Raw genomic sequence first — 144,179 nt, 5'->3', positions numbered from 1 at the left:
GCTTGGAACTGACCAATTATGTCAAAGACTTTCACAAGTGGGAGGCAACAGGTAGAGAAATGATGCTAATTTCTTTGGGAGAATGGCTTAAGAATAAATATATCCAATGTATATGTTTACCAGCATGGCAGTTGACATAAACAGCTTATGTTCTGAGTAACAAATGGAAAAGACTGTGCTTTGATCCACAGCGAATTAAGTATAGACACTCACAGAAACAGGTTCTTTTTGTGGTTAAAATAGAGCATGTCTGAGCTATGAAATGACACTGTATGGAAGTGACATTGGCATCACTTGAGCACAAGCCAGCTGGTTTTGTCAATGCTTTGATTTTCATGGAAAGAAAACCTATATGTGCACTCAAATGTGACATGACCACATATGCAAGAAAGGTCATGATGCACACAAAGTCTTCTCTATTACATTCCAACATTAAAAAAAAATAAAAATTATATCATAGGCTGCAAACGAGATACCACAGCCCCATGGGTCAGGCTCCCAGTCAGGACCGTCTGTAGATCAGGACATCTGATACCAGTGTCAATGAAAAGGGAAAGGATGTGCAATTATTGCCATGTAAGAGAGAAAAGAAACAGTTCTTGTTTTTCTCCTCCCAGAGGGCTATAGTACAGGATAACACATGAATATTTTCTTTTCTTCAGATCATGTTAATTTTCCGTGTCATGTTGTAAGCACCCTTAAAAAAATGGCAAACAAAACACATAACTTACTGCTTTTTTTTCCTACTCAATTTACATCTTAATTGAAAACCAAATTCCTTAAATTCTACAGGCACAATCATCCAGAGTTAGCATAGCCTAGGAAAAGCTTATTTTGACAATGATTACACTCATGCTATGAAGACTGAAAAAAGCACTTTGTAGTGGTTAGACAGCTGGAGGGAAACCCTGAGTTTGCAGAAGTTAATGTGAGCTTTTCCACAGACTTCTATCAGGTCAAAATTTCACCCCCACCATGCTGTGAATTTTGCTTATCACACTTTTCATAACTATCCCATTGTGACCTCTCTTCCTTTTTCTTTCTGTCATCCCCCATGTCTTATCTTTTGGTCTGATTAGAGGACTGTTACTGAGCAGCACTGTGTTTAGAACACTTTGCCTTGATCTCTGATTTTTGGTGTTACATACAGCTGCAGAACCATAATTTATGAAGATTTATTTAATATTTATCTGTTAAATATCCCATTTGATCAATATGATTGTCTATTTAATATTTTTAAAAAAACACTTTTGAAGACACTTGGATGTCGTATTTAGTCTAAGTAAAATAAAGGACAATGATCCCGACCAACAGAGATGTTGCCTTTGCTAAGACAAGACCATAGTTGATATGAAGGAAGAAAAAAGTGTGGTTGCTGATTGCTTTATGTCTTATGCCCTTCTCACATATTTTTTACATTGTTCTCTTTCAAGTGGAAACTCCCATGGACTTATAGCTCATGATTACCATTTCATCATTTAAACTAACGGACACAGACTGAACTGCAGCCTATGAATCACAGCATTGCATGGGCAGTGTACAATAGCTAAGCCTCCCCACATGCAACACTAGCTGATTTAGTCTTTTAACTCTTTTAATCTTTTTTTGCAGCAGGGTCATAATATCTGTTACAATGGAGACTGCTTTTCAAACAAGCGACCCTCTCTAATAATGTGCTCTGATGCATGGACAGTTCTGCCTCACACCTTGACAAAGGCTGTGTGGATGGCAGACTCCTGTTGCAGAATAGCACTGGGGCTTCCATTTCTCTCTGATGCAAAAAGTCAAATGGAGATGGGTCAGTAAATTGCAAAACAAGCTAATTAGATGCTACTTGAACACAAACAGCAATAGCAAGCCATCAATATTGGTGTTATAATCTTGCCCTCCACTATTTGCTAGAGTCTTACTTTTTTGTGGGGGCAGGAGAGGCAGGAGAGTGAAAACCTCATCTTTTCTCTATAGAATAATATTGTACTTGTCCTTTCCTAGCTTCATAACACTAGACCCTCACTTGCTTTTCAATTCTTCCTTTCTCCAGCGATAATGAATGTTGTGTTTGATATTTATATTTGTGAAAGTTCCTCTGCAAGTGACTTTTTTTTTTCTTTTTTTTTGTAGAACAGAAGATAAAATTTTTACTTATGTTTATATCTCTACCTCACCCAACTTTCATCCAAAATAAATTTGGTTGCAAATAACCTGTGTGTACAACAGGGCCAAGGACTTTTAACTGAAACTCTGCATCAATCACCTGATCCATCTGCACTTAAACAATCTAAAAATAGAAGGTATATAATACTATTAGAATATTTTGATGAGTAACTTCTGCACAATGTTTTATTCAATAAATTTCAGATGGGCATAACCTTCCTACACCTACATAATACAATACTGTTAACGTATTCATTACTGTTCTCAGCTCCTTTCATTCACCCTGTGATGCAAATTTTACAATTGCTCTGCACACTGGTATGAGAGAAGTTTGAACACGATGCTACAAACCTTTACATTTTCTTGTATCACTTAAACCGACGTTTCTGACTCCTGCTGAATGTCTTCTATATTCTAACCTCATATGTCTAGTATACTTCTCATTGAAGATCATTATTCTACATATTTATATTTCACTGCACTAGACTTAATTTTTTTCTTACTCAGATAAATGAAAGTCAGTTACAGAGTGTTTAACAGCTTGGGTTTATTCTTCTTCTATGCTTGCTGAAAATTTCAAAGGAAGACTTTACTCTTCTTATGTGTCCATAGCTTTCCCACTACACTGAAACAGAATAATAATGGTTTTCCCAGGCTATTTGTTCAGCTGTAGTAGATGGCATCTAATATTTTAGGACAAACTTAATTATTACATGGATTTGAATATTTTACTGAAGAGGATATAATTTTAATGTCTTTGAAAGTAAAGCTACCAAAAGAAAAACACACCTGAAATCTAAATTAATGTCCATTACCATAAATAATATATTGTTGGTTTCCTTTGTGGTTAATAATGGAAACCAAGTATGTAATCATAAGATTAATACTAAATCATGATGGGAAGCAAAATTACCATTTACAGTAATAATCAGCTCCCATCATGACATAACAACAAAACTAAAGTATAATTGAACATGATTATTAGCAATATCATGCTATTATTAATCAACCACTTTTATTGATTGTAGAAATGCAGTATAATCCTAGACAGTTTTGTTAGTCAGTTGACCACTTCATATAATAAATTCAACCAAGGTTAACTTTTTTAGGTCATCCATGTGAAGGAGATTACAGTGGTTCTGTAAACTGATATGATGACTTCTGCATGCCAATTTTCTTAATATAGGAATCCTGTATGATATTCTACGCCTAAAGAAAATACTTTCTCCATAGAATCATATAATAATAGAATAGTTAGGGTTGGAAAGGACCTTGAGATCATCTAGTTCCAACCCCCCGCCATGGGCAGGGACACCTCCCACTAAACCACGTCACCCAAGGCTCTCTCCAGACTGGCCTTGAACACCGCCAAGGATGGAGCATGCATAACTTCCCTGGGCAACTTATAAAAGTGCCTCACCACCCTCACAGTAAAGAACTTTCTCCTTATATCCAATCTAAAACTAAAGTTTTAACCCGTTACCCCTTGTCCTATCACTACAGTCCCTGATGAATAGTCCCTCCCCAGCATCCCTATAGACCCCCTTTAGATACTGGAAGGCTTCTATGAGGTCTCCACGCAGCCTTCTCTTCTCCAGGCTGAACAGCACCAACTTTCTCAGCCTGTCTTCATACGGGAGGTGCTCCAGTCCCCTGATCATCCTCGTGGCCTTCCTCTGCACTTGTTCCAACAGTTCCATGTCCCTTTTCTGTTGAGGACACCAGAACTGCACACAATACTCTAAGTGAGGTCTCACGAGAGCAGAGTAGAGAGGCAAGATCACCTCCTCTACCTGCTGGTCATGCTCCTTTTGATGCAGCCCAGGATAGAGTTGGCTTTCTGGGATGCGAGCGCACACTGCCGGCTCATGTTCATTTTTTCATCGACCAACACCCCCAAGTCCTTCTCCGCAGGGCTGCTCTGAATCTCTTCTCTGCCCAACTTGTAGCTGTGCCTGGGATTGCTCCCACCCACGTGTAGGACCTTGCACTTGGCATGGTTAAACTTCATAAGGCTGGCTTAGGCCCAACTTACAAGAATATCTAAGTCCCTCTGGATGGCATTCCTTCCCTCCAGCGCATCAACCAAACCACACAGCTTGGTGTCATCGGCAAACTTGCTGAGGGCGCGCTCAATCCCACTGTCTATATCACCAACAGAGATTTTGAGCAAGACCAGTCCCAACACTGATCCCTGAGGGACACCACTCGTTACTGGTCTGCAGCCGGACATTAAGCCATTGACTAGAACTCTTTGTGTGCAGCTGTCCACCCAGTTCTTTATCCACCGAGTGGTCCACCCATCAAATTGATGTCTCTCCAATTTAGAGACAAGGATGTCGTGTGGGACAGGGTTGAACGCTTTGCACAAGTCCAGGCAGATGCTATCCACTGCTCTACCCCTGTCCATCAGTTTCATAGCCTCACCATAGAAGGCCACCAAATTGGTCAGGCAGGATTTGCCCTTAGTGAAGCCATGCTGGCTGTCACCAAGCACCTCCTTGTTTTTCATGTGCCTTAGCATGCCTTCCAGGAGAATCTGCTCCAAGATTTTGCCAGTCACAGAGGTGAGACTGACTGGTCTGTAATTCCCCAGGTCATCCATTTTCCCCTTTGTCCTGGGTTCAGCAGTAGCAGTCATTTTTTCTCCTTCTTAGTCGCTGGTACAGTGCAATGGTTATGACTTTCAGCCTGGGAACAGCGCTGATAACACCGATGGTTTTAATTACTGCTCAACTCTTTAGTCTGACTAAGGACTTTGTGAATCTCATGCTCTGCCAGGGAGGAGGAGAAGCCGGGAGAAAGCAGAGACAGGACACCTGACCCAAACTAGCCAAAGAGGTATTCCATACCACAGCACATCATGCCCAGGATGTAACTGAGAGTTACCCAGAAGGACTGGCTCTCTGCTCGGTCGGGCTATCGACGGGTGGTATTGTATTCTCTTCCCTTGTTATTTCCCTTATCGTTATTATCATTGGTGGTAGCAGTAGTGGGTTTGTATTATACCTTAGTTACTGGGCTGTTCTTATCTCAACCTGTGGGAGTTACATTCTTTCGATTCTCCTGCCCATCCCTCCGGGAGTGGGGGAGGTGGGGAGGAGCGCGAAGAAAGCCGGGGGGGGAGTGAGCGAGATTGCTTCATGGCTGACTTGCAGCTTGGGGTTAAACCACAACAGCTCTTTTTGGCGCCCAACATGGTGTGGAAGTGTTGAGATAATGACAGATCTGACTGGAGTGTGTCTAATCATATTTGTGATAAGCATTCATTGTTTTGGATTAATAGTCACTTGTCACAATGCTGATTTATTGGCTCTCAAAGTTGTTGTTCCTGATATCACAATTTCAGTATGTCATACCTTACTTACAGCTGTAAGTTTGCTGTGTTAGTGTTTATCAGGTGGGGTGCTTGGGCTAAGATTCTTGTCTCATTGTGCTTTATGGTAATGACTTGTAATACAAAAGAATCATTGATCATGAAACTGATCTGGCTTATGTTCCCAGTGTGGTCACCACCTCCTTTGGGAGGTATTTAATAGAAGGGCTTAGCAATTACACATTTTTTTCTCCTTCTTGTGTGGTCATCCTGTGAAGGAGACATTCTCTTATACTCCCAGCGCCCTCCCCCCCCCCCCCCCAACTCTTTACAGCATCGTTTGAGAGTTTTGAAGGTTTTGAATGGCCTTTAAATAACCTTGAGACCTGTTTGCTGGTTATGATGGGGATCACCATGCTGGCACGCATACAGAATGTGTTTTGACCATGACTATTTCGTCTGGTCCCAAGAGTTAAGCAGAGTTGGGTTTGGGTCTTGTCTGGGGTTAGACGAGAAAATAGGAGTACCAAGAGATTTTCCCGGAGGCTGGATAGCCATGAGTGGCAGGGTGTGTGGGATAGTATGGGAAAGTATCTAGGTCAGTGGGCCCTTCCAGTGCTTTGGAATTTCACCACCGAACAAGTGCAAATTCCAGAAGAATTAGTAAAACACTTAAATGAGGTGTGTTGTCATTCTGGCCATACCAGAGAGGACAAATCATGGCAACGTGCTGGGGCTTGGCTTATGCTTACAGGGCCTTGTTCAACACTATCCAGACCTTCAAAAGGAAAAGAACATCCTTGGATCTGAGGGCAAATCAACAAACAGTGCAGCTACTCCAGCTCTGAGCACAGCAGCTACACCACCCCCAGCGACAAGTACAGTCGCTACTCAAACCACAGTGATAATCACTGCAGCTAAACCAAAGAACCAATTTGTACCAATATTGATTGCCCCTGTATGCAAGAGGAAAAGCAAAAAGGAGGCAAGAAAGATGAAGCAAGATGAAGAAACAATGAGCTCAATTGTATGCTGTTGCCTGCTATGTCATACTTTTATAGCCCACCAACTAGATGTCTTCAGGCCACCAGTGACTAGCCTTGACTTTCCTCTGACCATAATCCCAACATAGAATGAACTTTGATAGAACTAGACAAGTTCTGAGATAAAGAAACGATCAGCATCAGCAGGCAACGATCCAATACTGCACACAGCCTCTTCTGCCCCAAAAGACTGTTACAAGAGATGGAACCCAAAATCATGGACCGAATGGATTCAGCAGCTTTATAGGGATTGATCCATGCACTAAGGAATTATCTCCATTTCTGTGTATGTGTGTGTATGTGTATATATATATGTGTGTGTATATATGTAAGAGCGATGGTATGTTGAAAATGTGGGATCTGAACACAATGTGAATGGTATGGAATAAGGGATGGATACTGTCCTGTGTTCAGCAGTAGCAGTCATTTTTTCTCCTTCTTAGTCGCTGGTACAGTGCAATGGTTATGACTTTCAGCCTGGGAACAGCGCTGATAACACCGATGGTTTTAATTACTGCTCAACTCTTTAGTCTGACTAAGGACTTTGTGAATCTCATGCTCTGCCAGGGAGGAGGAGAAGCCGGGAGAAAGCAGAGACAGGACACCTGACCCAAACTAGCCAAAGAGGTATTCCATACCACAGCACATCATGCCCAGGATGTAACTGAGAGTTACCCAGAAGGACTGGCTCTCTGCTCGGTCGGGCTATCGACGGGTGGTATTGTATTCTCTTCCCTTGTTATTTCCCTTATCGTTATTGTCATTGGTGGTAGCAGTAGTGGGTTTGTATTATACCTTAGTTACTGGGCTGTTCTTATCTCAACCTGTGGGAGTTACATTCTTTTGATTCTCCTGCCCATCCCTCCTGGACTGGGGTGTGTTGGGGAAGAGAGGCAGGGGGTGTGAGCGAGATTGCTTCATGGCTGACTTACGGCCTGGGCTTAAACCATGACACCCTTCTTGAATATGGTTGTTATATTTCCCTTTTTCCAGTCATCGGGAACTTCACCTGACTGCCATGATTCTTCAAGTATGATGGACATCCATATATGTATGTCTATATATAGAGAGAGAGAGTAGAACATATGTATATATATATTGTGTGTATATACACACACATATATATTGTAGAATATATGTAGAAATATATACATTGTAGAAATTTTAGGCTTACCTCATTAAAAATGGCCAGGATTTATTATCCTCCAGATGGAAACATACATTTTAGGGTCTAGCCATAGACAGAATTCCTTATCTTATTTTCATTAAATGAGGTGGATATGATCACACAAGTATCATACTTAGCTCTCATTCCAAATCTTTATTGCCTGGGTAATGGTAAAGTTGTGAGTCCATGACCAGTAAACTGCTTTATGTATATGGTGGCATACCACCATACACTCTGATTTCTATGTTGAGGAGGCTTTTTTCCTAAATTTGTGGGTGTATTGCCTCTAATTTTTAAAATGTTGTCATTGTATTTTGGACATACAAGAGGATGCTATGAGTTCTTGGGACAAACATATAAAACAAGAAGTTGGGAAGTATCACAGTATCACAGTATGTTAGAGATTGGAAGGGACCTCAAAAGATCATCTAGTCCAATCCCCCCGCCGGAGCAGGAATATCTAGATAAGGTTACACAGGAATGTGTCCAGGCAGGTTTTGAATGTCTCCAGAGAAGGAGATTCCACAACCCCCCTGGGCAGCCTGTTCCAGTGTTCCGTCACCCTCACTGAGAAGAACTTTCTTCTCAAGTTTAAGTGGAACCTCTTGTGTTCCAGTTTGAGCCCATTACCCCTTGTCCTATCATTGTTTGCCACTGAGAAGAGCCTGGCTCCATCCTCGTGACACTCACCCTTTATATATTTATATACACTAATAAGGTCACCCCTCAGTCTCCTCCAAACTATAGAGACCCAGCTCCCTCAGCCTTTCCTCATAAGGGAGATGCTTCACTCCCTTAACCATCTTAGTTGCCCTGCGCTGGACTCTCTCCAGCAGGTCCCTGTCCTTCTTGAACTGAGGGGCCCAGAACTGGACACAATATTCCAGATGCGGTCTCACCAGGGCAGAGTAGAGGGGGAGGAGGACCTCTCTCAACCTACTGACCACCCCCCTTCTAATACACCCCAGGATGCCATTGGCCTTCTTGGCCACAAGGGCACAGTGTTGGCTCATGGTCATCCTGCCGTCCACTAGTAGAACCATTTTAAATCAGAACACTAGGACTGATACTGAATAATCCTAGTTCTGCTATTTATTTAGTATTGCTTGACCAGCACAATACTGAGAATAGTACAAGTGAGTTAAGATCTGAGGAAAGGAAGGCAGGAGCTGTGTAGGTTTGATTCACAGTAATGTTTCTTTTACTTACAGAAAGGTAGAGCTGAAAACTATGTCAGTGAAGTGGGTAAACAGGTGAGCATCTGTCTCAGTTAACTTCAATTCTCCCAGTTCCTTTATGAAGGTTGGTTGAAAGTGTTGGTTAGAAGTTGCCACATGGAATACAAACTCTGTGACAGACAGGCTACCAAATGAAAAAAGTTATGACAGATGGGGTTATAACAGTTAAACACTGGGAAATAAAATGTGTTGGGCAACAGGCCTACCAGGAGAAAGACATCATAGGACCCCTGTACTGGAGATCCGCAGCATGGTTTTGGTGATGAGATAGGGATGCTGGAGGAGTAACCTTTGAAAGGAGAGGCCAGGGTTGATCCATGCCACATACAGCCGGCTCTGAACGGCTCCAACCGACCCACCACAGGGCACGGCTGAGCCCCACAGACAAGGGGGAAACACCTTGGGGAAAGTATAATTAAGGTATGGCAGAAAGTGCTGAGTGGAGAGAAGAGGGTGGAATAGAGAGTGAGAAACAGAAGAGGGAACACCAAGCTGAAAGAAGAAGGAGGGGGAGGAGGTGCTCCAAGCAATGGAGCAGAGATTCCTTTACAGCCCATAAAGAAGACCATTCCACAGAAGATTTTTCCTGACAGAAACTGCGTGGAAAGATCATACCAGAGAAGAGTGTTTTTTCCATTTTGCAGTTTCGGAAGCTGCTTATTCTGCCTTCAGAATTATAAATGAAGAATCAGGGAAAGCACAACTGGCAAAAAAAATGAAAATTTGCAAGTTCTACTTTGAATGCCAATATTTTTTGAAAGATTTCTCTTGTCTCTGTATAAGCAAAGTGTTTTTCCATGTTTTTAAAAGAATCACAAACAGGTTTTATTATTATTTCCACATTCCAGAGAATCTGAAATATGCAACAGAAGGGCAAGCATCAGACTCACACTCAGTAAAGAGCTGTTGACTTTAACAATAAAGAAATGAACTAAAGAACTGTGCTATCATGTACAGTACAGACCTCAATTCAGCCTAACACAAGCAAATCCTCTTTGGAAAAGGTTATGTTGTACCTCGGGTAATGTCAAATGGAAATAACTTTAAGAACCTTTGGTAACAGAAGCTTTGAGGAGCCTATGCTCACAACAGAGACAAAAGCATAACTTGCAGCCTTACAGGGTGACATACAACAGTGCAGTCTAAAATTTCTTTTGTACATACTTGTATATGGGATTGCCATGTAAAAGTAACAAGTCACGTACCTGAAGTGCAGATAAACATGCAACTCCATGACACTGGACTTATGATACTCACAAGATTGCCTTTAACTTTCTTTTCTATAGAAACACACATGAAAAATGTTGAGCACCTTCTTAACAGAGCAAACATTTTCATTAATCTGCATTATATATTTAATATTAGTGACAATATTAAAATTACATTTTTTTTGCCAGCAGGCCTCAGCTTTTGTACACCAGGAATGGAGCAGAAGAGAAAAGAAAGGAAAGATGTTTACTGGACAAACTTTCTGAGAAATTCAGAGGCAACACAATATGAAGTGTTGGTACACCTCACCCTTCCTTTTCCTGCAAAACAGTTTTAGACCTGCAATCCATTTTCAACTTAATAAAACTCAACAAACCAAGCCACATTGAGGAAATCATATATCCACACTGCACTGTACACTTAATCACCTGGATGCTTGGAATTTGGTTGGATGATTGATTGGTTGGTTGGCTGGGTTTTACCTTATAATTCAATTGCATTACTAACAAAAAGAGATTTCTGTCTCATTTTGAGAACAATATTCTTCTGATATTCTTTAATTTTTTTGAAAAGACAAATAGACATGTAGAAAAAATTCTAACTCGTTGCAACTATTTGTAATATAATATACTATAGTATAATGTAATATATTATACTACAATGTAATATACTATACTATAATATAATATACTATAATGTAATATAATATCTCTTTAAGTTACTGCTTGCCATACAAGAACTTCACTGTTTCAACCTTATTTGTTTTTTTATAACAAGTCTAATATTAATTGGACAATTATTAATTAGACATTAATACAAAAAAGTTATTTTGTACTTTTGGCATCAAGTAAACATAACTGAATATTAAGAATTTTTGCATTGAAGATCTGGGGATTACTTTCCATGCTAATGCAATCCAGCAGATGCCCAGAGATTTTTGGATTTCCTTTGGCTTAACCTGATGAAACAGTGATCGTAAGAAGACAGTTGACCTCTCAGGTAAGACATGTACATGAGCTTGTGTGTTGCATATGGGCAAATAATCTAAATAACAACAAAGAACTTACAGTTTGGTTTCTGATTTTGGAATTTTACAAGTGTCACCTCAAGACACAGTGTCCTCACAGAGCAGGACTGTGTTAATAGCTGACATACTGTTGCATATTTGAGTAATATCTTCTTGAAAATGAAATTCGAGTAACAATCTTTTATGAATTTGGATAATATAATATCTTCTACTAATTAGCATCCCAAGTAGTTAATCTGTGTTATCACTAAATTCTGCACTACGTGAAAAATGGAAAACCCTAATATATTGGCCTGCAATTTCAGCATAAATTCGTGCATGCTATAGAGTCAATGACATTCAGAAACTGTATTAACCTTTGCAATGAAGTGAATCATCAAGGCAGTAACAACTGAGGCATATGTATCAGCTCTACCTGCCAAGGTATGGAAAATGCTCTCTCCTTCTGAGCCAAAGTAATGTAGCAAAACATTTCAATTATCAGTAACACCGCATGTGTGTCCTGCAACATCAAGCATATGCAAGTAAATCTTAAGCACTTACACTTAAATTCAAAACAAATTTTGTGAATTATTTCAACAAAGAAAAAACTAACAAGTGTTGGAAGAACCACAGAAAGAAACTGGCTTATCACCAGCTAGGTCTATGTGTTAATGTAATAAAGACAGATGGTGTAGATTTGATAGTATATTTGCTATTGTAGTAGATTTGCTATGGTAGTAGATTTGCTATGACAATTATTGCAGGGCCACTTCTACTTTCTTCTTGGCTAATAAACTGTTTTTGAGTACAACCGTAAAACATCAGTTGGGAGAAATAGCAGCGTTACTTATAGGCAGTAGTGTGCACAATTTTTTTGTCAGGAAAAAAAAATTGGTTATTAATAAAGAACCGAGATAGTAATGGGGAAGAATTAAATAAATTAGTTGCTGCCAGCTTCTTCTGGTAGTTGTTCTTTAGAGAATCTGGTATCAAAAAAGATGGAAAGACCCCAAAATGCTGACATTCTGAATGGAGTTAGGACAAAGCATTTAAGGAAACTAAGGAAAAATTATTGAATTTTCTAGTGTCTGATACAGAAGGGTGGTAACCTCTCCTCCATAGCAGTTCCACTGTCTGAAAGACTAACAATTATCTGACCTAGCTGAAAGGGGAATGTCTGGTATCTATCTTCCAGAAAGGTGAGATAATGAGGAAAAGAGACAGAATTGAACTTATTGTTGAGTAGCCTTCCTAGATGAGAGAAGAGAGTTGATTCCTAAACAAACCAGATTTTTTTTCTTCTTTTAAGGGTGTGATAGCTATTTCTTTCTTTGCAGACAATGGTTATAGCACATCATAATCACTTCTTTGTCTTTTGCAAAAAGAAAAACACTGTAGTATTTAGTGTTATATTTTCAGTACAGAAAAAAAGCAATTCTCACAGACTATCCAGGTTTTAAATGCCTGCATATATGATGTCGGACCACTGGGTCAAGTTAAGTATGTGTTTGCACATTGTAAATGCAAGTGCCTTTTCAGCTTTTTTAGACTTATATAACTGTATGGCTTTCTCACCCAAGGCCACTGGATCCTGTTGAAAAAAAAGCAATAAACTGTTTCTCAAATCTTATTCACCAATATTTTTGTGGCTAGCACAGAATAAAGACTTAGAGTCTAAAAATTATTAAGAAATCCAGAATCTATTAAGAAAAATGAAAGATATCTAAGGTTCACCCTATTACACAGGTATGGCTTTTTAAAATAATCTCTGTTTCATGATATTTGGCTAATTCCAGTTATAAGACAAAAAGCCTCAAAATAAATATTAAAAGTTAATGAAAAATTATACTTGTATCTTTTTTTCTTCTATTTGGCATATCACTTGACTTTTGCATAAACTAGTGAATAATTTACTAAATATTTTCATCAGGTTATTGGTTGAAGGTGTTGGTTGAAGGCAAATATTATGAAATTCTTTAATTAGTCACATCACAGCAGGAAATCACTAGCGTCAAATAACAAGAATTATGGAAAAAATACATCAACTAATTAACTGGAAAACAATGATTACTCATCTAACTCTAAAATATGGATAAGGAAACAACATACTCATCAAATAATTAAAATATTGCAAAGCTGTTCCAATACATTATTCAATGGTAAAATGAACCAGGTCTATGCAATCACTCTAAATGGCCTTGGATATTACTATTAGGTTAGGTTAGATTACCTTTAGCCATTTAGATGTGGCCTTTGCCTTTTGCAGTGATGAATATTTTGCCTTAGTGAGCAAATAACCTAGCATGTGTAGACAGCAAAGAAGAATTTGAGATAATCTTTTCCCATCTACCCCAAACGTATTTCAGTCCTTGAATACTCAGTAAGAGACAGATGCAATTCTATGTGATGATTTTCAAGAAAAGGAGCTAGTCACGCATCAAGGTCACACAAAACACTGAGAAAAAAAACACTAATTTGACAGGATTTTGATCCTGTACATGCTAGTGAGAAGTGAGATGTGATACAGACAATTTTAATTTATCGCATCATACATATACATCACACAGGAGGTCCTGTGAAAGAAAAGAACTGAAAGTTAAATGGGAACAAGAAACTGGAGAGCTAGTAGTAGAACAGGATGAAATAAATGCCTCTTAAGACACTCCGTACTCTATTGTTACCTGTTACTATTCTGTAGAGCAATATTTGCAGAAAACTTAATACAATCTAGCAATTATAAGGAATATAGTCCCAATGCGCAACTTTCATTTGAGGAAGAAGCAAAACAATTGGACAAAAGAGTTCCCTAGACAACTCCAAATCAATTCCCTCTTTTCTTTTCAGTTTCAGAAGATTAGTTTCCCCAACCATCTTACCTTTTTGTTTCAGACAGGAGTGTTTAGTTAAGCTTTCATCTTCAACAGTACTTATCAAATAATGGGGAAGACATAATGAGTTTTTTGACAACTATTAAATAGAACTAGTTTCATCATCATCTTTCACCTATGTCTGAGTAATTCCACAGAATATGGACACTTTTTTCCTTACACTTGTTCATTTATTTCTTTACATCTCACTTATACTTACACCTTATTCACCCTTTTACACCTACAATATTTTTAAGTGAGAAATAGCAACTTATAGATAGAACATTTTTACTAATTAGTGACAATAATATTTAATTTTATATTAAATGAAGTATAGTCCTAAGAAAAGTCACAGAATCATAGACTGTTTTGGGTTGGAAGGGACCTTAAAGTTCATCTAGTTCTAACCACTCTGCCACAAGCAAGGACACTTTCCGCTAGACCAGGTTGCTCAAAGCCCCATCCAGCCTGGCTTGGTAATATAAAAGTTTACATTATAAAAAATTTTGTAGAGGGCAAAATTAATCTTACTAATACTGAGTTCAATTTCAAAGGCTTATCAAAACAAAGAGTAACACTATATGTGTAAAACCAATTATTTTTGTGTCAAATCCTGGGCAGAAACTATGATATGTCTATTGTCAACACAAAAGATAAACAAACAAAGTGAAACGTGATAATCATGAAGAATCACAAGTTCCAAAAGTCTAAGAAAGAGCAAAACCAAAAAAACCACTCTTCCTCCCCTAAAAAGTGTTTTGTAGTGCATATGAAATTCAGATCCAGCTGGAGCATGGACATTTCTCTAAACTTATCTTAAAAAAAAAAAAAAAAAAAAAGAAGCTCAAGAAAGCTTGGACAACATGGTAACAGAAGATATTGTCTTTTTATTTTAGAAAAGGGAGACAAAATTGGGGTTGTGCACAGCAGAACAAGTGGTTAAAGTTGTGGAAAATAAGATAACAAAAAGAAGAGAAGAGGGAAATAAAATTACTCAACATTCTCTATCTTAACACATGCTCTTAGAATGGTAAAACATTCATAATCCCTTGTTTTCTACTTCAACACATATGTAGTTCGAACAGATCATAAAAAGGCTACTTGTTTTTTTTATACAATACTCAGAAACATAGAAATGTTGGCTTTGCACCTTGAAGTATAGTTGTCAAACTGACCACAATGGGTTTCAGAATTAAATACAGCTGAAAACACGGAGAATTATGAGTGAAAGATGAAATATGTAGTGATAAAAATAACTGGAACACATTAAATTTTGTGCATAATCTTGTGGGTAGCTTTTTCACATTTGAGATCAAACTTCAGCTGTACTTGTCTAAGAACTTCTTTTATCCTTTCTCCAAGAGCTATAGCACTCAAATTTAGTGCCACAGGTTGCAGTAACATGGGAACGACTGTAGATGTTTTACCTTTCCACCACAGCTGGTATCAAAGCTTTTAGTGGATAGCAAAGAGAATCATAGAATTATAGGATAGTGTCCTGGGTTCAGCAGTGGCAGTCAGTTTTTCTCCTTCTTAGTAGCTGTTGCAGCACTGTGTTTTTGACTTTCAGCCTGGGAACAGGGCTGATAACACCGATGTTTAGACTGACCAAGGACTTTGTGAGTCTCATGCTCTGCCAGGAAGGAGGAGAAGGTGGGAGGAAGCAGGGACAGGACACCTGACCCAAACTAACCAAAGAGGTATTCCATACCACAGCACGTCATGCCCAGGATGTAGAACGGAGAGTTCCCGGAAGGGCACGTCCTCTTTTCGGTCGGGCTCTCTTTTCCGGCGAGCGGTATCATATTCTCTTCCCTTGTTATTTCTCTTATCATTATTATTATTGGTGGCAGCAGTAGTGATTTGTGTTATACCTGAGTTACTGGACTGTTTTTATCTCAACCCGTGGGAGTTACATTCTTTCGATTCTCCTCCCCATCCCTCTGGGGAGTGGAGGGGAGTGAAGTAGACTGCGTGGTTCTAATTTACAACCGGGGCTTAAACCACGACAGATAGTTATGGTTGGATAGGATTTTAAGATCATCTAGTTCCAGCCCCCCTGCCATAGGCAGGGATGCCTCACATCAGACCATGTTGCCCAAGACTTCGTCCAACCTGACCTTTAACACTGCCAGGGATGGAGCACTTATCACTGCTTTGGGCAACCTGTTGCAGTGCCTCACCACCCTCACAGTGAAGAACTTCTTTATACCTAACCTGAATTTCCCCTGTTTAATTTTGAGCCCATTACTGCTTGTCCTATCACTACAGTCCACAAATTACAAAGTACTCTGCTCAGGGTCATCCTCTGTGTTCATTCAAAGGTTACCTCTTAGTTTGTGAACTTATAAACTTCTAAACAAATAAAAAGTTTCAAATTTACTACACACAAACTGTGGGTGATAATGAAATACACCCATGCATTATTATTCATCTCTTTCTCTGGCTGAATATGTAGAGATTTATCAATTAAAAAAAAGAAAATGCCAAGTGTCCTTCCTTAACAGTATCTCGTGACAGTAAATTGAATAATTTAATAGGGAAACGAGCAAACAAACTGTTTGGTTGTAGTTATTAAATGCCTTGTAGTTTCATTTAATGGAATATTTCATTGTTATTACACAATACTAACCTTTCTCATTCTGAAAATTGACTAAAGACTACTGAATCTTCATATAAACATGAATTTTCTTGTTTTCATGCAACAAGCATCCTGAATTGATGGATGAATCCTGCTTGTTATCTAAATTTTTCACCAAATCTTTTATGAATGAATGAACCCAAATGAAGTCGGTTACAGCTCAGTGAAGTGAAGCCTAAAATAAACATAGAATACAGCTATCCAAGCAGTATCAAAAAGCATGTAAAGTCATGTGACTTTTTATCACCAAACCACTAAATAGAGCCTATAAAATGCGTGAGAAGTGCTAAGAATCTTCTACTCATAGATATTTTTGAGATTTTTCCTTGTCCATTTTAATAAATTTACCTTTCTTCACATCTTAATTTATATCTACTTAGCTATACCATTCGAACTGGGAAGGGATGGGATATGGATTCTGTTAGTGAAGAAGATCAATGTTTAGTTTCATTCTGAATTTGAAATAAACTTGAACATTCCATGAAATAAAAGATCAAAATAATAGTAAAAACATTTTACATTAACTAAAGTACATATTATTTTTTTCTGTGTTGACTATTTTTTGTTGTACTTTAACAAAGAATAGTTTAGCTGAAAAGTATTCTAAATACATAAATCAAACCAATCAGCTCAAGGTACATAAAACACCATCACATTCAGTCTATGATGAAGGCTTCCACTTTCCTAGCCTTGTGTGCTTTTTCTGGAAGGAAAAACACAGTAAATACAATCAATTGCATTTTTGAAATCTTTTCTGTTCCAAAGCCTGAGACCATTGAGGCTTGCTGATTATTTCTATTTGTTATACTTTCTAGAGTCTTGCATCCTTTTTTCATCTGCCTCTTTCCCTCCTGGCCCCTGCCTTTTTAATTCCCCCTCAATTTCCTAGAAAGGAGATGAGGTCTAATCTCAATCCAAATTATATATATGTGTTCTGCTAATATTTAAGAAAACTTTGTGGAAGGACATTCTGTAACAGTGAACCCCAATGAGGGCTCATCTGTTTGGTAATCCAGAGAGGTTTCTTGTTTACCTACCTCTTATTTTTATTGCTATAATAACTTGAATTCAGTTTTAAAACACATTAAGTTGTTTTATTTTTCAAGAGTAACAAAGTGACATTTTAAAGTGAAGTCATACTGTCTGAAAGCCTTACACCAAGTTAAGGGGAAACTACCGGTGATTCTTTTCTGCTGAGAAAGTGAACTCGCTTTCCCTCCTTTAACCTCATTTCCAACCAGAAAAAGAACCTTTACTGTTACAACTTACTTTCTTTACTGAATTTGATACAGAGAACTGCTAAAGACTTTTTCAAACTCTAAATGCGTTATTTTCATCCTATTCTCTTATCCATTTGTTCTTCAAAACTTCCTCAAATACCCGCAGGTGTTTGGAGGTGATTTCCTTTTACAGAAGCCCTTCTGATTCTTTTCTGATAGAGTATGCTGATCCATGTTTTCATGAATTCAGTGAATTTTATCTTTTATTACTGATTCTGCCAGATGGATCCCTGGGAAAGAAGCCAGGCTCACTTTTCTGCTTTTCTTAGGATTCCCCTCAGAGCCCATCCCATACCTGTAAGTGTCATGGTACATTGGTGACCTGCCAGTCCTCTGGCATACCTGCAGTTTGTGATGACAAGTTACACATTTTGACCTCTACAACTTCACCTTTGGTTCCTTCAAAACTCTGTGGTGAATGTTAAGCAGTCCTGGTGACACATTAACATTGAACTTATTTACTTGATCTAACATTTCCTTAAAATTTATTTGGCACTTCTGACTTACTTCCTCTAAAGAAAGTATCAGGTGTGGGAATCACCCAATACCCAGTTTTCTGCATGGTTTTTCTTTTAAATACTCTTCTATTACCTTTTAATTTTAAGTCCTAAGAGACCTGTTCCATTTTGATTAAGGGACTATTTGTTCTTCCTGTGCAGGTTCTTTTGATCCCCTTCCTAACACCCTAAATGTCTTATTTTTCCAGCATGATCTCATCCATGCATTCAGACATTTGATTCCTGGTTGCCTCCTGGGCTTCACTATTGGGATAGAATTATTTCACAGTGCCCTGTGGTGAACCTCCAGGATGCTGGTCTCCTAGACTGCAGCCTGAATTTAGCTTCTAGAATATTTTTTCTACATTCGCCTATATTGTTAATTATATGGATCATAGACCATATCAGCCAGCTGCTTTTCTGAGCATTTTGTGAAGTTCTCTGTGTTTGCACTCAGCAGGCAGGCTACCATCCAGTTTTCTCAGACTTCACAAACTCATCTGTCTATAAGTAATAGTCAAATCTCCCACTACCATCACACACTTGAAGCAGTCTTCTGATATGAAAGATCACCTGTGTGATAAAAAAAAGAAAACCAAACAAACAGTCCTATGAATGCAGAATGGAATATTTATGCTGTAATCAGTCAGAAAAAAACTTTAGGAATTTCTCACCGGAAGTTTTTTTGATCAGCGATACTTTCATGCGAAGTGTTATGGCAGCAGACTTTAAGAATGGGTACCTAAGGGTTGCTAGTGCACTAATAAAGCACATTATGAACACTGAAAATTTCAGGAAGAAACTGTAAGCCAAATCCTCTCAGGTACATAAAATATGTAAACCCCCATAAGTTATTCAGTCCTTATAAGAATGGGGTTAAGGGTTCTAAACAACCTTCAGGGGATCTTTAGACCCTCAAAACAAAGATTTTGATAATTACTGTCAGTATTTTTTGTTGATTTTTTTTGTGTGTTTTGCTTTTACATAAATAAGAAATTTTGTCTGCCTTACATTTCTTTGGACTAAAGTTTTCATGTTAACCACATAGCTGCATGTAAAGACTGAGAAGTTGATAATGACAACTGAGAAATAAGTAGAAATTATTTATTCAGAAAAATATTTCTTAAAAGGAAATCTATACTAGCTACTACATTTTCGCTGTTGTAAAAGTACTGGAGTTGCTGTAGAGTTGGTATTTTCTATGGATGGCTATAATGGTACAAGTAGTAGAGTTCTTGGAACCCACAGGGCTCTAGGAAGTCTGTGAAAGATCATTAAATTATTGCAAGATACTTTTAGTGTTCAAGAACAGTAAATCATTTGCTCTTCCTCTACAAAAGTCATACAGACTTTTGCAAGTAATAGTGAAAAGGAAATTTTTAAGACATGATTTGATAATGTTTAATGATCAGATGTGACAAATATTTAAAAAAAAATCCTTACCAAAAATAACTAAGTGGTGTTAATCATATGAATTCTGGGCTAATATATAGTTGTGGGTTAAGCCCAGTAGGCAGTTAACACCTAAGTGTTTTATTAGCATTGTTTTGGTCACACATCTAAAGCACTTCATCATATGAGCTGCTATGAAGAAAATTAACTCCATCTCAACCAGACCCAATATAGACATAGATATGTATATATTCATGTTTATCCAGAACCATGTATATTAAGAAATATTCAAACTTATGATATTTGCAGGAATCCACAGAGGTTTGTTTGTACTAGAATTCAGAATTATTTAGGAGTATTATATAAAGACTCTTTTATGCTTATAAGCATTTACATGTTTATAAAAATACTTATTAGAAATTAAAATTTTGCAATAATGCTCCTGTGCAAGAGTAAACACTTATCTCAGTAAATTAAATTTTTCTTCCTTCTTCTATCATCATAGCCATGAAAGCTGTATTCATCGAGTGTAGAATATATACTACAGTGTCATGGATGTAACTGAATTGAATGATTTAAGATTACTCTCATACTAAAACCTGCACATTAATTTTTTATAACAGTATAAGTTGTTTATATATTTCAAAATTAGATCTAGTCACAGGTAATTATTTAGAAAAATGAAAGCTGAATTCATCAAATATGTTCCTGTCTTTGTGAACAATCCCCTGAGTTTTACAAAAATATAGCCACTGTTTCTTTGTACCAGATTTCTACCTGTTGGTATACCTAACTCTAAGAAGAAAGCTGCAATAATGTGTATGGCCTACTTTTTAAGTTGCTTAATATTAAAGTAGCTGTGGCTTAATCTCATTGCTTTGTCTGGGTCACATGTGCTAATTAATTTCCATCTGGCATGAATCTAATTAGAAATGCAGTAGGTAAAGAAGATTGATCTCTGAAATAGTTAATGAAATTGATCTGAAGAACAGATAAAAACTGCTGCAGTTCCAGTTTTTGCTGCCCAGACTGTTTTTCACCCTTGGCAGACCACCTCAGTTGCCGTGTGCATGACTGATATAGTATCATGAACCACCTTTATCTGGGAATAAAGGTTATGAAGATCAGGATGCAATGAGACTTTGGGATGTTTTCACAACTCTTTAACATGATTTTATTACTAACTGTAACACAGCAATCTACCATTTATGAATATTAACACAGCAATTATATTTTCAAGTTTTTTTACCTGTAGTTTTATTGTCAAAGCAAAGTATATTCAGTGAAGCTTGGCTAATAGCACAACTAAAAGTAGTATTAAAAATCTAATTGTGATACATTGAAAAAGCAACAGCTAAAAAAAATTCTAAAAGCAAAATCATATGTAGCAACAGTATTATTCATCTCTAACAATGCAAACCTCTTGTACATATTCCAGAGGCAGAGGTAGAAAACAAGCAAACAAGAAAAAGCAATGTACTAGAGGGGAGAAATAATGTCCCACAGCAATTTATTTGGCAATCAATAGAAAGCATAGACCTTACTCTGTTTTAACAACTAATGAAATATAAGTTTAAAGTGCCCAGAGACAAAGAAATTTCAAATGCTACCGGAGGTTGCCAGGAAGTAAAGGTTTCTGTATTTCTAAAGTTGTTCATTCAAACAGAAAGGTAGTTTTAAGGCAGTAATTCATTCAAGGGGTTCAATGGACATCATAACTCACAAAAATTTTGAAATGCCAGGTTTGTGAGATGAATTGCCACCTTAGAGCAATCTCTAATTATTTATTATAGGTAACCTAAATGAAAGAAAAATGCAAGAGTAAAAAAAGAGTGATTGGTGTCGACCCTTTTCTATTTATAATACTGAATACTGTACCGATCTCTTATGCACATATATCAAACAGTACAGGGAAAAGTGTTTCTTTTAACTGGTCTAAAATTGCTCACTCATAAATTTCTAAAAATTTTAAGACTGGATTTCATTATATTTCCTCTTTCTACAGATTTGATGAAGTATTTCAGTTAAGGATTTTATTTTCATATACATTTTGCAACTCCTTGGCAGTACAGAAAGGCACTCAAGTGAGGGATAATTATATAAGTTTCCTTAAAGACTTTTTAGAGTAGCAAGACTTCTGTAAAATGGTCTGTGTGTCAATGTGAATCTGACCTAACACACTGACCTTTGTAACTTATAGAAAGCTGTCCACACCAAGACTGACACCAAGACTGACAGATCCTTGTGGGACTCCATAACACTAAGAACATATGGACTGCAAACAATAACATGCAGAAAGAGTCTGGTTTTCAGAAGAATGAAATTATATGGAAAAAAAAAAAAAAAGAATATCACAGATTTCAGGATAAATAATTTGTTTAATTGCTTTTAGCTGTTCCTTACCAGAGTTTAGGTGTAGAAGTCTGATGCTAACATGCTTACGTACCTCTAATGCACTCTGTTGGGTTGTCTAACTGCGCCATATAAATTTGCCACTAAGTGTTTATTAGGTTTTGACTGAAAGACTTTTGAAGGAGCCTATGCATCCCCTCTGACACCCAGGAGGATATCTGGGAATCTGATGAAAGCCTGGCCTATCCATCTGGAGATGCTGGTCCTCTCTGCTGGCCCTCATCCAGCAACACTGTTTTTCCTGGCAGTTTATCTCCAAGAACCACACTACTGTAACAAATGATTATATTTATATTGTGTAGAAAGTTGTGTATATTGTGTAATACTCTGTTGACAGAGTAATACAGTTTGTTTTTTTGTTTTTTTTTGTGGGTTGTTTTTTTTTTACTTTAAAATTTAGGCATGAAGCAGATTATGAACAGTGTATATTCTGCATTAAAAATTTACTTTTCTTTTTTCAATGTTAGTTATGCAGTGTGAAGAAACAAAGGAAATAATGTTACAGGTCAGGATATATCCCTCACCCTTAGGAGATTTTATCCTTCTCTGTTATGTATTCATGTGAAAGAAATGATATATTCCTAAGTTCACATGAGATGTAGAAAACAATATGGGAGGAAATCCATATGTACTCTGAAAAAAAAATATTTTGTTTTTTATTTTTTGTATGACTGAAGTGTACTTTTAAATGTACTTTATCTAGCTGGTTATCTGGTCTCATTACTTTGATCACTATCTTTTTGTTATAGGTGTATTAATTACATTTTGTTTACCCATCACATTTCCAAACAAGCAAAAGAAAATCCCTCTCAAAACTGACTGCTGTTAGCAGAGCCTAGGCTAAACAAGAAAGATACTTTGTAGTCAGAAATTCTGTGTTTTCTTCTGAAAATCTGCTCACCACAGCAGGTCTTTTTGTAATGTCAAAAGGAGGAAAGAAGGTGTTAGGGGTGCTTTACAGTTTTCTCATATTGTAAGCACTGGGATGGAACATACAGGCCATTTAGCTCAAAATAAATTTTTATTTCTGGGTGCGTTTTTACAATGATGTCAGAAATCACCATAAGAGCTTGCATAAACAATGCTTAGATTTCAGTGTGATAAGGTACTTTCTATATTTAAAAAAAACACAATTATTATGGTGAACTGAACAGCATCACTGAACTGTTTATACTCATGTTCACAGAAATAATATGCGAAGAAGCTTTTGTAGTAACAAATAACATTAGTCGTGTTAAAATGTTTTTTTCCAGTCAAAAGCATCACAGCAACAAATCAAATTAATGTTGTGTCCCTGCTCTCCAAGAGGTTTATAAAGCAAAGCCTGAATTTGTTTCATTTAAATGTATGGTTTTGATTTAGGATCTGTGATGCTATTGTCTCTCCCCATAATCGTTGGGCATCTCAGGTCCCAGTTCTTCTCTGAAGCGTCCTTGTAGCCTAAAGGCACTTTACTCCTAAATTTAATGCCTCAGATCTCTGAAGTTTGGTGGGACGAATCTGGAGCTTGGCTTTTGCAGTTGGGGTTGTCAGTACTGTGACAGCACTGTGCAAGATCAGACTCCCAGCTTTACCCTATGTGAAGTCAGTGGAGCTTCAGAGGGTTTTAACAGTTCACCCACAGGCTGCCTGTTTAAAATTGGGGCCTGAATGTTATCTTATCTCAAATCAGTGGGGCTCTGTGTTGGTTCATTAGCTCAAAATGTGCTGCCAATTTGAGCAATAGAGTTTTAATTGGAACTTATTTACAAGCTAAATTGCTGATGGAACTATTATTATTGCTCTGCTTTGTCTTGCTTTGTTTTATTTGGGGACTGCAGGGAGAATTATGATAAAGAACATAGAATTTCTAAAGACAAGACTGTGATGAAAGAGAAAAACTGGAGAGAAGAAAAGACAGTCTTTTCTTCTCCTGTAGCAGCCCCTTCCATTCATCTACGCTTTCTTTTTTATCTACCTACTTATTTGTGTTATGCAGGAAGGAGGGGCAAAAATATTATCAGAACATCCTCAAAAAATAAAAACGGATGTTGCAATTCAAGTTATAGCAGCTGCTTTTCTTTATACTACCTCAGCCACCAACTCAGTTTAATTCAGGAGATTCAGTATCTCACATTTAAGTAGCCTACCAGCCGACCAGCATCAGGCATATTCAGATTACTCATTAAAGTAACTTCCATTAAGCAGCTTCTGTGTGATGATACTTAGCTATGTATCATCAATCAAGGGCTGTCAGTCTGTCCACTTCAGCTCCTGTGCTGACTTATGTTACCGATACTAGATGGAGTGAAGATGCCATAAACATGCACCAGGCACCTCAAGATTTTATAATCTGGTAAAAGCTGTTGTCTGAAGCATAAGACTGTTCAGGGTTCTGTCTCAAGCAGAAACTGGGAGCTGTAATGAGGTAAAAAGGCAGTAGTGTTTTTGTTGTTGCCCTGGTTTTCTTTGTTACCCCTAATCAACCAGGAATGCAACTTTTATGGAGCCAAAAGGAATATGAATAGACGAACATATTTCTAGCACACCTAGAAGGAAAACTAAGCTGAAAAATGTTAGATGTCTCCCTTCTTCAATTTATATATTAATTGAATAATACTAAAAAAAAAAAAAAAAAAGAACAAAAGTAAAAATAAAGACATATTTCCACCAGATTGCTACAAAGCTCAGGTTGTGAGGTAGATGAAAAGCTTTTTACTTCTTTCCTCCCCAGGCCATAGACAGCCAAGTGGGCTAGTTTTTTACTAAAAAGAAAAGAGAAAAGCCATTTGAGATTGGATGTCCTTAGGATGAGAAGGTTATTGAAGTCTGACATTTACATTGTTTACAAGAGCTTCATACCCTGTCTGGTTATAAGAAAGACAAGTTTCACAAAAAGATTGTATGCTTCATATTTCTTGTGTTCCAGAGAAGGACTGTACCTAGCTTCCTTGAGTATAACTTATCCAGCAGGAAACACATTCTAACCACCTCCTGATTACAAATGTAAACCTGATATTTCTTAAATTTAAAAACATTTTATTTTATAGTAATTATAATACATTAATTTGAAAATAAAATTTTAATATAATAAGGCTAATTAATTATTTAAACAAAAAACAGTAAGAACCAAAAAAACAAAATGGCATTGACATAAAGCATGATAAATTTCTAGAGAGACACCAAAAAATGTGCAAAATTAATGTTCTGTTCATTCCTTCATTTGTGCTGCTTTTAGATGCACACACTTTTAGTTAGGCCTGGAATGCCTCTTGTGCTCATGTTCTGTTCTGCCTTTTGATTTTCTAACCAGATTAGTGTAGTCTACGATGAGCTCTAATCAATATCAACCAGCTGAACTCCCAAAAGAATTTTTATCAGGCAGGGTTAACAAAAAAAAAAAAAAAAGTGGGAAAGTCAATCCTATTGTTGTTGTGCTCCTATTATTATATCTTGCTGAAGAAATCATCATAAAAGGGCTTTTCATCTCTTTTACATTGTCGCAATAGCGCCTAGCAGAAAATTCATGAATATGCGTATTTAGGCACTGTATTTATAATTTTTTAGAGCTAGCTAATAAGCTAGGCATCTTTCCCTTGAAAACCACAAATAGGGGCCAAATTAATTAAGTGTTCTGAGACAACAAGCCAAGGGTGGTGAGTTCTGCGGAACTTAATAAGATGAATTGGATTAGAAGCTCTGGCAAACCTGCTAACATCATTTTCTCATATCTACCTACTCAAATACAGAACACATGAAGACCCATTTCCAAACAGAATCCAGTGACTGAAGCTGGGCATACAGGTGCATTTTTAGGAGCTGCATCCCATATGTGCATGCTTCTATATGGATTTCTGGATATTCATGTTACGTTCCTCTGTTTTGAAATTGAGTTGTGTGTTGTGTGTTAAAAACAGGTGTATCACATTCTGTTAATTTAGTTGATTACTTTGATTATTTTATTGGACCCAATATACAGCTGTTATTCTGCGATTGTCACAATTCTTTCCAAGATGGTTACACATAAACTTTCCTTTTTGAAGTATGAATATAAAATTTTAATTATTATTTAGAGGGTTTTTTTTCTTAAGGCTTTTTTTTAAATTTGAATTATTTATAATTTGCATATTAAACATTTTTCAAATTAACAGATAAGCAGCAATTATTAGTTTTCACAGTTAGCAGCTTTGCAGTTCCTTTGCAGTGATATTGTATACACGCAGCAGCCAATTAACAAGACACTCAAAATATTTGGCAACTTAAAGTATCTTGCAGCAGATATTGCAGGTTAACATACATACATGAAATATGTGTCCTATTAAAAGGCAGCTGATAAATAGATAAACACACTGAATTAACCAGGGGTGAGAGATCCTGCTGGAATTTGGATAAAAAAACTTTACTACACCACTGCCTCTCTCTACCAAGTGATATAGACCTTTGACTAGGCTATGTGGTGAGAAAAATTTATTGTTTGAAATACAACAGAGATATAAAGACTGTTAAAGTGTGTTAATTTAATTCCTATGTGTTTGCCTTCAGCTGGTCACTGCAACACCCCTTTCAGTGTGGGAGAACTAGACTTTTTTTCTCCTGAATAACCCATTTATGTAAGAAACTCCATGTGAAACATGTCAATGAGGATCAAGGGTTTTTTAAAAATCTCTAATACAATCTTAGAACTTCTAGTCTAGGCTGCATTGTTGTAGACCAAGAGCAACTTCACTGAATTCAGTGGTTCTGATTACCCTTTCACTGACACTTAATTGATGTGTGTCAGCAGTTAGATCACAATCATGGCCTTAGTCTGAGAGACTGTAAATGTAACTAAAATGTGCCCTTGTGACTGTCTAATCTGTCTAGCCTGTCTCTTTGCTTCTAATGTGCCATCCTTACATCCATTTCTCTTCCAATAATGTGCTGTCTCTTGTCTAGCTTTTGCACTTGTCTCCAGAAAGCTGTCCTTGGAATGAAACTATTAAAAAACTGTGGGAAAACGAGGATGCCTCTGAACGCTATGCTATCCTTCGCAACTAGCTAACAGTGCTTCTTCTGTTACTAGCATGTGAGCTTATGCCAGAAAAGACATTGATTAGCCAAAGCCAAAAATGATTCCTCTGCTCCTTCCTCTGGACAGCAAGCACGCAATTTACGTATACCATTACTTACTGAGCATCACAATATATGCAAAGCAATCTGTATTGCAGCAATAACTGTCCTACCTGGGATAGTCAAGAGAATAAACTGAAGGGGAAATTGGCAAATTATGATGGTAAATCTTGGCAGAAGCAGATATGGGCTGGCTAGTGTATGATGAAAGCTTTATACATGTCTTCTTATAGATGAACAAAAGCACTGCATGCAAAATCAATGTATATAAAATGTAAAGCAACCATCAAACCATGAAAACTTGTTCCCACATGATAATAGTCACCAGCAATGCTACCAGTAAGGCTCTCTGTATTCTGCTTTTAAACGTACAGGTAATAAAAGCAAGTACTGATCTGCGAAAAATGTTTTTGCCTTTTCTCAGCCTCTAAGGATAATAGAAGTATATAAACCCCAAGAACATAACTTGAAAGTTTGTTTCTGTGACTTTTTCTACTAAGCCTTGACTGATGCATATGGCTAAGTATGCATGTATTATTTTGTGTACCTGGCTGACTAAGTAAACCCACAACATTTCCAGAGTGTTTCAGAATGCAAGATGATCACCAGAAGCATCTTAAGTATTACATATTGTGAAATACAAGAAATAAATACATGCACTATGACTGTTAACACATTTTCATTGAATTAAAATATTATATGTAGTATAAATTACTGAAAATATGGTAAAAATTATGGATATTGAGGATGTATGTTGTTTGTTATTTGTGTACCAATATTTCTTGAGTCAATACTTGCATACTTATGTATATTTGACTCCATGAGATGGGAAGCACAAGAGATGGGGAAAATTAAAGTGTCCAATAATTTACTGAGAATCACAGAATAGTTTGGGTTGAAAGGCATATCTTTCACAAGATCAGGATGCTCAAAGTCCTGTTCAACCTGACTTTGGACACTTCCAGGGATGGGGCATCTACAACTTACCTGTTCAACCTGTCATAATGTCTCATCACCTTATCATAAAAAAATGTCTCCCTTCTATCCAATATAAACCTACCCTCTTTCAGTTTAAAACTGTTGCCCTTGTCCTGTCACTAAAGGCTCTGGTAAAAAGATCTCTCTTCATCTTATAAGCCTTCTTTATATATTGGAAAGCTGCAATAAAATTTCCTCTCAGCATTCTTTTGTCCAGGCTGAACAGCTTCATTTCTCTCAGCCTTTTTTCATAGAAGTGCTCTAGCTTTCTGATCATCTTCCAGGACCTCCTCTGGGGACAGTCTGTGGGTCCATGCCTTTCCTGTGCTGACAGCCCCAGAGCTGAATGCAGGACTTCAGATGGCTTCTCACAAAAACAGAACAGAGGGGGAGAATCACCTCCCTTGACTTGCCAGTCATGCTTCTTTTGAGGCCCAGGATGTGTCTGGCTTTCTGGGCTGTAAGCACACAAATAATTTTTCAGGTACCAGTTCTTCTGTGCAGGGCTGCTCTCAACCCGTTCATCTCCCAGTCTGTATTGATATTAGTGGTTGCCCTGATCCAGGTGCAGGATGTAGCACTTGTCTTTGTTGAACTTCATGAGGTTTGCATGGGCCCAGTCCTTAAGCCTGTCAAGGACCCTTTAGGTGGCACCCCCTCCCTCTAACATGTTCTCTGTACCACTCAGCTTGGTATCATCTGGAAACTTGCTGAAGGTGCACTCAATCACATCTATATAATTAATGATGATATTAAATGGTATGGGTCCCAGTATGGACCCTGGAGGGACACCGCTCATCACTGGTTTCCACTTGGACACTGACCGTTGACAGATACATCCTGATTAAATTGAAACTTAGGTGCAACATGCATTTCTTTAAGCCATTTTCAGTTGCTCTATTAATTTTCCCTTTCCTCTGGCATAGTCAGCTAAAAAATTCCCTTTATTTCACTTAAGGAAGGACTGAATTAACTTGTAAATGTCTCAAAGGTGCAAGTTACTACTTCAGGGATTTTTAAAGATACAGACGAAATGTCACAGAACTGCAAAGCATGACTCTTATTTGTGCAGTCATCCAGCCCAGTATTTAGAAACACTTGGGAACATTTGAATAGTTTAGTGAATGCTTTCCAGTGATATCCATGGATGAGTGACTGTACTTTGGCAGAATAACTAATCATTTCAGGTTTTTTTTTTTTCTAGTATTAGGCCAAAATGCATTACTGTCCTATGACAATTCTGACAGTCCTTTGCACAAATCTAGATGAAAACATTTTTGACCTAACCTTGGGAGCTGATATTAAATTATATTCAGGCAAAAATCTTTCCAGTTTGCGTGCTTCAATAAAGGTTTCAAACAGCCTATTAGAAAATATTTCTTTGACAAGTACTGTGCATTATCTGTCTTCTTACAGCAAGACTTCAAAAGAAATTTGCAGTGGTGTTTCTAGACTTCAAGATGTGGACTATGTATAAAATGAGGCCAGTGATCAACCTCACCCTCACCTCACCCTGCCCAAGCACAAACCAACCAACCAAAAAAATTACATACCTGTCCCTGTCACGGTTTAACACTAGCCAGTAACTCAGCACCACACAGCCGTTTGCTCACCCCCCCCCAATTCCTCCTTCCCCAGGCAGGATGGAGAGTAGGATCGAAAGAATGTAAAGCCCGTAGGTTCAGATAAGAACAGTTTAATAACTAAAGTGCAGTAAAATACTACTATTATTAACAAAAATGATAAGGGAAATAATAAGGAGAGAGATATAAAACCAAAAGGAGAAAGAAAGAAAAAAAACCTAGTGAACAACGATGATGCACAATACAATTGCTCACCACTCACTGTCAGACCTGAGCAGCCCCTCTGGGTGACTCCACCCAGTTTCTATACTGAGCATGATGTGCTGTGACCCTTTGGCTAGTTTGTGTCAGTTATCCCATCTCTGCTCCCTCCTGGCTTCTTGTGCCCCTCCTCACTGGTAGAGCATGAGACTGAAAAGCCCTTGATCAGAGTAAATGCTACTTAGCTACAACTAAAGCATTGGTGTTTTATCAGCATTGTTCTCAGACTGAAGACAAACCACAGGACTGAACCCAGCTGCTAGAAAGAAAATTAACTCTTATCTTGGCCAAAACCAGGACAATATCGTTCAAGTATGCTTAAAATCAATTATCTTCCTAGAGGAGTATATCTTGTGCCCAAAAAGCTAAAAACAAGTTTAAGCTTCTCTCCAGTCTATTTGAATGCAAGTTTCTCTTTCCAAATTTTGTTACAGGCCATAAAATGTATAAAACCCCTGATACTGGTAGTTATTCAGTTAGCAGTCTGCAGAGAAAGTCTCCTGATATCCCTATGTCAGTATGAAGCTTGAAGCTTGAAGTGCTTGTATATTTCTGAAACTTAGAAATATTTACTGTGCCAAAACTTACACAAAGTAACCATATCTTCATCTATATATAAAACCTAGCAATAAACTTTGACAAAGCAACACAACTGTGTCACGGTTTAAGCCTGGCCGGCAACCCAGAACCACGCAACCGCTAGCTCCCTCCCCCCTATTCCTCCCCCCTCTCCCAGAGGGGTGGGGAGGAGAATGGAAAGAATGTAACTCCCACAGGTTGAGATAAGAACAGCCCAGTAACTAAGGTATAACAAGAAACCACTACTGCTACCACCAATAGTAATAATGATAAGTGAAATAACAAGGGAAGAGAATACAACCGCTCACCATCTGCTGACCAACACCCAGCCCAGCCTGAGCAGCGATCTAGCCCTTCCAGGTAACTCCCCCCAGTTTACATACTGGGCATGACGTGCTGTGGTATGGAATACCTCTTTGGCTAGTTTGGGTCAGGTGTCCTGTCTCTGCTTCCTCCTGGCTTCCCTTCCTCCCTGGCAGAGCATGAGACTCACAAAGTCCTTGGTCAGAGTAAGCATTACTGAGCAACAACTAAAACCATCGGTGTTATCAGCGCTGTTCCCAGGCTGAAAGTCAAAACCACAGCACTGCACCAGCTACTAAGAAGGAGAAAAATGACTGCTACTGTTTGGGGTTTTTTCTGTTAAGAAAAAAAAGCCCCATTCCCTTCCATGCCCTCCAGCACATTTTTGCCTGCAGCACTCAGATATTTCCAAAGATATTTTGTTGAACGAAATTGGTTTCCTATAATCAGAAATATCCTGGGCTAAACCCAGAATGTCCTGAAGCAACCTGCAACTTCATTTTGCTTTAAAAAACACTTGAAATCCCTCCTACATTGCACCAGGAATCTCATAGAGGAAAAAAAAAAAAAAAAACCAACAACAAATAACTAACTATAAACAAGCATCTCTCTTCAACAGCTCCATCACGCAAAAACCTCACATGGTTTTCATCAAACTGAGTAGGCTTTTTGATTTTACAGTCTCACAAAGAAAGACTTGTCTGATTAATGTCTACAATGGAAGTTAAATTGTTACATCTGTGACCCAGGTCAGGATTATTCTTAATAATTATAATTAATTTTTACAGAGCAGCTTGTCTACAGCAACAATAGCTGTTCCTTTAACTAGCTATCTACATTTAGGCAAGCAAGTGCAAACAGAACTGACTAATTTTTGTATTATGTTTCATTTGAGTTACAGCATGAAAACTAGGAGCAAAGTTAGTCATAATGATCAGCTTTTTTGTTATTTTCCTGTGTAGACAGATCTTTTGCTTGGATTTATGTCTTCCTCTTTGAAGACATTTTAATAACTTCGGCCAAATAATCCTCCCAAAGTCATGACTTTTCTCGTCATTTTCAATGGGAACATTTTCAAACTGTTAAAGATAAATGGAGATTATATGGCAGGTGTTTTACTGGGTTTTTTTGTTTTTTTGTTTTTTTGTTTTTTTTTTTTTTTTTTTTTTAAGTTGCTTCATGTTTGGCACAAATTTGCAACATGAATTCAATAATTAATTAGCAAATAAAATCTCACTGGATCTGAGGTTGGAATTCTTAAAACATCTAGATTCCTGCAGAATCTCAGTTGATTGCTGTGAGCCCTCCTAATAGTCCATAGTAATAGGAATTTTCAGGTACAATGCACATCAGCAGCAGTGAATATATGTTTATTTACATGAACTGTGTCATACTATTTCCATCCACGGACTACAATGGATACTGTACAGGGACAGAGCATGACTAGCTCAGACATAGTTAGTAAGTTAGTTGAGATGAATCCCACCCTGAATGTTAAGGGCATTCTTAATTGGAAAATTATGTCAAATTGAACATGATTGAATATAAAATGGGCAAAGAAATGGACTGATTTTGATTCTACCTTCTGTCCAATTCTGTATAAATCTGGCACTGTGGTATTTTATAATAAAATACTTATACTAGATTTGCTAAATGCAATTCTGTCATATACTTGCTTCTAGTATGTGGGTGGAATGAACTGTAGACATCTCAAAATCTGATGTCTAATTCTCATCTAATAATCCTAGGCTTTGTTTATAGTTAACAAACACAAATAGCTTCCTTCAAAGAATGATTCATCACAACTATTTCAATGACTACAAAGGAAATAAGGAGTGACTATCTTTTTTTTTAGAAGCTCAATTTAAGAAAAATAAATCACAAGGTAGTCATATTAATGGGATAAGAACAGCACTATTAGATATTACTGAGCTGTATTATAACATTCTGTACTGAAGAATGAAGCTCTTTCCAGCTGGAAATGTGTTTTCTGTCTAGTGGTGAAAATCCATAAAGCATCCTCTACTCTTATTATCCAGTCTCACTGAGGATGAATGACCCATAGCTACAGACTCTAGTTGCAGCACCACTGTAATCACTAATGTAATAATTCAATACAGGAAGTCAAAGAGCCAAAGCTCTTTCTTGGTCTTTGTGTAGTGTATATGTCTATATATCTATATGTCTATATGCATATGCTATACATAATTGGGTAGACAAAATAATGCCTACTAAAATAAATAGATACATAAATGATAAGATAGATTAGTAGATAGGTCAGTTGTTTGAAAGACTACCCTAAGACAGGCTTCAGTCAGTTATTTATAGTTTGAAGTTTAAATTAAAATTAAAAAGTAGAAGTTGGCAGCACAATCTCTATCTCTAGATCTTCTTTTCCTATCCTTTCACTCAGATGTTTACCTGTGATTTTAGCTCTGAACGTATTTCCATTGTTTCTCTCTGGTTTATCTTCTGTTGTTTTGTTTAATACCTGAAGATTATTATAATTGGATTACTAACCTGCTAATGTATTTTTCACGATACATCTGTGAATTGGTTAGATGAGTGGTCAACAACAAGGACAAAGATAATCCTCTAACAAGCAAGCTTTACCAGATGTATTTGCAATTTGTGGAAAACTAAGCAGTGATACATAAACAAGATACCTATTCTACCGACCAAACATCCTGGGACTGTTGGAAGTTTGGAGACAGTATACTGCAGCAGCCTTTGTAGTTTCAGCATCTTGAAGTACAAAGTACACATTGTTCACACAACCAAAGTTTTTGTCCATCCTTTGTTCTTGTCAGATTTTATCAGTTTTCCAGTCTTTCTTTGTCTATTCAGTGTCTCTACCTGTTACTTTTGAGCTGCTGCCAATATCCCTGAGATATTTCCTCATGTATATAATTCATTTATGAAACATACAAAAGTCTAACTCTTTTTGCCTTCTTGTCATACCTTGTATATTCTATATTCTAAAAGCATTTCTTCAGTTTTGCTTTACTTACTAGAATTAACACTTAGGAACATGTTATTAAGTCACCAGTACCAATCTTTCCCCCTGAAAAATAAATTAATCTTGTCGGTCTCTGTTGATCACAGTATAAAATAAAAGTGATGACTTGAGTTTTACATAAATTGTATTTAGAATACTACACAATATTTCTCTTCTCCATAGTCAATTTTTATTTCTCACAGTCAAAAAGTTGCTTCACTTTTGCATCTTAAAATCTTATTAAAGCTCTCTCATGCATATGTTGTAGGCATTGATCACACTACCACAATGTCTAGTACTGACAGATCAGATGATATTTTTGCAGCAATCATAGAAACATGTGTACGATCCCTATCTATCTTTGTCCTCAGTTTATTTATGAGGAATGTCCACAATTTTCAATGCTGAAGTCATCAAGAATCATGTCCTACTCTTAGGGGTTTAATGTGTAAATAATTTTTTCTTCTAACTGAAGTACTTTCCATACCTTTATATTCACATTGCTACAAAGAACTAGCAGTTTAGCTCCCTTTAGAGACAAAAAAATGGTCTGGTTTATTTTTCTTCTATGAGTACCAATGTGGTGCACAATTTAAATCTGTCGAATGTAGCCCTGTTGCTCAATAAATACAGGATTAACATTGCTGGTAACACACCACAGATTTTTTGCTAAGATACAACACAAACCTCAGGTCAGGTACTGCCTGGTTTTTTCTAGTTTTGTCTTGGCTGTACTGGAGCTTTATCTCAGTTGTAACAAGAATTGTATAATGAGCAGGTGACTATTACCTAGTTTGCTTTACTTTTCCCAAGTTTTGTATATGTGTGGTATAACACGTATTGCTAGGAAAAAGGAAAATATAAAAATTATTATTATATTACAAAACTTTTGCGTTTTGTAAGAACAAATTATTTCTGCATTGTCACTGGGATGCAATGAAAAGGAGAACTGAGCCAGGATAAAATTAGACTTCTTGAAGGTGTTGCTCAACTGAAACTATCAATCTCGAGACCCAGAGAACCCTGAAAACAACAGGTACTACAAAGTATTTCTAGTATAATGGCTTTCACCTGTAGCATTGTTAATGAGATATGTTTTGCGTTTTAGACTGAGAGAGCGATAGTATCGTTGTAACTAATAATAGCTCTACTGTATTTTTGTTACAATATAAAAGGTCTTAATTAGAATAAGAATACTTTTTTTGTTTGCTTATTTCTGCTTTACTGTGTGCTTTCTTCTTTTCCCATAAAAAGATTTTGAGAATAACATGAAAAAAATACAAATATGTGGTCAGTTTTGCACTAAAAAGTAAATTACTTAAAGTTTTAGGGAGATTTGTGTAATATATTCAAATCCTTGCCAAAATTAACACTGGAAGTATCAGATCAAATGTCAGTGTATTAGACACAGATTTTGCATTAACTCGTTGCTACTTTTCAGCAGTTGCCTTACCATCCACTTGTCAATGTCATGTGAGAAAAGAAAGGGAAGGAAGACCACAGGAAAAAGAGAGAACACTAGTACTCAAGTCTAAATCTTATTTCTCCAACTTATATGAAGTTAGCAATTTTAACACTTATATAGGGGAGATATAGGTTAGGTATAAGGAAGAAAATATTTACTGTGAGAGTGGTGAGGCACTGGAAAGAGGTTGCTCAAAGAAGTGGCAAATGCTCCTTCCCTGTCAGTATTCCAGGCCAGGTTGGACAGGGCTTTGGGCTACATGGTCTAGTGGGAAGTGTCCCTGCCTGTGGCAGAGAGGCTGCAAGTGGATAATCTTAAGGTCCTTTCTGACCCTAAAGATTCTTTTATTCTATGAAACTCTTCTTTACTGTATTATTGTTTGTGAGGTCCTACATATGAAATACAGAATGTTAAAAACAATTTTAACAAAAAAATGGACTGGATATGAAGTTTAAACCACTATAATAGGTTGCTGTCCAAAAGTGTCCATAAAACAAACTAAATCTGGCTGATTCCTTCCCTGATCACCTGACTTTCACACATGGAAGGACTTCACCTCTATCTGAGGAGGATAGTTTCACTTTTTCCCTGTGTGCTGGATGAAGGTACTCAGGTGTTGGCAGCAGGGGCTGCAAGGGTGGCTCTGTGACACACAGCCAGCTCCTGCCAGCTCCAACGAACCCACTGCAGGACACAGCTGAGCCTATTGGCCAAAATAGTGGTTTCTCAGAGAAAACATATTTAAGAAAGTGCTGAAAATGCCAGGTGGAGAGAGGTGGAGAGAACAAGAGAGAGTGAGAAACAGCAGAGGAAACACCAAGGTGGGAAAAGAAGGTAGCTGGTAAGCGATCTACCTGTCCTTTTCTCATCCTGGTTTCTCTTCTTCTTTTGCCAAAGGCTGTTCTGAGCCTGACCCTCCTTCAAAATTAATCCACCACAAGCTGTTCTCAAGGGAAAGAGTATAAGGCACAAAAACATATATAAAAATATGAAAGCGGGTAAAGAGTCTGAAAGCTTTTCATTGCTCTCAGAGGGGGGCACTAAGGCACTGAAATTGTGTGCAGCAGCTCCATTTCTGAAGCCAGGTGCACAAAAGGTGACCAAATGTTTAGTATGATGCTTCCTTTAATTTCATGACAAAATTACAAATGAATCAGCTAGAAGCAATCTTCAACAAGATAAAAAGAGCAACAGTGAAACACAGACTTCTGGATGTGTAATAAGAGGCATTAACCACCCTATCACAAGTTTCCACAAACTAAAGCACAGATTGATATTGTGATTAGCTTTCCTGTAAAATATTGTGTTATTCTGTAGAAGTTTTTCTATTGTAAGATAAACTTTACCTAAGTTGTTTTCCTATTTTAGCAGATCGCATTATACCTTTTGCAGGCAAGCAAGAGATTTTGGCTAGAGTCTATTCTCTTCCACATCTTCAAACGATTGCATGTTCTATGAAGTCTGGCTGGGATGGAGTTAATATTTTTTCATAGCAGCCCATATGGTGCAATGCTGTGCATTTGTGGCTAAATCACAATGTTTTGGCTATTGCTTGACAGCCATTGCAAGACTTTCCATCTCCCAGTCTTCTGCCAAAACCTAATAGGTTGGGGGTGAGCAAGAGTTTGGGAAGGGGATATAGGATTGACAGCTGACCCAAAATGACCAAACGGATATTCCATACCATTTGACCTTCACTTTCAGTAATATAAGTTCAGAGAAAGGTAGAGGGAAGGGTAATGCTCGTGGTTATGGCATTTGTCTTAAGTAACTATTAGACACGCTGAGGATCTGATTCTCAGGACATGGATGGACCTCTGCCTGCTGATGGGAAGCAGCAAAAAACTTTGCCTTTTGGCTTTTTTTTTCTCTGTTACACTGTTATTACTTCTATCACTGAGACTTCTCTCCTTCCTTCTATTTTCTCTCTGTTCTGTGCGAGAGGAGAATGAGCAAAATTAAGGTATTTGATGGCTGCTGGCTGAAGTCAACCTACCACATGTATACAGCAGGTAATAGTAGGACCAACACCAGCTTATTTCTACAGCAAGAGCATATAAAGTAAATCTTTCTTTACTGCTTTATAGTACCTGAAATAAGGTCTCTAATTAGTTGAACAATTCATCTACAGCTCAACTCAGCATTTAAATTACTCTGAGCTCCTTTAGGAAAGGTCACACGAATTAGCTTGAATGGTGAGATTTGGCTATATTTCTTTTTTCCAGAAACTATTAAATATCTTCCCAGATAAAGAGTACCATTGTAAATCCATTGTCTAACATCACTTTTTCATAGTTTATGAATTTAACTTCAAGAATGGGAGGAAAATCAGCTTTCAAGCTAAAGTCAGTAACTCTCAAACTGTTTTGAAGTTTCAACGGAAGGACACAGGAATTAAAATCTTAGTTTTTCAGAACCTGTAAGAATGTAAGAAGTCTGATCAGTCCTCAAGGTATAGACTTCAAAATGTTATCTTTAGTTCTTAATTAATTCTCGTTTGCTTTAAATTTGTCAGTATTTATGATCACAATGTACGTGATCTGTAGGTTTCTGCTGTGTGTCCTTCCAGGATGCCTGTTTTTTCCCCTTGTCCCATAGAGAACTCAGTTTACCAGTAGTGTGTTCTGTGGTTCAGACTTAAAAGAGATTGAACCCTACTCTAAATATGTGGGTCCTTACATATGATTAATAATGGCATTCTGGAACATCATTAATGAAACACAAACCCTAAAAAAACCCTTTTTTTAGGAAATTATGACTTAGAATCATAGAATCATAGAACAGTTAGGGTTGGAAAGGACCTTAAGATCATCTAGTTCCACCTCCCCTGCCATGGGCAGGGATACCTCACACTAAACCATACCATCCAAGGTTCTATCCAACCTGGCCTTTAACAATGCCAGAGACGGAGCATTCACAAATTACCTGGGCAACCCATTCCAGTTCCTCACCACCCTTTACAGTAAACAACTTCCTTATATCCAATCTAAACTTCCCCAGTTTAAGTTTTAACCCATTATCCCTTGTCCTGTCACTACAGTCCCCAGTGAAGAGTCCCTCTTCAGCATCCCTCTAGCCTCCCATCAGATACTGGAAGGCTGCTATGAGGTCTCCACGCAGCCTTCTCTTCTCCAGGTTGAACAGCACCAACTTCCTCAACCTACCTTCATACGGGAGGTGCTCTAGTTCCCTGATCATCCTTGTGGCTCTCCTCTGCACTTGTTCCAACAGTTCCATGCCATTTTTCTGTTGAGGACACCAGAACTGTACACAATACTCCAAGTGAAGTCTCACAAGAGCAGAGTAGAGTGGCAGGACCACCTCCTTTGACCTGCTGCTAATGCTCCTATGGATGCAGCCCAGGATACCGTTGGCTTTCTGGGCTGTGAGCACACACTGCCGGCACATGTTAAGTTTTTCATTGACCAACACCCCCAAGTCCTTCTCTGCAGGCCTGCTCTGAATCTCTTCTTTGCCCAACCTGTAGCCGTGCCTGGGATTGCTCCGACCCAGGTGTAGGACTTTGCACTTGACATGGTTAAAATTCATAAGGTTGGCATCAGCCCACCTCACAAGCATGTCAAGGTCCCTCTGGATGGCATCCCTTCCCTCCGGTGCATCAACCAAACCACATAGCTTGGTGTCACTGGCAAACTTGCTGAGGGAGCACTCAATCCCACTGTCCATGTCACCAACAAAGATGTTGAACAAGACCAGTCCCAACACTGATCCCTGAGGGACACCACTTGTTACTGGTCTCAACTTACATATGTTTAAATTACTACTCTCTAAATACATCTATGTGCATCCTATAACAAAGCTTACATAAAGTACTTCAAAGACTATAGAGGGTGAAAGTAGAAAGTAAAAAAAGACAAATTAGTTTTCTAGGCATAAAAAGTCAGGCGTGTGTAATGACTAGTCAACTGAGACAATGCTGACATTTTATGTATACAAATTCTGATGCCTTAAGCCAAATATTTGGAGGAATGAAACATCCACAATTCTGAACAGTATTTCCATTGCAAAACATCCATAATAAGGGATCAGGACTGTTGCAGTCCTTGAGATGGCTGCATTTCCTGTAATGTAGAACTGTCTGATTTGTACAATGTAGAAAAGGAAAGATTCTAGTCTTCACTAAAATGTCAAAATTTGCCAACAGAGCACTTGCTATACTAAAGTGATATTTTCCTTGGGAAAACAAAACAAAACAAAACTAACAACTGAAAACCAACAAAACAAACAAACACCACAAAAAAAATCAAAAAGCAAAACAAACAAACAAAAATACCCCACAACAAAAACAAACACAACAACAACAACAACAACAAAATCAAAACAAACCCCATATCTGTTTTATGTATGGAATCATAGAATCATAGAATAGTTAGGGTTGGAAAGAACCTTAAGATCATCTAGTTCCAACTCAGTTGCCATGAGCAGTGACATCTCATACTAAACCATGTCACCCAAGGCTCTGTCCAACCTGGCCTTGAAAACTGCAAGGGATGGAGCATTCACAACTTCCTTGGGCAACCCATTCCAGTGCCTCACCACCCTCACAATAAAGAATTTCTTCCTTATACCCAATCTAAACTTCCCCTGTTTAAGTTTTACCTCTTGTCCTGTCACTACAGTCCCTAATGAATAGTCCATTCCCAGCATCCCTTTAGCCCCCCTCCAGATACTGGAAGGCTGCCATGAAGTCTCCACACAGCCTTCTCTTCTCCAGGCTGAACAGCCCAACTTTCTCAGCCTGTCTTCATACGGGAGGTGCTCCAGTCCCCTGATCATCCTCGTGGCCCTCCTCTGGGCTTGTTCCAACAGTTCCATGTCCTTTTTCTGTTGAGGACACCAGAACTGCACATAATACTCCAAGTGAGGTCTCACAAGAGCAGAGTAGAGAGGCAGGATCACCTCCTTCGACCTGCTGGTCATGCTCCTTTTGATGCAACCCAGGATACGGTTGGCTTTCTGGGATGTGAGCCCACACTGAAGCCGACGCATGTTCATTTTTTCATCAGCCAACATCCCCAAGTCCTTCTCTGCAGGCCTGCTCTGAATCTCTTCTCTGCCCAACCTGCAGCTGTGCCTGGGATTGCTCCCACCCAGGTGTAGGACCTTGCACTTGGCATGGTTAAACTTCATAAGGTTGGCATCAGCCCACCTCACAAGTGTGTCAAGGTCCCTCTGGATGGCATTCCTTCCCTTCAGCGCATCAACCAAACCACACAACTTGGTGTCATTGGCAAACTTGCTGAGGGCGTACTCAATCCCCCTGTCCATGCCACAGACAAAGATGTTGAGCAAGACCGATCCCAACACCAATCTCTGAGGGACACCACTCGTTACTGGTCTCCAGCTGGACAATGAGCCATTGACCACAACTCTCTGCGTGCAGCCATCCAGCCAGTTCTTTATCCACCAAGTGGTCCACCCATCAAATTGATGTCTCTCCAATTTAGAGACAAGGATGTCGTGTAGGACAGTGTTGAACGCTTTGCACAAATCCAGGTAGATGACATCGACATCAACAGCTCTACCCCTGTCCATCAGTTCCGTAGCCCCATCATAGAAGGCCATGAAATTGGTCAGGCACGATTTGCCCTTTGTGAAGCCATGCTGGCTGTCCCCAACCACCTCCTTGTTTTTCATGTGCCTTAGCATGCCTTCCAGGAAAATCTGCTCCAAGATTTTGCCAGGCACAGAGGTGAGACTGACTGGTCTAGTAATTCCCTGGGTCATCCGTTTTCCCCTTCTTGAAAATGGGGCTACATTTCTCTTTTTCTAGTCATTGGGAACTTCACCTGACTGCCACGATTTTTCAACTATGATGGACAGTGGCTTAGCAACTTCATTCGCCAGCTCCTTCAGGACCCACGGATGGATTTCATCAGATCCCATGGACTTGTGTATGTTCAGGTTCTTAAGATGGTCTAGAACCAGACCCTCTCCTACAGTGGGCCCAAGGTCTTCATTCTCATAGTCCTTATATATATAAACCTGTCCTGGGTTCAGCAGTAGCAGTCACTTTTTCTCCTTCTTAGTAGCTGTTGCAGCACTGTGTTTTTGACTTTCGACCTGGGAACAGAGCTGATAACAGCGATGTTTAGACTGATCAAGGACTTTGTGAGTCTCATGCTCTGCCAGGGAGGAGGGGAAGCTGGGAGGAAGCAGGGACAGGACACCTGACCCAAACTAGCCAAAGAGGTATTCCATACCACAGCACGTCATGCCCAGGAGGTAGAACTGAGAGTTCCCGGAAGGGCTGGATCACTGCGGGGTGGGGGCGAGGTACCTGTTGGTGAGCGGTTGTATTCTCTTCCTTGTTATTTCCTTTATCATTATTACTATTAGTGGTAGCAGTAGTGATTTCTGTTATACCTTAGTTATTAAACTGTTCTTATCTCAACCCGTGGGAGTTGCATTCTTTTGATTCTCCTCCCCGTCCCTCCAGAAACAGAGGGAAGAAAGGTGGGGGGGGAAGTGGACTGCGTGGTTCTGATTTACAGCCTGGGCTTAAACCACGACAAAACCTTATGTATAAAGTTTATATATAGCAATTATGCAAACTGAAAATTCGACAATGACCACTGTAGTAGTGTTTTATAGGCAGATGTCAAATCCTTTTAATTTTGAAGAAGGGATGATGTAATCTGAGAGTCAAAGTGAGTGCAATGAAAATGAAAAGCAGGTGCTAGAGGCAACCAAGCATATGTTAAGTTTGGTTTATTAAAGCAAAAAAACAACAAAAAAGAAAAAATAATAAAAGAAAGGTTTAAAAGCAAACTCCAGGAAGAAATATAGACATGTCTTGCTCTTGTATAATAGCAGTAGTGACCTGCAAACTAGGTCAGGGTCTAACCAATGTTGCATCAGTGGAGAACAATTGGAGGAAAATAACATTTGGATGTTTCTGAACAAACAGCAAACAGCTGATGAAGCAAGTCAAACAAGCTTATTATCAGCTCTCTGTGGACTTCACCTTGGAAACAGATCTATTGGCCCTATGTGACCTCATCTTCTTGTTTATCTTCTGTGACAATTTGGCAATCAAAAATGAGCCTTTACCTTGAATCTTTTTACTAAATGCTTTTTTATCCAGATGGTGTCAAAATGCTTTATTGCATTCCAATTTTTTATTTCTTTCTCGTAGTTTCTTCTCTGTCTAGTCAATGGTTACCAAATGGAAATTTTTTACAAAGATTGGTTCTCAGCATGGAGCCAAAGATCTGAAGGAGACAACATTGTGTGTAACTTTCTTCAAAAGATGAGATGTAAACAAAATATTCTGAAACAGCATATTCTGACCAGGCAGTAGAGTGTGTATTAATGCTAGTGCAGCTCTATGAAAGGAATGAACAGTGAATACACTTCTTAAACAATGAAATAACTTCTATTCATCCCAGTTCACTTTAGGTGTTCACATTGCTGATGGTTATATGTGAGCAAATAATCTTTATAGTCAATAGGAAAAGAACATTTAGAGCATAATTCGTCTGTTCTCATCAATTGCAGTGTCCTTTCCTTTTTCAACTGCAGTTAATTCATATATTGAAGAGGCCAACCTAAAAGTTGGGTTGTGCCTCTGCACAAAATACTGCACTCAAAGCTGTACATCTTTCTGCCATCTAAGTGACAAAGAACAAAGAATAATCTTTGCTTATGCTCCCCTGCAAATAGAATTAAGTGACCAAACCTTATTTAATATCAAGGATAACACCTTCCTCCTTTTCTTCTTCTGTAAATCAACATCACTTTTTTGAAATGCAAGAGCTTTCAGGCTTTTAAACAAAACCAAAACCAAACCAAACCAAACCAAACCTAAACTAAAACCAAAACCAAACCCCAACCTTTAAATTAGATAACTCAATAACACTTCTTGTACATGTTAATAGAAAAGATATCATACCTAGGAAACATTAATTTTCCAAACATTATAAATGCTTTGAAAGAGTTAAGTGAATTATTTTCAAAGTCTGTGAGAGAGCTATCAGCTCTTCTTTTCATGTCACTTTCTGTTTACTGGTATTTGATATACTTCTCTAGTTAACTTTGGCAGTTCACAGGCCTTTACAAGCAAAGAACAATATGCTTTCTTTAAAGCACCCAGCGGCCTTCACAGCAGCTCTTGTGCTATCAGATTCAAAATAAACAGTGGCATACGTTCTTTAAAGCAAGTAAAATGTCTCAAGGTATAACACACCTGTGCAATGTTGCTTTTATGTGACTAAAAACATTTAAACAACTGAAGGAATATTTCCATGGCAAGAGCCCTAAGCTGAAAGTGGAATCAGTCTGCACTGATCAGATCCATGTACCGTTAAAGTGCCACAAATTCACTGGCTATGTCAATAGCTTTAGTTTTTTGCAAACAGAATAAAAGATGTTAAGGAAGAGTTAAATTATAAGAGAAGGGAGCTTCTTTTTCTTGCATAATTCTTTTGTTATTTCTCTAAGTTTTCCTGTTCTGTCTTTACAGACTGTGGATCCATAAGCATGTATTTTCGGGTTTTGAAGTAACCAATCACCAGCTACTCTGTAGGAATTGCCTATATATACTCTGTAAGCACAAATGCAGTGTAATTCAACTTGCTGTAATTCAATGGGCTACTTGCTGCAGCCCATAATTGAAAGAATATAAACAACATGAAAATACATTACAGTTTTCAAAGACTAGAAGTGCTCTCACACAAAGAACTGTCATGGCTTATGTGATGTCTGGTAACTTGTAGTATTTTGACAATGTGCCTGAATTCCAGCACTGCCTTATTCTGAATTTTTTTGAGTTAACTTCCCTAATCTTTACTTGCCCACAAAAATTCCACTTAGGCTGTTAGTAGACTGTAATCATCAACAACTGGTTTAGCCAGTTTCCCTTCAAAAGTTGTAGTCTATTTCTGTATGTCCTTGCTAGAACTGGATCTTTGTGTTGCTTCCCACTTGTTTGTTTCCCTTGGTATTCTTTGAAGTTGTTGAGGTGTTTCCATTGTTCACTAATGCAATATGTGCATGTTGTTTCATATCTCCCACTTTCATCTATCATTGTCAACTATAAAATTACTTTCCTTTCCTTCCACACTTACTTAGGCTATGATTTCAAGTAATTCACTAGCATTCTTATCATTATGGAATAGAAAAATCATCAGAAAATTAATTATTTCAATGGGTGAAAAAAACCTTGAATTTTGTATATGGAGCACAATACTTATGTTATATGTGATGTTATCTGTGCTACACGCAATTCTCTTCTGATCCAAATTTGTTATATTTCCTCCCCCTTAAGCATGCTATAAGCCCTTATGTTGAACAGATGAGTAAAGACATAATTAAATGAGATTTTCCACTCAAATTTGACTGGTCTGTAAAATTAATACTTCATTCAGAATTCACCACTTTCCCAGTGGAGCCTGCATGCTTCTACAATTCTCTAGTGTAAAGCAAGTTAGATCAGACAAAATATTTTAATTTGCACAGAAATGGCTCACAGAAATGGTTTATTTAAATATCACAACTCACTGGGAGAATGGTTGCTTCCAGTTAGTTTAGGTAGGACTGAACTTTATAAGTCACTCAGATTGAATCAGAAGAGCATCTCTTGCCACAACTAACTATCAACATGAAATGGTGAGGCTGATACTGCTAGAGCTGTCATTACATGAAATTTTATGACAGACATACAGCAGGAAAACATCTAGCTTGTGTTAAAGTCACAAAGTACACTAAAACAGGCTTTCCTTGTATCACCATTCATGAGTGTCCACATCTAAAGAGGAACTGTCAGCTCCCTTGATGATACTTCTCAACCTGACTTCTTTCTAGAGATTACTGCAGAAGTATTTCAGAAAGAAACATTTAAGTAGTAGCAGAATGACAAGACTAAGGCCTGACTGAAAGATACTGAAAAGGATTTTTCGAACTTCTTTCAATTGGAGAGCTGAAGGTAACATAAGACCTGTCTATTATCTTGAGGTAGGAACGGATAGGAAGAAAATTGCTGTTCCATTGAAATATATTGTGTTAGGACAAGTAATAGATTGTTTTCTACTTAGTTGCCTGGCTCCTGTAGCTAAGAAAAAGAACCAGGATTTTCCACTGCTGAGGTCCCAAATTAAATCCATATTGGACCAAAAATCTTTTCCAGCATTTTACCCACCATCTGAGAGCAAGCTGTTCAAGTGTCAAGTTTTTTCTGGCTTGTAAGATGTTGTGAGCTGTGAGAAACTGATATTTTGTTGTGTATCTAGAAAGGTATAAAACCGTCACTGTAGTATAAATCACGCTGATGACACAGAATAGGACGAAGCTGGTGAACATTATCAATCACTGTCAAACAAACAATCAAAAAGTTTATCTGAAAAACATAGCTATTTAATGTGGGACTTTTTCATACTTCAGAAACATGAGTAGGTTACGTGATTTGGGGAAGCTTTCCAAAAGCCTGTCAATGATTTTTACATCCAGATTGCCACTGAAAATAAAAAGGTGGGTGTTTGACTTCCGCTGCACCGCTGAAAATTTCCTCTAATGTGCCTCATGTATTTCTTCGTGCTTCATTTTTAATCCAATGAAAAATGTATAACTCACTCTCAGATCCTCCCTTTTGTTTGTACAAGAGTAGAGGTGGGAGAATATTGTAAGGCATTTACAAGAATAATAATTCCTGTTCTTAAGTGGATTCACTTCAACTGTTTCCATGCCTACTTTGTGTTGCTTCTTGTCAATATGACAGTGATCAAGCTTTACTAGTGATCAAATTCATGAAAGATATCTTCAGCTTGAATGCTCATTTGGCAAAAGCAAAATCTGATTTGCATAACTAATCAGTGGTCTGAATTTCAAATACCTAAGTCAATATTGCGCTTCAGAACTGTACCTCAGCATGCAATTTAACATTCTTACACAATGAGTTTCACTTATTTGGTGTGGAACAAGACTAAGCCAACTCATTGGCTGTAGACAAAAATTAAACAGAGGTCAAGCAGAGACAGTACTGTGAAAGTTATAATGTAGATGTCAAAAGATATTTGGTTATATAAAAACAAAGATCTGGTTTATGGTTTGCATTATCAGTTTAAGTGATTACTTCTATTGTTTTCACAGGAGGTTTACGCATCAAAACAGTTTACAAATTAGAAATATTCTACTGAACTACTATCTTCATCTTTAAGCACTGAAGATGCTATTAATCTAATAATAATTTCTAGTCAATGGAGGGATGGGCATCATCAAAGGGGAATTTACTCTGTCTCTTTGAGGCATTTGGGTTACATGCAATAAATCCCGTTTGTGTTGCAATTACTATATGTCATGAGTGGCCTAGACCAGACGTCTCAAGGCAAAAGTTAAATTATACAAACCACATTGGGATTGTGTGGCAAGGTTTTGGCAGAAGGGGAGAATTTACAGGGGCTTCTGTGAGAAGCTGCCAGAAGGTTCCCCCATGTCTGACTGAGCTGATGCCAGTCCGCTCCAGAAGGAACTTGCTGCTGGCCAAGGCTGAGACCATCCATGACAGTGGTAGCACATCTGGGATAATGTATTTTAGAAGGGGGAAAAAATTACTGCACAGGAGCAATTGCAGCTGGAGAGAGGAGGGAGAATATGTGAGAGCAACAGATCTGCAGACACAAAAGTCAGTGCAGAAGAAGGGAGAAGGTGTTCCAGACAAAGTAACAGAGATTCCTCTGCAGCCTGTGGTGCAGACCATGGTGAGGAATGATTCCCTTGCAGCCCAATGAGGTCCATGATGGAGCAGATATCCACCTGCAGCCCATGAAGGAATCCACGCCAGAGGAGGGTGATGACCGAAGACTGTGACCCTGTGGGGGAGCAGGTTTGCTGCAAGACTTGTGACCCCATGGGGGACCCACACTGGAGCAGTCTGTTCCCGAAGGACTGCACCACGTGCAAGGGACCCACGCTAGAGTAGTTCATGAAAAACCGCAACATGTAGGAAGGACTCACACTGGAGTTTATGGAGGACTGTCTCCCGTGGGAGGGATCCCACACTGGAGCAGGGGAAGAGTGTGAGGAATCCTTCCCTTGATAAGGAAAGAGCAGCACAGACAATGTGTGATGAACTGACCATAATATTCACACGCCATCCATCTGCACTAGCCTGAAATTGCACAAAACTTCATAGATCTACTAGTTATAAGATGAAAATGTAAACATCTCTTTTAACAGTGAAAATTCATGATGTTTTAATTAGCTAAACCCAAACAGTAGTTTTAGCAGAGGAAACTGTAAAGCATATTTTCTATTTATACATGAAGATTGAAATAATGTGAATGTTGGCATCTGTGTATATTCCCATGCTGTGTCACGTTTTCTAGCAAGATCAGTATTCAAGATCTTCACTTTCCCATATTTGCTTGCTGATTTCATTTAACTTATTTAAACCCTTATCATTGCATTTTCTTGGTTGAATTTGCCTAAAAGTTTCTGGATTGGGACAAATTCAAGACTGCCTTCCTTAGGTAACTAAAAAGCAAGATGACCCTTTATGCTATTTCTGTGTATCCTGCATTGTTTCTCCTGAAGAAGCATTGAAGAAAATCAGATTAAAATTTAATCCTTCTGTGTAATCACCATCTGGGTCCTGCCAGAGCTGGCAAAGATCCCGAACAAAATGTCATAACCTAGAATGCTCAGGGTGAAAACTTGGCTGCACTGAAATCAACAGTAAAGTTTTTATTGATTTCCATGGTCCAAGAAATTCATTGCAATTACAAGCATAAATCATGAGCGATACGTAATTAAAAAAAATTATCGCGTAAAATGACCAAAGGATATATGCAGATTTTTTTTTTCTCTTTACACATTACCTGTAGCTGTTATATGTCCTCCTATGACCTCGAGTTTAAGCTCCTGAGAGGTTCTAATTATTCAGAGCAGACTTACTGTAGAAATGGCTTACACATCTGTCATATTCCCCTAAAAGGCAGATTTAAAGCCAATACTGTATTTATTATGCTAATTCACTTTGAAATCTATGGTGAAGGTGCCTCATGCTTTTCAAACCCTGTTTGTATAGTAAATTTAGCATGGGTTGTGGTGCCCCACAAACATTATCCCTGAAGCAGCTTTAACAGTACACTAAAGAAGTGTGTAGTACGCACACTGTGAAATACACATGCAGTGAGAAAAAGGAGAAAAAAATAAGTACTTCTTTTTTTTTTTCGCTCTATGTGTTAGCAGTTCTGGGTTTGGGTTTCTTTATTTAATATCTTTCATTGCTGTAATCATGCATTTAGAAGCAAAAGTACATAGCAATTGTGCTACTAATGTCATTCCATAAAATGGATTGCTTTTATGAGAATTAACCTTTTACAGACTTAAATGTTAGAAAGCATTTTTGTTGTTGCCAAACAGGCTATTTTCTCCAGAAAAAAATAGCCCCCATCACTCATCACTAGTGACACAAAAAAAGCCAAATAGGTTTAATTCAGTATTCTTATCTTTGTAACTACCATGTAACAGATTTTTTAGGACCAGCAGGCCCTAAAAATTCAGAGTTTTTTTAATAGCTGTTATAGTAAAATGTTATAGTCAGCTTGAAAAAGGAATATGCCTCCCTAGTGTATGCAAAGTGCTATTACAGTTATTTTTTTGTCAGAGAAAAAAATCCAAAACCCCATCATAAAATGAAGTTCAAGTTTCCTATACATTCACTATCTAAGAGTGAAAATAATGGTAGAATACAGCAATTATCCCTCCCACCAATCATTGCAAGCCATATAGTTTTAAAGTTAAATTTAAACAAAATATAGATGTACTTAAGTATACAAATGAACAATCAGGGAAGACAAATAACACTGATATTGCTCCATAGTGGCATTTCTGGTTATAGCAAATTAGTTTGTTGCCCCAGGTTATATCAAAAGGATTTTAAAAATTTGCATTTCTTTCACTTTTTTCCCTAAATGAGTCATTCAAGGTGGGTTTGGAGCTGTTTTGTTGCCTTAAACGCGTTTCAATATGAATATAATAGATAGTTTGCATACATAAGGGTTCACAAAAACTGCTCTGTTGGTCTGATTTATGATCTTTATTAAGTCATTTCTTTGCTTTATTCCAGATGTCTTCTTTAAAATTCTAGGGGATGCACTGTGTTAATGAACACTAATACAGTTTTTCTAGTCCCTGGGTTCCACTGTTTACACAGTGTCTCTTAAGTAGCAAGAAGATCAACAGATATTATGAAACAATTAATGAGTAATTGAAAAAAAGAAACCCCTTTAAAAGTTTTTATGTCTTTTTACAAAACATTCATGCAGATTTCAGATAGCTATAAAAATCTATACCCTTTACACGTGGTGAAAGTATTTGAATAAAAAGTAGACAATATTAAATTGAAAAAATAGAGATAAGAAATGTCAGACAGGAACTGCAAACCACAAATATTCAGAAAACAAAAAGGCAAATGTGAAAATAGTTGTCCTACAGTCATCACATAGTATTTACATCTGAATTAGTGATCCGTAAGATACTTAGGCTTATGTGTGTTTTCAGGTCAGTTTTTGTCTCATTCTCTATCTATCTCCTAAACTGAAACCAAGAGAAAAATTATGCCTTTTCACTTGGATACCTAATGGTGGTCTTAGCTGTTATACTTGACAATATAGACTAGGTATTCTTTTTAATTACTGTGGAAATGATCATACTTACAATACAGGTGAAGGCGCAAAATGTGACTTGAGACTTACTGTTCATATTTAGTGTCTCTACTATTTTATATTAGGGAAAGTGAAAAGAAAAGGAGCTGTGTTTAGCTGAGGTTTTCATCTCTGACAGTATAGCAATTAAAGTGTATTCTGAAAAATATTATTTCAATCATCAAGAAAGCTCATCACAATGACAAATTATATGACATCTATACATTGAGCTATGGTTTGAAATCCTGATATGCTTGCACTGTAAAAAAGATTATGTGAAGGAAAAAATATTTCATCTGAGACATTGAAAATACATAGGGAAAAATCTGACATATTTTATACATTAGTTTTGTCAGTTTTCTTTTCCCTATATCTATACATATATGTATGCATCTGTATGTGTATAAGCATATGCATGTGAGTGTGTTTGTAGGCATGTGTAGATAAAAAAAAAAAAGACAGAATTCCTCATTTAAAAATGAACATCATGATTTCATTATCAAAAATGCCTTTCCTTAAATTACAATGAGTCCTGCAACAATTTATTAATTTGCCATGAGTGTTATTTTTGTCAAGTTGCAACTGAAAATATAAATACATATAAAGAATACAATTAAAATACAATAAAAGGAGTAAGAAAAAGGTCACAATATGTTTTCATGTATATTATAACTTCTGTAAAATATTTACATCTTCAGAAAATGTAACTGTAAATTTACTGTAACAGAAATGAAAGGCTTACTCATCAGAAATATAAAGCAAACAGGTATTCTGCCTTGAAAAGCCACAGAATAAATGCAGGCAAGGGTAATGGGCTTCATAGGCTGTTTGAAGGCAGGGAAACCATTGAAGGACATGGCTTCCTCAGAGATGTACTGCTGATCATTTTGCCTCCTTGATACTTCATTGGTGAGGCAACTGCAAAGCATGTCTCTGAAGTAAAAAGCCTGCAGCCCCTGTTCCACCCTGTTTTACTTTTGCTATCTACAAGCTTTCTGGTTTAAAGGCAGAAAGAAATGGCCTAATTTTCAAAGGGATTTAGTATTCGTGACTTGAAAGATCTTCACTGGCATTTCGTAAGTTATGTCTCTCACAGTTCTGCATCCAACTTTCAAGCCTATGCTGAGGAACAAGATTTCCCTGTTCTTTACAAGAACCCTGCTGTATGTTAGGAAATACTACTAATCTCCTTCAGGTCTCAGATATCCTGGTAAATTTGTCTATGCACAGTAGAGTGAAGCATTGTTCAGAGACCTGCCTCTGAGGCCATCTGAGAGAAATTTGCATTGCTTATGTTTTTTGGAGTTATTTTGAGTAGTTATATAAAGTTTCCATTATAAGAGTGTTTATATATCCCAAATATTGTATCACATAGAGAATAATGAGATGTTTTACCTTAGGCTTCTAAATATAATCTTTTTTAGCAGCCCATTTTAGCCAGAATATATTGGAAAAGTGAGCCTGTCTCTAAATTAGTTCTAGAAGAACAGAGTATTTTTCAGGTTAATGAAAACAGTCTAGATGATGACACAATTTTTGTAAGAATCTGAAATGTATCAACATATCAAAATTGACTAAAACTTCAGTATCATCTTGCAGAAGACAAAAATGAAAACTGTGCCTGTGCTGATATTATATTCATCAGAATTTTCTTACAAGGAGCTCAACTATTTCATATCATAAAACAATACCTTAGGCTATATATCTTAAGCAAAGAAAAATAAAATTAATGTGATCCCAAATTCAGTCTTTAAATTTTATGAGAAGCAAAATAATTTCTTTAATATATTATATAATTATAAAAATTATATATGTTGCCTTTATATCGTTATTTTAACATATAATTACAAATATAATTACAGATATAGTTATACATATAGTTGTAATTATTCTATTGCAGTATTAATAGTATATAATTAATCAAATCTAATAATATTTACAGCTGGAAAATTTGAAATTTAAAAACTAAATTTAGAGAAAGGACGGCTATTTAACTGGATGACAGTGCACTTAACCCCTGCTTTTTGACACAGTGACATAGTTTCATAAACCTAAGAAATTACATAATTTTTCAGGAAATATTGGATCTAATAAATTACTTTATGATTTCTGACAAAGATAAATTGGATGATCTGAGTTTTGCCTGCAGAGGGGTGTTCATATTAATTATATAATTCATAGAAAAATCTCTGCACCTACGATAAACTTAAAAAAATTGTATTGCTTTAAGGAATTAGTTTTTTGAAATTTTCCTACTTGTCAGATATAATTTTAAACTACCAAATTAAAAGGATGCAATGGTACAATTAAAAAAAAAAAATAAATCCATAGATACTGCAGTTTCATAAACCTACCACTTGCATATGTCCGAACTTTATATTTTTTAAAAAAATTGCATAAATTCTATGACAGCAGTAGTTTTCTTACTACAAACAACAAATATGAAAACAAAACCAAGCTGGTTATTTCTAGGCCTCGGGTGAATATATTCTTACAATCTTATCTGTTAATTTTGCTTATATACCATGAATTTTAAAGCCTATTTTTTTATAAGGAATTCATATTTACTTTTGCAAACAAATGGACCGATATGGTTTGTATAGTGTAATTCATAGTGATTTCTTGAATGCAACAATGAAAGAAAAAGTTAACTTCTTTCAGGCCTCCTATTAGATCAGAATACAAAAGCCACTCTGCTAAACTGGTTGGCAGTTCCATTGTCCTGGGTTCAGCAGTAGCAGTCATTTTTTCTCCTTAATAGCTGGTGCAGCACTCTGCTTTTGGCTTTCAGCTTGGGAACAGTGCTGATAACACTGACGTTTTTAGTTGTTGCTCAATAATGATTACTCTGACCAAGGACTTTGTGAGTCTCGTGCTCTGCCAGGGAGGAGAGGAAGCCGGGAGAAAGCAGAGGCAGGACACCTGACCCAAACTAGCCAAAGAGGTATTCCATACCACAGCACGCCATGCCCAGGATGTAAACTGAGAGTTCCCGGGAAGGGCTGCTTCACAGCTCAATCAGACTGGGTATCGGTCGGCAGGTGGTGTTTTATTCTCTTCCCTTGTTATTTCCTTTATCATTATTACTATTGGTGGTAGCAGTAGTGGTTTATGTTATAACTTAGTTACTGGACTGCAGTCTAGTAACTAACCACAGTAACCTGTGGGAGTTACATTCTTTCGATTCTCCTCCTCATCCCTCCGGGAGCAGGGGAAGGAAAGGAGGGGGAGTGAGCGAGGACTGTGTGGCTGATTTACAACTAAGCTTAAACCACGACATCCATTTTTATCCTAAACTAGATAATGTATGGTCTCTTGCTGCCATAAGTTCCCAGCTTCCAACTATCATCAGTTAAGGGCAGCCTACCTTGATAATTCTATCCTAACTGTTGTATTTAAAAGGCATTAGTTGTCCTATGCCTCATTAATTTGTCTAATCCCTTTAAAAGATCATTTATACTTTCACTCTCCAAAACACCTACTGATGACGCATAAGTAAGTACTGGGGGATACTATATTTATTTTCTGTTTTTCTGACATAGTAAGAGTTTCCTCTAGAATCTCTCACTGTTCAAGTATTTCCTAATTTTCCTTCTATCTATCCTCTTCTTAGTCATTTCTCATGTTTTATTTCACATTGCCTTCTTCCATATCTGTTCTGTCTGCTCCAGGGAAGCACCATTATCACATGTCTGCAAAATGTCTGCATCAGATTCTCAAAAATGACCAAATTATTTGTTATCATTGCCAATTTATGCTTCCCAGTGGCCAATAAGTAGCATCAAAATTATGTGAGCCTTGATCTCCTTTTCATAACTGTGACACTACTTTTACAGATATGGAATTTATTCTGCCTTCTAACAACCTAGTCAGCAAGTGTTGTGATGTCCAGTTGTAACTTTTAATCAGAAGTAATATTTTCCTCATGCAAATTTTATATCATCAGCAAAATTTTTTACCTCACTATTCCTACCTTTTAGAATATTCTGAACAACACAAATAACAGTACAGATACTTGAGACTGGCTGTCACCCTCCAGTTTATTCTTATAATTTATTTTCTCTCTCTCTTAACTATTACTTAATGCATGAGAGGATTTTTTTCTTTCTATTTTGAAACAATTTAATTTCTTTAAAAGCCTATTATAAAAGATATGTGGAAGGCTTTTGAAAATCTAAGCACACTAAATCCATGTGAATAACATCATCATGCTTCTGGAGTACTTCGGAATAATTCTAATGAATTTATGAAATATAATTTCCTTCTAAAACATAGCTCTTTTGTCACAGGTCTCCCTTACTTTGTATTTCTCTATTAAATCTACTACTAACTATAATTTCTACATATTTAACGTATATTGAGCTTAAATGGACTTACTGAAATTTACAATATTCTTTTGATGATTTTCTCTTTTTTTTAAGTCTTTCTTTTACTATTTTTTTTTTTTTTAACTAAATTACATAACAGACATTCAGGAGTTTTATATTGCAGTTCCTTCAGAATTCAGGGGCAAGCAACTGCTTTTCTAATGTCATTAAAATTACAGTACATGCCTTAATTACAAAAGAGTAAATGACAGGTCTTGCTTTCAGACAGGTGATACCCTCTGATCCCCCAAAACCACTGAAACCATTTTTCACATTGTAGTGTTTGTTTGTGTCTATTTGAAAATTGTCACAATGGAGCTGGTTTTATACATGAACCCATTACTATCATTCATTCAAAGTGAAAGGCATCTGGGATGAATCCAATCATAACAGACTGGGCCTCAGGATGCCACCACTTCTCCTGATATTACTCTGACATATATATGATATGGGGCATCAGAAGGTAGGATCCTCCACCTACATGAAGAAGAAAAACTGAAACTACATAATCAGGAAATCTTGAATTAATTGCAATGGGACAACTACAGTTTTGCCAAAACTCATTAGTTTGAGGAAATGAGAACATTAGACAACGATCAAAGAGTTAAAGCCAGACATCCAACTAATGTACATTTAGAAGCAGTTCCTGCCAAGTAAATTTCCAGTGTTTCTCATGAGCTTGTCAACTGCAGCAAAACTGGGGATTCCAAGTAAGCCAGTCAGATACTCTATCCCCATGAAACCCATAGAAACTGTTGTGAATATTATCCTGTTGGTGGTGTTTCCAGTACTTGTACTCACGAAACACAGGAACTGTTATGTCCCAGCTGTCAGGATTGCAAGGATAATAACATCCATGTTTCCAAGGCTAACAACTAAGCAGCCTGATAGAGTCATCACCATGCAATGGCAGTTTTCAATATTTTCTTCTTTGTTTCAATTTCTGATGACATGAAAACTAACTATCAAACTACTTAATTGTTTTACCAACCAATATTTTTCCTTTCTTATAGAAGCCTCATAACTTTTAATCGACATGAAGTCAGAATTACATTCATAATCCACGTTGAACATGTTGTTTTTGTTTTTTTTTTTTTTAGAAACGTTTTTCTATATCTCTGTGAGGAAAACAGAGGTAAGCAAAACAAAAGGAAGATGCAGATATGAAGAAATAAAAGAGAAAGAAATAAAAAAAGAGGCAAACATTACCAGAATAATTCCTAACTTCAAAGATTTTTCATACATGTCCTGGGTTCAGCAGCAGCAGTCAGTTTTTCTTCTTCTTAGTAGCTGGTGCAGCGCTGTGGTTTTGACTTTCGGCCTGGGAAAAATACTGATAAAGCTGATGTTTTCAGTTGCTGGTCAGAATGTTTACCCTGACCAAGGACTTTGTGAGTCTCATGCTCTGCCAGGGAGGAGGAGAAGCTGGGAGGAAGCAGGGACAGGACACCTGACCCAAACTAGCCAAAGAGGTATTCCATACCACAGCACGTCATGCCCAGGATGTAGAACTGAGAGTTCCCGGAAGGGCTGGATCATGGCAGGGTGGGGGCGAGGTACCGGTTGGTGAGCGGTTGTATTCTCTTCCTTGTTATTTCCTTTATCATTATTACTATTAGTGGTAGCAGTAGTGATTTGTGTTATACCTTAGTTATTAAACTGTTCTTATCTCAACCCGTGGGAGTTGCATTCTTTTGATTCTCCTCCCCATCCCTCCAGGAGCGGAGGGAAGAAAGGTGGGGGGGGGAAGTGGACTTCGTGGTTCTGATTTACGGCCTGGGCTTAAACCACGACAATACATCTGCTTGATTTTACTGTAATCTCTAAAGGCTTCATAGATCTCCACAAGAATGTCTTATTTTCCTTCCAGATCTCCTTAGAGAGTTCTTGTGAGCCTTTAAAAGAAATGTTCATAAGAGAGATTGTAGTATAGTGCTTCTTTTTTTTTAAAGTCTCCCAGCATCTCAAAGGAAAGTTGAATTCATCTCTTTTGCCTAAATGCAGCAGTATTTTGAGAATATCTTGCCAGTACTCTACCACTGTGCTGTTGTGTAAATAAATTACCATAGTATTAGAAGGTAGGAAAGAAAACAGCAGATGGTAAGATGAGAAATACTAAGCCACAGTAAAACACTGTACAGGCTTATAAAGCTTGTACCCAACCTTTCTTATCTTTTTGTTTTACATATTTCTGTATTGCAGAAGAACATCTACATGTTTACACAAAAAAAACCCCATATCTCACAGCAGCTATGTCATGGGGTCTGCAATGCTGAATAACCGGTGAGGTGTTTCATGTAGCTGTTGCTTGAGAATGTTGCTATTTTCATTCCTGGAGGAAATCCTCTGTTCCACTTGGACCTTTCTATCCTCTTAACTAACTGCTAATTGGTATTTAAGCTAGAAGCTAACAGAGCAGTATGGAAGAAGAGAAAGAAGCCTTGAGAAAAATGATGGACCAGACTTCTCAATAACTAGGTATGTTTTCCTATCTGTTACAGGCAACCACGTATTATGACAGTTTTCAGGTTAAAGGAACAAATGCTCTCTGTGCCACCATGGCGTTCTCCCTCTTCCTGTGTTGAAGGAAACTAAAAAAAGCGTATTTGGAAGATGTGTGCAACATAATATTAATGACTGTCCTACACCCCTTGCACATGACAAGCTTTAAGTCTTTCTATGTATTGGTGATATTCTGTATTCAAAAGGTTATTTCAAGATAGGCTTAACTTTTACAGTATTCCTGTCAATGTCTTTTGAGGTGTCTACCTGTAATTGCTACTTAAAAGGGATGTAGTGGATCTTTTCTTTTTTCACCTTTCTGCATTAACTAGAAAGCTGACACTTTAAAATACTTTTGCTATGGTATAATAAATTATGAAAGCAGATAAATACTCACTGAGTGCCCAGTTCTCCAGTAATCAGAAAGAGGAACAGATAAGATAACTGTATTTTCTAAGTAAGACTAAGTAAATGTCTAGAAAAAATATTATTTATCAGCCATAGGGCCCTGGTAAAACAGGTAGCAGCATCACATAACCTTTTGTGTAGGCTGATCAAGCTCTGCCTTCAAAACAATTGGGTTGTGCCGCCTTCTGTTTCTGTTTCAAAAACTTGCTGCTCTGATCAGGAAAGCCCTTTAAATTTACGTCTTGAATCATAGACTCTTTACAGACAGTTGATGTGCCAGAGTGTCTATAACTTCTACTTGAAATAGGTCACAGATAAATGTTAAATAATATCAGATTCAGTGTTGCCCTGAAGTGTTTTGCATGTAACATCCCTAGAGCTTTAAATACAGATGTTTTCAACATGATCTTTTTACTTCTCACTTCATTCTGTAGCAATTTCATAATTCCAGCACCTATTACTTCTTTCATAACTTCATATACAATTCCATTAGTGAAATCACAACAATTTTTTTTATAATAGCTAAGTGGGTAAGACCTATTACTTCCTATTGCTCAGAAAATGTTATCAAGGAAAGCTAAGGGTTTAATCTGGCACTTTCAAACTTCAAGAAACTTAGATAAAATTCTGGCTTTCAAATCAATTCAAAATGTATGAGAAGTTTTGGACAGTGGGGAGTTCACACTAATGACAATTGCAGATGACAAAAATCACATTAAAAAGTCTTACTAAAATCCCATTGCCTGGGGCTTTTGATTTTGTACACTATGTGGTTTTGGGTTTGTTTTTGTGTTTGTTTCGGGGTTTTTTTGAGGAGGAATAATTGAAATGGTGATGATTGCAATGGTCTATTGCTTCATTTATTTGAGGCTTCGATATGTGGAGGAGCATGATGTTCCTCAGATTTTCAGTGCTGCATAAATGCTACATGGCAGTGATGTTACAGAAAAAATACATAGACAATGTCTCTAATTTCTCTACTATCTTTCACTATATCACAGGATTCCACTTTTTTTCCTTTTTCAGACACTAATGTATTCAATCAGTTACAAAAAAAAAAAAAAAAAAAAGGCTTAAATTATAGTAGTTTACATAATTACTGGACCCTTTTGAACATGTAACAAGACATGTCAAACCAGAATAATGTACTTCACTTTCCTTCTTTCTTTTTTAAATTATGTTCTCAAAACCATATTTATTAAGATTTCATATTTTTGGCCCCAGTAGAATTCCTTTCTTTTTGTCTTAGATAAAAACAATGATATATGATGATGCATGACCAGAAATATGATGCTGTCAATAAGAAGCATTAATTAACAAATTAATTAGACACAATTTATTTCTTTCCCTCAAGAGAGAAGAAAAGATTTTTTCTATCTTGCTAGAAAACTTTCTAAATAGGAAAAATCAGTCTCCTAAATACTTTAGCCTTAATAATCTTCCTCTAGGGTTTCTTTCTCCAGGGTAGATAAAAATTGTTTTCTTAAACTGGCTCACCCATCCCTAATCTACAGTTTCCCAACATAATTTGCTACTGATTTTCTTCATGTCTTAGCAACTGTAGCAATAATATAGCCCCTCATGGTCCTCACTCACATCTAAACCAAAACCACTTTGATGCAGTGGAATAATTTATGTTTAGTTACATTTCTTCAGGCTGGATGTATAGTAGTATATAAGAGTCATGTCTTGAGTAAAATTAGTGAATGACACTGTTGGCAGGATCTTCTCTTGTTGGGAAAAGCCTCTAGGACACATCAATTAATCCTGTTACAGAAGAGACACTGTACAAAGTTAAAGGTAACGGACTGAATTGCCCTTGAGAGATGCCTACTTATCGCTATCAAGAAGCCCTAGGTAACTAACTAGCCTAGGCACCAGTTTGCTCTCAGCTAAAGTAGAATGACATGAATCTCAATTGAAAGGTTACTTTTTGGAAATTTCTCTGTCCTAAAACAAGAAATACACTTCTGATTCTGAACATAAGGTATTTATTTTTTTTTATATTATGCCCCATTATGCCCTGAAGTCTGAAGTTGGTCTTCCTTTTCACAAAAAACATTGCTTCACCAGCTAGCACTGTCCTGAGTCTGCTCTCATCTGATTGATACGATTTAATGGGAAGAATAGATGCTCTAATTCCTCAAAAATTAAATGGAAGGAATATTTTATTTGATTAAATAAAATCAATTCTTCTAAGGAAAAACCAATATGTATGTTTTCTATGGTTTCTTTAGTTTTGAACTTTCCATCAGTAAGCACTTATAACCTGACCTTTAATCTCCTAGAGAAAGTTTTATACAAGAAATTATGTGGTTTCTTGAATTTATATGTAGGATGTCAGTGGTCGCATTTGGATCTTGTGTTTTGTTTTGCTGCTTTTTTTTTAATACACTTAAAATAATTTGCCAAGTAATACAAATAAAAATAAAAAAAGAAAAAAAAGCCAATTAGGAATTTTAAGAATCTTTCCAGGATCAGAAAAAAACCAGTCTAATTACAAATATACCTCACTAAAACTGAATAAATTCTTCCATTTACTTTAATTCAGTGTGATAGCTAAAAACCTTTATTTTTACTGCAGCATGAAATGAAACACAAAAACCTCAAAAGATTGGGAGGTTTTGAAAAGAATATGTTGGTGAAACAAAACTGGAGGTGACTCATATGACTGTTGCTAGCACATAACGACCTAAGAAAATTAAGTTAGAGATCTTTTAGAAAATTAGATAAGTTTGTATTCACAACATCATGGTCTAGTTAAAGAGCAGGATTACTATTGCCCTTCTCTGACATCCTGAGATGATTCCTTACCACCTTTTCTCTCTGCCTTCCCTTGTCTCCTGGGACATGAGGTTAAAACCTGGGTCTCAAGCATAGGATAACTTGCATCAAGCTCTCTAATGTGTTGGGCTGTGATGTTTCTTTCTTTCTAATGACTGTGTGTTTGGGGGGTTAGGTTTTTTTGTTCTACATAATGATGCATTAAAATCGTTAGCTCTTGTTTGCTCTGAATTATAACATTCCTTTTATTGATGATCTTTGCTTTTATATTTGACCTCTTCTTGCTATCTGCTAAAATTATGACAAATTTACAATAGCTATTTAAGCATCAATGTTAAACTCTGGAGAGTTGGATTTAACCTTCACAAAGCTTTTAGTTTTCTTTTCCTCTAGTATTTTATCTGCTTCTCCTTGAATATATTTGCGTGACGGTGGACTGAAGACTTGTCAAGTTGAGTCATTCACTAATCATTATCATTACTTTACAGTAATTAAACTAAAATAATTTAAGGATGTGCTTTTAAAGAAAAAAACTACTCTCATTAAGGGTAGGATTGTACTTTCTCAAAGTCTCATATACATCAAAAGGATGTTTTAATTTGAACAGATCATAAATATAAAAGATGAAGATTGGCCTTTTTGAACTAAAGAGCAAACCTCCCACTGACTTCACTGAGGCCAAGAATTCGTTTCCATATCAGCTTTCAAAAGCTTGTGAATAGAAAGGAAAAAAAGTCTAAACTAAAAATATTACTCATAATGAATAATTTAACCAAATCTGGTTAAGAGAATTGTCCAGGAAACATATATATCATTCATTTTAAAAGAATGAAACAGAAAATTGTAATAAATGAGGTGGTGACTTTTCTGAGCTATAGCTGTGTAAAAATATTTCCCTCTGGACAGAGGTGTTGCTTTTATTGTGCAATAACAGTCTTCAGTCTTGGGCTTCAGGCATTTTATCAGGATCTCAGTAAATGGTCTACCTTTAAGACAATATTTTATCAGGATTGCCCTTAAAACTAGTTATTATTTATATGACAGAGCATTTATAGTTTTGATGGTTTGGCTCATTGGACATAGTCATGCTGCTGAACAGCCAGTGGTGACAGAGACAGCTTCTTACATCAAAATACTAAACAAAAAAGCTCGTTTAAATGTAACAAATTGAGTGTTTGCCATGAATGCTCAATCAGTTCAACATGCTGTTCTCCTGAGTCCCTAGGATATCCCATATTCCTAACTCCAACTTAAACAACAGACAATGAAAGAAATGAGCAATGAAGAAAATTTTCCCATTATATTCTTTCATTCTTCAAAGAGGGAAGGTGAGAAATACATGTGCTAAGTAAATAAAAAAATCATAGAATCATAGAATAATTAGGACTGGAAAAGACCTCAAGATCATCTAGTTCTAATCCCCCTGCCACTGACAGGGACATCACACACTAAACCATGTCACCCAAGGCTCTGTCCAACCTGGCCTTGAACACTGCCGGGGTGAAGCATTCACAACTTCCCTGGGTAACCCACTCCAGTGCCTCACCACCCTCACAGTAAAGACCTTCTTCCTTATATCTAACCTAAACTTCCCCTGTGTAAGTCTGAACCCGTTACTCCTTGTCCTATTGCTACAGTCCCTAACGAAGAGCCTCTTTCCAGCATCCTTGTAGGTCCCTTTAAATAAAACCAAAGAAACAAATTGTGATATTCATTCCCTACTGAAACAAGGGGAGGGCATAAAATCATAAAATGGAATATATAAACTTTTCAAATTAGTTTTAAGTAATGTTAAGTTTGATGGCTTTGCAACAGTAGCAGTGGAAAATTACTGAGGGGCATGATACATAGAAGAAAAAAAGATAGCGTACAGCCCTGTACTCCTGAGACCTCAGATCAGGAGTCAGGTCACTGGAGCTGTTTGCCTTAGTCGATGAGGAATGGGTTAGAGACCAGCTGAGCAATCTGGACATCCATAAATCCATGGGTCCCGATGGGATGCACCCGCGGGTGCTGAGGGAACTGGCGGAAGTCATTGCTAGACCACTCTCCATCATCTTTACCAAGTCTTGGGAAACGGGAGAGGTGCCTGAGGACTGGAGGAAAGCAAATGTCACTCCAGTCTTCAAAAAGGGCAAGAAGGAGGACCCGGGTAACTATAGACCAGTCAGCCTCACCTCCATCCCTGGGAAAGTGATGGAGCACCTTATCCTTGATGCCATCTTAAGGCATGTCAAGGATAAGAGGGTTATGAGGGGCAGTCAACATGGCTTTACCAAGGGGAAGTCATGCTTGACCAACCTCATAGCCTTTTATGAGGAAATAACACAGTGGATGGATGATGGCAGAGCGGTGGATGTGGTCTACCTTGACTTCAGCAAAGCATTTGACACAGTCTCCCACAGCATCCTCATAGCTAAACTGAGGAAGTGTGGTCTGAATGATCAGGTGGTGAGGTGGACCGCAAATTGGCTGAAGGAGAGAAGCCAGAGAGTTGTAGTCTATGAGTCTAGTTGTAGGCCTGTATCTAGTGGAGTGCCTCAAGGGTCAGTACTGGGACCAGTATTATTTAATATATTCATCAATGATTTAGATGAGGGAATTGAGTGTACTGTCAGCAAGTTTGCTGATGACACTAAGCTGGGAGGAGTGGCTGACACGCCAGAAGGCTGTGCTGCCATCCAGCGAGACCTGGACAGGCTGGAGAGTTGGGCAGGGAATAACTTGATGAAATATAACAAGGGAAAGTGTAGAGTCCTGCATCTGGGCAGGAACAACCCCAGGTTCCAGTATAGGTTGGAGAACGACCTGTTAGAGAGTAGTGTAGGGGAGAGGGACCTGGGAGTCCTAGTGGACGGCAGGATGACCATGAGCCAACACTGTGCCCTTGTGGCCAAGAAGGCCAATGGCATCCTGGGGTGTATTAGAAGGGGGGTGGTCAGTAGGTCGAGAGAGGTCCTCCTTCCCCTCTACTCTGCCCTGGTGAGACCGCATCTGGAATATTGTGTCCAGTTCTGGGCCCCTCAGTTCAAGAAGGACAGGGACCTGCTGGAGAGAGTCCAGCGCAGGGCAACTAAGATGGTTAAGGGAGTGGAGCATCTCCCTTATGAGGAAAGGCTGAGGGAGCTGGGTCTCTATAGTTTGGAGAAGAGGAGACTGCGGGGGGACCTCATTAACATTTATAAATATATAAAGGGGGAGTGTCACGAGGATGGAGCCAGGCTCTTCTCAGTGGCAAACAATGATAGGACAAGGGGTAATGGGTACAAACTGGAACACAAGAGGTTCCACTTAAACTTGAGAAGAAAGCTCTTCTCAGTGAGGGTGACGGAACACTGGAACAGGCTGCCCAGGGGGGTTGTGGAGTCTCCTTCTCTGGAGACATTCAAGGCCCGCCTGGACACATTCCTGTGTAACCTTATCTAGATATTCCTGCTCCGGTGGGGGGATTGGACTAGATGACCTTTTGAGGTCCCTTCCAATCTCTAACATACTGTGATACTGTGATACTGTAATATACTGAGAATTCTTGTACAAGATAAATTGTTATAGTTGACATAATTCTAAGAAAAATAGTCTAGAATAATAGGACATAGGGATAAGGAGTATCCAGGAATGGCAGGTGTCAGGATGGGCTACAGTTAAACTAACTAATAAGTAGGAGGCTAGAAGGTTTATTATGTCTCTGGTGCTAATGATCCATTAAGCTGGTATGAGCATCTACTGCACGTGCTTCGAAGGCTGCCAGAAGTGATGAAGATTGTTGGAAGAAGTAAATGACCCTCAGAGACCAAAACCACAATTTTGTACGCATTTTATGGAAACTATGTAATCCATACGTAACCTCATGAGTATGTGTGTATGCCCAGGGACTATATAAGGCGGTGTTTGAAGCAATACAGGGAGACACATGTTAGGAGGAGCTATCCCTCATGTCTCCTGGCACCGCAATAAAGAATACCTGCTTGTCAACTTGAAAACTTTGTTGGCAAGTTTGTTCCTGGAGTTTTCTCCAAATCACTACAGAACAACTTGCTTCTCCTAATAAGTCTTTTCAAAAGCCAGAGAGCTACCACTACAAAAAAAACCTATGAAGTGTTCTGAAAAACTAATATTAAAAATACATGTTTATATCAAAAAGAGAACATGATATGGCAAACTGAAAAGTATTCTACTCATATCAGTCACCATTCAGCATGTAAAGAAAAGTAGCAGCAACAAATATGTAGCTGTGGGATCAGAATATTGTTTCAGATTCAGGATCTATTGTGAGAAAGGAAAAAAGTAGGAACTTTTGAGAAATCTTGAGAGTACTCTTCCCATACTGCAATTCATGACAGAAGCAGTGAGAGATGTAGACCGTAGTAATTCTGTGGAGACTACTAAGGAGGAAAAGGCCTGGGTGTTGAGAGCATTTCAACTTCGTCTGCAGAGGTTGCCATCTTCTACCAACTCTTTAGGAAGTCTTGGGGACTGACATCCTAAGTCAGCTGCGAGTGACATGGTCCTCTGTAAATATTTAACGGTGTGCTCGAAAGAGGAGCAATGGAAGCTCTTTCTCTGTCTCATTAAGCAACATCTCTAATTTTTAAACTTGAAATACCTCTGCCGTATAAAGCCTTGTTTCTCTACTGCTTGTTGCTGTGAACTATTGGCATTATTTGTCACGTATTATAAAGGCCAACATCATACAGTTGGGCATTGGCAAGATGAACATTGTGCTTGCAGAAGGAGTAACAGTGCATAATATACATTTTAATTCAGAAACAGACAAGCTCATCTCTTTATAGAAAGCTTTTACTCTTGATGTTGTTTGTGTTGTTAAGGTATATATTTGTAAGTTTAAAGGAGCAATCTGTAAAAAATATCCTGCCACTTCTTCTTTTCTTTTTATTTTTTATAATGTGCACACGAATATTCTGTTGAAGGAAAAAGCAAAATTAAGAGCTAAGGTAGTTTAAATGCATTTTAAAGGTAAATTCAGACTTATTTATTTCAGGTATAAACCCCCACCTCTCCAGAACTAGTCTAGAAGTAGTGTGTTCTATCCCTTGCTTTATCTATAGATGACAACTTCAGCAGCACTTCTGATTTCATCTTGATTTAATTTCAGAAGTGGGTTTTTTTCTAGTCTTAAAACAGTGTTGTCTGTAAGTGTTGTCTGTATTGCTGTGCCCCATTGATTTGCTGACCTTGCTCTTTTTTTTTTTTTTTTTTTTTTTTTATACATAATAATTCATATCACTTTTTGGAGAAGTAAGAAATTTTCCCTGCTGAGCTATGACGTCTATCACCATGTTTGTCATTTCCTGTCATCAGTGATGCTCTCCTACACGCTTATTCACACATTTCAAACAATCATTGATATGGTGCTTACTCTCCGCGCTGGTATTTAATGACATTTGAAAAAGCATTTGTTGTGGACACATCCTATGCAATGCAGTGTAAACAGAACATTAAGTAAGGCTCATTTTAATGAAGAGATATTTTAAGACAGCTTAAGGGAGAAATACTGGATCTAGCTCCATTTATAGAATCATAGAATAATTAGGGTTGGAGAGGACCTTAAGATCATCTAAGTTCCAACCCCCCTGCCATGGGCAGGGACCCCCCACACTAAATCATGTCACCCAAGGCTTTCTCCAACCTGGCCTTGAACACTGCCAAGGATGGAGCATTCACAACTTCACTGGGCAACCCATTCCAGTGCCTCACCATCCTTACAGTAAAGAATTTCTTCCTTATATCCAATCTAAACTTCCCCTGTTTAAATTTTAACCCTTTACCCCTTGTCCTATTGCTACAGCCCGAAATGAAGAGTCCCTCCTCAGCATCCCTATAAGCCCCCTTGAGATACTGGAAGGCTGCTATGAGGTCTCCACGCAGCCTTCTCTTCTCCAGGCTGAACAGCACCAACTTTCTCAGCCTGTCTCCATACGAGAGGTGCTCCACTCCCCTGATCATCCTCGTGGCCCTCCTCTGCACTTGTTCCAACAGTTCCATGTCCTTTTTATATTGAGGACATCAGAACTGCACACAATACTCCAAGTGAGGTCTCATGAGAGCAGAGTACAGTGCCAGGATCACCTCCTTCAAATGCTGGTCACGCTCCTTTTAACGCAGCTCAGGATATGGTTGGCTTTCTGGGCTGCTAGCACACACTGCTGGCTCATGTTAAGTTTCTCATCAACAAACACCCCCAAGTCCTTGTCTGCAAGGCTGCTCTGAATCTCTTCTCTGCCCAACCTGTAGCTGTGCCTGAGATTGCTCTGACCCAGGTGTAGGACCTTGCACTTAGCATGGTTAAAATTCATAAGGTTGGCTTAGACCCACCTTACAAGCATGTCAAGGTCCCTCTGGATGGCATTCCTTCCCTTCAGCGCATCAACCAAACCACATAGCTTGGTGTCATTGGCAAACTTGCTGAGGGCGCACTCAGTCCCACTGTCAATGTCACCAACAAAGATGTTGAACAAGACTGGTCCCAACACCTATTCCTGAGGGACACCACTCGTTACTGGTCTATAGCTGGACATTGAGCCTTTGACCACAGCCCTTTGCGTGCAGCCATCCAGCCAGTTCTTTATCCACCGAGTGGTCTACTTATCAAATTTAGAGATAAGGATGTCATGTGGGATAGTGTTGAACGCTTTGCATAAGTCCAGGTAGATGACATCAACAGCTCTACCCCTGTCCATCAGTTCCGTAGCCTCATCATAGAAGGTCACCAAATTGGTCAGGCAGGATTTGCCCTTAGTGAAGCCATGCTGGCTGTCACCAACCACCTCCTTGTTTTTCATGTGCCTTAGCATACCTTCCAGGAAAATCTGCTCCAAGATTTTGCCAGGCACAGAGGTGAGACTGACTGGTCCAGCAATTCCCTGGGTCATCCATTTTCCCCTTTTTGAAAATGGGGCTATATTTCTCTTTTTCCAGTCACTGGGAACTTCACCTGACTGCCATGATTTTTCAAATATGATGCACAGTGGCTTAGCAAGTTCATTTACGATCTCCTTCAGGACCCGCGGATGGATTTCATCAGGTCCCATGGACTTCTGTACATTCAGGTTCTTAAGGTGGTCTAGAACCAGATCCTCTCCTACAGTGGGCCCAAGGTCTTAATTCTCACAGTCCCTGTGTCTACCTTCCAAGACTTGGGTGGTGCGGTCAGAGCCTTTGCCGGTGAAGACCGAGGCAGAGAAGTCATTCAGAACCTCAGCCTTCTCCAAATCCTGGGTAGCCAGTTCTCCTGATATCTTCCGAAGGGGGCCTACATTGTCCCTAGTCTGTCTTTTATTTGCTACGTACCTATAGAATCCCTTCCTGTTATCCTTAACATCCCTAGCCAAGTTTAATTCTAACTGGGCCTTAGCTTTCCTAACCTAGTCCCTAGCTTCCCAGACAACATCCCTGTATTCTTCCCAGGCCACCTTTCCTGAACTACACAACTAAAACCAGCTGCTAGTATCACTGTAACAATAATAAAGTTTAAAGTAGAGCAGGAATATATTTATATGGTCTTATTGCAACCTGTAATTTTTTAATTGAATTTTCCAGCATGCATCACTGTGTCAGTACTTCAGCGACAATATACTGGTGAATGCAATATAGGTACAGGAAAAATAATTGCCTGATAGTGCATATCAGATGTAATCTGCTCATATTAATTTCATTTCCAACAATACTGTGGTATGCAAGGTAGAGCAAAAAAACAAGGAAACATTTTTACTAAACTGTTTTGTTATTTTGCCTTTCCACCTCCACTCAGTTAATTTTTTTTTTGCTTGTCAGCTTTTGACATACAACATAAAATTATTAGAAGTGCCTAAGGGCCATATTAAAAAAAAAAAAGGACTGTGGTATCTGAAGTTGGACTTACTCTGCAGATACCTACAAGGGTGGTTGTGATCCTGAGGAACCCTGTGCAACCTTTGTAGGCATATTTTGATTCAATTGTATAGTTTTCTAGACATATGAAATACATACCCAGAAATTCCTAAATCCTCACATGGTTAAGCAAGAAGTTCAGCATCTATGTTTTTTTGTTATACAGAAATTAGGTATTCCTCTGCCTAAATTCGTCTGGAGTTGGCTTTAAAAGGTGATCTTAAAGTGTGCATAATGCAAAAAACACAACTCTCATCTTTCAAACTGCCATAGTATTTGCTACTTTCCTTTGAAGCACTGGTGGAAGAGGAAAAAAAAAACAACTTCACTTTTAAAATCCTGATCAGAAATTTCACCAGGCTCCTTTGTTTCTCATTTTCCCTGAAATACTTTGTATTTCCATTTTTCAGCTTAGTGAAGCAGACTTATACCACTAGACTTACACCACTTATATGAGGTGGGGAGATCACCTTACCTTCTTCTTTGTAAAAGCCGTGCCACAATTCAGGCTTACATTCAACCAGAAAGAGTGAATAAAATAATCTATAAGCTAGCAGCTACTGTGAATGTGAATTCTTGCTTTCAAGGACTGTTTAGCATTTTAGATTAGACATTTTTGGTCTCCCAGTTGATTTCTCTGAAGAAACAAGCTTGTTTTTGCTCTTTTTTAAGCGTTGGGGCAGCATCTTCTTTTTTTAGACTTTTAATGACTTGTGAGGGAATTAAATTTAAAAATCACTTAGGGACATCTTAGTGTTTGCTTTTACACTGTAAACAATGGGATATGTACTTATCCCTTATCAAATAAGATGCTGTTGTATTGACTGTAATACTAATAATGATCATTACTTGCATTGTTTATAATGAATGAGGAAGAAAGCAGTGGATCTTTTTTTAAATCTTAATGACCATTTGGTTTAGATCATTTAAGCTGTCTTTCATCTTTCATTTTGCTGTATTGCCCTGCTAATGGCACAAGAGCATCACACAGAGAAACTTGGACCTCTATATGCTGCAGGAGCAGCAGCAGGAGCTCCTAACCATTTCTTTTCAGAGATGAGCAACAGCTAAATTACTCATCTCAGCCACAGAACTGGCAATGTCTACTGCCTGAGTGTGTTGGCTCAGTGCGGAAAGGAAGAACAGGATGGTATATTGTGCGTGTGTGTGTGTACGAACAGAGGAAGTAAACAGGGAAGCGGAACTGTATGGTACTTGCCTAGTTCTAGCATTGTATAAATTACCAGCAGTAAGCTTTTGAGCAACTCACCTGAGCTGTGGTGATAGGATCTGTCCTGTCCCAACAGAACTGTTCCTACATCTGAGTCACTGCTGAGGCCTTTACAACATTGAAGAGTTCATTCACACAGGTGTGTTTTTCACCCCAGTACTAAACATACAGGGTCATGGTAGTTGAAGAACTTTCCTTTACATGAATCTAAAAGCAGTGGCTAAATGGCATGTTTCATTTCTTAGTGGCCCGAATAAAGGGATAGGACTTCCTTTGCCAAAACTGATATAAAGCCTGTCCTTTAACTTTTTTATTATTTTTTTTAATATATATTCAGAGCTGTATTTACTTGCTAATAATGAATGAGACTTAAAAAGTTTTCCACAGCAGCAAGTGATGCACAGTGGAAACCTTTTGTTAGGACAGAAGCTTTGATTTCAAAGAAAACATCTATTCTTTAATACTGTCCATGCAGATGGGGGGTATCCGTTACTGACAGTGAAGTACAGCAAGAAGTTTCTATCTTGTGTGCAATCATTGTAAATAATAATAATAAAACCCAAATACTCTGAAATAAAAGACATGCTGCATTTGTACTTTTTGAAAGCAAATTTTAGCATAAGCCCCTCAAGATTCACATGAGCAAGACCAACATAAGAGTACTGCTGAGATTTGACTGCTCAATGGCTTCAATACAGCAGGGAACTAATTTAAGGGGAAAAATGATTTTAACAAAAAAAAAAAAAAAAAGGACCATTGAAGTCAGGGAGTTTGAGAATGAAATGTACAAAATGATTCCTCTTATAGTTCACCCCTGTGTCATTCCCCCCCATGAGTGTCAAGCAGCGTTATAAAAGGTGTTGCTATAACAACACTAATTAATTATAGTGGGATTTTATGTGTGGCAGTAAAAGGCCAAGCCACAGTTAGTCCTCTTTTATGTCATAGCTAGTGGTGTAAGACAAGATGTATATGATACTGAGATCAAACATAGGGCAGTAATTTCCAAGAAGGCCAGCCTGCATTAAGGCGATGCATACATGCTTACCCTTATATTTTGAATATATGAATGGCCCTCAAAAATGCCGTCAATTTTCACACTATGCATTAGAAAGTAAATCAAAACAGTGTGAAATTTGTGCAAAATAAAATCACACTTGTCCTACACCTAGAGTTGCTCTCAACCTAAGTCAGAGGCTTAGAGTCATCAGGAATTCTGAGGTGACTATGAAATATACCTTGTGATCTCTCTAAACTTGAAACAACAAATATGAAATGTTACATAGCAGTGAAAAAGTCCCTGTGAATAGCATTAGCAAAGGCATTGGTGAGACTTGGTTTTGCTCCGATATTACTGTAACTATGCAGAGCAATGATTCTTCAGATAAAGCTGATGCTCCGGTTTTGTGATAGTAACAATATATTGTTTTATTTTCCCTTTTTTCTGTTTTTGTTTTTATGGGTTTTTTTGTTTTGTTTTTTGTTTTCTCAAAAAGTTGCGATAGGAGAGCTTCAATATAGAGAAGTATTGCTTATTAAAGGGATAAATGTTTATTGAAGAAATTGTAAATTTTAGAATTACTCAAAAAGACTTCACATTTTCAGGAGAGATAGCTGATATCAATGTGTCCATGTTAAAATGTCCAGAACCATCCAAAAAACACCTACACACCTGTGGTTTAAGAACTGAAAAGTGGAGAAGAAGGATTGTATAAAATCTCCTATGCCAAATTGATAAAATATATTTAATAAAGTGTAAATCTCCCTCTTAGGGGTACTTGAAGACATTATGCATTGAATTAATTTTTATCTCTTCTTTAGGATGAATTTCTAGGTGGATCTTCCCAAATACAGAAAACTACATTTTCACTAGTTCAAAGTGAAAAAAGATGTATCCTGTTCTAAGTCTTTTTTCATAATAACATGAGTCATAGTTGCTCTGGAACATAAACAAGACAGACACCCATATGCTTGTTTGCATGTTTCCTGCAATCTCATTGGACAGTCTTAGGTACATTTTTAAATGCAACTTTTGCAACATTGCAACCTAAGTTTTCATTTGTGCTACTGTCAAGAGAAGAAGATAATCAAAATTAGGTGAAAATAAGACAGAAGTCTGTAGAACAACATTCTCAGTTTTAATATATTTTTGGTTCTATGTTGCACATTATTATGGGCTGACTCATTTTCACAAGTGATGCATGCCTCACCATCTTGATGAAAGGTAGCTTTGAATAATTTTGTAAGTTCTTGCCATTGAAGAAGGAAATAAAGGCTAATGGGTATAGAAAATCATTGTCTAAATGGAAATATAACTTTGGAGAACCACTTAGGAAATCTAGAGTAGATGTCAGATAAGCTGCAAAACCTGTAATTTTTGATTGTCACTGACATTTCCCAAAATGAGCTGTGTTTTTTATTGAAGTAGCATCTTCCAGCATTTGTAAAGTCATACAGGGCTGGGGTATTCTGACTGTAAGTCTGATTAAGCCTCTATGGGTTAACTAGCAAGAGCAAATGCTGCCAATGCTGGTCCAATCATAAATTTATGTAAACAATTCTAATGGTTACAGTGCTGCTTCAGGATATTCAGAATCATCATATAAAGAGAAATCACTGGATCTTACATCTAGAACTCTTGTCGTCATTAAAGACAAGGTATGACCCTTGACCTCTGCAGGCGGTAAATATCACCTACATTTAGAGACTTTCTCCAGATGATGACACAACATACAGATCAGTTTATTACATTTGCATCATACTTCAGACCTACTGACAGATCTAGAAAAAACCCCTTAATATCCTGGATGATCAAAGAACAAGTTTTCAAAGGCCTGCTAGATATCTAAGATGAAAATCCTCTCTAATTCATTAATCTGTTGGCTAATGCTAATGTTTTCTAGATACTTTAAAGTACTGGAATGCATAATTCTCCAGTAATTATTATTAGAAACACTGGCCAGCCTGAAAAGTACACTGGTTTCCAGTAAGTGCTTACTTTCCAAGATGAAATTATGGAGCAAACTGCTTTTGATGAAAAATATTTTCAGCAAAACTTAACAGAAAAATCAGATTTCTGGACTTCACTTATGCTTATGACATGCCCAAAGACTCTAGTTTTTTGATCTAAACACCTGGACTTTTTTTTTTTTTTTCCCATGAGGAGGGCCTTAAACAAGCTCATGAATATGACAAGTGAATGGTTTTTGTGCTGTCACATGTTATCCAGCCTGTACATTCCAGACTCTTTGTTCATTTATTTAAATGACATCTGTCTCAGTATCCATGCTTGGCCATTCTCAGGTTTAAACACGTGTTGCATACCAATGCTTGAGGTGGTTTCACCTTCAGCCAAGACAAGAAAAATGATACCTAATGTGCTCCTTTTGACTAATGTTACCACTGTCTTTCACTTTTAAAGACATAATACCTCAGTATTTGATTCTCTGAAAATTTACACATATTTAAAAAATCCTTGTTGTAATGTTAAAACTGACAGTGTGCTTCTGAATAAACTAGCTGTCTAAGCATGAAATAAATATGCTTGGAAGCCCTATATTTTCTTATTTGTCACTGATCTTTCAAATTCAGAAAATCATGATCTAGCATGGTATCTCTGATGTAAACACATCCTACCACAGCAGGACAACGGGAACTAACTGCCACAAAGAAAAGGTTCAGGTTTTCTGTTTACTTTTTCTTCTTATTTTTTTCCTGGTTTTCTGATGTTGTTTTGGTTTTTTTTCCTCTAAGTAGGTTCTTTGCTGTATGTCTTACCATATACTTTCCTGGGTTTGACCTTCCATACTATCAGTGCATCATGATGAACAACTAGCAGATGAGAATTAGTTTTCATAAAAAGGGGAAATAAGGCAACCTGCCCTCCAGCTTGAACAAGAGAAAGCCATGAAGAAGCACTATGTAGGGAAATGCCCTCTATGGAGCTTCAGTAACATCCAGTTGACATTGAAAATCACCAGTAAAACACCTGTCACTTGGCTCGACAAGTTCTTCATTCACTAAGTACACAGATAAACCTGGATGCAATTTTATGGTATAGGTGGTATTTTTCAGTCAGCAATATATCAAATACCAAGCTGAAAACCAATTTGTTTAATTTTGTTTAAATTATCAACTTTTTAATTTATTTCTATTCTCCTGTATAAGGAATTGCTTTGTTTTCTTAAAAGTGCATATTCTGGCTTGGATTGATGACTCTGCTATGGATGAGCAAGAAGCCCTAGGTGACCCATTTACCCTTCCCCAGCAGTGTATCAGCTGCCAAGTGCCCCCACTCTGTGATGGCTTGTCCTTCTTCTCACCTTGTCAGCAAGCCAAGACTGCACACAGTAGGAGCACAGGTAAGCATCTGCCTTTCTAAACGCTGCCAACAGCTCTCCATTATCAGCTGCCAGGGGTGCTTCGAAGAACTGTGCACAACTTCCTCCAGATGCATATACTGAGTGTTTTCTATACGTGCAACAAATTCTGCCTTTGCAACACACGAAATTTCAAATGTCAAATCTGTTTCCAAAGTTGCATTTCGTCTTACCATGAAACATAACACGTTAGTGTACTTTTTTTTCCACCATAACTGGAAGGCATTCCCAGTTTGACTAAGTACATAAACTTCATCTAAATAATAGAATTATAATTTCTGATGAGATGATCTTCTGCAACACAAAATTAAAGAGATAAGGTTGTTATCCGTTGATCATAGAATCATAGAATCATAGAATAGTTAGGGTTGGAAAGGACCTTAAGATCATCTAAGTTCCAACCCCCCTGCCATGGGCAGGGACACCTCACACTAAACCATGCCACCCAAGGCTTTCTCCAACCTGGCCTTGAACACTGCCAAGGGTGGAGCATTCACAACCTCCCTGGGCAACCCTTTCCAGTTCCTCACCACCCTCTCAGTAAAGAACTTCTTCCTTATATCCAATCTAAACTTCCCCTGTTTAAGTTTGAGTTAAGTTTGTTTAAGTTACTCCTTCTCCTATCACTACAATCCCTAATGAATAGTCCATTCCCAGCCCAGATACTGGAAGGCTGCTATGAAGTCTCCACGCAGCCTTCTCTTCTCCAGGCTGAACAGCACCAACTTTCTCAGCCTGTCTTCGTACGGGAGGTGCTCCACTCCCCTGATCATCCTTGTGGCCCTCCTCTGGACTTGTTCCAACAGTTCCATGTCTTTTTTTATATTGAGGACATCAGAACTGTACACAATACTCCAGGTGAGGTCTCATGAGAGCAGAGTACAGTGCCAGGATCACCTCCTTCGACCTGTTGGTCATGCTCCTTTTGATGCAGCCCAGGGTACCGTTGGCTTTCTGGGCTGTGAGCGCATACTGAAGCCAGCTCATGTTTATTTTCTCATCGACCAACACCCCCAAGTCCTTCCCTGCAGGGCTGCTCTGAATCTCTTCTCTGCCCAACCTGTAGCTGTGCCTGGGATTGCTCCAACCCAGGTGTAGGACCTTGCACTTGGCATGGTTAAACTTCATAAAAGGTTGGCATCAGTCCACCTCACAAGCGTGTCGAGGTCCTTCTGGATGGCATTTCTTCCCTCCAGCATATCAACTGAACCAAACAGGTTGGTTTCGTCAGAAAACTTGCTGAGAGTGTACTCAGTCCCACTGTCCATTTCACTGGCAAAGATTTTGAACAAGACCGGTCCCAACATCGTTCTCTGAGGGACAGCCCTCATTACTGGTCTCCAGCCGAACACTGAGCCATTGACTGCAACTCTGCATGCTGCCATCCAGCCAGTTCTTTATCCACCGAGTGGTCCACCCATCAAATTGATGTCTCTCCAATTTAGGGACAAGGATGTCATGTGGGATAGTGTCGAACGCTTTGCACAAGTCCAAGTAGATGACATCAACTGCTCTAACCCTGTCAATCAGTTCCGTAGCCCCATCATAGAAGGCCATGAAATTGGTCAGGCAGGATTTCCCCTAAGTGAAGCCATGCTTTAAGTTACCAGTTTTGACTTTGACAAATGGAGAAGGCTACTTTATTGTCTGCAACACCCCCTCATGGACACCCTACAACTTATTTTAGATTTGAAAAAAAAACCCCATATTTATCCAAACTGTTTTATTACTCTGTGAGCATATAAAAATAGGGCCTATTCTTTCAGGCAGTATTGCTGACTTCACGCAATTTTTAAGGGGTAGTGCCTGGGGACTGCTGTGAAAAATAGAGGCTTTTGGTGTATGGAAAAATTTTAAAATTAATTTCAACCAGTTGCTACTTTTAAAAAATAAACCCCAATACCACCCAAACCAAACAAAAAAACCCCAATAAAATCCTCAGGTTCCTCAAAAGTCAATACCCAGAAAACTGAAGTGAAACACTGGTATTTTTCTTTGCTGCATTTGTCATGCTGGCTGCCGTGAATGACCATCTATCTATTTGAAGTAAGGGGGCTCCTAGTAATGAGCTTATAATGAATTTCATTCCCAAAGATTGTCACGGATTTTCATTACTACCAAACTAAGAATTACAGAACATAATGTCCTTCATTGATAGGCCAAATATCAGCTTTGGGGAATGATGTCAGTGGTGAATAGGCAATAATTTTTACAGTGTGCTAGGCTATACTGCAATGTAAATATGCACGAATTCCTTACTATTTGGAGGAGAAAAGACACTTCTTGTGAATACTGGAAGTGCTGGAAATACACTTTATGGACTAGATAGGGTGATTAAAATTGCTTTATGTTTTCTTGCTTTGTGTAATTTGCAAGGACAGAAGGGTAAATAAGTTTTCCAAATTTAATCATCTTTATACAAAACACTTGCTTATAACTGTGAATATACATTTATATTTGTAGCACATTTAGAATAGTCCTGCTTTAGTCCTGCTTTTTTTTTTTTTTTTTTTTTGTTACACTCTTATTTCTTGATTGGTTAGAAAATGAATTCTTTCTATTCTTTAAAGAGTCAACCCTCCCTAAACTCTTAGAGATGCTGAATAAAAGCTGCTTTGTTAGACGCTCTCGAGGCTCTTATCTCTAATTTGAGTTTGCTTCCTGTATGAATACATTGATATGGATTGGTAAGCAGGTGTAAGGTCTCTGTTAGAGATATTGATAGATGATATATAGTTCTTAGCTTTCAGCTTTCTAATGGGAAGCAAGTGAAGCTTGAGAACAGCTCTTTAATTGATACTTTATTCCCTAGAACAATAGATGTTTTTCTCTTACCTCCGCATTTCTGAGTGGAAAGGTTAAATTGCCGCAGTATCTGTCTTCTTCAGAACTTTTAATGTTGTGTTAATCCTTTTAGTTAAAACCAGCCAATAAATAGGAACTTGCAATCACTGCTTTTTTTTTTTCACTTTGCTCTGGAAACAGAGATGAAGTGTTGGCGGCCCAACAGAGTTTTCTTTGCTTACCAGACTTGAGGGCAAAGACTATTGAATATTAACGTGAACTACAGTAACTCAGTAAAAAAGCCCATAAAATTATGATGGTATAGTCCACTATTCATTTATCTTTAATTTGTGCAGGAAGAGTAGTTCACAAGAATGTATATATGAGACTTTCACTGATAGACATAGTGATTTTCATGGACATTATTTGGCTTGTAAGAATTATCCCAAGGGCAGATAATTTTTTTGTTTGTTTATAAGTCTCAGAAAATAAAAAGAAAAATGTGTCCAGACCTTTTATACAATTTGGCCCTTCTTCTTTTTCAATTCATTATTTTTGTGAGGCGATAGTGAAATGAACCTAAAAGCAGCAACTAGAATCATGTAAGAGCATATTCTGATCTTTATTTGTCATACTGTGTTGCTGGCAAAACTGCTTCAAAAGAGACAAAGAAACAATACATGAGGGATTATAGCCAAGTAACATTACATCATATTGGCAAAGGTGGAGAGTTCAGTCAGTGGCACTTGGCAAGATGGAGACTAGTGACTGTGGATGAAAAATAATGTGTGTCGAAAGAGTGGAAAGGCAGAAGGGCAGTGTTCCGACAAAGCCTGGAGAAAGAAGATATCCCAGTGGATAGGCAATGAATTATTTGAGCAAGGCTCAGGCCAATGCAGATTTTTTTGGCTTACATACACATTTCAAGATCCATGTGCCTTAACAAAGCTGTTTAAAAAATGTAATTCAAAAGAGTAAAGCATGCAGAAATTTAAAATCAAAGGTAGCAATTCTCTGATGTGAAGAGATAGATGGAATGTTTTTCTTTTCCAGTATCTCCTCTTGCCTCAGTTTTGGTAATAAAATACTCAGGGTGGGATTAATTTGCTTGTTTTCTTGCCAGGACCTCTTATTTGTTTCAATGCTTTTTCCATTCATTATTTACGTGACTTAATGCCCAAAGGTTCCTATATAGCTGAAAGGGATGAGGACTGATAGCAGGAACTTTGTTAGGTGGTGTAGGGGAATTTACTCCTGCACATATAAAGCCAGGCAAAACTATGAGGAATGATTATGTGACACATTTTAGCTTTTCAAACAAGACATTGCTTCTGGCTTTGTAACCCCTCTGCCAGTTCTCTAATATTCAAGTACTTGAAAAGAAATTATTCATTTTCTTTTTTTTCTTGGAAAATAGCTCACCATTTCTCAAGCATGAATTATCAGTGGCCCTGCTGTTTTCATGCATTCATCTCAGAGATATCTTAATGAGACATCCTACATAGTATCTTTTCTTATGCTGTACTCTGATTCTACTAATATTTTTCTTCTGTGGATATGGTTATTAAAGTATTTATGCACTGTCAACTTAAATTTTGAAGAAGACAATAAATGCTTGCTATCACTTTTTAAAGCAATAGTTATGTCATTACACAGATAATAAAAATAAGAATCACCCTCCCAGAAAAACATTTACTTTCTCAAAAACAACTGTAATTGCTGTTGGTTTTCTTTTTCCTAAATTTATTAATATTTTGAATTCATATTTCCAAATAATAATGTGGAAGAAAACAAAAGTACTGATAATATCAGGTTAGAGGTGGAGGTCTTTTACTTACTGTTTACAAAATTAAGTGAACAAAAGTGTAGATATATTTTGAGTGTACCCTTAGCAAAACTCTACAGAAGGAGTGGATGTGGCCTCTACAAAATATGGAAATGTATCTCATAGAAGAGCATTAGATGTCACCTGTTTCAAGAGAATGTCAGAGGTAAATCATGATCAGCCATAGCTGTGTGGCTACCTATGTAATTTGGGGTTACTGGGGTTTTTTTATTTCATAAATTATTTTTTAACTCATATTGCATCCTGTCACTCATTTGCTTCTTTGGTCTGCTCTCCAATGCAGTAAGACCCAGCTAAGACACTATGCCTTTTGTCCAGGGAATCACAATTCTTCTAAATAACAACATTCACAGCACTGGGGCAATACCTGAAATTTTGATCCTTTTAACTTTTTTTTTCAAGCAGTGCCTAAAACAATTTATAGTTCAGCACTTTGTTCATAGATTTGAAACAAATAATATCAATAATATTAAACACACAAATAATAATGGTAGTGAAAGCAACAACAACAAAAAAATCTGCTGTTTTTATCTGTTGATAAAAACAATAATATTAACAATAACATAAATAATAATAACTGAATATATATCAAAATTGAGAGGTTTGCAACAGGCATGAAATCAGCACAGAGTTCCTTCACCATTCAGCAAACAACAACACAGTAACTTTCAGTTAAACAAAATTAGGCTATCTAATTTGTATAGATTCTTTTTTTGTTTTGTAGCAGCACTGAAAATCGACAGTGTTATACCATGTCCCTAATGAGCATAACACTGAATATACAGAAATGGAAAAAGACAGTCCCTATCCATAAGATCTAAAGTTTAAGAGGGGAAATAAGCAAAACAAACAACACCACAAACCCCAGCTAAGTAGACCCAGACAAAGGAATATAGGATGATGAACAAGTGGTATTGGTCAGCATGATAATTTTTGATTTTGCCTAGTGATTTTTATCAGGCCAGTCTTCATTCTTCCCTTGTTACACCTTTTGAAATTGTGGCTCTTGCATTTGTTATTGAGGCAACAAATATCTCATTTAGAGACTTCAGAGACTTTGAAAACACAACCTGAGTTTTCTAGCCTTTCTTTTTTTCATTAAAATTGTTACTATCACATTTGTTTCAAGAATAGTTTATTCTAAATTGCTACTCTGAACATCTCCAATTCTATCTTCCTGCAATCTGGTCAAAATCAGCATCAAGTCTGCAGCAGGTCACTTTGAGGGATTAGTCTTTTCAGCTTCTGAAACAAGAAGAAATTTTCTATATTCTTAAGGTTTTTTCAGTCTTTGCTCATCATGAATCACAAAAAGCAACTTGAAGGAAAAGGTGTATTGAATTTGAGTGTAAAGCACAGTCCAATTATTTCTGCAAATGCACATCATTGGGATATTGTGTCAATGAATGACTGAAAGAATGATGACACAACGGATTGGTAATGACATCTAAAGTCTTCTCAGGTCAACGGTTCCAGTTCATTAGGGTTCAGCAGTGGCAAAAGTTGTTAATTTCTACAGCTGCTTTCATTTCCAGGAAGCAGTACTCTGAATCTTCCCTTGAAGATACAATAATTCCCACCTTTAAAGGTAGTGTTAGTAGAGAGCATGGAATAGACAGATGTCCACAGTGTGGGACTCAAAGTTATCCCAGCTCTCAGTTTCAGCTGCCTGACTGAAGATCCTAGAGACGGCTTGGGACCACGCCGTCTCCTGGGCCTTGTTTTCCGCTGTGAAGGGTGGGCAGAGGACAGCAATTTTCCTGTATGCTCCGCTCTGTTTCCTTCTCCAGGTTACTGAGGAAGCATGATGCAACAGATATATCATGCACAGATGCAGAGAAGTCTGACTTTTACACACTCAAAGGCAAATTGTGGGAGTGAGGCTTATCTTCATATTACCTTGGGAAGTAAGCTTACCTTGCCAGGATATTCAACAACTTTGCTGGCAACATGGACAGGATTGAGGGAGTGCTGAGCAAGCCTGCTGATGACATTAAGCTATGGGATTCAGTTGATATGCTGGAGTGAATGGATGCCATCCACAGGGACCTTGACACGCTTGTGAGGTGGACAGATGCCAAGCTTATGAAGTTTAACCATGACAAGTGCAAAGTCCTACACCTGGGTCGGAGCAATCCCAGGCACAACTACAGGTTGGGCAAAGAAGAGATTCAGAGCAGCCTTGCAGAGAAGGACTTGGGGGTGTTTCTTGATGAGAAACTTAACATGAGCCAGCAGTGTGTGCTCGCAGCCCAGAAAGCCAACGGTATCCTGGGCTGCATCCATAGGAGTGTGACCAGCAGGTCAAAGGAGGTGATCCTGCCCCTCTACTCTGCTCTTGTGAGACCTCACCTGGAGTATTGTGTACAGTTCTGATGTCCTCAATATAAAAAAAGACATGGAACTGTTGGAACAAGTGCAGAGGAGGGCCACAAGGATGATCAGGGGACTGGAGCACCTCCCATATGAAGATAGGCTGAGAAAGTTGGTGCTGTTCAGCCTGGAGAAGTGAAGGCTGCATGGAGACCTCATAGCCGCCTTTCACCATCTGAAGGGGCCTATAAGGATGCTGAGGAGGGACTATTCATTAGGGATTGTAGTGATAGGACAAGGGGTAATGGGGTCAAACTCAAACTTAACCAGGGGAAGTTCAGGTTAGATATATGGAAGAAGTTCTTACAGTTAGGGTGGTGAGGCACTGGAATGGGTTGCCCAGGGAAGTTGTGAATGCTCCATCCCCAGCAGTGTTTAAGTCCAGGTTGGACAGAGTGTTGGGTGACATGGTTTAGTGTGAGGTGTCTCTGCCCGTAGCAGTGGGGTTGGAACTAGATGATCTTAAGGTCCTTTCCAACCCTAATTATTGTATGATTCTGTGATGGTGGCATGCTGAAGGTTCGTACAGGTGCATCCACTGCTGGATAGAACTGAAATGTTAGAAAAATAAATAAATAAAAAAAAGCAGTCTTTTGCTTAGACTGCATAGTGCCTTACCTCATTCTTGTATTATTCCTGCATTTTGGGCAGAGCTGTATCCACACCCCACAGGGGAGCATATTGGCTCTTGTGTACTACAAGGTTTTCATAAGCAGAATTGATCACTATTTATGTTCTTTTATTTAATTTTTTTTTCTTTTAAAATGGCCTTCGTCTTCAGGGTCAACCTTTCTATGAGAAAGGTTTTTAAGATTTGTTTGTATATGTATGTGTGATTTTCCAACCTTTTGCTGAAAAAAGTAAAATAGTGAAGAGCACTTTTCAGCAAGTGCTTTCCTCAAAGGAAGCCAGCGTTAGGTAGGCTAAACAAGGGAAAAAATGGAAGAAATGGAATATATTCATTTTGAATAACTACATTTTTTTTCAGATATTATTAGTTGAGGATTTAAAAAAATATAGTAGAACAGACATAACAGTATGACACTTCGAGACTTTTTGTTTTTTAAAAAAACCCTTCTATTTCCACTATATATTTGCAGCAGCTGTGTTTTTACATATTAAAATGCTGAAAGAAATTTGTTTATGTACTTTCTTGAGAATATAGAGATATATATAGGAAAGCTATATAATTATTTTAGTATGAAATTATAACCAGTAACAATTGTCTTATCCTCAGGTTCACAATTCTTCCAAAGCTTCAGTTTGAAACTGAGGTCCTGCAGAAGTCCCTGGGAGCTTTGCTCTTGACTTCAGCAAAGTCAAGATTTTTATCTTCAATATCATGGACAGAAGATTTTTTTTCAATGGTATTTTCATCAGTTGGTGGTACTATGTCATCATTGTTCAGACACCCATTCAGATTTTGGGAATGTTTTTATGAGACATTTAAATTTCAAATTGGATATTTTATTTTCAAAATGGATATTTCAAAGTGTATATTGTTTTAGTTATTTGAATTTCAAATTGGATATTTATTGTAATTTCAACAACTGAAGTTTAATTAGCTGTGCCTCCTCTTTCTTCTCCTAGACTTTGTAGAATTATTTTTTCTTTTTTTTCTGTAGAGGAAATATTCTCAGTAATGTGACTTCCTCAGATGTGTTTAAAAACTCCCTGTTTTCTGTTTTCTCTTTTTCTTCCCATTACCTTAACAATGGGGATACTCCTACTGCCTTCTGAAAAGACATGGGATTTTGCTGCAATTTCAGTTAGTGGTTTTGTGGTTGCTGGGTTATTTTTTTCTGCTCTGGCAGGACAGAAATATCCAAAGACCACCTAAGCAGGCCCAGAAGGTAGGTAAAACCTTTTGTTCATTAGGGATCCCATGGGAATGAGATTACCAGAACATTATTCCTATTTTATTTCGTTTTAGGAAACAACTTCAGGAAGCACTGATTTGAAAGAGATGGTACATCATTAACCCTGCATGACAGGAAGGTCTATATGATGACAAAAATCAGTGTACTTCAGTCTTCTAGTCTTTGCCATCACTATTTTTACATAGTTTGTTACGCTGAAGTTGAAATACTGCTAGCAGCTATATTCAATTTTGTTATGGTAAAGCCAGTAACTATGTGGTTTTGTCTGTAGTTTGGTTATAGCAAGGCTGAGGATTGCATGCTTTGTTTTTAATTTTATATGTTCTGTACATATTCTTAGAAGCTGAAATATTATAGGGGATGAGTGTATGCTATTTCAGCACAGATTTCACAGCTGAGCTAAAGAAATTCATGCTTCTGAGTTGAAAGAATGTGATACACACAAGTATCAAAATAAAGAGAAATGAGAGATAAATAGGCAGGAATAGAACCTTGAAGAATAAGGGTTTAGAGAGTGATTGTGGAAGCAAGTCAGAAAACAGTGTGGGACTCAGGTAATAGAGTGACATCATGGGGAGAGGACGTGAAAAAACAGCTTCAAGCTATGAAGTGTTAGGACTTGAGGGAGAGAAAGATGTGAGAGTTAAGGAAGAATAAGTCTGCAGGGGGAAATATGACTCAGATATTGACCAAAGATTAACAATAGGGGAGGTGAGATAAAGATAGGCTTTAATTGCATTTGTGAAAAAGAATTGACAATACTCCTTTTTCCTTTGCTTGTTCTGCCTCCTACACTGTCTTCTCACTTACCCAAGCAGAGTTTTGCTTTGAAAAGATATAGAGATTTAATGTGTCCTGTGAGCTTCCATTACTGATGTTATTTGGAAAACACTCAAACATTAAAGTGAGGATCTTTGAGAGCATTGTCTCAACAAAACAATGAAATAAAAAATCAGGCTAAAACAGAGCGAATTTGAAAGGGGAGTGCTTCCATAAACTAGAATGCTCTAGCAGATTTCATAACTCTCAGACTTAAAAAGCACTGTAAGGCTCCCCGATTTAAAGCCACCTGGGTATCTCGCTTACTTAAGCAGGGCAAAAACAGAGAGTCCAGATTTATAAGCTTTATGTGTTGGTTTTCTTTCGAGTAATTTCATTTGCACAGACATGCGCAGACTCATCTGCAAAGGCCGTGGCCAGGTGCTTGTCAGGCTCATTTAATTGCTGGACTGTCAAGCTTTCAGCCAGAGACTCATATACAACTGCACACACTGTTTCATATCTCTTTCAAGAGCATGGATTGAAATCTACCAGTTTCCATTAATCATGCTGTAATTCACAAACTGTTCACCACAGTCATCAGTCAGATCTATATGCGCAGTGTAATTTGCAAAGGTTTAATTCATTCGTTATTCAATTAGTCATGCTAAGTGTGTTAATACCAGATCTCTGTTATTTCCTCTTTGCAGACACTTTTTGTCAGTGTAAATGTGTCCATAGGAAATCTGTGCAGAATTTAAAGTTCATCCAGAAGAGCACACTGAGAAATCAAGTCTTCCTCTTTTATCAGATGGGATGTAAGTAAATCCTCAAAAGCATGGTAAAAACAGGTTCCCAATGAAGTGGTGGAATCACTGTCCCTGGAAGTGTTCAAAAACTGTGTAGATGTGACCCTCAGAGACATGTTTTAGTGGTGGTCTTGGCAGTCCTGGGGTAATGGTTGGACTTGATCTTAAAGGTCTTTTCCAACCAGGTTGATTCTAGGATTCTAGGTTTCTAAGAAAACTGTGGTCAACAGAGTTTTAGAGAAAAGTGCATATTGCTTTTTCTGCTGGAAAAAGTGATTATATAGAAGCCTCTTTCTTAACAGGCTGTTTACTCTTCTTATTCTAATGTGTCTTGTGTTGTGAAATTTCTATACCTATGTAATCTTTCTTTTTTTTTCAGGCTATGGAAAAATGTTCAGTTCCAGGAAACCAGCTTTAATTAAAGGTTCCATATCTTTTAGTTGTTGTTGCTTTTTCTTCCTCACTAGTTTTTGCTGTCATACAAAATAGAGTTCCTCCCATTAAATTCTAATGTATAAAGTGGGACAGTAAGCCAGTAGCCAACCAAATAGTTTATGGTGAATAGATCCTTGAAACTGGAGACCAAGCTGTGCAGAGTCATGCACCATACGATAAACTGTTAATATAAACCTCCAAAGGACTTTTATGGATGAGTGAAATGGTGTGGAGAGGAAAATTTTGTTAGGGTTACATTTGTCATAACTACAAATGAAGTTGCTTTAAAAGGCAATATGGAAGGCAATAGTTTATTTCCGTAGTCATCAGCCTGATGTATATTGCTTGATAGCAAGCCCTGTCACAGTGCTTTGAGACAGAGTTCTTACCAAAATTATTTTTATTTATACTGTTTCACATCCTGTGGTTTCTTTATTAAAAAAATAACAGTGTTAGTTAGTTTTAAATCTTTAATCTAGCTTTTAAAATTCTAAACCTTGTCAGTGGTTCTGACATGTTTACCTAGGAAGAAAAGTTCGAACAGAACCACTTTAATGCAGTCTGGGTTTGTGGTTTTTGCATTCACCTACCAGCAATGCATTTGAAAGCCTGGAAAGTGGAGTTGTCAAGTCTTCAGAAAGACAAGCTAGACATAGGGCTTTATTAACCTTCTTTACAGGTGAGACATCAGAGATGCAGCATATTTAAATTTATAACAACATTTGTCTGATACTTATGAAAAAGGAAAACTGCTAACCTCTCTCCACTGTTCAATTTACCCCTTCAACAAGTTTGTATAAATAGGTTCCTTGTCAGCAGTCTTTTAAGTGTGAAATTTCCTGAATCTTCAGAAAAGAGCCTGGAAAGAAAGTTTTATTGTAAAATATTGAATCAAATTAGATTACACTTAATCACTGGCAAACACATCCGTACTTCTTAAAAGGAATTTACTTGGATCACATCAAAGTAACAAACCCAAATGAAGATTGATCTGTGTAACTGTGATCCCTGTACTTTTCTGCTTGTCATGCTTTAATCCCATAAGCTATGAAGATGCAGGAAACAGATCAGCTGCTTGGTTACATTTGACCTGGTTATACTTACTCCTATGATCTTCATATTTGCTTGACAGCAGGTAGCCTATAATGTTAGGAAGGATGAGAATATGTAACAAGTAAAACCAGGAGATAGGGACTAAGTTCTTAAAAATAGAATGACCTCTTTATTTCCAGTAATGCATTTCTCCCTTTCTGTTTAAATAGCTTACTACCCTTCAAGTTCAGAAATTAAGTGGTCAACTGATGAATCATGCTGCTTGTAGGTACAAGAAATGCATTGACTTGAGATGTGAGGTTATTCAGCTGTCTGTGTGCTACTTATTTTTCTGAAAAGAGTGAAAAAAATCTGATCAAATACATTGGTGGTTTTGGGAAAGCCCAGATTAATTAATAAAGATTAATAATTTACTGTATGCTAACTAGTAAAACCTATGTGTGAATTTTTATATATTGCTTTTATTTCCTCAGTAAAACAGGAGTTCCACCACTGTTCACAAGTGGACTGTCTTGGAGGTACCAAAAGGTGATGGATATATATACACAAGAGATGTCAGTTTATTAAAACTGTGGCAAAGTGAGAGCCTGAAGCCACGGCCACTGCTATTGCCTAGTGTGGCTTCATGGGCCTTTAGACTCTGTTTCTCTCAGTTGTATCTCTGCTGTTCCTCCAATTTGTACATCTTTTCATGCAGTTGCCTTGGAACTTTTAATTTTCTCCCGCTCAACAATCTTTTCTCCCTTGTCTACGCTTCTCTGATACTTTATTTTTTCCCCCTTTCTATCTGCTTTTTAACCTTTCACACACCTTGATGTTGGAAAAAAAACAATAAACCCTTGACATATTTTCCTACACACCTACTTTCATGACTAATGAAAGAAAAGGGAAAAATAGCATTTTCCTCTCATTTGTTACATTTCTATGAACACTCAAGGTGGAGTGTAAATTAGACTTAAGTTGGTTTTGTTTTGTTTTATTTTCCGATGAGTTTTCTTCTTTGTTCTTTAATGGACATCTGTGCAGCTTCCTTCAGGCTGAGACTTCTGCTTAGTGAAAGCCAATACAGAAGAGTTGATCTTTGGCTAAGTAAATTTTAAAAAGTTTATAAAATTTTAACAAAAGACAAAACAAGCAATCCTCTGCAGACAAGGAAATGGAGCAGCTAAAATAAATAGTGTAATTCCTATATAAAACTGATTACTTCTTTTCTAACCATCCTTCATTATTATACGAGTTCTGCTTGTATCTCTAGGTAGGAGAATTGAAAAAGCACAGGTTACATTTGTTACCTAAGATATTCTTAGGCTGCGAGTAGGTCTCCATCAGTGGATTAATTTCTTTTGTCATGTAGTTATTGTACAGCTCTCCTTTCCACCATATGGTGTCCCAAATTAAGTATTTTATTCATAGCTTAACTGCTTAACTGTCATGTGAAAAGTTTCCAGTGATGCTTATGTAGAGCTCACAGATGCTGCAAAGATACCAGAACCAGATGCGGCAGAGGTATGATGCTGTGGCTGGAGCAAGATCTTGGATCAAGTGAAATCATAATCATATTTTACCTGCAGGACTTTGATAACATGTTTGAATAGCATGATGTTGTCATATAAGTAGCAGTGGCTTAGTTAAGATCTAGAGTTGTCCCATCTAAGATCTACTCGTTCGTGATGCCTTTTCTCTCCATTTACATAGAGGGAGTTAACTGCTTTTCTAGCTTAGAAACCTCAAGTGAATCCTTATCAATGACAGTCTTACTGCTTTTTAGCAAATTTCAACTTTTTAAGGAAAGTTTTAGCGGAATTGTGCAAATGTGTATGTGTCTCTGTATGCACACATGTAAAGCAATGGAGATTGAAAGTACAGTATCATACAAAAGAGTATGAGATAATCATCAACAAGAAAATATGAACAAGGTGAGGGTATTTGCATCTTACGTGTTGATGAATCAGCAATCCTTGTAAAGCATCTTTTAACTCTATCTATATGTCCCTTTTTTTGCTCAACCTCGATTGCCACTTCCCCAGTGCTGTGAGCTTGGTGATATTCACGGATATCCAACCGTTGTGCAGGTGCAATACGCTTCCTCTTCATTCCTCTGGGGGCTGTTGCTAATCTGGGTCTGGTGCTAGTTTGAAAAAGGGAGGGAATAAGACTCAGATTTTAAAGAGGGTTATAAATTTCTGATGAGAATGGATCCTAATTGCCTTTAAGTGGCAGACCCACAGACTCTTATATCCCTTTTGTGTAATTACAGTCCATGTAAAGTAAGGGGAAACTTAGTTCATAGGACATGAAGCCAGATGTAGACAAATTTAGTCTTTTGATAGCTACAGTGACAGATAAAATATACTTCCCAGAACTCTATGCATGTCTAATATAAAACAAAAGACTATTTAGCTGCTTCCCAGACTGCAGAGCTGTCAAGTCTGCTGTTAAAAAACATAACCACATCTAAAACTATTTATATTTTTGTTTCCAGTGTGAAAAACTATTTGTTCTGGATGTTAAGTGGTTGTCAACAGTAACAAGCATTTTTGCAGTTCAGCCAGAAAACATGCATGTCCTCAAAAGTGATGGCTGAAGCAGCTATTGTACTACAGTCATGACAATGACTGAAAAAAGGCGTTGTGATTCTGGAAGGCAGACAAAAGAGCTGGAAAAAAATCACAAAAGACCTAAGCTCAGAACAAAAATACCTGAGACAGGCAAGTCTACCCTCAGACTTTTCTGAACCTAGAATATATTGTTATTGATTCATTGGATCACTTAAGCTTTCAAAACTTCAGTTGTAAATGTATAAAAATAATAGTTTTGAAAATCTCAGCTGCTTCTAGAATTTCTCTCAGTTGAAACCATAGTTCCCCACCTGACTACACAACAGTAGATACTTTAGTCTCCACAAAGATCTCTGACCTCAGCTCAGATTTGGTGTTGCACAGATTCGTGTCATTAGGTACATTTGTAGTTTTCCGAGGAGCATCACAACCAAATCAAGGCTTTTCTTCTCCCTCCCTCCATCTTTACCTGTCTCCCTCCTGTTTCCTTTTTTTTTTTTTTCTCTACTTTATTTTACTTCGTTTTGCCTTTTTTTTTCTTATATTTGCTCCTATTTTTTCTTTTATTTTTATTTTTATATTACTTCTCCTTTTCCTTTCTCTTCTTGTCTTTTCCTTTTTCCTTTTTAATTTACCCTTTTTTCTTTCTTTCTCCCTCCTACCAACACTCCTAGGAAAAAAGAATGCACTCAAGTGACTGCAGTGCCGCCTAGGTTCGAAGGATGATCAGGGGACTGGAGCACCTCCCCTGTGAAGATAGGCTGAGAAAGTTGGTGCTGTTAAGCCTGGAGAAGAGAAGGCTGCATGGAGACCTCATAGCAGCCTTCCAGTATCTGAAGGGGGCCTACAAGGATGCTGGGGATGGACTATTCATCAGGGACTGTAGTGACAGGACAAGGGGTAATGGGTTCAAACTTAAACAGGGGAAGTTTAGCTTGGATCTAAGGAAGAAATTCTTTCCTGAGAGGGTGATGAGGCACTGGAATGGGTTGCCCAGGGAGGTTGTGAATGCTCCATCCTTGGCGGTGTTCAAGGCCAGTTTGGATGAGGCCTTGGGTGGCATGGTTTAGTGTGGGGTGTCCCTGCCCATGGCAGGGGGGTTGGAACTAGATGATCTTAAGGTCCTTTCCAACCCTGACTATTCTATGATTCTATGATTCTATTTTGTCAGTTAAATCAACTCACATAAAACTCAGAAATATCCTTTAAAGCACTTAAATTCACCTGTACAGCAGAGTAAGTATCATGTTTACATGATATCTCTGGAGCTCATTTTGTGATTAAAGATTATTCTGGTCTAATAATACCTAAAAAGCAGCACACCTCAGAGCTGTTCAACTGCAAGGGATCCTTCAACATGCAGCTGCTGTACTGCGAATCTGAAAAAGCTTCTTTGTTCACTCTGAGTTTACTAGTACCCATATGCTCCTAACTGGGAATATGTATTGTCCAAATTAATATCCCTATCAGTGCACCTCTATGCTACACCTGGTAGCACATCTTTAGCTTGCTTTAAATACCTATAATTTCTTTCCCTTACAATTCACAAGAAAAAAATTGTCTTGAGGTCCTCATAGCATTTACCAACTGTAACTAAAGCAGTTAAATTTGAACAGAGACAAGTCTCACTGACAAAAATGAACATTTCTCTTTCAATGCAGTTGATCTGTGACTGTTATTAGCTGAAAGCTTAGAGCTTTTTCAGTACATGAAAGAAGGTTTTGTGCCATAACACTCATGGGAGACTGATGGCCCATGAGAGACACCTTTGCATTTCTCCCAGCTTACCCTCATGAAACACACACACACATACAATAAATGTGGTCATAAAACATTTTTAATAGCTTATGCTTCACTTTTTCGAAGTTTTTTTTGGTTTTGTTTTTGGTTTTAGTTTTTTGTTTTTAATTTTTGGTATCATTATTTTGTTTGTTTTTTTCCGTATGACATTTTTCATTTGAAATACATAGTGGATTTTAGTTTTTGAAAGCTTATTGAAAATTTAGTGCAATATGATATTTTGGTACCTCCATTTCCAACAGTTTTCTAATATTCTCAAACCGTCAGCAGGATGTCTGGCTGTCTGCAATATGGATGGCTGAGCATTTCTTGCAAAGAATGTAATGCACTACGCTGCTGGAATTGTATTAAAAAAGTCTTTAGTGATATGGAAAAAGGCTCTGGGACCTTGGATGCCAGTTCTAGGAGAGATGAATTTATAGGTAGAGCAATCTCTCTTCTAAAACTGACTTCCAAGGTCCCAGAGGCTTTCTCTGTAACACTGAGGATTTCTTTTTTTTCATGCATTTCCAATGATATAATGTACTCGTCTGTAGTGTTTTGAAAAATTTCACACTCAAAGCAATGACAAACCTGGGCTTAGAAACAGCCCAACACCCAATATTATTGAATAACAGCTGGGTTTAGCAGCAATTTGCTTAAGAAAACATGAAGAAACTCTTTGCAGTGAAGGGCAAAGTAGACCAGAGCTCAAAATCTAATGGTCACATTTGCTTTTTATTAAAATCTTTTCTATGTGTTCAGAATAGGTAAATGAGTCAGTCTTGAAAACTAAGCTACAAAGTTCCTATACACCTAATTTAGACCCCTTTTTCCCCCAGTACCTCACCATTTTTGTCTCCTTTCCATTTCACTTGTTGCCATAGCTTTTATCACCTATGATTCTCAAAGAAATTGCCCATATCTGCACCTTTTTCCATAGAAAATACTGTGACTTGCTGAGTCCTCTTTCTTAAAACAACATTCAATATGAGTTTACAGGATTCTGCTATTGATTTGAATGGAAACTTGGCTTGGTCTCACTGATTTGCAATCTCAAACTAAGCAATGCTGATTGTTTCACTTACTTAAAGAGGAAAGCCCACACAACAACTTCTTTTTTCTCCTCCACAGATGCTATGGAAGTTTAATATACAGTCTTACAAAATTCTTATTGCAGAAGTACATCACTTAGGGAAGTTTATTATTAGACAATTAAATTCTGAACACATTTGGAGATGGAAAAATAAAAGTTAAATTTATGGGGAAATTCTCAGAATTTGCAAATCAGTCCAGCCAAAGATCTCATTTCTTACAATATCTTTAACTATTTAAAAGCTCCAATGTTGTAATGTCCTTCTTCAAGTGCATAATTCTGAAAGGTACATTCTTCAGTATTATAGCACAATAACAAAACAGGTGACTCCAGAGATTATTTAAAGAAGTAACCCTGAGTAAATTCTATATACTCAATTAAGTATTAGAAAACAGTTTATATTATACGAAAGCTTTGAGCTCAATTAGTGTAACAGCAAAAATAAACAGCAATACATAGTCATTCTGTATTTTTCAGCTTAATTTAAAAAAGAAAAAAAAGTATTAGCACTGATTTGCCATACATAAACTGGTGTTTTTAAGGTGGTTTAGTGCTGGAATAAATAACATACAAAACCTTTTGCTCCTATTTGAAGGACATAAGTAGCTAGTAAAGAAGTGAGAACAAGTTAGGTTTAGGTTAGGTTTCTGTTAGCAGTTAGGTTTCTTATTCTGAAAGCTCTTTGATGCTGTTTTTATTGTTATTTTATACTTCATTAACAATGAAAAATTAAATTATCAAAACAGCCAGAATTTCTTAACATGTAAGCTGGTTTTGTTGAAATTGTTCAAAGAATTCTATATGATTTCAGAAATAATTTGAATTTTACTTTCCCCCCACTCCAATGTGCATTTCTTTTTTTAGAAAAAAAAAGTATTATGTGAAAAAAAAAACATGCTAGTAAAGACATTGTTTCTAGTAGTTGAAAGGCAATCACATCTGTCCCTAACAGAGTGGAAGGCAACAGTAAAAACTCCTTTATATACATAATGTTGCTGGAGTATCAGTGTAGTTCAAGTTCAAATGCTTAAGTCATCTTTCACATAATGCTTTTGAAGTTATTTAAACCATAACCAGGTTTTAGCCATGGTGGTTATGGAGACAGTTGCGCTTTGATCTCGCAGCTGTTCATTACTTGGAAGTTCACAGTGTTTAGTGTGCCTGTAGTGCATTACAAAATAGAAAGTACCACTCTCCTACTCATCACACTCAAAAGTTTTGTCTCTTGTACTGGAGCAGCACTGTTAAATTCAATGAGACTGGTGTAACTGAAAAAGAGAAATCAGACTAGGAAGCACCCCATTACTTATACCTATCATAGTTTTGTGTATTTATCTCTGTCTGCAAAATGCATTGCATAAAAATATACAGCCTGCCAAACAGTGATATACAGTGTCAGTTTAATGCAGTGCTTTGCACTTTGTATTCCTCCCCGCAGTTCCCGTTTAGGTGGCAATCACTAGACTTGGACTGAAGATAAGAAAGAGATTTTACTGGCAGCGATGCCCAATTTTCAGCAGACTCCATGTGTAATGTGAGTTGCTGTGGGTCGCTCATGATTAGACTGCTGATGAGAAAACTGAGCTACCTTCTCCCCTAGCAAGTCATTTCCTTTTAACTCACTTTGATTCAGAGAATATATATTTTTTCTTTACCTAGCTGTGAATAAAAATAAGCTCCTGTAAATCCAGTTACAGAATGTGTACAGTGTCGTAGTTTAAGCTTAGGCCATAAATTAGAACCACGCAGTCTACCTCCCACCACCACCCTTTCTTCCCCCCACTCCTGGAGGGACCGGGAGGAGAATCGAAAGAATGCAACTCCCACAGGTTGAGATAAGAACAGTTTAGTAACTAAGGTATAACACAAATCACTACTGCTACCACTAATAGTAATAATGATAAAGGAAATAACAAGGGAAGAGAATACAACACCTCACAGCCCATCAAACGATACCTCGCCCCCAGCCAGCAGTGAACCAGCCCTTCCAGGTAACTCACAGTTACACCCTGGTCATGACGTACTATGGTATGGAATATCTCTTTGGCTAGTTTGGGTCAGGTGTCCTGTCTCTGCTTCCTCCCAGCTTCCCCTCCTCCCTGACAGAGCATGAGACTCACAAAGTCCTTGGTCAAGGTAAACATTCTGACCAGCAACTAAAAACATCACTTTTTATCAGCGCTGTTCCCAGGCCGAAAGTAAAAAACACAGTGCTGCACCAGCTGCTAAGAAGGAGAAAAAAATGACTGCTACTGCTGAACCCAGGACAGTACAGGAACAGGACTTTTGTAAGGCAGTACAGGAATATGTGTAAAACACTACAAATGTGCATGTTTTATGAAGTTTAAGATATCCCTTAATTTTGATGTCTCTCCCCACATTTTTATTTTGATGTGTACAGCAGTGGTAAAATGCATATACTTTTTCCTCTGATCTCACAAAGGCACACATTTATTTTGGATTAATAGAATTAAAATTATTTTCTTTTTGAAAGGCTTTGCATTACGTTGTAAAAGCTGTAATTTGGAAAGATCGCAATCCTATATTTGGCATCACTGAAATGTTAGTGCGTAAAGCTCATTTTTCATCCCCGAAGTTTTCATTTCTTGCTTTCAATAATATCTGCATTTCCTTTCTGGTAGAAAAATCTTGTCTCCTTCAGTAAAACGGACAGAGATAGGAAGCAGATAATTGCCATGTGTTTGTACCTAACAAAGAGGGACAATAACAAAATGTAATCTTTTTAAACCAAACCTGAAATTATTTATGAGGAGTGCTGTCGTCAAGAGGAAGGTGCAAGATGATTTCTGCATTTTGACAACGTGGGTTTTACAGGGCAGAACACAGTGTTGCTTGTAAAAAGGAGACAGATCTGCCTGGAGCACATGGGGGTTTCAAGTGAGCTTAGTAGTTCTTGATGTGTAGTTTATAAATAGAAAACTTCTTTAAAAGAGTGTGCCAATGTCAGCACTGCTTTCTGTGGTGTCCTGTGGCACAGCCAAGTAAATATTCACAGCACCCATCTCAAGGTCCTAATGACCAGGAGCATGGAGTCTCTTGGGGGAAGAAGGCATGTGGGAACGCAGGGTAAGGCTGGTATAGTTTCTGACTAATTATGAAGAAAATGAAAAGGAAACTGTACATATTCACTTACTACTATAGAATGCATATACCTGGAGAAGAAGGCACAAACTGTATAGCTAAGTCAAAAGCAGTATTTCTGCTCTCTACAGGTCCTCTTTATATGTGTACCATTCTGAGGGATGGATTAGCTTCCTTCTGAAGGTGATACTTTTTTATGTCTTGTTATATGATAATTGATCACTCAGGCTGAAGTCTAGACTGATACCTGACAACTGAATTATTACACATAGTTTAGATTTTATATTTCCTTGCTGTATGAATACATTAATAGTTGAAAAAAATTCAGAACTTGTATCTTTAAAGGTTCAAATCTTAAGTGTTCTTGGTTTTAGTTGTTCTGAAATAGCAATTAGGTGATATCAATAAGCAGCCCTAAAAGTATCATCATTTGAGACGGCTGTTCTGTAATAACCCAAAGTGAACTGTATGCTTAGTATCTGATATGTAAATCTTCAGTAATGAGGGTGGTTTTGTATTGTTTCAGTACATAGAAATGTAATATTTTATTCATAGAAAATCTGCAATCTGGCAATTGCTCAGGACAGGAAGAACTATTGTTTTATAATCTTTATAGTGCTGCACAACATATGTTTGAAAATCAAGAAGAGAAAACATGTCGAGGGAGTCTGTATTACAAAAAGCCTTATGAAAGTGAAAAGATTACAAGGAGACAGAATGAGAAAGTGTATTAAAATAAAAGGAATTCCATGAATATAACAGCCAATAACTTTTGTCATTACTGATATGCACTAAATGCTCCTGAGTACTGAGTAGTATTAGTTAGGTGAAATAAAGACAGACCATACATCTTTACAACCCCTGGGTTACTTGGGCACAAAAAGAATACATTAAAACTTAATAGGACATTGTCAAACATATTGCACATTAGGATCCATGTTTGTCTTCAATTTGTGTTGCATAGAATGGGCATAGTGTTGTTACAGATCTAAAAGTATAATCAAATAGTATTTAATTTTTTCAAAGCAGGCTTTAATGCTTGCTTTAAAACTCTTTAGCAGCTCCTGACAAGAAAGGGCACCATTTTACATCAAGTGTACCTCTCACATCAGAGAAAAAAGTCAAAAATACATGGCAATGTCCACTGAATAAAATGAAGATTAAATCGCAGCAGACCTGGCTATCTGTGTCTTAGTCCCTCTGCTAAGATCCTGCATTTAAAGATAAGCACAATTTAACGGGATCTTTTATTTTCCTATTTCTAAAATATTAATATCTATAATGCAGGGCTACATTTAGTCTCAGTAATATTGTTAAATCTTGCAACATGTCTGCAAAATCTTGTGTTACAGCTTTTATACTGAATAAATTTTATCTGGCCTAGATAATTAAGTTATTTTAAAAACATTGTTCTTCATACATAAAAATAGAATGTTAGCTATTTAATGAACCATGTGAAGATGTGAAATTTCTGCTTCTCTAACAATAATGCCTTGCAATTGCCTATCTTAAAGGCAGGCTAAAAAAAAGAATAAAGAGACAAGATTAATGCCTTTGACTGAAATATCCCTAAGAGTAGATACTTCTAAATTTCTAAATTTAACAGAGAAGGGGGAAAAAAAATGCAACTGGAGGAGAGACAAAGTGTATACAAGGTATGACTGTGAAATTACAAGTCTTTTACAGACATAATATTCCTCTGAATATTGGGGAATACAAGAGGTAGAGTACACTCCAGTACCACAACGTAAACACCCGTTTAGGAAGAGCACAAGATGCCTTTTGAAAGGTATCTACAGTAAACATTCAATGAATTTAAGTCTTAGGCTTAACATTTCCACCCTCACAAATACTTTTACCTGGAGGCGTTCCATCTTGTTTCAGCATACAAGAGTCTGGTGAGGGCAGCAAGTCCACATACATACATGTTTTAAATAATATTTTTACCTGAAGCAACACACAAGTATACTATACAATAAACATTTACTGTTAGATGTCTCAAAATAAAGTAAAATAAGCTTCTAAGTCTATACTTCAAATGAAAAAATCTTTTTTTTCTCTCTGTAATAAATCACTGAAAATAGGGTATGACAGTATATATTCTGAAAAAATTCACAATGTAATTTTGGTTTTATGCAACAGATCTACAAATTTAATCTGATGCTAAAGACTTTGTAAAAACCTTAAATAGAATCTGTCCTACATAGCAATAGACTAAAAGTTTGTAGTAAAAACCCTCTCATCCTTTTTTTTTTCAGAACAAAATAAATATTTAAGTTGGTAGAATTTATTGTGTAGACACACACACTTCTTGATCTGAAATAAACAAATAATATACAGCATCATTTGTTTCTGTTCTCCTTTATTTGCTGTAGCTTGAACAAAATCTTTAATGTAGTATATCTAGAAATAAATAAAAGCATGTGTTCTGTAACCCAAAGTTGTCAAACATAAAAAGCTAAAAAGCAAATAAAAAAAAACCAAACAAACAAAAAACCAAACCACTAAGAACTCAGTAAGAATAAAAATAATACATCAATTGTATGTTCATTTTTAATAGTTTTATATTTTCTATAGACATTGAAAAGTGGAGTTAACATGCTTAATTTATAATATCTGCCAGGATATCAATACTGGGTAAGATGTTGGTACTGAAGAGATTATGATTATAAATGTATGAAATTCAATACTAAATACAATACCAAAAATGATTAATCCCCAATTTTCCTATCACCTGCTATGCTTCGTATAGCCTCCGGCTTTCTAAACCTGTTTGGCAGAGCTGTGTTTCTCTCTGTTCCAGTGCTGTTAAAAGAATGAACTGGGGAAAGTTTCCCTTTTTGTCCCTAAAGCTGTTTTCCTTTTCACTTTTAAAGCAACAGACCAGAGCATAATTGTTGGTCTTAAAGTACTAGCAGGGTCTGTGCTGGGGTATCTCCTCTTTATCCCAAAATTTGGCAGGAAAGGGAACTTCAACTGTGCCAATGTATGAGGCAGCCTCCATCACAGGCTGGAGGCTTCCAGCAAGAGCTCCAGCTTCACTTGAGATCAGATAATCTGCAGCAGAGGCAGTAGCCAGGAAATACAGACCTCCAATCATACATCTTTTGCATCCAAAATTTTTAATAGTGCCACAGTATTTACTAGTATCTGATTTCAATAGTGTGTAAGACTCAGTGTTGCCCATCACTTATATGTATGTTTTTGCATTGTCAACTAAACAGTGTACTAATGGAGAGATGTGTATGCATACATATGCATGTACCTTTATCTTTTGTTCCACTCACCTAGTTGCAACAATAGTTGCAGACTCAATGGATACAAACTATTGGAACATGTAAAGATATAATATATTACTAACAATATTTCTATCTATATATAATATAGATAACATTTACCAGTAATTTCTCAAATACATTTTTGTCTGGGTCACCTGACATCACATCACAGGACATCAGTAATACCTCTGGCCTGAATCCTTAGACTTGCATAGCTTTTGTACTAGTCAAATCATTAAACCAAACTTGAGCCAACTGAAGAATGCACCATGCAAAATGGGGTAGTCAGGTTCCCACACAGAGCATGCTGGGCACAGACTACCTGAATCAGGAGTAAAATATGGATAAAAGACTATTTACACACACAATTGCATATAAAAAGCCAAAGAGAGTAACATATTGCTGATGACATGTCTCTCTCCCACATGAAGAATCCTTCAATATTAATTCTGTCCCCAAGTGAGCATAAGCACAGTAAATTGTACAGTTGCACCATCTTGTAGATGTGTAGACAAAGAATGAAGCCACAACAGTTACACAGGATTCTCATGTTTCTGTTGTTGCTGCTCACTGCAGCACCAGCAATTATACAATGCTGATTAATTCCAGCCACTGAAAGCAGCAAAGCTCTCTCCGTCTTCTCAGCTCTGACTGATTAGTGAACACAGGAAAGCAATTCAGCAGTGTGAATAGGGAGCTGGTTGTTTAGAGCCCAAGCAAATAAGTGTGGAGCACAAACAGAGAAGGCTTAAATATATCTTCACTCTGACTTCAGAATTTAAAGCACAAGTCAAAAGGAAGCTATCTCAGAACTTATTTCAAATGCTTGTTTTTTCATGCAGCTTTCCCATAATGCAAATTGTTTACTCAGACTTCCATGAATCCTCTAATTCTCCTGCAGAAATCTCAGAAGTATACTACTTCAGACAAAAACAAAACCTGTAGGTCATACATCTTTTAGAAGAAATATGGAAATAAGTTGAAAACAGAGAGTTTCATGCATGCTCTACAAATGTATAATACAAATGGTAGAGAACTGACACTGAAAAATGTACAGCTTGCCCTGATTATTTGTGCTAGGTATGACAAGTCCCTGAAGCATCATTGACCATGAATGTGAACTGTGGTCACCCAGAAAATCCTCAAATGACAAGTAGTTGGCCTGGAATTGACTACCCTGATTAATATCAAGCTGGTTACAGGTGAATAAGTAAAGGTGCTATCAGTGAGCCCAGTGACAAAAAATCACAAGTGATGAAGATCAACAAGTACAACTCAATATACTAAGCTATATCCTCAGAAGAACAAGATAAATTAGATGTATGATGCATTTGAAAAGAGCAAGAAGGTAAAAAAAAATTATCATGGATTTAAAATTGTTCAAAGTCCTTGGTCTTATTAAGAAGATGTGCTGCTCATTGGAGTAGAAGAGAACTTGAGGAAGCATGTGATGATTTCTCCAGGGGAAACAGAAGCTCTTGATAGAATAGAGAAAAGAACAGAAAATACCTAACAAATCTGTGCTTCTTGCCTCTGGGAAAGGTTTTCTCACCTTTGGGAAGAGAATAAAAGAAAAATCTAGATGGGTTCATTGTTTGGAGACATAGAGTGAGCAAAAGGATAAACCCATTAATGATCAAAAGAGCATATAAACCCATTAACTATTGTAGACAAAAGAAAACAAAATAAAATATTTTATTTAGACCCCAAAGAATTCATATACATGCATACATATATATATATACACACAAAAAAATGTACATAGGAAATGCAACATTTCTACTACCTTCAAAGATGGAAAACAGAAAAGATATAGAGACCAACTATGTTCACAAACTTCTTCCACCAAAGAGACTACCTGTTCACAACCAGAACTTACAGTGAATGCTTTAATGAGCAAAACCTGAAATTCTCCAGCTTTTAGAAGCTGTGCTATCCTTCTAGAACCTAATTATGGCCTACATAAGCATGCAGAATCATCCCTGCAGCTCCTGCCACAAAAACCTTGCCACCTAAATGTAGTGCAGACATTTCTGCAGGTATTGCATGGGTGGAGGCAACTTATATGCATGCAGCAACATGCTAATTCATGCAGAGCTGAGTTATTGAATGATGAGTAGTTTATATCCTTGAGAACCTGATCCTTCATGGCAAAGAACCTGATCCTGACGTGGCACTGTGTTACTAGAGAAAACTAATATAGATAAAAAAAACAAATCATCCATGCCTCATCTAAACTTGAGGAAAAATATATGTGATTAGAGAAAAGCTTTTTTTTTTGTAGGAGTTTATCTCTCATTAGTATATTTTATAAATGTAAATTTGAATGTTAATCCCCAAAGTAGGAAATTCTCAAAGTAACATAAAAATTCATCAGAGCACTCAGATACAAAGCAGAAGGTATAATATCTTGATAAATAAACATCATGAATAAAGTGAAATGAAAATGATAAAACCTAGTCAAGGGGTCTTCAGGTGATATATGCCAGCTGAAGGTCTTGTTCATATAATTGAAGTATTCACAGTTAAACCTAAGTGTATTTTTCTCAAGTGGTATTCAAGCTATTTTTCCTCAAAATCTCCCAACTGCAACTTGTCACCACCAACCACAATCCTACAGACATTTTCACCTGAGGATGGCCTTTGCGAAGATATATATTCATGCCTGGCAAGCAACCCCAACTCCCTTCAGAAAGATTGTCAGCTTCTGTTTAAATGTCAAAAGAAGCCTACAAAACCAAACTGTTGCCAAACCCAGACTGTCTGTGTGAATGTCACCGTGATGCATGCTATATATATATATACTGTTTGTGTATTTTTTATGCATGTCAAATTCTGGCAGGTTCACCTTAAAGGAATGTTGTATTTCAGAAGCGGCTACCTGCGACTTACAGTGAAATAATATTTATGCTCTGCATGGGTCAGTAGTTACCAGAGTTTGCCTCCATCAGAATGAATAAAGGCACTTTGCACATCTCTGTTTCCCAGGTTTTAAAACATTCCAGTGTCTGCTATCACAAAATGACCATTTTGTTTCCTCATGGTGGAAAGCTGTTTAATAGTGGAGCAGAATAGAAATCACACGATATGTTTTCTTTGGACCTTGCCAGACTTACAAAATTGTTTGGTTTTTTTTTTTTTTACCCTTCCAGCAATTAGTTTTGAGTCAAACAAACACATTGCTGAAAATTTTGAGTTAAATGAATGTTGCTCTAAACTGATCAACAGTAGCTGTTCTTTTAATATATGTGAGCATTAGGTAACCCACATGCAAAATTCAGAGGAGACTTTATGAAGAAAGTACATAGAATCATAGGATCATACAATAGTCAGGGTTGGAAAGGACCTTAAGATCATTTAGTTCCAACCTCCCTGCCATGGGCAGGGACACCTTCAATTAAACCATGTCACCCAAGGCTCTGTCCAACCTGGCCTTGAACACCGCTAGGGATGGAGCATTCACAGCTTCCCTGGGCAACCCATTCCAGTGCCTCATCATCCTTACAGTAAAGAACTTCTTCCTTATATCCAATTTAAACTTCCTCTGTTTAAGTTCTAACCCATAAATATGCATGTTATATATACATATTTAACAAATATATATATTTGTTATATATAACTTATAACAAATAAGTTTGTTATAGCTTATTATAACAAAACAAGTTTTGGCCTATCACTACAGTCCCTAGTGAAGAGTCCTTCTCCAGCATCTTTGTAAGGCCCCCTTGAGATACTGGAAGGCTGCTATGAGGTCTCCACGCAGCCTTCTCTTCTTCAGGCTGAACAGCCCCAACTTTCTCAGCCTACCTTCATACGGGAGGTGCTGCAGTCCCCTGATCATCCTCGTGGCCCTCCTCTGCACTTGTTCCAACAGTTCCATGTCCTTTTTATGTTGAGGACACCAGAACTGCACACATGGTCATCAACAGAACAGCATCTGCTGTTATGTTCAAAATCTTGTACATGGGCAAAGAGGAAACACATGCTATAGATAAAAGAAGCTAAGAACTTTTTCTTAAATCTTTACAACCTAATTCAAGGATCATCATTAGTGTGCATCTAATTATTATAGAAAATAAAAAGGTAGAATACAGAAAAAGGTACAAAACCATCAACAATATAATTAAAATAGTGACATGCAAACTTCTTAGTTTTACCTTTCCCCGACCTTGTACTCTCCCTTCTACTGCTTCTCTGCCTCCTAAGGTCAGTATTTTCACCATGGTATTCACTATAGTGAGGAAGGTGTTGCAGCAAGTTGTCAACATCTGAAGCCCCTTTGCTGAGAGGAATATGGTGCTCACATTGATGATTTCCTCTGCCACAATTTTTTTTCTCCGTGTAGGATCATTTAAAACTTTTTCTGTCTTTGTTGTTCCACAGCTTCAGCTTATATCCAAGTTTACTATGTATGGTGGCTTTTACATATGTCAGTGTCCTGGGTTCAGCAGTAGCAGTCAGTTTTTCTCCTTCTTAGTAGCTATTGCAGCACTGTGTTTTTGACTTTTGGCCTGGGAACGGAGCTGATAACACTGATGTTTAGACTGACCAAGGACTTTGTGAGTCTCATGCTCTGCCAGGGAGGAGGGGGGGCCAGGAGGAAGCGGGGACAGGACACCTGACCCAAACTAGCCAAAGAGGTATTCCATACCACAGCACGTCATGCCAGGGGATGTAACTGGGAGATACCCGGAAGGGCATGTCCTCTTTCTGTCGGGCTCTCTTTTCCGGCGGGCGGTATCATATTCTTTTCCCTTGTTATTTCTCTTATCATTATTATTATTGGTGGCAGCAGTAGTGATTTGTGTTATACCTTAGTTACTGGACTGTTTTTATCTCAACCTGTGGGAGTTACATTCTTTCGATTCTCCTCCCCATCCCTCTGGGGGGTGGGGGGGGGGAAGTAGACTGCATGGTTCTAATTTACAGCTGGGGCTTAAACCATGACAGTCAGTTACTGTTTCTTTGCTTTCTTCATTACGCCTAAAACCATATATTCTTTTTTACTGACCATGACCATTGTTTATAGCTATCTCCAGTGTTATGAGATACTCGGCGGGATCTGGCAACTCAAAAGAAGTAAGGCTATTGCAGATCCATGCCCCCAGCTCCACATCCTCAGCTCCACCAGTAGTGAGGCTGAGTGGAAAGAGCCTGGACATGGTGTTTATTCATCAGGACTCTGTAACTTGGGTTCCTGCCTCCATTGTGTGCCTGCGCTCCTCTGAGCCTGTGGAGGTGGGCTACTAATGGGCTGATGATTCCCAGAAGGAGCTAGATCAGAATTTGAACTGTCCCATCTGATGTTGTCTCTGTCTTCCGTTGTCAGGTGCAGATGAGATTTTACTACGTAACCTAACACCAGCTAATGCCCCATTCCTTATCAATACATACCTGTGCTGCCTCTGCTGCATCATGTGTGTCTGACTCTGAAAGACTTTGACTAGAAAAACTGCTTCTTACTGCTATCTATATAAAAAATTGTACCACACAAAAATAAGCAAAACTAAACCAAATTCAATATGAGCACTTGGTGTGCATAGTGAACCACATAAGACCCGGAGGTAGGTCAAGAAAAGCCTAGTCAGAGCATGACTGGGAAGCCTCTCCCCTGAGGCCGTGCAAATTCAGTACAGCCTGTTACTAGCACTGGCAATATGGTATTATAGGGCTACAGAGCTACAGTTCATAACTAAGAGATCAGGAGCATGGAGTACAGACAGCCAGACCATATCTTTCAGTCCACTTCACCCAATAACAGACATTTGAAATATGCACTCTGGGAAGACTTCTATCAGTGTAATCAACTATTCATTGTTTTCCAGCCTAGGGACTCTTAGAGCATTGTTTTCTGATATATAATGAATTCCTGAAATCTCTTGGATGTTGTCTTTGTCCCTTTTATCATCATGCCTTATGAACTTCGTGGTTTAAGCCCAGGCCGTAAATTAGAACCACGCAGTCTGGTGATGATGAAAACATCGGCTTTATCAGTATTATACCCAGGCCGAAACTCAAAACACAGCACTGCACCAGCTACTAAGAAGTAGAAAAAAATGACTGCTGCTGCTAAAGCAGGACAGTATCCACCCTTTATTCCATACTGTTCACGTCATGCTCAGATCCCACATTTTCAATATACCTTCACTTTCATCTCAGTGCACTGTTATCTTAGTGCATGGACCAATCCCTATAAAGCTGCTGAGTCCATTCGGTCCATGATGTAGGGCTCCATCTCTTGTAACAGTCTTTCAGAGCAGGAGAGGTGGTGTGCAGTGTTCACATTCGTGAATAGCCTGGGCAATAGTGTCCATTGCTAAGTCCACCCCTCGATCATGAGTCCATCTGTATGTTGCATTTCTGCCCTGATGGCCTGAAGTGTCATGGGCCCACCAGGCTCAAAATAATTCAGCCTCCCCTTCAGCAGTTTCTGCAACTTGTTGTTGGGGACTCCATACAGCTGCCTTCCATCTCCAATGCTTCCAAAGCATGGAAGGGGCCCAGTGGACCAGATACTTGCCCATAATGTCCCACACACCCTGACACTCATGACTGTCAAGCCTTGGGGAAAACCTCTTGGTCCCCCTATACTGTCATCTAATCCTAGACAAGACCCAAACCCAACTCTGCTTAACTCTCGGGATCAGACAAAATAGTTGTGGGTAGAACACACTCTGTGTGTGTGCCAACACGGTGATCCCCACCACAATCAGCAGGTAGGTCCCAAGAGTACCCAAAGGCCATTCAAAACCTTCAGAACTCTCAAATGATGCTGCTGTACTTGTCACTGGGGCTGGTGTAGCTGCTCTCTTTGCCGGCTCTCTCACCACCAGCTTCCCTTTTTCTGAGTCCAGATCTTTCGCCTCTGCCTTGCTGGGAAATGCTGCGGGGTCTCCTGCATCCTCCTGGGGCTCAGGCTCACGGGGCTAAGTGAGCAGCAGCCGGGGAATGTTCTCGGCAGCCGCAGGGCTGGGCTCGGCCACGGGGCTCGGCTCCTCCACCGCCTCCTCCCGCTGCTCAGCAGCCGCTTCCTTCCCGCCCTCCGGCCCTGCTCCTGCCACCGTTTCGTACCCGGGGCCGCTCTCCCGGGCCGCTTTGGCCGCCGCTGGCTCCCGGGGCCACTCCCTCTCAGCTCCCCGCAGCCTCACGAAGACGGAGGCGAGGACAAGGGCCAGGACAGTGAAGAGCAGTGGGACGGCCAGGTACAAGTCCACGGTCACATTTATCCCGCCCTGCTGCTGGAGCCTGCCCGTATTACAAGCCATTACCATAAAGTACAATGAGACAAGAACCCTAGCCCAAGGCCCACGCTTGATAAACACTAACACAGCAAATACCGGCTCTAAATAAGCTACGACATACAGAAACTGTGATATCAAAAACAACAACTTTGAGAGCCAAAAAATCAGCATTGTGCCTTGGTCAGATCTGTTGTTATCTCAAGCTTTCGTGCTCCACGTTGGACACCAAAAAGAACTGTCGTGGTTTAAGCCCAGGCCGTAAATTAGAACCACGCAGGCTACTTCCCTCCCCCCCACTTTTCTTCCCTCCGCTTCTGGAGGGACGGGAAGAAGAATCAAAAGAGTGCAACTCCCACGGGTTGAAATAAGAACAGTTTAATAACTAAGGCATAACAGAAAGCACTACTGCCACCACCAATAATAATAATGACAAAGGAAATAACAAGTGAAAAGAATACAACACCTCACCGACCGATACCTCACCCCCACTGCCCTGTGATCCAGCCCCTCCGGGAACTCTCAGTTCCATCCTGGGCATGATGTGCAGTGGTATGGAATACCTCTTTGGCTAGTTTGGGTCAGGTGTCCTGTCCCTGCTTCTTCCCGGCTTCTCCTCCTCCCTGGCAGAGCATGAGACTCACAAAGTCCTTGGTCAGGGTAAGCATTCTGACCAGCAACTGAAAACATCAGCTTTATCAGTATTATTCCCAGGCCGAAAGTCAAAAACAGCACTGCAGCAGCTACTAAGAAGGAGAAAAAATGACTGCTACCGCTAAACCAGGACAACGGAGTACAGACAGCCAGACCATACCTTCCAGTCCACTTCACCCAATAACAGACATTTGAATATGCACTCTGGGAAGACTTCTGTTAGTGTAATCGACTATTCATTGTTTTCCAGCCTAGGGACTCTTAAAGCATTGTTTTCTGATATACAATGAATTCCTGAAATCTTTTAGATGTTGTCTTTGTCCCTTTTATCCTCATGCCTTATGAACTTCTCCAGGCCCTGTAAATGCTGTATTCCCTGCTGTGCTGTGGCCTTTGGAAAACTAATCTGCATGGATGTGTGAAGACAACATGAATCACTGCTGCACCAAAGCAGAGGAATGCAAAAAAAGCATCTGCTGATTCAAAGCATTGTGTCTTCATCAGCGTAGTGCTTTACTTAAGGTAAAAGAATCAGAATATACTAATACTGAGGAATCTAAAAGAATCTAACTAAAAATGTGTTTTTCATATTGGAGCTGAATAACATGCCTTTATCGAAGAGCTCATCTGTTTTTTACCTATTGTCCTGGTTTAGCAGTAGCAGTCATTTTTTCTCCTTCTTAGTAGCTGCTGCAGTGCTGTTTTTGACTTTCGGCCTGGGAATAATACTGATAAAGCTGATGTTTTCAGTTGCTGGTCAGAATGCTTACCCTGACCAAGGACTTTGTGAGTCTCATGCTCTGCCAGGGAGGAGGAGATGCTGGGAAGAAGCAGGGACAAGACACCTGACCCAAACTAGCCAAAGAGGTATTCCATACCACTGCACATCATGCCCAGGATGGAACTGAGAGTTCCCGGAGGGGCTGGATCACAGGGCAGTGGGGGTGAGGTATCGGTCGGTGAGGTGTTGTATTCTTTTCACTTGTTATTTCCTTTGTCATTATTATTATTGGTGGTGGCAGTAGTGCTTTCTGTTATGCCTTAGTTATTAAACTGTTCTTATCTCAACCTGTGGGAGTTGCACTCTTTTGATTCTTCTTCCCGTCCCTCCAGAAGCGGAGGGAAGAAAAGTGGGGGGGAGGGAAGTAGCCTGCGTGGTTCTAATTTACGGCCTGGGCTTAAACCACGACACTTATTCATGTAGATGTTAATATGTAGACATGCAGGACTAGGATCTGTTTTTCTGTCAAATTACCTCTGAAAGTGAGCTGATGGAGGACCATAGCCATATTGGGCAGTAGATAGAATAATTGGGGATTTAAAATCATTATTTCCTTCCAGCAGATCTTGAAAAAACATGTTTTCATGAAGCTGCCTGCAGAAATGCAAAGAACTAGAGTCCTGGTCTTTGGACAATCACAAGGCTAACAGCTACTATTTTCGAGGTTCTCAATGGCTCAAATATTAAAAGAACAGGGCACAATACTGTTAATTTCCAGTAAGGAGTCAGCTATTGATTCCTTTCTCCATTCTTTCAGTATTTTTCTTCTCAGATAGTGCTGCTGGATGATATAAAATGTTAGACAGAAAAGTACATGACTTGTAGAATTTATAAAGCATCTCCCTACTTGCTAAGACTATCTATGAGAAAAAGGGTTTTAACAGCTGATTCATAACACAGTGCTAGAAGAAGAATTGCAATCCCAGCTCTGCACTTCATTAATGTAAAGAATTTTACATAGGAGTTGATGGAGCTTGAAACTCCTTGGAGTTTCAAAGCAAACTTGAACTCCAACTGGAAATTTGTATTTGCAACTTTGTCAGTCAATAAGCCTTCTCAAAATAAGTACTGATTATTATGCACTTATTATGTGATATAAGTACAATGTCTGAATCAAAAATTTAAAGGAAAAATTTAAAGCAAAATTTAAAAGAAGTGGAAGGAAGTAAGAAATATAATATTTGGATCTGCTTATTCCAAACATATGTCTGCTTTCTTATAACAACCGAAGCCGAGTCAGTAGCAGGTACTTCATCCCTAGCTAATTACAAATCATATATATAAAAAGGATGATTTCACTGAAATGCTACTTACTTTTTTCTTGTAATGGGTCTTGACAAGACAATGTTCATGCTGTGTGATTTTGAAAATGTTCTTCTCTGGCAGGCAGCCTTGCTGCTACTGCTACTGTGTACTGTTTGCTGGCTTTAAGCAACAGGAACAGGGGCCAATTTAAAGTCCAGGAATCAACCAATTTGGAATGCACAGGCTCCCCATGAAACAATTACTCCCTTGTTCTTCATTATTCCATACATTTTGCAAAACTAAAATATTCAGTCACTGATGTACATTGTTTGCATTGTTGGTAATATATGCAGTATGATTGTCCAAAAAAGACAGCATATTTCTGTCTCAGAATGCATAGTATGATATTCCAGCCCAGAGGGATGGCAGTGAAGAAAAAGTACATATATACTAAGATTGAATTATGTCCTGTGGAGATGAGGTAGACAGGTTTAAAAGAAAGAAAGAGAAGCTTTCAGAAGTCTTTGAACAGGATTGCCTGAAGATGTGAGTATATGCTTTATTTATCTCTTGTTCAAAATATGGAGACTCATTCTCTGCTTCCTTAGAAGCATTTTCATATTGGGTAACCTCAGTATTTCTCCCCCAGAGAGTTAGCTTAAGTGTGCTAGCAATTCTTGTTGCCTTTTAAATAGATTACTGTCCTGGGTTCAGCAGTGGCAGTCAGTTTTTTTTCTCCTTCTTAGTAGCTGTTGCAGCACCGTGTTTTTGACTTTTGGCCTGGGAACAAAAAACTGATAACACTGATGTTTAGACTGACCAAGGACTTTGTGAGTCTCATGCTCTGCCAGGGAGGAGGAGGGGCCGGGAGGAAGCGGGGACAGGACACCTGACCCAGACTGGCCAAGGAGGTGTTCCATACCACAGCACGTCATGCCAGGGGATGTAACTGGGAGCTACCCGGAAGGGCACGTCCCTTTTTCGGTCGGGCTGTCTTTTCCGGCGGGCGGTATCGTATTCTCTTCCCTTGTTATTTCTCTTGTCGTTGTTATTGTTGGTGGTGGCAGTGGTGATTTGTGTTATACCTTAGTTGCTGGACTGTCTTTATCTCAACCCGTGGGAGCTGCATTCTTTTGATTCTCCTCCCCGTCCCTCCAGAAGCGGAGGGAAGAAAGGGGGGGGGGGAGGGGCAGTAGACTGCGTGGTTCTGATTTACAGCTTGGGCTTAAACCACGACAGTTCTATTTTGGCGCCCAACGTGGGGCACGAAGGGTTGAGATAACGACAGATCTGACCGGAGTCTGTCTAATCGTATTTGTGATAAGCATGCAGTGTTTTGGATTGATAGTCACTTGTCACAATGCTGATTTATTGGCTCTCAAAGTTGTTGTTTTTGATCTCACAGTCTCAATATGCCGTAGGTTACTTCGAGCCGGTATTTGCTGTGTTAGTGTTTTTCAAGTGTGGGGCTTAGGCTAAGGTTATTGTCTCATTGTATTTTATGGTAATGACTTGTAATACAATAGAAAAATTGATCATGAAACTGGTCTGGCTTATGTTCCCAGTGTGGTCACCACCTTTATACTTTGGGAGGTATATAATACAAATGCTTAGCAACTATACATCTTTTTTCTCCTTCCTGGGTGGTCAACCTATGAAGGAGACATTCTTTTACCCTCCCAGTGCCCCTCCCAGACCATTTACAGCATCGTTTGAGAGTTTTGAAGTTTTTGAGTGGCCTTTTAATATTGTTGAGACCTGTTTGCTGATTGTGATGGGGGTCACCATGTTGGCACGCATACAGAGTGTGTTTTGTCCACAACCATTATGTTTGATCTCAAGAGTTAAGCAGAGTCGGGTTTGGGCCTTGTCTGGGGTTAGACGACAAAATAGGGGGACCGAGAGATTTTCCCCGAGGTTGGATAGCCATGAGTGGCAGGGTGTGTGGGGTAGTATGGGCAAGTATCTAGGTCAGTGGGCCCCTCCAGTGTTTTGGAACTTCACCACCGAACAAGTGCAAAATCCAGAAGAATTAGTAAAACACTTAAATGAGGTGTGCTGTCATCCTGGTCATACCAGAGAGGGACAAATCATGTCAACGTGCTGGGGCTTGGCCTATGCTTACCGGGCCTTGTTCAACACTATCCAGCACCTTCAAAAGGAAAGAAATGTCCCTGGATCCGAGGGCGAAGCAACAGACAGCGCAGCTACTCAAGCTCTGAGCACAGCAGCTACACCACCCCTAGCGACAAGTACAGCCACTACTCAAACTTCAACTGCAACAGACAGCGAAGCTACTCCAGCTCCAACCACAGCAGCTACACCACCCCCAGCGACAAGTACAGTTGCTACTCAAAGCACAGTGATAATGACTGCAGCTAAACCAGAGGACCAATTCATACCAATATCGATTGCCCCCATACGCAAGAGAAAAAGCAAAAAAGAGGCAAGAAGGGTGAAGCAAGATGAAGAAACAATGTATTCACCACCTGGGCCACCATCTGATCAGGAGTCATCATCCCATGACGAAGAAGAAGAAGAAGAAGAAGAGGTGACTTCTCGACCTCGGACCTCAACCGAGCTACGGAATATGCGAAAAGATTTTACCCGTCAACCAGGGGAGCACATCATCACCTGGTTGCTACGATGCTGGGACAATGGGGCCGATGGTCACGAACTAGGAGGTATGGAAGCCAAGCAGCTGGGATCACTTGCTAGAGAAGGGGGAATTGACAAAGCAATTGCAAGAGAGAAAAAGTCCCTCAGTCTTTGGAGGCGGCTCTTGGCAGCTGTGAAAGAAAGGTTTCCATACAAGGATGATGTTACGAGTCGTTCGGCCAAGTGGACTACTTTAGATAAAGGCATCCAGTCTCTGAGGGAATCAGCCATCGTAGAGATGATCTATCACACCAAACCGAATAACGGAGATATACCCATAGACCCAGATGAAGTCAAATGTACACGACCCATGTGGCGAAAACTTACATGGAATGCACCGTCATCATATGCCCATTCATTGGCAACAGTAACCTGGGGTGACATAGTAACACCAACAGTGGATGAAATGATTCACAAACTCCGAGAGTTCGAAGACAATCTCACCCCTTCCACCATCTCAGCTGTGGAAAAACTGTCCCAGGATCTCAAACAATTGAGGGACGATCTATCTGATTTATCCAGCTCCTCACGTGTACCAACATACGTCTCGGCTGTTAACAAAAGACGTCCTATTGTTCGAGACAGAAGATATAGAAGGCAAACACCATGGGCCACCCTATGGTTTTACCTGCGGGATCATGGAGAAGACATGACGAAGTGGGATGGAAAACCTACTTCAGCTTTGGAGGAACGGGTGCATGAATTAAAAATAGGAACAAGGGTCAAGACTAATCATCCCATGAGAGCTGCGGCTTCAGTCTCTGGTGAGCAGGTTCCCAGATGGAGCGGAAGAGCTGATTTTACTCCAGCTCCTGTGATAACAAAGAATAATCCCTTTCAACACGACTTAGGTGTCCAACGTTGTGATGACTGTTAGAGGGACCCTGCCTCCAGCCAGGTGGAGGTAGGGGACAATCGGATTTACTGGACTGTGTGGGTCAGATGGCCTGGCACATCAGTCCCGCAGAAGTATAAAGCTCTCGTAGATACCAGTGCACAGTGTACCCTGATGCCGTCAAGCTGTCAAGGGGTGGAACCCATCTATATCTCTGGAGTGACAGGAGGATCCCAAGAGTTGACTGTACTGGAGGCTGAGATCAGCCTGACTGGAAGGAAATGGCAAAAGCACCCCATTGTGACTGGTCCAGAGGCTCCATGCATCCTCGGCACAGATTACCTCAGGAGAGGGTACTTCAAAGACCCAAGAGGGTACCAATGGGCTTTTGGTATTGCTGCTTTGGAGACTGAGGAAAATGAACAGCTGTCCACCTTGCCTGGTCTCTCAGAGGATCCCTCTGTTGTGGGGTTGCTGAAGGTCGAAGAACAACAAGTGCCAATCGCAACCACAACAGTGCACTGGCGGCAGTATCGCACCAACCGAGACTCCCTGATTCCCGTCCATAAACTGATCCGTAGTCTGGAGAGTCAGGGAGTGATCAGCAGGACCCGCTCACCCTTTAATAGCCCCATATGGCCAGTGCGAAAGTCTAATGGAGAGTGGAGACTAACAGTAGACTATCGTGGCCTGAACGAAGTCACACCACCATTGAGTGCTGCCGTACCGGACATGCTAGAACTTCAGTATGAACTGGAGTCAAAGGCAGCCAAGTGGTATGCCACGATTGATATTGCCAATGCATTCTTCTCAATTCCTTTGGCAGCAGAGTGCAGGCCACTGTTTGCTTTTACTTGGAGGGGCGTCCAGTACACTTGGAACCGACTGCCCCAGGGGTGGAAACATAGCCCTACCATCTGCCATGGACTGATCCAAAATGCACTGGAACGGGCAAGCTCCAGAACACCTGCAGTACATTGATGACATTATTGTGTGGGGTGATACAGTAGAAGAAGTCTTTGAGAAAGGGAGGAAAATAATCCAAATCCTGCTGAAAGCTGGTTTTGCCATAAAACGGAGTAAGGTCAAGGGACCTGCACAGGAGATTCAATTTTTGGGAATAAAATGGCAAGATGGATGTCGCCAGATCCCTACAGATGTGATCAACAAAATAACAGCAATGTCTCCACCAACTAATAAGAAAGAAACACAAGCTCTCTTGGGTGCTGTGGGGTTCTGGAGAATGCCCATCCCAAATTACAGTTCGATTGTAAGCCCTCTCTATCATGCAACCCGGAAGAAGAATGATTTTAAATGGGGCCCTGAGCAACAACAAGCCTTTGAGCAAATTAAATGTGAGATAGTTCATGCAGTAGCCCTTGGACCAGTCCGGAATGGGCCAGATGTAAAAATGTACTGTACACCGCAGCTGGGGAGAATGGTCCTACCTGGAGCCTCTGGCAGAAAGCTCCAGGGGAGACTCGAGGTCGACCCCTCGGCTTTTGGAGTCGGGGATACAAAGGATCTGAGGCCAGCTATACCCCAACTGAGAAAGAGATACTGGCAGCCTATGAAGGGGTTCGAGCTGCTTCGGAGGTGATTGGCACTGAAGCACAGCTCCTCCTGGCACCCCGGTTGCCCGTTCTGGGCTGGATGTTCAGAGGCAGGGTCTCCTCTACACATCATGCAACCGATGCGACATGGAGTAAATGGGCTGCACTAATTACACAACGAGCTCGAATAGGAAATCCCAGTCGTCCAGGCATTCTAGAAGTCATCATGGACTGGCCAGAGGGCAAAGATTTTGGAATGTCACCAGAGGAGGAGGTGATGCGTGCTGAAGAGGCCCCACCATATAATAAACTATCAGAAAGTGAAAAGCAGTATGCCTTGTTTACTGATGGGTCCTGCCGTATTGTGGGAAAGCATCGGAGATGGAAGGCAGCCGTATGGAGTCCTCAACGACAAGTTGCAGAAACTGCTGAAGGAGAGGGTGAATCGAGTCAGTTTGCCGAGGTGAAAGCCATCCAGCTGGCCCTGGACATTGCTGAACCAGAAAAGTGGCCAGTACTTTATCTCTATACTGACTCATGGATGGTGGCAAATGCCCTGTGGGGGTGGTTGCAGCAATGGAAGCAGAGCAACTTGCAACGCAGAGGTAAACCCATCTGGGCTGCTGCACTGTGGCAAGATATCACTGCCCGGGTGCAGAACCTGGTGGTGAAGGTACGCCATGTAGACGCCCATGTACCCAAGAGTCGGGCCACTGAGGAACACCAGAACAACCAACAAGTGGACAAAGCTGCTAAGATTGAAGTGGCTCAGATGGACTTAGATTGGCAACATAAAGGTGAATTATTTTTGGCCCGGTGGGCCCATGACACTTCAGGTCATCAGGGCAGAGATGCAACATACAGATGGGCCCGTGATCGAGGGGTGGACTTAACAATAGACACTATTGCCCAGGTTATTCATGAGTGTGAAACATGTGCTGCAATTAAACAAGCCAAACGGTTAAAGCCTCTTTGGTATGGAGGACAATGGCTGAAGTATAAATATGGGGAGGCCTGGCAAATTGACTATATCACACTCCCACCAACCCGCCACGGCAAGCGCCATGTGCTTACCATGGTGGAAGCAACCACCGGATGGCTGGAAACATACGCTGTGCCCCATGCCACTGCCCGGAACACTATCCTGGGCCTTGAGAACCAGATTTTGTGACGACATGGCACCCCAGAAAGAATTGAATCAGATAATGGGACTCATTTCCGGAATAACCTTATAGACACTTGGGCCAAAGAGCATGGCATTGAGTGGGTATATCACATCCCCTACCATGCACCAGCCTCTGGGAAAATCGAACGGTATAATGGGCTGTTAAAAACTACACTGAGAGCAATGGGTGAGGGAACTTTCAAGCATTGGGATACACATTTACCAAAGGCCACCTGGTTGGTCAACACCAGAGGATCTGCCAACAGGGCTGGCCCAGCCCAGTCAGAACTTTTACATATTGTAGAGGGGGACAAAGTTCCTGTGGTGCACATGAAGAATTTGCTGGGGAAGACAGTCTGGGTTATTCCTGCTTCAGGTAAAGGCAAACCCACTCGTGGGATTGCTTTTGCTCAGGGACCTGGATATACTTGGTGGGTAATGCGGGAAGATGGGGAAGTCTGATGCGTACCTCAAGGGGATTTGATTTTAAGGGAAAACAGACAATGAACTCAATTGTACGCTGTTGCCTGCTATAGCCCATCAACTAGAAGTCTGCAGGGCACCAGCGACTGGCTCTGACTTCCCTCCGACCATCATCCCAACAGAGAATGAACTTTGATAGAACCGGACGAGTTCTACAGTAAAGGAATGATCAGCATCAGCAGGCAACGATCCAACACTGCACACAGCTTCTTCTGCCCTGAAAGACTGTTCCAAGAGATGGAGCCCAACATCATGAACCGAATGGACTCAGTAGCTTTATAGGAATTGGTCCGTGCACTAAGCTAACAGTGCACCGAGATGAGAATGAGGGTATATGGAAAATGTGGGATCTGAGCATGACGTGAATGGTATGGAACAAGGGGTGGATACTGTCCTGGGTTCAGCAGTAGCAGTCAGGTTTTTTTTCTCCTTCTTAGTAGCTGTTGCAGCACTGTGTTTTTGACTTTTGGCCTGGGAACAAAAACTGATAACACTGATGTTTAGACTGATCAAGGACTTTGTGAGTCTCATGCTCTGCCAGGGAGGAGGAGGGGCCGGGAGAAAGCAGGGACAGGACACCTGACCCAGACTGGCCAAGGAGGTGTTCCATACCACAGCACGTCATGCCAGGGGATGTAACTGGGAGCTACCCGGAAGGGCACGTCCCTTTTTTGGTCGGGCTGTCTTTTCCGGCGGGCGGTATTGTATTCTCTTCCCTTGTTATTTCTCTTGTCGTTGTTATTATTGGTGGTAGCAGTAGTGATTTGTGTTATACCTTAGTTACTGGACTGTCTTTATCTCAACCCGTGGGAGCTGCATTCTTTTGATTCTCCTCCCTGTCCCTCCAGAAGCGGAGGGAAGAAAGGGGGGGGGGGGGGGGGGCAGTAGACTGCGTGGTTCTGATTTACAGCTTGGGCTTAAAACACGACACCCTGTGCCAACAATAAAAAGTCGATTGTTGCCCTGTTTTGTAAGGTGGCATGATGAACACTATCGACACCAGTCAAGAGCCCACTTAGTGCAAGCATAGTAGCATTTGTAAGTTCCTTCTTATCTTGCTGGGGTTCCTTCAGCTTTTGTTGTCCCTTGGTTCATGTTTGACTCCACACAGGCACTTGCTGATCTGGGTACATGGCCATTCTTTGCCAGAAAGTCATCCACATCTCTGCCTTTTTCTTTTTATACAAGCAAAACACGCTTTGTAGCACTCATAATCATTCGTTGGATACATTAAAAATACACAGCAACAAAATCAAAATTGTTAAAATGACAATAAACACCATTAGTCCACCTTTTACTAGAGCAACCAGCCAACCTGTCAGTCCCCATTCACCTAACAAATTGTCCAGCCAAGAGGCTTGCCCATCCTCATATACCATGTGTAAGATCTTAGCATGTTTCCATATTTCTTCAACATATGCCAATCACAGGCTGCTGGGTCTGCCCTTTTTCTCCTGGATGTCTCTCTGATAACAGGGGAGGCCATCCCCTCACATCAAGGTCTGGCATGGCATGTGTCTCCACCACTCCACGCCTGCTGGGTTGCAGCCAACAGCAGAGCTAAAGGTTCTTCTTGGTGGCAAACACAGAGGCCAACCCAGTCTTGCCCTTGACTGTGGTAGCAGGCATTTGGCCTGCTTCCTTGTTCTTGCACCTCGTTGTCAATGCAGAGTTTCACTTGCTTCATCCAGTAACAAGTTGGTATTGTGTCAAAGCATACACAGATTGACATTACCAGAATAACTATTACAGGTTACAACAGCATGTTGAAAATGCTGATGGCAGTGAGAAACCAGCCAAAGAATTTTCTTACCAGTGGAGTTCTCCCACCCTCTTAATTTGTTCCATTACCTGCTTTATAACACTACCATCATATTAGAACCTTTCTAGCTTTTGTCTTAGCATTTTCTAGCAGCTGCTGCAAATTTGCATGCTCTAACATCTTTTACAAGTAACAAATCCAGACAATACAAGCTATAGTTTCTCATTAGCAACAGGCTACTAAATACAAGTGGTTTTATACACAAAATCACAGCCTCTAATAATAGCTACGTTACAAGCACACATATTCAAGTTGTTACTTTTCAGTTGCCCACAAGTGATGTCCTGTAATCATTTATATTTCTCCTCCTCTATCTCATTCTGCTCAGGGTGTTCACTGCCAGCTCCTGTAGCTGAGGCATCGGGTTCCTCCACTTGTCTGTCCAGATCATGGCAAGGCTTTGCAAACTTTGCAGGCAGCTGCCATGGACCTGTAGGTAGGAGGACACAAACATACCCCTCTCCCACACTATCAGCTCTTGAGAACGAGCTGGGTTAAAGTGATTCAAAGGCATTCTGATGGAAAAGGAATGTGAAGCTACAGCTGCCTGCCTGCTTAGCAGCAGCCATAAATACCTGCCAGCAACAGCACTTTGCATTAACCCCTTCTTGTCCAAATGTTAATCTGCTACCCATTGAAACTTTTACACAAACCCAACAACAAAAAATACACAGAACACTGTCTGCCCTCAACACACACACACACACACGGGATCCCACAAGCACACTCCATAGAATTACAATATTCAAAACACAAAACTCAGACAATCATTACTCCCACTACACGGTCCCTCATATGGAACGTGGCGTAAGGACCCTGTGAAGACAGTCAAGAAACCAGCTCCAAGAAGCATCATCACAGTGTGAGGTGGCAGGCTCAACTTTGGCGGGCATCCCCGCAGAGGCTCTGCCTCCCCCACATCGCATGAGCCTTGGGCTTTTACACTGACCAAAATGCACACTCATTCTGATGCAGGTGGCCAGCCTACATCGGAAGAAGTGGTTAGCAATATCCATAAAAAGTCTCCAAGGGCTAATAGAAACATGGATATACGTGGATATATATTTGCCATCTTCTAGTACATGTGGATCACAGAGAGACTATCAAATGAGTTGTATATGGGGTTTCAAGTCCACAGCCCGCCACGGCACTCACACAACGCGTTCAAAGGCTATAAGGGTACCTCTTCTTTTTTTTTTTTTTTTTTTTTTCCTAGAAAATCAAACTAAACACTCCGGCCTGGTAGTCAAGGATAAAGACAATGTCGTCAGTAGGGAGGATTCCCCCAGGGTAGACTTTGAGGGTTGCTGTTGCTTGTTGTGGGGAATCCCCCTGTCCCCTGCCCTGTCGCACAAGGGGGAGTGTTGCCAGGGCTCACAACACTCCACTTCGCGTTTTCCTGCGGCTGCCGTTGTTGCTGTTGCCGCGGCCGCGATTTCTGGCAGTCGCGCTGCAGCTCCAGCGCTGCCCGCTTGGCCGCGCGGCCCGGGGGCTCCGGCCGTGCCTCCCGGGGCACCTTCCTCCACAGCTCTCGCGCAAAGGTCTGCACCCACGGCTCCTCCACTCGCAGCGCCTCCGTGTCCCGCAGCCACTCCAGCAGCTGCTCTCCTGGAGATAACTTTCTCGATGGCACCCCACGTCTCCCCCAGATCTCCTGCTTTCTTTTCCCCAGCCAAGACTGCTTCCAAAAGCTCTTGGCAGATCTGTCCCCATTGGGAGGTATCTAATACGTCCATGGGGGCCTCCACCGCCCCCCGGCCTTGCAACCATTGGACCTGAACTCAAGTTACCCAGGCTGCGAGGCCTAGCCTTAGGTTACTAAAGGACAGTTGCGTGCAGTAGAATAAGGAACTTGGCATTTGCTCAAGGCTAACAAGATGTGGGAGCGGGATGGTGAAACTGCAAGTTATGTGAGAAAGGTAGCGAATGGTTAATTTTAGCTGCTTGTTATCTGCTTCAAAATGTGTGGACTGCATTTCTGAGCCAATCACAATCTATATTGGTTACGTCTAGACAATAGCAGTTCAATTTCTGGAAGCATATACTGTAGCTACTGTAGTTACTGTGCTACGACAGTGGTCTGTGGACCCCATTAGCCATTGAGACTACGATGGAGTGTGCGCAAGTCCTTTTTCAGGCTTTGTCTGAGCAAGCTGCTGAAATTTGCCCAAAACACTGTAATAGTCCTTCGCACATCCCTGGACTCCTAACTGAAGGTAATAATAGTGCAGATCATGTTGCACAAGGTCTGCGAGTCCCTGACTGTTGCGCTCCAGTTTTTATGCGTTATTGACATGTGACGGTTGATACCTGTAGCAGTGTCATCTTGGCTAAGGCACAATGCAAGCAAGACACTAAGGCGGCCATTTTGCATTGGCACGAGGTCATGGCGATTTTGGGAGTCCCTAGCCAGATCAAGACCGACAACGGTCCAGCATATTCAAGTCAACTGGTGGCTTCGTTTTTACAACAGTGGGGCATTGAACATAAGACCGGTTGTCCTCATAACAGCACTGGCCAAGCTATCGTCGAGCGCGCGCACCGGACTCTGAAAGCTCGTCTCATGTGTCTTGAGGCGGGGGAGTCCGTACCCGGGGAAAATCCCGCGAGCAGCGTGCACTGACTTTTACTTTCTGCTGTGACTAGTTTAAATCAATTCTCGCGTGGATCAAGTGAACAATCCCCGATGAGCTCACACTTTGCTCCACCTCTAGACAAACCGCCCTATCCACAGGTATGGGTGAAAGATCCGGAAGAGGGTAAGATAGGTCCATTTGCCCTACGTGCTCACGGGCGGGGCTATGCCTGTGTAGAGGGTGGGACTGGGCTACGCTGGGTACCAGCAAAATGGTTATTACCGTATTTGTAGCTGTGTCTGTAAGTTTGTATTTGAGCTATATTTCACAGGTGGTGACTGGCACTTGGCTGTATCTGGGAGAGAGTGATGGAAAGAGGCGTGAAATGACATCCCTGGCGCTTGTGTTGTCCAGATGACTTCACTCACAGATCCAGTCACGACATGCCTTACGAACTTTGTAGCCGGCCGTTGAATACGACATCACTCAGGCCGGAAACACCTGCGTCTAGGTCCCTTTAGGCTGACGCTCTGTGTTTATTAGTATTAGGATGCTTGTTTCCTTCTTGTTTGATTATGTGATACGCACCATGTTTGAATACTTAGTGGCACAAACCTTTCTTACTTGGTTAATTAGGGTTATAAGTTGTTATCTGGAATAGCTGTTAAACCCCTGAGTTTTCTAGTCTTGAGGCGGGGGAGATGTAGGGATTGGTGCATGGACGGGAAGCTGCTAGGAGGGACAGGAACCGGCTGACACTGGGGAGGTGCTTAGGCGGCAAATATAAGGAATTCTAACTGCGCAATAAATCGCTGATGACCCGCATTCCATGAATGCTCTATGTCTCAGCCCTAGTTCGGAGGGAACTAGTGCTTCCGTCCTTCACCACACAAGTAGCGAGAAACTACACTTAAGGTCCTTTCCAACCCTAACCATTCTATGATTTTCTGAAATTAATTCGGAAAAAAATATTTTTAGTGTTCTTTATTGTAAATTTGTTCTAGTGCTCAATCAATGATTTTTTCTTTTTTCCTCCCTAGTTTTCTGCTAATAATATGTAGTTATGCTATAAAGTGAGTACCTAGCAACTGGTACCTCAAATTTCTGAAACTAGAGCTCTCCTCAAAATAAAGTCCAGTACTAAACCCAAAATACTTAATCAAGGTCATGATGTTTTGCCTTTAATATTTATTTAGAATGTAAACTTTCATAGATTGAAACTGTAGCAGCAGGAGTTTTTAAGTAAAAGTTTTTAAGTTAAAGTTTAAGTTTTTAAAGCAGCAGTAGTTTTTAAGATCACACCCCCTAAAATTTAAGCCTTATATGTGTTAACTAAATTTGTTTCTGAACCTGTTTTCTAATTTAGCCTTGTGTTTCATCCATGATGCTTTATGAATTTAAATTGACCTGCAGAGGTCTCTTGAGATGGGAGGATCCTTGCCAGTTTAACATTTTTAATTTGTGCTTTCTGCTGAGCAAAGGTAAAATCACAGACAGTATGTAATCTACCAGCATGCCCTAAGTCCACTTTTTCCAAAAGACTGTAAGAAATCTTTGAATTCCATCTACATCCCTTCAGTAAAATATATAGAAAATTTCAGCAACCTGAAACCCCTCAATTATTACAGAATAGAAATTTCTTAAATTTTAATATACTGTTGGCGTTATACTTTAATCTATTTTTTCAGTTATAGAAATAAGATCAACACTTGAGGCTAAGTCAAATGGGGACTGTAAATGTGTATTATAACACAAAAATATTTTTCTTGGACAAAAGGCACAATTTCCAGTGACTACTATGATAGACTCTACAGACATTTTAGTTAAACAGGAGAGGAGAAACAGACATGCAGACAGACGATCTGATAAGTCAGCCAACTGCTTCCTTACTTCTTTTGATAACACCTAAAAATAACAATCTGCTGCCTAGCTAACACTATGCAATTTCATTCTGTCATTTTCTCTATGGGTGTGTTGTACCATATTAAAATAACTAGATGTAAATCTGTGGTCTTGATGATGTGTTTGAGTAAGAAAAAAAAGGGTATTTCGTGGTGCTGACATGTTCAAGATGATACCTCCTATGCAATCAGAGACCACAGAGCTGTATCTGTATTACTGAAGCAGTAGAAATATACTAGCTTTACAGAGGAGGTTTAAGTAACATTATATTGGTTCTAATATCAGAGTATCACAGAATATTTAAAGTTGGAGGGGACTTCTGGACATCACCGAATCATAGAATGGTTTGGATTGGAAGGAGCCTTGAAGATCATCTAGTTCCACCTCCACTGCCAGCAGAAGGCTGAGGCAGCTTCTACTAGACCAGATTGCTCAAAGCCCCATCCAACCTGTTCACACTTCTTTTGATGCAGCCCAGCATACAGTTGGCTTTCTGGACTTCAAGAGCATATTGCTGGTTCATATTAACCTTATTGAGATTATCTGGTTTAACCACCCTGCTCAAGCAAGGGACACCTAGAGCAGGCTGCCCAGGATGGCAATCCAGATGGCTTTTGAATATATCCAGGAAAGCAGAGGCCACAGCCTCTCCAGGCAACCTGTGCCAATGCTCAGTCACTCTGATCCCAGTTACTTTTTTACACTGAAAAGGGTTTCCCGATGTTCACATTGTATTTCAGTGTGTGTCCATTGCCTCTGTTCCTCTCAGTGAGTATCACTAAAAAGATCTTCACACCATCCTTGTAAGTATTTAGCACATTAATATGATTTCCCCAGAGCCTTCTCTTGTGCAGGCTGAACAGTCCCAGCTCTCTCAGCCTTTCCTCATATTTCAGATGCTCCAGTCCATCATCTTTGTGTCCCTTTGTTATACTGTTTCCTGTATGTATGTTCATGCTTCTCTTGGACTGGAGAGCCAGAACTTAACACATGTTTCAGAAAGGCTGACGTAAATAAACTCTAACTGTTCAGAAGTTGTGAGTTTGTACTAACTAGGTGTCTAAGCTTCATCTATGGTTGGTTCAGAGAGATACCAGCCAGAGAGAGATTGATCTAAACTAGATGTGGAATTTCTGTAATTTTCAACATTTTCTAAATGTTTATATTTTATGTACATGAAAAATAAATTGCTGAAGTGCTTTAATTTTAGATGGTTGAAAGACTTTAAGGTGATGACAAAAGTTAAAATTAAAAATTAAAAAGTAATCATATTCTTACTTGCTGCTTGGATGTATCTTGCTTGCTACAACTATCTGTATGCAGAAAAACAGAACTGTAAGAGGTCTTAAAAGCTACAGTGTCCCTTCTTTTTTTCAAACCATTGGATTTTAGAATTTGTTGTGTTAGAAATCTCCAAGCAACCTGAAGTAATTCAATATATTTCATTGCTTTAGGATCTGATCAAAAGCCCAAAGAAGTCAATGGAAAGTATCCTATCAATTCAATAGGCTTTAAATTTCATTAATATTTCTTATATAATCCTCATTGCTTGTTCTGTTGTTTGGGACTGGAAAACCTTTGTTATCTAAAATTACTATTTCAGTTCCCCTACAACAAATAACTTGAAAAATGATAAATTTTATGGGATTTGCTTCTTTTTTTTTTCTTCAGATTTTTTTTTTAAGATGATCATAATATACCCATGTCATGGCTTAAGCCAGTCAGCAAGTCAGCCACGCAGTTTCTACTCCCCTCCCCCCCTCCCCCAAGAGGGACGGGGAGGAGAATTGAAAGAATAGAAGTCCCACGGGCGAGACAAAAGCAGTCCAGCAACTAAGGTATAAGACAAACCACCACTGCTACCTCCAACAACAACAATGATAAAGAAATAACAAGGGAAGAGAACACGATACCACCAGCCAAAAACGAACCCGACAGAGCAGAGAACGTGCCCCTCTGGGAAACTCCCAGTTGCATCCCCGGGTATCACGTGCTGTGTATGGAATACCTCTTTGGCTAGTTTGGGTTAGGTGTCTTGTCCCTGCTTCCTCCCGGCTTCTCCTCCTCCCTGGCAGAGCATGAGACTCACAAAGTCCTTGGTCAGAGTAAACATTCTGACCAGCAACTGAAAACATCAGCTATATCAGTATTATTTCCAGGCCGAAAGCCAAAACCACAGCGTTGCTGCATCTCCTAAGAAAGAGAAAAAGTGACTGCTGCTGCTGAATCCAGGACAACCCACATTGACAGTGATAACATAGAATGGAATATTTTCTTTGATATGATAACTGCAATATAAAACTTTGATATGATAAATCAACCACATCCTGGGCTGCATCAAAAAGAGCATCAAAAGGAGCGTGACCAGCAGGTTGAAGGAGGTGATCTTGCCACTCTACTCTGCTCTTGTGAGACCTCACTTGGAGTATTGTGTGCAGTTCTGGTGTTCTCAACAGAAAAAGGACATGGAATTGTCGGAACACATCCAGAGGAGGGCCACGAGGATGATCAGGGGACTGGAGCATCTCCCATATGAAGGTGGGCTGAGGAAGTTGGGGCTGTAAAGCCTGGAGAAGAGAAGGCTGCTTGGAGAACTCATAGCAGCCTGCCAGTATTTCAAGGGGGCTTATAAGGACGCTGGGGAAAGACTCTTCATTAGGGTCTGTAGTGACAGGACAAGGGGTAACAGATTCAAACTTAAACAGGGGAAGTGTAGATTGGATATAAGGACGAAGTTCTTTACTGCAAAAGTGGTAAGGCACTGGAATGGGTTACCCAGGGAAGTTGTGAATGCTCCACCCTTGGCAGTGTTCAAGGCCAGGTTGGATGAGGCCTTGGGTGACATGGTTTAGTGTGAGGTGTCCCTGCCCATGGTAGGAGGGTTGAAACTAGATGATCTTAAGGTTCTTTCCAACCCTAACTCTTCTATGATTCTATGGTTCTATAAATAGTTAGGGATTTGAAAATAACTTTTTAGATCAGAAAATTTTCACTGACACTGGAAAATTTACTGATTTACTGATTAGAGGCATTATAAATTATCCATGTGTACTTTAAATGGTTTAAAATTCTAGTTGGCATGTAGTACCAACTGCAGGTAGTTGGTAAGTAGTTAAGATATTGTTGTATCCGCTTAAAAATCTTTTTAATCTAAAAGTCCTCTTCCATTATCCACTGCCTTGCTTTCAGATATGAAACAACCATTTCTTAAATAACCTAATACTTTCTGTATTGGAACAGACTCACAGAAGTCAAGGAGAAATATAGTTGTACTCCATTATTTCTCTACATAAATTTGGAAGAGAAAATCCGAGATATTTTGGCTTGATTTTAAACTTGGATGCTCACCTAATAAATTGTTCGTAGCACTCCTGGTGGAATCACCCTGTACTTGTGAGCCTAATGGTAGATCTGTCTTTAATATTTCCAAATCTATTGGTAATACAGCACTTTTTTAATAGATAAAAGGGTTAATTGCTTTGCTTTGTTAAGTTTTTAACTCATAAAAGTCTGTCAAGGTTGGGAAAGTCTTTCATCTTTCTTAAAGAAAGCACATATGAATCAAGGATCACAAGATTATAATACAGTGATAAAAAGTAGTTTCTCTGAGCAAAAAGAAAATACAATATGAAATAAGATAAAATATTCTAAAATGCCTAAATAACTTAAGAACTTAATGTCAGCATCTAAATGTATGTCATTATCTTGGATTCTATATATCTGGAAAACAAGAATTCTCACTTTTTATTGGTGGTCTCTTAATAGTTATTCTGGATTCCCTGAATGGGATTCATCTCATCTTCCTTAAACATTTACACTGAATCTGAATTAATCAACCAGGACTCCCTTTATAGTTGGTAGAGAATAATAGGCACTCTCAGGGCACAGTTCATCTGACCTACTTCAGATGCTTATTTTAGGATAAGAGGAATTGTGACCTAGAAGTGCCTGATTTTCTCCTTTGACTGCTCAGGTACCTGAAGTGATTAGCTCAGATGCAGAATTCACCCTCTCAATGTGTACATTTAGCCAGATGAATTCTTCCTTTTTTCTTTGTGATTTATATCTTAGGGAATTTTACATACCAGAATACATACCCATACTCTACCTCCTTTTTCTTCATGAAAAATATGTATCTGTGCAAAAAAACATTTCTTATGTTAACATTTGCGTAGGTCCTTCAGCTTTCACTTTATTAGCAGAAATACATTTAATTTGCAGTGGAATAAAATAAAGCTATATGCTTCTGTATTTCTTGTAGTGAGCAGAATCTCTTAAAATAAAATGTAAACTATGGGACCTCAAAGACAACATGACATTATAAGTTAACATTAATAAAAACAGACTAAGCACCCAGATGCAGGTTTTCTTGGAGGGAATAATGAAGAATTAGCTCTCTTTCACCCAGCTCCACACTATCTTTCTTAGTTCTGGTTCCCAAAAGTTACACACAAAAGGCTATATTAAGAGTAAATCCCATTAATAAACAAAAGAAAAAAAACACAAAACCTCCCACAAACAAACAAACGAAAAACCCAACAACAACAACAACAAAAAAAACCCACAAACCACAAAACAACAAAAAAAACAGTGGGGGAGACTGTACCTATCCTGTAGGGAGATCTACTTGCATATTTTTCACTCATCAAGTGGTGTGATGTTGTTGTCTTCTGCTCTTGCTCTGACTGACACAGCAGGAACAGGAACCTGTGGTGCCCTTTCACTTCAGGATGCAGCTGTTCCTAAGAAGTGGTGGAATTAAAAAGAACAAGGAGGTGAACACTGCTTTAGTGAAGAATTAAAAGCAACTAGGTACTTTTCTTGTGCCTTTCCTCACACACATAATCTATTTTTCACTGTTCCACCTGGTATTTTGAATCTGTTTGCATGCATCAGGAGAGAAGTGCGCCACAGAAGCAGACACAGCAATGAACTTCTAAGGCAGTATGTGCTACTTGAACTGTGTGAAGTAGCATGTTTTATCAATTAAGTTGGCAGCTTTTACAACTGACTAACTAACCCAAGGAAGAAGATCTCTGACATGACTTTGTGTATGGGATTTTAATGTTACTAAACAGCACTACTTAGTCAGTACCTAAATTCAAAGCAAGCTATTGATTAAAATGTCAAACCGAACTAGAAGACTTGCATAATTCAGTAAGGTCATTTCAAAGATTTCAAACAATGATAGCCTTTTTTGAGCCTTTCCCTTTCAAATTATCTTTATTTCCCCCTTTTTTTTTTAATAATTTCTATAATTTTCTCATGTGTCTTTTACCATCACCTCATTTCCAGTTTCCTTCCCTGTGTTCAGTTCCCCTTGCTTGCTGGAAGGATCCATATAGGCTTCTCTATGCTACTGTTATAGCTTACTGAGTCTTTATAGAATGAGATCTGAGCACAGGACAATATTTTCCACACTGACCTGGTTTCGATGGGAAGGAAAACACAGTATGTGAGCTGAGTGGGAGCTATTGCACTCTTCAAAAGTTCAGTCTACAAGTCAGAATTTCCTATTCCAACAATGTTTGTGGCTGGTTAACAAACAGAACAAGCAGAGAAAAATTTGCACTTCCTTGCAAGAAAAATACTTTTTTGGACAATTTCTTTATTGCTGTAGCTAATGCACAGACTCTTTAGGCCTTGTAGCTGTGATATGAATTGGTGCTTAATTTTTATTTTGAAAGAACTTGTTATACCCCATCTTTATTTGTTTAGGAAAGGTAAATACTCCAGCTTTTTTTGAAGACAACTAAGTTATTATATTGCTTTATTATGTGCCCCTGGAATTAAATTGCATGAGTGTTTATGTGTTATCTTGTTTTCTAATGAAATATATTTGTTAAAATATGTTAGAATATTTTAATCTTTAATAAAAGAACAGAATTATTTATTTTTTGTTATCCATAATAGAATGTATACACATGTATTGTTTTTGTAATTTTTTTCTGAAATCACAGGGCTTATGTATAAAAAGACCAAAAGACTTATCCGTTAAAAATAAATAACTTAAATCTGAAGACACTTTCCCTGAAATAATTAATAACAACCTGTAAATATAATACAGGATTCTTATATGTCCTTATAGAGTAATTACCTACTGGTAATTATTAATATTACTGCTGATGACACTAAGCTGGGAAGAGTGGCTGACACGCCAGAAGGCTGTGCTGCCATCCAGCGGGACCTGGACAGGCTGGAGAGTTGGGCAGGGAGAAACTTGATGAAATATAACAAGGGAAAGTGTAGAGTCCTGCATCTGGGCAGGAACAACCCCGGGTTCCAGTATAGGTTGGGGAACGACCTGTTAGAGAGTAGTGTAGGGGAGAGGGACCTGGGGGTCCTAGTGGACAGCAGGATGACCATGAGCTAACACTGTGCCCTTGTGGCCAGGAAGGCCAATGGCATCCTGGGGTGTATTAGAAGGGGGGTGGTCAGTAGGTCGAGAGAGGTCCTCCTTCCCCTCTACTCTGCCCTGGTGACACCCCATCTGGAATATTGTGTCCAGTTCTGGGCCCCTCAGTTCAAGAAGGACAGGGACCTGCTGGAGAGAGTCCAGCGCAGGGCGACAAAGATGATTAAGGGAGTGGAGCATCTCCCTTATGAGGAAAGGCTGAGGTAGCTGGGTCTCTATAGTTTGGAGAAGAGGAGACTGCGGGGGGACCTTATTAGTGTATATAAATATATAAAGGGGGAGTGTCATGAGGATGGAGCCAGGCTCTTCTCAATGGCAAACTATGATAAGACAAGGGGTAATGGGTATAAACTGGAACACAAGAGGTTCCACTTAAACTTGAGAAGAAACTTCTTCTCAGTGAGGGTGACAGAACACTGGAACAGGCTGCCCAGGGAGGTTGTGGAGTCTCCTTCTTTGGAGACATTCAAAACCCGCCTGGACACATTCCTGTGTAACCTTATCTAGGTGTTCCTGCTCTGGCAGGGGGATTGGACTAGATGATCTCTTGAGGTCCCTTCCAATCTCTAACATACTGTGATACTGTGATACTGTGGTTTCAGGCAGAGTACTAGGAGGACATGTTCTAGAACTTCATCCTTAGGAGCCTTCCTTTGCTCAGCACTATCAATGGCATTGTTAAGTAAATATATCCATATTCTGTGTTTCATCTCTGAAGCTTTGAGCTAGATTCCGTATGAATGATCCCTTATTTTCCAGAAAATGCAGGAATCTTTATCCTATTGAGAATATTAGTCCAATGTTGATTCCAGTTCCATTTCAACAGAAAACTGCTTATTCGAGAAGTAGAAGAAAAATAATATTATTTGCTTGCAGTATACTTATACATATTGCCTTGGGAAACAGCATTTTTTTAGAATAACCAAGAAAAATAGGCCAGTCATTAAATATGTTTGAAATAAGCATCTCACAGTGTCACAGTATCACAGTATGCTAGAGATTGGAAGGCACCTCAAAAGATCATCTAGTCCAATCCCTCTGCCGGAGCAGGAACACCTAGATAAGGTTACACAGGAATGTGTCCAGGCGGGTTTTGAATGTCTCCAGAGAAGGAGACATCTGTCTTTTTTTTTTTTTTTTTTTTTCCTTCTAAGTTCATGAACCTCCTGCTCACATGAAGGTGTTGGTAGATATGGTCAAGATAATTTTTGACCAATATTAAAGACAAGCCTAAATGTCTACAAAACAAAAAAATAGAGCCTTTCTTGGTGATGAGTTGGCAACCAAAATCTTAGCTGCAAAGGCTTATCAATCTTAGCCATTCAATTACACTAATTCTCAAGAAATTCTTTTAATGAGGTAATTATTGCTATTACACACTGGGGAAAAAAAACATGTGCAAAGTTGGAGACAATGTAATCAATAATGAAACCTGGATCCTGCCTCCTTTTTTAACCAGTGTTGAAACTCAAGGTTAAAAATAAAGCAGTATCAGTAACCATATATCAAATTCACTCCTAAATATCATTATTCCTGGCCTGACTCATGATGCTGTTTTTCTATTTAGATATTTGCTCTATGACTAATTGGAAAGCCAATTTCACATACTTATGAGATAATTTAGGATGTATTTTTACTGTTCAGAATCAATAAAAAATAAAAATGTTTTTCCTCTTTTAATCAAACTAATTAAATGCTTTTCCATTTTACCTCAAATGCTAAATAAACAAAATATTTTAGAGAGTAACTTCCTACACTTTTTTTTATGAATAATGAAATACTAATATCACTTCTTAGAGTTTTCCATTGTATTTATATTTTTTTTATTTGTTAGTAGCTTCTTTGGAACTTCATCAGTTCATGTTGCAAATATTAAATTTTTATGGCAAAATTGAGGCTTCATTTCCGTTAAGGGTGACTAAGTATGTGTGTGCAAGTACACAACTCTGACACAGAGAGGTTAACTAAGTGTTTACATATCTTCCTACCAGCCATCGTATACTACATGGAGAAAATGAGAAATAACAGAATAAATTATGAAATTATCTACAAAATCAGCTAGAGAAACAAAAATGCAGTTCTAACTTCAAAAGAAGGCCTTTTTTGTGACAGATAACATTCTGAAAAGAAACGCAGAGAGAATAGAAGAATGAGATTTTTCTACAGCTGGAAGCATTCCAAACTGATATATTAGGTCATTTTCAATACCCAAATTGGATTAGTGTTTGCCATAATCCTCAGAAGAAGAAGATACTTCAGAGATATGGTAAAAGAAAAATTACAATGGAACTTTGAGAAGCAAAAGAACAAAGCAAATCAAAATTACTAATATGAAGCAAATATTTAACAGCCCTTTTGTCTGAGTACTGAAGTTTATCAAAACACAAGAATAAGGAGATGAGGAAAGAATAACAGATGAGGGATCAAACTCTTCCTATGCTTGCCTTCTCTGCTGTATATAGCACTAGTTATGGATTTAGTAATAAAATGTAAGTCTTATAAATTTTAAGACTGCGTATGAACAAAGAAAATTAATTCAAAACAGCTTGTAGGCACAGATAGAATGTTTTTCTGAAATCAGAAATTTTAGTGAAAGAAGAACTTTATCATGAATGGTTTAAAATGACCAGTAAAATACTTGGAAAAATATTTGGAGGTGAGTGCAACAGGAAGAATAACATTTGCAATCTGATTCTGGAATATGCCTTTTCATTTTTGACAAGTGATTTTTTAAAACCTTATATTCTGGTATACCAGGCAAGATGAGCAGCCTGAATAACTGACATTCTGCTTCTGACATGACCAATTCCAGCAGAAAGAAATAAAAGTGAACCTTACAATTTAAAATAGAATTAGGAATAATAGAAGAAACATTCTCCTCTGTCTCCTTTTGAATTACAGAATTACACTGAAATTAGTTTCTTTAGCTAATTTGTGAATCCAGCACAAACTTAATCTAATGAAAAAAAAAAAAAAGGGGGGGAAAGTAACTTAGTTAACCAAGTTGATAAAGATTGCAATTCTCAATATAGAGTTTAAAGAATAATGTTTAATTCCATAAGGAAATGCCTTAAACTATTTTGCTTCCTTGTTTGAAGTCACATAGATTTTATGTATCTGAGAACAGCCAATAACTTAAAAATCTAGCTTTTCCAGGAAGAAGAAGAAAACCAATCTTAGTTTTACTGTGGCATTTCATCCTTTTTTTCATCTTTTTTATTTGTGGGTTTGTATTTTTTTTTTCACTTGGTTCAGACTTCATATATTTTAGCCATTGAATTTTCTTCTGGACTTAAGGTAGAATTCAGCTAAACCAAGTTTGCAGTTTGCAGCTATAAAATCAAAGAATATAACGAGAATGGGAATTTTCCCAAATGTCAGCTGAAGTCATCTGGAATTGAACAAAAATATCATAAAGCCTTTGGATAAAATAGTTGGGGTTTTTAATGCAACTGACTATAAGGTTTTTTTCCAAGTTTCAGAATTATTGTTTTGCAAATATCTGGTCATCAATATTTTTAATAATGTGGTCAAATTCAAATTAATTAAGCATGAAAACAAACCAGCATAACAAGTTTTTCAGGAAATAGAAATTGATGGATGTAACCCATGACATTAGATAGAACTAGAGTAAGAGTCACTTTCCTCAGATCAGGAGGAGGAAGAAATGTATAAAAGACTTGGAGAAAACAAAGTAATAAGGAAGAATTTACCCTGGAAAAAGGTGAAAAGAACAAGGATTTAATACGGACAGGACAAGACATGTAGACTCACATGGATATTGCAGAGGCTGCATAAGTATAAGAGAATTTCTGTTTCATTTCCTACCATCAGTCAAAAACTAAAAAGTAATCTGAAAAACAAAATGTATGATATTTAAAAAAGGAAATGTGCATTTCAATATCATTGTCCCACCTTTTTTTTCTTTGTTTTTCGTACATTTCAATATCATTGTCCCACCTTTTTTTTCTTTGTTTTTCTTTCCCCTGTGAAAGGCTGTGGCTAAGTCCACCAAACTGGTGTAGTTCATCAACAAAACTTTGGGACGCTGCAGTAAGAGCATTGATCAGCAAAAAAAGCATGTGGCTATTGTCACAGTGGACTGGCTGTCTAGTGATTCCTTTTGTGTAAAAATTCTATGATTTCTGTTTATATGTCAGAAAAGTTTTGATTTATGGTAATTTTATTTATTTTATTTAAGACAAACCTGGAAAGAAACACTATATATATTCAAAAATCATAAATACCAGCAATAAATGTCAGCTCACAAAAGTTTACTTGATTTTCAAATGAAATAAGGCATTGGGTATGTTTAACCTGAAGTTCTGTGGGAAACAGAAGCTATGTTATCATTAAAAATATAGGGTTTATGTTAGTTAAATTTCTAGATGATCAAATGCCAGATTTAGCATTACTGTCATCCACCATTAATTCAATAAATTGGGTCCATTGTCTAATCAGAGCATCATATTTCATAAATATTGTGGCTGATAACTCTTTTCTACTTAGTGCAAAGCTGTCTGATATTTGAATTTAAATATTGACATTTCATGGGCAGACACTTGCTGTTCCTCCATAATCCTGTAGTTATCTGCAGTGGAATTCTGTTTCAAGTGTCAAAGGGATGCTTTTGACATATACAAGACATAAGCTGCAGCAATAGCAATAGTGAAGTGACTTTTCCATTGAATATAGGTTGTTTTGCAAGATGGCAGCTGAAAAAAAAAGGTAGCGTTCAACACTGTTCAGAAAATAAAAGTTGATATAGGTTTGTTTGATTCTGCTGTTGTGGTGGTGATATTTACATCACATGAAATAAAACTGAAACTTACACACACAGTTCCGATAGACACATTAGTCTCTGAATTAAAAATGTGTCAGATATCTACTTCCTAACCACTATTATATAGAAGTAGAGGGTAATAATCAAAGGTAGAAATGGCAAATGGATACAGACAGCCATAGTGACATAGCAAAGTCTACCGATGTTGCAGTATGGGGTTTGATTCAATTGATAACAAACCTGAACATACACAAAACTGTAGGACCTGATGAAATCTATCCCACAGTCCTGAGGGAATTGGCTGATGGAATTGCCAAGCCACTGTACATGATATTTGAGAAGTCATGGCGATCAGGCCATGGAGGTCTCTGGTGACTGGAAAAAGGGCAATGTCACACCCATTTTTAAAGAAAGTAGAAAGAAGAACCCTGGGAACTACCAACCTGTGAGCCTCACCTCTCTGCTCAGGAAGATCATGGAATAGATCCTTTTAGCAGCCATGCTAAAATCACATGGAGAACAGGAAGGTGATTCAAGACAGCCAGGACAGTTTCACCAAGGGCAAGCCCTGCCTGTCCAATATAGTGGCCTTCTATGATGGCGTAACTACATCAGTGGATGCCCTGGGTTCAACTGTAGCAGTCATTTTTCTCCTTCTCCTAGCTGGTGCAGTGCTGGGTTTTTGACTTTAGTCTGGGAACAACGCTAATAACACATCTATGTTTTTAGTTGTTGCTCAGTAATGCGTACTCCGATCAAGGACTTCTCAGTCTCATGCTCTGCCAGTGAGGAGCTGAAGCTGGGAGGAAGCAGAAGCAGGACACCTGATCCAAGTTAGCTAAAAGGGTATTCCATACCACAGCATATCATGCCCAGTATATAAACTGGTGAGAGTTACGTGGAAGGCCCAGATTGCTTCTTGGGTCAGGTTGGGTATCCGTGGGCAGATGGTGAGCAATTGCATTGTGCATCACTTGTGGTTATTGTTTTCTTTTCATTTTCCCCTTTTAGTTTTATATTCTCTCCCCTTGTTATTTCCCTTATCATTATTATTATTGGTGGTAGCAGCAGTAGCTTTATGTTATACCTTAGTTACTGGACTGTTCTTATCTCAACCCATGAGGTTTACATTCTTTTGATTCTCCTCCCCATTCCTCCAGGAGTGGGTAGCGGGGAAGAAAGGGGGAAGCAAGTGAGCAGCTGCATGGTTCTGTCACTGGCTAGGCTTAAACCACAACAGTGGACAAAGGAAGAGCTATGGATGTTTATCTGAACTTCTGTAAAGCCTTTGGGATGGTTACCCACAACATCCTTCTCTCTCAAATTGGAGAGATGTGGATTTGATGGTTGGACTGTTCAGTGGATGAGGAATTAGTTGGATGGTCACATCCAGAGAGAGCGGTCAGTAGTTCAATGTCTCGGTGGACACCAGTGAGAAGTAGCGTGTCCCAGGGGTCTGTATTGGGCCCAGTACTGTTTAATACCTTCATCAATTACATAGACAGTGGGATCAAATGCACCCTCAGCAAGTTTCCTGTTGGTACCAAGCTGAGTGGTGCAGTTGACATGCCAAAAGGATGGGATGCCACCCACAGGGACTTGGACAAGCTCAAAAAATGGGTCCATGCAAACCTCATGAGGTTCAACAAGGCCAAGTGCAATGTCCTACACCTGGATTAGGGCAACCCCTGGTATCAGTACAGGCTGGGGGAGGAAGGGATTGAGAGTACCCTTGGGGACAAGGACTTGGGGGTGCTGGTGGATGAAAGATTGGACATAAGCTGGCAAGGTCAAGGTTGGTGATTTTGTGCCTGTACTCTGCTCTGGTGAGACCCCCCCTAGAGGTACTGTATTCAGCTCTCAAGTCCTCAGTACAGGAAAGACATGGACCTGCTGGAAACAGTCCAGAGAAGGGCCACAAAAAAGATCAGAGGGATGGAACACCTCTCCTATGAGGAAAGACTCAGAGAATTAGGGTTGTTCAGCCTGGAAAAGACTCCAGGAAAACATTATTGCAGCATTTCAGTACATAAAAGGGGCTTATAAGAAAGATGGGGAGAGATTTTTTGGTAGGGACTGTTGTGATAGGACAAGGGGTAATGGTTTTAATCTAAAAGAGGGGAGATTCGGGCTGGATGCGAGGAAGAAATTTTTTACAACGAGGGTGGTAAAACACTTGCACAGGTTGCCAGAGAGGTGCTGAAGGCACCATCCCTGGAGACATTCAAGACCAGGCTGGATGTGGTTCTGAGCAACCTGATCTAGTTGAAAATGTCCCTGCTCATTGCAGGGGGGTTGGACTCTGAATGTCCCTTCCAACCCAAACTATTCTATGATTTTATGTTTGGTATGCATTCCTTGTGAAATGTTGTGTTTTTCTTTTCTTTTTTTTTTTTTTTTTTTTTTTTTTTTATCCTGTGCATGCTATTTATTTTACCTAGTTTCAGAAATCTGAAAGTAAGTAAAGTGTCACGAAGTCATCCAATGTCAATGATGAAAAATAATCATGACTGAAATGTAATTTATGTGTTCTATTTTGGATACCTGTCTTTGGATGATACAAGTCACCTTTTGGAGGTCTTAAGTGTTTGTCAAGTCTAAAATTAGGCCAGAGTAGTTTTACCCAAGGAAACAAGCACTTTAAATAGACAAATGACATGGTTAATTTAGTCACTGACTAAAACTGGGTCAAATTAACTACTTTCAACCTAAAAGTAAGGATTACTATACCTCTTTGCTGGCCAAGATTTCAGTCTGAGCTGTTGACAAAGAATTCTTTCCACAGAAAGTCAGTTTGTATCTCATACTGTCTTTTCATTCTGTAAACAAAGCTTTAAATATGAAACAGTAAGGAACCCCAAGTGACTAACTTTAAGGAGCTTAGAGGATCGTGTAGGGCTATGTAACATGGGCAGACTTATATGTCATGTCTACAAGGAATATCAGTTAAGGACATTCAAAGTGATTTTTCAGCTCACTGACCTGAATATGCTGAAACCCAGTGTGGTGGGTTTACCCTGGCTGGATGCCAGATGCCCACCAAAGCTGCTTTATCGCTATCCTCAGCTGGACAGAAAATATAGTGAAAGACTTGTGGGTCGAGATAGGACAGGGAGAGATTACTGTCACAGGCAAAAAAGATACAATTTGGTGAAATTAGTTTAAATATTTTACCAATCAAAGCTAGAGTAAGATAATGAGAAATACAAATCAAATCTTAAAACACCTTCCCCCCATCCTTCTTATCTTCCCAGGTTTAATTTTACTCCATAGTTCTCTATCTTCTCCCCACCAGCATCACAGGAGGACAAGGAACAGGACTTGTGGTCAGTTCATCACATATTGTCTCTTATGTTCCTTCCTCCTCAGTGGGAGGACTCCTCATACTCTTCCACTGATCCAGTGTGGGGTTCCTCCCACGGGAGACGGTCCTCCATGAACTTCTCCAACATGAGTTCTTCCCACAGGCTGCAGTTCTTCATGATCTGCTCCAGTGTGGGTCCCTTCCTTGGGTGCAGCCTTTCAGGAACAGACTGCTCCAGTGTGAATTTTCCACGGCGCCACAAGTTCTGCCAGCAAACCTGCTCCAGTGAAGGCTTTCCATGGGGTCACAGCCTCCTTTGGGCATCCCCCTGCTCCAGTGTGGGGTTCTCTCCTGGCTGCAGGTGGGTATCTGCTCCATCATGGACCTCCATGGGCTGCAGCGGCACAGCCTGCCTCACTCTGGTCTGCATCATGGGCCGCAGGGGCATCTCTGCTTGGGTGCCTGGAGTACCTCCTCCCCTTTCTCCTCCACTGACCTTGGTGTCTGCAGTGTGATCTCACATGTTCTCACTCCTTTGGCTGCAGTTGCTCCTGTGCAGTAACAAACCATAGATTGTCTCTATCAGACATAGGGGAAGCTTCTAGCAGCTTCTCATAGAAGCCAGGCTTGTAGCCCCCCCTGCTAACTTTTTGATGTGCAAACGTTATGACCACCAGTTTTGTAGACTGGTATAAAAAAGAAACAGAATAATTATGCTTCTAGAAAAGATTTAACAAGGACATTTTTTCATTTGCCTCTTTCAACACCATTTACTAATGTGAACAAAGTGCTAACTTGTCATATCAACTATCTAGTGGCAATGCAATGTATGTTGGACACCAAGATTGGGTGTCTTTAGCTATTTGCCATTTACAGTTCTTTTTGAGCCTTAGAGCATGGCTATGTGAGTAGTAGGAACAAATCTGCACTTGCTATATTTGCAAGCTCCCCAGAGAACTTACAACAAGAGCCATGCTCTGTCTTGGCTGGAAATGCGATTTTTTTATGATGTGAAATTTTGAAAATGTTTGTGGAGAAGAGACAGGAAGATCAAAGAGACTGTAGTAGAACAGTCCTTTCTATCTTGTGCTATCACAACCTCACTTGCAAGAAGAATGCCTATACTTTCTCAACAAATTGTGCAGCAGTCAATGTTTAACTCCCTTTGTAGTGATAATGCGATCAGAGTACTGCAAGTCTATACTGAAGATTCTTGGACATTCCAGGGGGTGGGGTGCTGTTTTTTCTTTTGTATTTGTCATTTTACTTCTTGTTTTTTCTGTTTCTTCTGTGTCGTGGTTTAAGCCCAGGCTGTAAATCAGAACCACGCAGTCCACTTCCCCCCCCACCTTTCTTCCCTCCGCTCCTGGAGGGACAGGAAGGAGAATCGAAAGAATGCAACTCCCACGGGTTGAGATAAGAACAGTTTAATAACTAAGGTATAACACAAATCACTACTGCTACCACTAATAGTAATAATGATAAAGGAAATAACAAGGAAGAGAATATAACCGCTCACCAACAGGTACCTCACCCCCACCCCGCAGCGTTCTAGCCCCTCCGGGCCACTCTCAGTTCTACCTCCTGGGCATGACGTGCTGTGGTATGGAATACCTCTTTGGCTAGTTTGGGTCAGGTGTCCTGTCCCTGCTTCCTCCCAGCTTCTCCTCCTCCCTGGCAGAGCATGAGACTCACAAAGTCCTTGGTCAGTCTAAACATCGGTGTTATCAGCTTTGTTCCCAGGCTGAAAGTCAAAAACACAGTGCTGCAACAGCTACTAAGAAGGAGGAAAAATGACTGCTACTGCTGAACCCAGGACATTATGTTTTAAAATTTGTCTGTAATTTTAGTGCAACAATAAGAAAAGGCAAAAACTTGGGTCCCTACAGGAGAAGATACAAAAATTCAAATAGTAAAAAATAGGTATAGGCTACTAACCTCTTGACAATTGTTGACTAATTCTCTGCTTAGGAGAACCTTGACAAAACATCGTAAAAGTATATTCTTTGATTCTCCACTCCTATAAAGGAAGCAGAAGACTGAAGCAAGTGAAAAATGAAATCTTTTCTTTCTCATTCCTGTTTTGTGTAGAAAAAGAAGAAATTTACATTATGTGGAAGGGCACTGTGTGTTTTAATTCTACAGAAATCCTTATTTCAAGGAATTTTTTTCTTTGTGTAAAGATTGTTGCTGCAATACTGTCAAGGTCAATGTCAGGTTGAATTTTCTGCTAGACATGTATCAGTCAGGCAAATTAGTTCTGCCATGGGTGCTAGCCTCACCTGGACACCTAGTTTTCTGAACATTTTCCTTCCCAAATCAGCATTTCTTCTGTTCACATGGCACGTCCTACCTGTTTCTGTGCTTTCCTTGCTACTCTCACTTTTTAACCCTGTTTCCTCATCTGATAGACATGTAGGAAGAGATCTACTTTTTAATTTTTTTTTTTTTTTTTATTTAAGATACTTTACTCAACTCTCATTGCCCCCACTTAGTTTTTCCTTTTAATTTCATTACCACCACAGCACATCTGTGAAATATGGGGCATTGCGATCAGAAACTTACAAATAGGATATTTATGCACAGTGATTACATGCATATAAACAGATTCCTGGGAACACATCAGAAACTTGGTACTTCTTGATCATCTTTTGACTCAACATCATTTACTGAAATAGATGTAAATGCACCATTTTTTCTTTCCTTCTGCCAACTATATGAGCGCAAGCTTTCCATTAAACATGCAAGTAGAGACCATGTTCTCACAGAGGCCGATATCTGAGCCATTGATGAAATATGACTACTATTTTGTCATGTTTTCTTTCAGGAGATGGGAGAAAAAAGCATAAAGTATAAGTCTGAAAGAAGTTTGTTAAGATAGCTGTTTGAGAAAGGGAGCTGGGTTTAGAAGAGTCTGAAGGTCAGGGAACAAAATTGTGAACCTGGAGGAGCCATCCAAAAAGAAGTTATTTGGCAAAACAGTAGAAAATTATGGGATTGGGAGAAAAATCAAGGTGTGAATACTGAGAGAAAAATGCAAAGTTAAAAACCAGAGTACACAGTTACACTGTAAACCCCTCTACATTAAACAAAAAAACCCAAAATAAACCGACACAAAAACCCACAAGTATGAACTCATGATGTACAAAGTTCTTGAACATGAGACCTATTTGACTAAATATCTTGTTCACCTGACCTCCTCTTCCTGTCTGTTGTCTTCCTGTTATACTGCTGGTAGCCTACTTAGGCTTCTGAGCCTGAAACATGAGTGCACAGCAATCTTATTTTTGACTGTGTGAGTCCAATTTCTGTCCTTTTAACTCATGCATTGCCCATCTGCCTGGCAGTGTAGGACTGAGAGGGATATTTGAACACAATTTAAAAATATTAGCAGGTTGAGAGTGCTGAAAGGCTGAATCAGCTGTTACGGTTCTTTAACTGCTCTATTCTACTGTAAACTGCTTAAAGGAAAAGTCAGTTTTAACAGGCAACCCTCTTCATATCTCAGCTCACAAAAACTTAAATTACAGATTCTCCCAGCCTTATAGAATAAAGAAGTGTTTACATATAGAAATGAAAAACAACTAAACCATCTTTTTATTCCTGTAAAATCAGTGGAAAAATACAATTTTTATTTGCAATGATTCCAACAAATGCTTATGAATTATATAAAAAGATTAATTAGATTAATATAAACAGATTAAAAATCATGTGTGATAAATCTAAGCTGGTAAATCTTAACTTTCAGATTACATTGCATTTATGGCATACAAAAGATGACAGTTGAGGATAAATAAAATAAATAATCAAGTTTGAGTGTGAGAAACAATGTGTGACTACTTAGAACACATAAGATTCTATGCCTTTGCCTACTGTTGAGCCCATGGGCTATGTCCAGTCCTTGCTGATGACTTTTGCCAGCACAGTATATATGTTCAGATGCTGATGTATTCCATAAATACTAGATTGTAACAGAGAAATTAAATTCATTTTTACTATCTTGTCTCTGTTTCACTGTTTTCAAAACTCAAGGTAACAGCCATACATAAACGCCTATTCAGTGAGCATCTAACAGGGCATGAACTAAAGGAGATATGGCAATCTGGTTTCCATCCTAGAATCTGACTGACTTCTCAAATAGAGTTCATGACAGATGAGACAAATTAACATTCCATAGCATAGGAGTGGGAAAGAGTTCAGAAAAAGCTTCTGTCTTTGTGAGTGAAGTTGTTTTTATTTAAAAAATGACCTTATAACTTGTATATACACTGCTAATCACGTGTCTGTCTTAAGATTAATGACTATTCTGAAGCCAGCAAAATATTCCTTTTCAGAGAAAATAAAATAAATCAAGTATGATTAGAATAAAAAACAGTAACAACAAATGAAGTTTATAGTTGCTTTAAGAAGAAGATACCAATTATTTGACAAACTACCATTGTGAAATATTTCAAAAATAGACATGTAAAAGGCAGAAAATGAAGAAATAAGTCAGTCATATGAGCATAAAGCATGGCTATGTACATTGACATGAAAAAGGTTGCTTAATAGTTAGAATGTAAAAAATATACTCATATCAGACTTAAAATTAATAATGGTATACCTTTTTAAAAATAAACTCCTATAAAAGGAACTTGTATCTTAAATTCTTAAAAAGGTTTTTTTCAGGACTCTCACAATAATATTTACTTATATCTTTTTATTTGAATTATTTTTATATTCATAATCTATCTTTCCAGTTCTTGTCAATAAGAAAGGTTCCAAGTTGCATTTATAAGAAGATAATTTTGTTCATTAGTTAAATATTCTGCAATAAAATTAATAAACAATGTGATTATTCTGTATAAGCCATGGTCATATCATTCCTGACATAAATAAATCAATTACCAAAGTACAAGTCAGTAAGCTTTCTGGAATTAAAGCTTTCAAATTTATTTTCCTTTCAAAAAAGGGCATTCTGAAGACACAGTAAGCAATTTCTTGCTTCCTTGTTTTCTTGCTTCCTTGTTTTCTTTTTTTCTTGCTTTGTCTTGTTCGTTTGCTTGTTTTTTTACTCATTTACTTTCTTGCTTTCTTGCTTTTTCTTCTGCACAGCTTTGTTAGGAAAGAAGGTGTATTTGAACAAAAAAACAAATTCAGAAAAAATTATGGCTGTATATTCTGTTTTACTGAAGGTTGATCCAAAAAAAATATATATTCTGCCATATTTCTTGCCAGCATATATGACCTAGCTTTCAATGGCACGTTTTAGCTATCTAGTTTACTTATTTCTGCAGTACTGACATTATTCCTTCTTAAACCTTTTTTGAGTAACAATTGTAAATGTTAGTTTTCAGACCTTGTTACATAGATCTATTTTCTGCCTTAAATTGGTTGCTTATATTTGGTTTTGTATCTAAGTATCGTAGCTGGAAGCAACAGAAGACTTTTTAAAATAAAAACATCATTACTGTGGTGGGACAAGATTTGGTCAACACTACTTCTATCTTTGGTCAGTTAAATGCAGAATATTTTAGAGTTGAGAATATTCAGGATAACACATTTAGAATGTAGTTGGCATTTTCAAACCTTTTACAATATATTTGATGTATATATATGTCTAATTGTGTATTAGCATATATTTTTATATGTAATATGTATGCATTTTTACCTATATAGAAGTGTAAATATCAAACTGATTTCTTGAGAACCTTGAGTTCCTAGGGACATGGAAAAGTACTGATTTATACATCCATCTCAATCACACAATAGTATTGGTTGTGCTTAGAATTGTAGTACTCTAAAAATTTACAGAACCTCTACAGTTCTTCTTAATTCAGAAGAAACAAATATTAGGACGATTAAAATATTCCTCCAAAAAGAGCTTAACAGGCGAGTAAGTAAATTATCAAACGCCACAGTGGAAGCTTGTGGCAAAAGTCGTGTTTACTAATCTTCTGAATCACAACCTCATGCTTTAATCACAATGTAAATTTTCACCTTCTTCAGAAAATGCCCCTTCACACACTGCAAAGGTGTAGACTATTAGTGCTTTTGGAAATCAGATTGGAAAATTTATCATGGTTTTGAAAGAAGCTTTCTGTCATCTCTCTTTCTACATATATTCACTTAGTGAAATTGAAACTATTTGAGGAAGACTGTTTAAAATAATTTTCCATTTCAAAAGCCTTTTAAAAAGAAGTTTCAAAATAGTTGAAGCACCACACTTTAATATCTTGAAAATGGGGAGAAAATGTTCCTTTAAAAAACATCACTTTTCAAAACATTGATTGTTATTTGCAAGTAGGAAAAAAAAAATTAAAAACATTAGATGAAACATTTTGATTTATTCTGTCTTCTTTAGAGAGAGAAGGATCACTTTAAATTTTCAAGGTTCTTATAATTTTAATGGGAAGGGTAAATATTTACATGTCTCTTTCTTGTGGAATCGGAAAACTATTTCCTATTAAACACTAATTAAAAATTAAAACATATCTCTATTAGTTGTGATGAGGGCTGTTCACATACAGTTTTAAATTGCTGAAGTTCCACTTGCTCAAGGAAATTAAAAAGAGAGTGATTGTATAGTTGTCAGCACAGGTTCTCACAGAACTCCTAGATCAGTACTGATTTAAAAACTACAGGGAAGCAAATTCTGATAGCATGGCCACTTGGAAATGAACAGTCATTGAAGAAAAAAAAAAAAATCCAAGCCTATTTTCTGGTTCTCTAGTCTATATATTTCTTATACTAACAGATATGGAAAAAAAATCCTCTTTTTTATTAAATTAACCATGTTAAATAATATATCACCTCCTGTATTTATGTCCTTACCTTAGAGACATTGTTATAGAGTGAAATAAAAATATGACAAGAAGATATTGCAATTGGTTCTGTCTCTTAAAAAAGAGGAAATATTTTACTCAGAAAATACTGAAGTAAATACAAAATCTTTTTTTCTTTTTTCTATTATATTGTTTTCCTGGTTTACATGATTCATTTAATGTCTACATGCAGTATATCTACTCATTTATATGTAGCATAGAAAGAGAGTCAGCTTGAAGGATCAACACAGAATCAACATCTTACGGAAAAGAGAACATTCCAAATACAAGGTGTATTCAGAGCAGGTGAGATCTCCATTAAATTATTATTTGTTTTTTGTTCCCTGCTGTAGAGAAAGAAGTGTTTCATTATTAACAGTAAACGGGCACATTTTCTAATTACCACATGCACATAAAATAAGTAAGAATGTACAAGCACATTGCTGTTTAAATGTTCAACTACAGCTTATGAAGGCAAATATGAGGTCTCTTGAAAGAAGACATCTTAAACAGTCCTAGCAGTATAGAAGAATAGCTACCTTATCTTCTTCATTTGCTATAAGAAATGTAACTTCTGTACTTTAGGACTACAACACATCAGACATTATCCTCCAAGATTTCATAGTGCATTAAATTTGGCATCTGTGTTGTCATGACTAGACTGCCAGATGTACCACGGTTAGCTGGTTTGGCATTTTTCTTATATGTTTCCTGAACCTCAGTTACACTTTTGAAGTGTAATATAGACAGATCATTAGAAATTAAGTAAGAAAAGCTAGTCCCAAATAATACCAGCCATTCTCTGAAGTAGTGTTGAAATCTTCTTAATCTCAGACACAATGAAATTCTGTTGCCATATAATTAGTTTTTGAAAATCATAGAATCATAGAATCATTAGGGTTGCAAAGGACCTTAAGATCACCTAGTTCCAACCCCCCTGCCATGGGCAGGGACACCCCACACTAAACCATGCCACCCAAGGCCTCATCCAACCTGGTCTTGAGCACCACCAAAGATGGAGCACTCAAAACCTCCCTGGGCAACCCATTCCAGTGCCTTACCACCCTCTCAGTAAAGAATTTCTTCCTTAGATCCAGTTTAAACTTCCTCTGTTTAAGTTTGAACCCATTACCCCTTGTCCTGTCACTACAGTCCCCGAAGAATAGTCCATCCCCAGCACCCTTGTATCCCCCCCATCAGATGCTGGAAGGCTGCTCTGAGGTCTCCATGCAGCCTTTTCTTCTCCAGGCTGAACACCCCCAACTTTCTCAGCCTGTCTTCATACAGGAGGTGCTCCAGTTCCCTGATCATCCTTGTGGCCCTCCTCTGCACTTGTTCCAACAGTTCCATGTCCTTTTTCTGTTGAGGACACCAGAACTGCACACAATACTCCAAGTGAGGTCTCACGAGAGTAGAGTAGAGAGGCAGGATCACCTCCTTTGATCTGCTGGTCACACTCCTTTTAACGCAGCTCAGGATGCGGTTGACTTTCTGGGATGCAAGCACACGCTGCCAGCTCATGTTAAGTTTCTCCTTGACCAACACCCCCAAGTCCTTCTCTGCAGGGCTGCTCTGAATCTCTTCTCTGCCCAACCTGTAGCTGTGCCTGGGATTGCTCCAACCCAGGTGTAGGACTTTGCACTTGTCATGGCTAAACTTCATAAGGTTGGCATCAGTCCACCTCACAAGCGTGTCGAGGTCCCTCTGGATGGCATCCCTTCCCTCCAGCGCATCAACTGAACCACACAACTTGGTGTCATCAGCAAACCTCCTGAGGGTGCACTCAAACCCACTGTCCATGCCACAGACAAAGACGTTGAACAAGACCGGTCCTGACACTGAACCCTGAGGGACACCACTCGTTACTGGTCTCCAGCTGGACATTGAGCCACTGACCACAACTCTTTGCGTGCGGCCATCCAGCCAGTTCTTTGTCCACTGAGTGGTCCACCCATCAAATTGATGTCTCTCCAATTTAGAGACAAGGATGTCGTGTGGAACAGTGTTGAACGCTTTGCACAAATCCAGGTAGATGACATCAACTGCTCTGCCCCTGTCCATCAGTTCCGTAGCCCCATCATAGAAGGCCACAAAATTGGTCAGGCAGGATTTGCCCTTAGTGAAGCCATGCTGGCTGTCCCCAACCACCTCCTTGTTGCATTTCATGTGCCTAAGCATGCCTTCCAGGCTAATCTGCTCCAAGATCTTGCCAGGCACAGAGGTGAGGCTCACTGGTCTGTAGTTACCTGGGTCATCCATTTTCCCCTTCTTGAAAATGGGGGTTATATTTCCCTTTTTTCAGTTGTCGGAAACTTCACCTGACTGCCACGATTTTTCAAATATGATGGACAGTGGCTTAGCAAATTAATTTGCCAGCTCCTTCAGGACCCGCAGATGGATTTCATCAGGTCCCATGGACTTGTGTACATTTAGGGTTTTAAGATGGTCTCAAACCAGATCCTCTCCTACAGTAAGGCAAGGGTCTTTCTCACGGTCCCTGTATCCGCC

The sequence above is a fragment of the Psittacula echo genome, assembly GCF_963264785.1.
Source record: "Psittacula echo genome assembly, chromosome: 3".
Classification (NCBI taxonomy): domain Eukaryota; kingdom Metazoa; phylum Chordata; class Aves; order Psittaciformes; family Psittacidae; genus Psittacula; species Psittacula echo.
Note: the sequence above shows the minus strand (reverse complement) of the source record.